General features: G+C 43.8%; 6 protein-coding genes, 2 long non-coding RNA genes and 1 pseudogene across 17 annotated transcripts; 2 read left to right on the top strand and 7 right to left on the bottom strand.

Moving 5' to 3' along the window:
- Positions 1–14,525: 14,525 nt before the first annotated feature.
- LOC306825400 (protein NLRC3-like) lies at positions 14,526–33,338 on the bottom strand. Its single transcript, XM_079346126.1, has 8 exons — positions 33,214–33,338; positions 30,765–32,982; positions 26,742–26,915; positions 24,761–24,934; positions 23,072–23,245; positions 18,714–18,887; positions 17,715–17,898; positions 14,526–15,155 (listed from the first exon to the last, which is right to left on the bottom strand). The coding sequence occupies exons 2-8, from the start codon at positions 32,744–32,746 to the stop codon at positions 15,153–15,155; spliced, it is 2,865 nt and encodes a 954-aa protein (XP_079202252.1). The 5' UTR covers positions 32,747–32,982; positions 33,214–33,338; the 3' UTR covers positions 14,526–15,152.
- A 285-nt stretch (positions 33,339–33,623) lies between these two features.
- Positions 33,624–44,709, bottom strand: LOC306825811 (uncharacterized protein; the record flags this gene model as incomplete). Its single annotated transcript, XM_079346767.1, has 6 exons — positions 44,642–44,709; positions 44,511–44,533; positions 43,036–43,175; positions 35,907–36,009; positions 35,427–35,625; positions 33,624–33,811 (listed from the first exon to the last, which is right to left on the bottom strand). The coding sequence occupies exons 3-6, from the start codon at positions 43,077–43,079 to the stop codon at positions 33,624–33,626; spliced, it is 534 nt and encodes a 177-aa protein (XP_079202893.1). The 5' UTR covers positions 43,080–43,175; positions 44,511–44,533; positions 44,642–44,709.
- A 2,853-nt stretch (positions 44,710–47,562) lies between these two features.
- LOC306825810 (carbohydrate sulfotransferase 1-like) lies at positions 47,563–49,700 on the bottom strand (the record flags this gene model as incomplete). The annotated part of the gene is made up of 2 exons (XM_079346766.1): positions 49,544–49,700; positions 47,563–48,692 (listed from the first exon to the last, which is right to left on the bottom strand). Exons 1-2 carry the CDS (start codon positions 49,680–49,682, stop codon positions 47,563–47,565), a joined length of 1,269 nt encoding a protein of 422 aa, XP_079202892.1. The 5' UTR covers positions 49,683–49,700.
- A 19,094-nt stretch (positions 49,701–68,794) lies between these two features.
- On the top strand, positions 68,795–70,566 carry LOC306825410. Its single transcript, XR_013779259.1, has 3 exons — positions 68,795–69,318; positions 69,472–69,588; positions 70,534–70,566. It is a non-coding gene; the product is annotated as an uncharacterized lncRNA (long non-coding RNA).
- Positions 70,567–70,625: 59 nt separating this feature from the next.
- LOC306825398 (protein NLRC3-like) lies at positions 70,626–100,121 on the top strand. Of its 9 annotated transcripts, none has more exons than XM_079346120.1 (8): positions 70,626–71,116; positions 71,400–71,611; positions 71,867–73,949; positions 81,352–81,525; positions 86,596–86,769; positions 95,700–95,873; positions 96,567–96,740; positions 98,828–100,121. In XM_079346120.1, the coding sequence occupies exons 1-8, from the start codon at positions 70,653–70,655 to the stop codon at positions 98,835–98,837; spliced, it is 3,465 nt and encodes a 1,154-aa protein (XP_079202246.1). In that variant the 5' UTR covers positions 70,626–70,652; the 3' UTR covers positions 98,838–100,121. The 9 variants fall into 9 exon arrangements, with proteins under 9 accessions (XP_079202246.1, XP_079202247.1, XP_079202249.1 ...); XM_079346123.1 differs by having other exon boundaries at positions 70,718–71,116; positions 71,864–73,949; XM_079346116.1 differs by having other exon boundaries at positions 70,718–71,116; positions 71,400–71,632; positions 71,864–73,949.
- A 6,322-nt stretch (positions 100,122–106,443) lies between these two features.
- Positions 106,444–108,534, bottom strand: LOC306825809 (carbohydrate sulfotransferase 1-like; annotated as a pseudogene). The gene is made up of 2 exons: positions 108,393–108,534; positions 106,444–107,532 (listed from the first exon to the last, which is right to left on the bottom strand). The product of its transcript is annotated as a carbohydrate sulfotransferase 1-like (transcript).
- A 19,677-nt stretch (positions 108,535–128,211) lies between these two features.
- LOC306825808 (protein NLRC3-like) lies at positions 128,212–133,458 on the bottom strand (the record flags this gene model as incomplete). The annotated part of the gene is made up of 2 exons (XM_079346765.1): positions 128,212–128,237; positions 131,976–133,458. Coding segments are annotated over 2 exons (1,509 nt in total), but the record flags the coding sequence as incomplete, so codon positions are not given.
- Positions 133,459–135,347: 1,889 nt separating this feature from the next.
- LOC306825408 lies at positions 135,348–137,637 on the bottom strand. Its single transcript, XR_013779258.1, has 3 exons — positions 137,165–137,637; positions 136,895–137,011; positions 135,348–135,397 (listed from the first exon to the last, which is right to left on the bottom strand). It is a non-coding gene; the product is annotated as an uncharacterized lncRNA (long non-coding RNA).
- A 3,813-nt stretch (positions 137,638–141,450) lies between these two features.
- LOC306825807 (carbohydrate sulfotransferase 1-like) lies at positions 141,451–143,577 on the bottom strand (the record flags this gene model as incomplete). The annotated part of the gene is made up of 2 exons (XM_079346764.1): positions 143,424–143,577; positions 141,451–142,580 (listed from the first exon to the last, which is right to left on the bottom strand). Exons 1-2 carry the CDS (start codon positions 143,560–143,562, stop codon positions 141,451–141,453), a joined length of 1,269 nt encoding a protein of 422 aa, XP_079202890.1. The 5' UTR covers positions 143,563–143,577.
- Between the last annotated feature and the right edge of the window lie 602 nt (positions 143,578–144,179).

Here is a 144,179-nt window from a genome sequence, read left to right as displayed (position 1 = left end):
AGAGGGAGCGGATGCATGGAATGCAACAACACCCACAGAGCACAAGCAAAGCAATAACCATTATGATAGTGGTTAGTATAGACAGAAAGACAGCCTTCCATTTACCAAACATTCGATCCACCCAGCTATTGAATGGGCTGTATACTCCAGAATGTTCCGTCATCTCTTCAGACAGAGTGCGGAGACCAGCAAGCGCCCTAGTGACTGAGCCATCCGGGGCTGTGTTATTGGGAATAAAGGTACAACAGTGATCTCCAAACATGTGACACACTCCACCCTTCTCAGCCAGAAGCATGTCTCGGGCCATTCTATTTTGTACAGTCATCAGAGAGGTGGCTGCCATTTGCTCTGACAATCCAGCAACAGCATCCCTGGTTAAATTTGCAAGCCATTGAACATTATAATGTATATAATTAATTCTATCTACATTCTTACTAGGTGTTATTGGAAAAATAGAAGAGATGATGGGAATGTTCTCGCTACCTGATCTGCTAATTTATACTCATCTGGAACCCCCCTAGGTACCCCAATCGAATCTATATAAGTGGGACCTTTAGTCAAATCAAAAGAATTAGGAGTGGATCTCCGAGACCTGTAATGGGGAACAGATGTCAACTCACCTCTAAATGAGCAATATACACATTTGACCAATTAGCCCTTAGTTTGACATATTTCTGGACTTGTTCTTCACAGATGTGAGAAGTAAAGGTTCATTTAGTCAGCCATGTTGATGCTTTCTGCAGTGTAAATAATGTGTGAATGGAACAAAACTATTTACAACTTTGTTTGTCTGAGATTTGTCACGGTGAATGCTTTAGATAAGGATGAAGAAAGTCACACTATGTGTTGTCTTTACAAGAGCTTTTACTACAGCCACTGCATATATTATCATATATCTATCTATATCCCCCTTTTGTCTGAAAAAGGGCCACATTAACAACACCCCCTTTTTCAGAAACATCTAAGAAGAATAGAGTAAAATAATCTGAGAATTAAAACCATTCTGTCTGTTAGAGGTCAAATGAACAGCAACTACAACACGCTCTGAGCCCAAAAGAATACAGAGTGAGGTAATACACCAGTGAGAGTTAACAACATGGTTCAAAAGCATCATGATACACAAAGTTGGGAGTGCGAATGTAATTTAAAGTAACGTGGTACAGGTCTTTTGGAGGGACTAAAGGCTGGATGGACTGCACCCAAGTTTTCCAAAAGTTGTAAAGAATGTAAGAAAGCAAGAATGTCCCCTTTTTTCAAGTGTCTCTGGGAATGGTCGTTGGTGTACCCGTGAACTCCACTACTGGAACCCATTGCGATGAAGATTGAAGGTTGTGAAACATCACCAGTGAGCGTGGAGAAACAGTCCTGTGTCAACCATAGAGCTGCATGAATTCAAGAGCCTTTGTGAAGAGGGGCTCTGCCAAACCCTCTCCCTTAAAGCACTCTGGGTGACCCTTGACATTTAACCAGGCTGCTGTCACACCTGGGTGGCTCCTTGTCCATTAGGAGGCCGGTACTGATAAGAACCATGCTGCTTGCTGCTTCAGAGGGCCCTGTGAGGGAGGGCCGGAGCAGCTCACTGTCCTGGGCGGTGTCTGGCCCAGTGGTCGAGTGTCCCACAATAAAAACATCCTTGATTCTGTGGACCTGGAGCAAACCCACCCCAGCCAAGTCCACCATATCCCCTGTAACCACGCATGTACGGATTGAAATTGTACCCTGTACTCCTCTCATAAGAGTGATATGGCTGCTGTACATATGGTTGCTCTAGATGAAACACCAGCGCTTATTTGGATGGCTTGTATTTGATAGTAGTACAAAGTAGCCTCTGCCTCTTGAAGCAGCATCTTCAGGAGGTGAAGCTCTAAGTCTTATTAACTCTATCATCTGCTGTTTGCTGTTGTTTATGTGATTGTAAGTGATGTAAGACATGTATCTCCCATCTGGGGAGTGATACACTATATACACTAAAACCAGGCATTTCAACTAGTTCTGCTTTTACTGATTCTGGGAGGCCTGCTACTAGGACTGCTTGTTTCAACTAACTAGAAGAATTTTAAAAGATCTAACCTTTCCTTCAGGAAATGTTCCACTATTATTGCCTATTTAATAACACTAACATTCTATTTATCAATCACACTCAAACAAAATATTTACACAGGCCTTCACACACATGATTTACCACACAGCACACAAACACACACCAACAGACATCAACAGCACACACACACACATCTACTCAGGCTGTACAGCACTCACTCACACATCCAAAGACTCCACCAGCACACACACATCTAATAGGTAGAGCTAAAGGTGTTGCTCAAAATACTAGTAACAGGGTAGAAGAAAAAACCCCTACCTTTCCCCTTTCCACTCTCTGAACCAGTGAGAGAAAAGAGAAAAGGAGGTGCAATGAACGCAATAAAAAAAAATATATCTCTCAATATTTGTACTTGAACTTAAGGAACAGAACTTCTGTCCAAGTTAACACACAACAAAAGACACTATATACACGTGAACAGCAGAAAATGTATAGACGCTGATAGAATATTAGGCCTTTTCTGCTTATAATCAATGTGTTTACTGCAATAAAGTTTCATCACCCGGTTAAAAGGAAAAGGTTTGATATTTACAGTTTGAATGATGTTCGCTTACATTTATATTATACCAGTTATTTTATCATGTTTTATTCCAGGTTTGTGTGTGTTAATAACATTGTCATACTTTTCAGTAAGGTGTTTGTGTGAAGAGGGCTTGTAGGAGTGAATGCACATTCCAACATGTGTTTTGGGCCCTTTAAACTGAATCACTCACCAACTTAAACATAGGTTTAGTTTATGGCCCTGAATAGTTAATCACTCACCCACTTTTATATAGGTTGAGTGAGCCTTGATTCTTAATCACCTAAATTGTCTTCTCCTTAAAAAGAATTGGTTACTAGACTAGATGTCTTTCTTGTGATAAGAAACAGGCCAGGCAGGATGTGTCTTCCCCTACAGGAGGTGAAAGGATTCGGGAGTATGATGCACCAATGAGAGAAGGGGAACCACTCATCCGAAGACGCATAATTTGGAAGTTGCCCCAATCGGAGGAAGAAAACTGCACATTCTTGAATGCATTATTTGGTTAGATATTCTCTGTCGAGTGGATAAAAGGGTTCAGGGAAAGATAGTCGGGGCTCAGACTTCGTGAACTGATCCAGCATCTGTCTGTTGTCAGGGACGCGTAGTGTTGAACCCAGAGACTCTGTAACTTCTATTCTTGATTCATCGGGTTAATAAACTCTGTTAACCTGAAAGAGACGCCTCCAGTCATTCCTCTCATCCCATCAAAAGAATGCGCAGAGAGATTTGAGGTAATTATTTAGAGGAGTCAGATTTCTATTAACATTTAGGAAAAGGATGAAATAGCAACTTTTATCCTTCAATACCAACTTTTATCCTTCACTTGGTGACCTCGACGTGATGGGGGATGAGGTTTGACGGAGGACGTAAGTATTGATTAATTTATGAATTGTTTTTAAAAAATATGTTTAATTCAAATTTATTAATTTCTTAAGGTAGTAGAACGACTGCATTGAAGTCTATGGTACAACGTCCAGACCTATCCAGACATCGAGAGGCCTCACAAAAACCAAAGGTGAACACAAACCTTTTCCATAAAATTGTGCACATTTGAAAATCTAAATTATCGTTGTCTGGTTTGGGTATAGACGGTGTTAATGTCTAAATTTAGAAAATTGAATCAAGAATACAAGTAAGCAATCGAACAGAAGGCCATACGAAGAGAAGTCAGGGGCGAGAGACTGGCTGTGAAACCAGGGGCGAGAGACTGGTTAGAAAATCAGGTGCGAGAGACTGACAAAGAAACCAGGGGCGAGAGACTGGTTAGAAAGCCAGGGGGCGAGAGACTGACAAAGAAACCAGGGGCGAGAGACTGGTTAGAAAGCCAGGGGGCGAGAGACTGGCTGGGATAAATGTTGGGCTGGGTCTTTTCTTCTGACACTGAATGATGTAAAGAAGGCAACAGGTTGAACGCTGGTCATTTCAGTCGACAGAGAATTGTGTGTGGGATTATTGGGGAGGCGGTGATTCAGCAGAAGTGTATTAAAACTATTTGTGAGTCTGGGATAGAACCCCCAGTCACTGGCCGCAGTTGTCATTAGGACTGCTGTAGAAGCTTGCCAGTGAGGACTCCGAATGGAGCATTGCGTCTATACATTTTCTGCTGTTCACGTGTATAGTGTTTTCTGTTGTGTGTTAATTTGAACTCAAGTTCTGCTCCTTAAGTACAAATATTTAGAAATATATATATTTTTTATTCCATTCATCGTAGCTCCTTTTCTCTTTTCTCTCACTGGTTCAGAGAGTGGAAAGGAGAAAGGTAGGGGCTTTTTCTTCTACCCTGTTACCGGTATTTTGAGCAACACCTTTAGCTCTACCTGGTGAACCCGTGAGTACATGTGTGTGTGTGCTGGAGGAGTTTTTGGATGTGTGTGTGTGAGTGCTGTGCTGAGTAGGTGTGTGTGAGTGCTGTGCTGAGTAGATGTGTGTGTGTGTGTGTGTTGTTGATGTCTGTTGATGTGTGTGTTTGTGTGCTGTGTGGTAAATCATGTGTGTGAAGGCCTGTGTAATTATTTTGTTTGAGTGTGATTGATAAATAGAATTTTAGTGTTATTAAATAGGCAATAATAGTGGAACATTTACTGAAGGAGAGGAGAAAATCTTTTAAAATTCTTCTAAAGGTTTAAAACAGATGAACTCTACATTTGCATAGTTAAGAGGAGGAGTTCCTTTTTAACTGCTAGGAGATTTGTTTTGGGTCTTGGCTGTTGATTGGAAGAGTGGAGCTCTGGTCTGTGTGCTTGTTGACTCTGTGCACTGGGTTGATCAGTATCTTTAAAGGAGAGATTAGATAGGGTGTTTTACAGGAGAGAAGACGGCCCCACCCTTTCTTAGCCCATTCAGTATCACCCCACAGTCCTCACTGTTGTTGCTTTGTTTTTATGTAGTTAAATGTGTTCATGTTTTATAGTGTTTTCTCTTGTTGTTATATAGACATATTATATAGCTAAATTTAAGCATTGATTAATTCAAGGAGCGCAGGAAATGAGTTAGCTGTCGTAGGTCACTAGTACTTATTTGCATGCATCTATTATACAAACAACCCACTTTGTTTTTTACATTCTTAAAATAGAAAACCAAAAATTACTTTATTTTGGCCCCATAGCTTAGACAATAATTTAAACTTTGTAATATGTTCACCTTGCTGACATTTCAACTATTTCTAGACTGTTTACGAGTGATGTTTAAAGAATTAGACTGGAAATTTTACTGACATCAATGACAAACTGTATACAAAATGAAGTCAACTTAGATGGTGCTACACTTGTTGGCATGTTCTAAATATAAGGTTGTACTAGGGGGGGCATAGTTTTAGTTCAAACAAGCAGTCCTAGTAGCAGGCCTCTCAGAATGAGTAAAAGCAGAACTAGTTGAAATGCCTGGTTTTAATAGTGTATCGCTCCCCAGATGGGAGATGCACGTCTTACATCACTTACAATCACATAAACAACAGCAAACAGCAGATGATAGAGTTAATAAGACTTTGAGCTTCACCTCCTAAAGATGCTGCTTCAAGAGGCAGAGGCTACTTTATGATGCAACCAAATACAAGACATCCAAATAAGCGCTGGTGTTTAATCTAGAGCAACCATATGTACAGCAGCCATATCACTCTTGTGGGAGGAGTACAGGGTACAATTTCAATCCGTACAGGCGTGGTTACAGGGGATATGGTGGACTTGGCTGGTGTGGGTTTTCTCCAGGTCCACAGAATCAAGGATGTTTTTATTGTGGGACACTTGACCACTGGGCCAGACACCGCCCAGGACAGTGGGCTGCTCCAGCCCTCCCTCACAGGGCCCTCAGAAGCAGCATGGTTCTTATCAGTACCTGACTCCTAATGGACAAGGAGCCACCCAGGTGTGACAGCAGCCAGGTTAAATGTCAAGGGTCATCCAGAGTGCTTTAAGGGAGAGGGTTTGGCAGAGCCCCTCCAAACAAAGACTGTTGAATTCATGCAGCTCTATGGTTGACACAAGACTATGTTACTCCACTCTCTCTGGTGATGTTTCACAACCTTCAATCTTCATCGCAATGTGTTCCAGTAGTGGAGTTCACGGGTACACCAACGACCATTCCCAGAGACACTTGAAAAAGGGGACATTCTTGCTTTTTACAACTTTTGGGAAACTTGGGTGCAGTCCATCCAGCCTTTAGTCCCTCCAAAAGACCTGTACCACGTTACCTTAAATTACATTCACACTCCCAACTTTGTGTATCATGATGCTTTTGAAGCATGTTGTTAACTCTCGCTGGTGTATTACCTCTCTCTGTATTCTTATGGGCTCAGAGCGTGTTGTAGTTGCTGTTCATTTGACCTCTAACAGACAGAATGGTTTTAATTCTCAGAATACTTTACTCCATTCTTCTTAGATGTTTCTGAAAAAGGGGGTGTTGTTAATGTGGCCCTTTTTCAGACAAAAGGGGGATATAAACGGGTATTGATGCATAATATATGCAGTGGCTGTAGTAAAAGCTCTTGTAAAGACAACACATAGTGTGACTTTCTTCATCCTTATCTAAAGCATTCACCATGACAAATCTCAGACAAACAAAGTTGTAAATAGTTTTGTTCGATCCACACATTATTTACACTGCAGAAGGCATCAACATAGCTGACTAAATGAACCTTTACTTCTCACATCTGTGAAGAACAAGTCCAGAAATATGTAAAACTAAGGGCTAATTTGTCAAATGTATTTATTGCTCTTTTAGAGGTGAGAACGTTTTTTACAGATGTCTGTTGTTTTAGACATCCAGAGAAACTGTTCCACTTACCTTTGACTAAACTGGAAATGTAGAAGATTCCCTTCATCACAAAAAGTAAAACTAGATATAGCATTGAAAGCAGCAAAAGGTGACATAGATAGACACTTTAATGATCCTGAAGGAAGAATTTAAAGGTAATAGTGAGTGAAAGAAGGTGACAGAAAGTAAAAGTGGTTCAGATGAACCTGTTGGTGGATGTGAGGAAGAGAAAGTGCAGAAAGAAGGAATTAAGTAAGTGATTAGAAAGAGTTCAGGAAGTGATGAGACAGATGAGGGTGAGAGTTTGAGACAGAGAGATTGAGAGGAGATTTAATGTCTACTTATATTTTGTTTTTGTTAATGGGGTACAAAACAATATGTTTGCAGGATACATCTTTGTAAATATTTTCCTTCAATGAATAAAAAAAAAAAGAGACAGTAATAAGTAACTTTTACTTACAGTAGATTTTCAATGAGCTAGTTTTTATTTTCTTTTGAGTGCATGTTTAGACTGACTTTGAGTATTTTAGTAAAACATTAGTAAATAATAGTACCTTTACTTGTAAGAATATTTTAGTTCTCTTTATACCTCTGACTGAGGGTCATTTGACATTTAAATGGCCTGTGGAGATGGTGTGAAAGACTGATGGTAGCACACTAAGATCTGCTGCTCTGATTACTTCTCTCAAGATGTTTTTGTATTTTTAACTTTAAGCCACATGAAACTTCACATTTTTTTGGTGAGTATTTTCATTCATCATTCCTGTAATATATTCATATTCAGTGACAGTGGGTCTAAGGGGGACGCCCCTGGATCTCACCAGACTTGAATATGGATTTCATTATGGGGCTCTAATTGGACTTGTAGCTTCTCTTTCTATATGTATATGATAATAATAATAAATTAATACTCATTTTTTGTTTAATGATTATTATTGACATGTTTAAGAATGGACCAGGACAGTTTTGTGTTGTATTTTTTCTCTTTTTGTTCTCCTTTTCTCTTGTGCTATCTTTCTCTTAGGATTCAGAGGCAGGCGCAGTGATCTTGCAAGTTCTCAATATCTTCACCTCTCCAACACCACTCTCCTAGACTTCAATGGCAACATGTGTTTAACAGACGTAAATGATTAATTCCTTTAATGCAGGTAGATTTCACCACTACCAGACCAGATGTCTGGACTACACAACCCCAGGATGTGAGTGGTAATAAAATAAAGCCCACCATTGTAAAATTCTCAGTTTGCAGATGAATAAAGGATTATCTTATCTTACCTTATTCAGTTTATCAGGGCTTATTGCCCTTGTTTGCATGTTCATGCTCAGGCCTTGTTATTCAGGAACTTAACATTGATGCTTATGAAGAAGACTCTTTTGTATTGACCTCATGTTTAATGAGGTCAAAAGGGGGAGTTGATAGAATATTAGGCCTTTTCTGCTTATAATCAATGTGTTTACTGCAATAAAGTTTCATCACCCGGTTAAAAGGAAAAGGTTTGATATTTACAGTTTGAATGATGTTCGCTTACATTTATATTATACCAGTTATTTTATCATGTTTTATTCCAGGTTTGTGTGTGTTAATAACATTGTCATACTTTTCAGTAAGGTGTTTGTGTGAAGAGGGCTTGCAGAAGTGAATGCACATTCCAACATGTGTTTTGGGCCCTTTAAACTGAATCACTCACCAACTCAAACATAGGTTTAGTTTATGGCCCTGAATAGTTAATCACTCACCCACTTTTATATAGGTTGAGTGAGCCTTGATTCTTAATCACCTAAATTGTCTTCTCCTTAAAAAGAATTTGTTACTAGACTAGATGTCTTTCTTATGATAAGAAACAGGCCAGGCAGGATGTGTCTTCCCCTACAGATGGTGAAAGGATTCGGGAGTTTGATGCACCAATGAGAGAAGGGGAACCACTCATCCGAAGACGCATAATTTGGAAGTTGCCCCAATCGGAGGAAGAAAACTGCACATTCTTGAATGCATTATTTGGTTAGATATTCTCTGTCGAGTGGATAAAAGGGTTCAGGGAAAGATAGTCGGGGCTCAGACTTCGTGAACTGATCCAGCATCTGTCTGTTGTCAGGGACGCGTAGTGTTGAACCCAGAGACTCTGTAACTTCTATTCTTGATTCATCGGGTTAATAAACTCTGTTAACCTGAAAGAGACGCCTCCAGTCATTCCTCTCATCCCATCAAAAGAATGCGCAGAGATTTGAGGTAATTATTTAGAGGAGTCAGATTTCTATTAACATTTAGGAAAAGGATGAAATAGCAACTTTTATCCTTCAATACCAACTTTTATCCTTCAACGCAATGCCCTATTTGGAGTCCTAACTGGCAAGCTTCTACAGCAGTCCTAATGACAACTGCAGCCAGTCACTGGGGGTTCTATCCCAGACTCACAAACAGTTTTAATACACTTCTGCTGATTCACCGCCTCCCCAATGATCCCACACACAGTTCTCTGTCGACTGAAATGACCAGCGTTCAACCTGTTGCCTTCTTGACATCATTCAGTGTCAGAAGAAAAGACCCAGCCCAACATTCAACCCAGCCAGTCTCTCGCCCCTAGCTAACTAACCAGTCTCTCGCCCCTGGTTTCACAGCCAGTCTCTCGCCCCTAGCTAACTAACCAGTCTCTCGCCCCTGGTTTCACAGCCAGTCTCTCACCCCTGACTTCTCTTCGTATGGCCTTCTGTTCGATTGCTTACTTGTATTCTTGATTCAATTTTCTAAATTTAGACATTAACACCGTCTATACCCAAACCAGACAACGATAATTTAGATTTTCCAATGTGCACAATTTTATGGAAAAGGTTTGTGTTCACCTTTGGTTTTTGTGAGGCCTCTCGATGTCTGGATAGGTCTGGACGTTGTACCATAGACTTCAATGCAGTCGTTCTACCACCTTAAGAAATTAATACATTTGAATTAAACATATTCCAAAAAATGTTCATAAATTAATCAATAATTACATCCTCCGTCAAACCTCATCCCCCATCACGTCGAGGTCACCAAGTGAAGGATAAAAGTTGCTATTTAATCCTTTTCCTAAATGTTGTTAATAGAAATCTGACTCCTCTAAATAATTACCTCAAATCTCTCTGTGCATTCTTTTGATGGGATAAAAAGAATGACTGAAATGTCTCTTTCAGGTTAACAGAGTTTATGAACCTGATGAATCAAGAATAGAAGTTACAGAGTCTCTTGGTTCAACACTACTTGTCCCTGACAACAGACAGATACCTGGTCAGTTCATGAAGTCTGAGCCCCGACTATCTTTCCCTGAACCCTTTTATACATTAGACAGAGAATATCTAACCAAATAATGCATTTGAGAATGTGCGGTTTCCTTCCTCCAATTGGGCAGCTTTCCAAATTATGCGCCTCCTGATGTTTGGTTCCGCTTCTCTCATTGGTGCATCATACTCCCGAATCCTTTGTCCAATCTGTAGGGGAAGACACATCCTACCTGGCCTGCGTCAAGGACATCAGGACCTGGATGACCAGAAACTTCTTACTGCTCAACTCAGACAAGACTGAAGTTATAGTGATTGGTCCTAAGAACCTTAGAGAGACTTTCTCTGCCGATATGACGGCCCTTAGTAGTATTAGTGTAGCCTCCAGTACCACTGTTAGGAACCTAGGAGTTCTGTTTGATCAGGATATGTCCTTTGATTCCTACATTAAACAAATTTCAAGGACAGCTTATTTTCACCTTCGTAATATCTCTAAGATCAGGCAGATCCTGTCACAACATGATGCTGAAAAATTAGTTCATGCATTTGTTACCTCCAGGTTGGATTACTGTAATTGTATTTTAGCAGGGTGCTATGGTAAATCTCTAAAGACCCTCCAACTCGTCCAAAACGCTGCAGCTCGTGTTCTTACTAGAACTAGGAAAAGGGACCACATGACTCCTGTATTGGCTTCTCTCCATTGGCTCCCTATAAAATCTAGAATAGAATTTAAAATCCTTCTGCTCACCTACAAAGCTCTAAACGGTCAGGCACCATCGTATCTTAAAGAGTTAATTGTACCGTACTATCCATCAAGAACATGACGTTCCCAGAATGCAGGCCTGCTCGTGGTGCCTATAGTCTCTAAAAGTACTATGGGAGGTAGAGCCTTTAGTTATCAGGCACCGCTCCTTTGGAATCGTCTACCAGTCGGGGTCCGGGAGGCAGACACACTAGGTACTTTTAAGAATAGACTTCAAACTTTTCTTTTTGATAAATCTTATAGTTAGGGCTGGCTTAGGACCAGCTCATAGTTATGCTGCTATAGGCTTAGACTACCGGGGGAACTGGCACCAGGATCTCTTATCTCTCTCTCCCTCTTTCTCTCCCAGCTTTCTCACCTTATAGTAATAAGATATGTCTATAGTGACAAGCAGTAGCTTGTCACTATCTTTGTATTCTAACCTCTCCTTTTGAGCTCTCTTAGGTTCCTTGAGCTCTCTTAGGTTCCTTGGGACTGTTGGTGAGGATGGCCTGCCCAAACAACCCCCCCCCCCCCCCCCTGAGGATGGCCCCCCCCCCCCCCCCCCCCCCCCCAACCTATCCCATCCTATTCTTCTTTCTGCATCTTGTCCCATCTCCCCCATCCCATTTTCAAGCCCAGCACAGTTTAGCAGATGGCTGTTCCGTCATGAGCCCGGGTCTGCTGAAGATTTCTGCCTGTTAAAAGGAAGTTTTTTCTTGCCACGCCATGACGGATTAAGCTGGGCTCTTGTAATATAGCCATCAGTAAGGTCCTTTACCTGCTTTTTGTAAACATAACAATGAGCATGGTCTTGTTACCTGCCCTTTTGTTAATGTTAACAGACAAACAGTAAGGTCCTTTACCTGCTTTTGTAAAGTGTCTTGAGATAACGCCTGTTATGAATTGACGCTATATAAATAAAGATTGATTGATTGATTGATTTCTTATCACAACCTGACGTCTAGTCTAGTCATCATTTCCTTTTAAGCAACGAACCATTTAAGTGTTTAACTATCAAGGCCCACTGAACCTATCAATGTGGGTGAGTGATTAACTGTTCAGGGCCTTAAACTAAACCCATGTTTGATTTGGTGAGTGATTCAGTTTAAAGGGCCACATCAAAACACATGGAATGTGCACTCACTTCTGCAAGCCCTCTTCACAGAATACCTTTAACCTCTGAATTAAAATCTCAATTAGATTAAAACACTTAGAGTAAAACATGATATAATAACTGATATAATATAAATGTGAACAAACATCATTCATACAATGGATATCTGTTATCTATTTGGACCTGCAAATCTTCAAGAAGCCAAAAAACTGATGAGAGACTTTTAGGTTCATCAAAGTAGAAGACTTAAGTTTGTGTATCAAATAAATGTCCATTTAATTTCTGGTTTTCATATCTCTGTTTGTCAGGTGAAAAGTGACAGTTTGAAACGATCTATATTACTCAAGTTAAGTAAGAATTGTTTAAAAGTGAGTTCTTGGATTTAAACTGAACATCTTCCTCCTGTCTTGTGCTCTGTATTTTCTAAAGCTCATACAACTTTAAACATATATTAAGACCCTGTATTATCATATATAGCGGGTCACATCTTTTCTGTTTTCATACTGATGCATTTCCTCTGATTCATTGATTAACACTTTGAATGACAGATTTCCAGAATATTTTCCTGAATGTTCAGAGATGACTGTCTCAATGAGAGCTCATAATTAGTTCAATATGGTGACGTCATAAAGCCTTTTATTTACTTTTATTCTTCTTTGACTTTAGTTATAAGGAATTCAACTGTTGAGTTGTTGGATCCTTGTCTCACTATGGGTGGAGCAAAGCCCCGCCCCTTTTCTGCCTGCTGCAAAGGATGAGACAGGAGGAGTTGAAGAGTTTTTGTTGCGTCTTGTTTGAGTCTTCTTTGTTTCTCGTCTTTCTGCTGGTCTGATCGCTTCTCTCAAGACATCAGTCTTTTTGTCTTTTTATTTTAAAGCCACACGTGACTTCACCTCGTTTTTATTTTTCAACACTGAAAAAGGTGAAAACGTCACAGGGTTAAAGAAAGGTGTTAGGAGACTTCATAAAGGACTTAGGAAAGGTCTTAGGAGACTTCATAAAGGACTTAGGAAAGGTGTTAGGAGACTTCATAAAGGACTTAGTGAAAGGTGTTAGGAGACTTCATAAAGGACATAGGAAAGGTGTTAGGAGACTTCATAAAGGACATAGGAAAGGTGTTAGGAGACTTCATAAAGGACATAGGAAAGGTGTTAGGAGACTTCATAAAGGAATTAGGAAAGGTGTGTTGCGAGAGCGCGAGGATCTCGGCTCAGCAGTTGGCATTTTTAGGAATGATTTTAATATCCTAGTTTGTTGCTCTTATGTCCTACTTGACCTTGAAACCTCGACCCTGCCTCACTGTGATTGGTCGGTCTGGGCCGAATGTGAAACTCGTCAGGAGGACCAATAACTGCCTTTCATAAAGATATCGCTGCTGCCTTGAACTAGAACATCACTATTGGTTATTAGGAGCGGGTAAAGAAATACACAGTTTATTCAGCTTTTATACCTTTAAAGTTATTGAGTTATTACAGTGTTGAAGTCATTCCCCTCTATGGTCAGATCAGAGGCTGTTAATACTGGAAAGGCCTCCTTCACAGCCGTTACCTGGAGGGGACTCTCCTTGGGTCTCTCACACCCTAGTGGGTCCTAACCACTGTAAAGTGTCCCTCCCCAGTCTATGTTTTCCTCTCTGGTATTGGAACAATGGGGATAAAAAGCTTCTTACCTTAGTCTTCTATCCCTTTGGTCCGTCGTGGTCCAACAAGAGAGAAATATAAGATCTAAAAGGAAAAGGGTTTTTGTTGGAAAGTCCTTACAATGGAAGGTTTCCTTTTATTTTATAATAACACAATTTATTAAAAACAGAGATTACAAAATAATACAAATCCTACAAAAGAGTGCTATTCTCACAGTGAGTGACTAAAGCTAAATAAAAGAGAATATAAATCAGCTGATCACAGGTGCAGAACAAGTGTAGAGCAGAAGTCAAGTCCCAAAAAGGAAGACTGAACCAGAGAGAAGCTTGTGCTTCCCTCCTTTATACTCTGGTTAACTCTCAACATCTACGTCATGACAGTTTCAATATACATTTTGGGCTACGTCAAAAATAATGTAGCAAAAACAAGACGTATATGGTTCTATGTGTGTTTGTCATGCAGCTGCAGGACACTCCCTGATCTCTAACAGGGCACTTGTACACACCCCACTATGTGAGCAGTCCAGGACCCCCAATAAGATTTACAGCCTGCACTTACACAAGCGCCAACTATTCTAACACATAATAATATGACACTCCTTACAACGTTATAAGTACACATTATGCATGTAATACATCTTTTTATGATAAGGTTTATAAAAGTTAAAATATGACTTGTGATGAGCTAAATTCAGCCTGAACTCAGCTTGAGGGGAAATTCTCCTGTGAGGGAGTCAAAGTATCAGCCGAGCTTTCAGCTGTTAACGATGAGCAGTCTCCCTCGCTTCAGACCGGTGTGGTGAATCTCAGAGGGACAATCTGAACGCACCCTCTGTGTTTCCTGACTGAGAAATCATCTCTCAGATCCATCAGTCTGGGAGAAAACTGTGGAAACAGCGAGTGGAAACAGCGACACCTGCTGGCAGAAAGCAGTGATAGCAGGAACAGAACCTGAACATGAATTATTCTTCAAATCAAACCTCCACAGACTGAATGTATTTCTATTTAAAATGCTGAGAGAATCCAAACTGAAGGTTCAAACATCCAGACATCCATGTTTGTAGTTCTTTTAAAAACTCAGTGAAGCCTCCTCTTTGTTTGGATCCAACAAAGAGACGACTGATTTATTATCAGACGACCAACGACTCGTGGTTACAAACACAACTTCACACTTTAACAGGTGGCATCAACTTCTACTGTTATCTGTGAATAAGAGTGCAGCACTGCACATGTCCACAGTGTGGTGCTGTAACACAAACATTTATATCCAAAGAGTTCATCTTGGCTCGTTGAGTCATGAAGCAGTTTAAGTTCAGAATATGAGAATAGAAAACAGTCCGAGGTCATGGTCCTGTGTGTGACGGTGGAGCTGATCTCAGAGCAGCTCAGACTGCAGCACTGAGACTCATCTGAGCTGTGATTGGTCCGTCAGTCTCCCAGTAACACGGCCCAGTTACAGACTCACCAAACACCAGCTGCTGCTGCTTCCAGCTCTGTGATCGTCAGGAACAACAGGATCCTCTCTTTAAACACTCACTTCCATCTGTTGATATAAAAAGACATAAATCAGAGAAATCATGAGTTATTATCATATAAGATCATTATTATTATTATAATCATATAAGATCATTATTATTATTATAATCATATAAGATCATTATTATTATTATGATCATATAAGATCATTGTTATTATTATTAAAATCATATAAGATCATTATTATTATTAAAATCATATAAGATCATTATTATTATTATAATCATATAAGATCATTATTATTATTATGATCATATAAGATCATTGTTATTATTATTATCATTAGAAACATGGTAGCAGTGTTGAATGGTCGTGACATGTCACATCGTCACATTTTGCCCTGAGACGAGAGTTTGAGCAGCGTCATCACTTTCACTTCCTGTTTGATGATCTCTCACAGGTCACTGGAGCTTCAAGATTTATCAGGAAATGATGAATTTGTGCTTCAAACTAAATCAAGCTGAGTCCAAGTTCAACAGAGTTCATTGACTTTGAGACAAATCCTGTTTCCTGAGTGTTTGTCTAAAATCTCTGTGTACACATGGAAATGAGAATAAAGTGAGTCAATGAAAACAAGCTGGGTGTGTCTCTGCTGTTTCTTCAGACTGACAGCTGTAAAAAGATTCTAACAGAGCAGCACTGACACTGACGGAGCTCTGAGCTCACTGAAGCTTCAGCCAGCTCATTAAGTCCGAGCAGAACAAGCAGAAGATCAGGATTCAATCATTGCTGCTGTTTGTCACCTTTGATGCACATTTACACAACTTCTACTTTTATTGTTGCTTTTTATCACAAACTTCTCCTGCAAATGTTTTCAAAACCAACATTTCAAATGTTTCATGACTGATGAGTCCTGGACTGTTCAACCCAGCAGAGACCAGGACGGACTCAACTTAACCCAGCAGAGACCAGGATGGACTCAACTTAACCCAGCAGAGACCAGGATGGACTCAACTTAACCCAGGATGGACTCAACTTAACCCAGCAGAGACCAGGATGGACTCAACTTAACCCAGCAGAGACCAGGATGGACTCAACTTAACCCAGCAGAGACCAGGATGGACTCAACTTAACCCAGCAGAGACCAGGAGGGACTCAACTTATCCCAGCAGAGACCAGGACGGACTCAACTTAACCCAGGATGGACTCAACTTAACCCAGCAGAGACCAGGATGGACTCAACTTAACCCAGCAGAGACCAGGATGGACTCAACTTAACCCAGCAGAGACCAGGATGGAGTCAGCTTAACCCAGCAGAGACCAGGATGGACTCAACTTAACCCAGCAGAGACCAGGATGGACTCAACTTAACCCAGCAGAGACCAGGATGGACTCAACTTAACCCAGCAGAGACCAGGACGGACTCAACTTAACCCAGCAGAGACCAGGATGGACTCAACTTAACCCAGCAGAGACCAGGACGGACTCAACTTAACCCAGCAGAGACCAGGATGGACTCAACTTAACCCAGCAGAGACCAGGATGGACTCACTTTAACCCAGCAGAGACCAGGATGGACTCAACTTAACCCAGGATGGACTCAACTTAACCCAGCAGAGACCAGGATGGACTCAACTTAACCCTGCAGAGACCAGGACGGACTCAACTTAACCCAGCAGAGACCAGGATGGACTCAACTTAACGCAGCATAGACCAGGATGGACTCAACTTAACCCACCAGAGACCAGGATGGACTCAACTTAACCCAGCAGAGACCAGGACGGACTCAACTTAACGCAGCACAGACCAGGATGGACTCAACTTAACGCAGCAGAGACCAGGATGGACTCAACTTAACCCAGCAGAGACCAGGATGGACTCAACTTAACCCAGCAGAGACCAGGATGGACTAAACTTAACCCAGCAGAGACCAGGAAGGACTCAACTTAACAAAGCAGAGACCAGGATGGACTCAACTTAACCCAGCAGAGACCATGATGGACTCAACTTAACCCAGCAGAGACCAGGTTGGACTCAACTTAACCCAGCAGAGACCAGAATGGACTCAACTTAACCCAGCAGAGACCAGGATGTACTTAACTTAACCCAGCAGAGACCAGGATGGACTTAACTTAACCCAGCAGAGACCAGGATGGACTCAACTTAACCCAGCAGAGACCAGGATGGACTCACCTTAACCCAGGAGAGACCAGGATGGACTCAACTTAACCCAGCAGAGACCAGGATGGACTCAACTTACCCCTTTTGTAGGAGCAGATTATTAATATAATATGCAGGGTGTGTGTGTCTGTCAACTAACGCGGTGTGTCACAATTGTCTTTATAAGGTAGGAACCTTTGTTTCCGGTCAGGTTTTCCACCCCGAAGGGCAAAACAGTTTTTGACCGCTAAAGCAGTGGAAAGCACGGTTACCTATGGGGATGTTTGATCGGTGAAATATGGAAATGGTGAACTAAATAGATGAAAATAAATCAATGGCATGATTAACAACAAAGAAACAAGTGGACTTTCATTCATGAAACAAGGTAACAACAGGGCGTCAATTAGTAACCCAGGTGCAACGCCTCAGTGGCTTAAAGCATCGGATTAGCCTCTACACCTTTACATACCTCAGAGTCTCCAGTCTGTAGTCTGGATCCTTCTGAAGGTCCCTCAGCAGCTTCACTCCTGAATCCTGCAGATTGTTGTTGTTCAGGTCCAGCTCTCTGAGATGGGAGGGGTTGGACTTCAGAGCTGAGGCCAGAGAAGAACAGCTGATCTCTGACAAACTGCAGCTCATCAAACTGAATAAAGAATAAAAGAAGAGAATAAAAAGAATGATGAATGAGATGATAAGAACATAACTAGGTCCAATCAGTGAGTGTGTCCCTAAAATAAGTAGAGAGACTTTGTCATTGTGTTATTGTGGATCATTCAAATGTCAGCTTTCTACAGACATCATCCAAACATTCATCCAGCTGTTCATGTCAATAAAGACACCAACATGTTACTGATCTCAGTCAAGATTACACACCCACTACTCTACTGAGCTACACACACCTGGGACTGTCTGTGTGTGTGAGTGTGTGTGTGTGTGTGTGTGTGTGTGTGTGTGTCTGTGTGTGTGTGTGTGTGTGTGTGTGTGTGTGTGTGTGTGTGTGTGTGTAAGAGAGAGAAAGAGATATATATATATATATATATATATATATAGAGAGAGAGAGAGAGAGAGAGAGAGAGAGAGAGAGAGAGAGAGAGTATGTCTGGGTCTGTATGTGAGTCTGTGTGTGTGTGTGTGTGTGTATCTGTGTGTGTGTGTGTGTGTGTGTGTGTGTGTGTGCTTCATAATCAAATATATGTCAGTTCAGATAATCTCGTGTCTTCAGTTTTGAACATTTAATAAAAATCAGAAACTTTCACTTTAAAAACTTAAAGAACTCCATTTAAAGTATTTTGTTAAAAATCTGATTTGTTGATGATGCAGATTCAAACAAGAAAATCAACATGAACAGCATTCAATCTAAAACTTCATGGAGGTCAGAAACATGTGAACATGAAAATGTTTCAGCTGATAATCAAACACATGAGATGTAAAACACAAACAGAGAAGAAGTGAACTGACCTCAGAGTCTCCAGTCTACAGTTTGGACTCTGCAGAAAATCACTCAGCAGCTTCACTCCTGAATCCTGCAGCTTGTTGTTGTTCAGGTCCAGCTCTCTGAGATGGGAGGGGTTGGACTTCAGAGCTGAGACCAGAGAAGAACAGCTGATCTCTGACAAACTGCAGCTCATCAAACTGAATAAAGAATAAAAGAAGAGAATAAAAAGAATGATGAATGAGATGATAAGAACATAACTAGGTCCAATCAGTGAGTGTGTCCCTAAAATAAGTAGAGAGACTTTGTCATTGTGTTATTGTGGATCATTCAAATGTCAGCTTTCTACAGACATCATCCAAACATTCATCCAGCTGTTCATGTCAATAAAGACACCAACATGTTCCTGATCTCAGTCAAGATTACACACCCACTACTCTACTGAGCTACACACACCTGGGACTGTCTGTGTGTGTGTGTGTGTGTGTGTGTGTGTGTGTGTGCGCTTCATAATCACATGTCAGTTCAGATAATCTCGTGTCTTCAGTTTTGAACATTTAATGGAGCTCAGCGTGAGTTCAGACAGGAAGACTGGTGTAATTCTTTCATTCATTCTGAAACCACACCCCCTACTACTATGTCTATCTCTCTTTCTCTCTGCTGAGCAGCTGATTTTGGGCGTGTATCATCCTGGAATTAACCAACCAGACTCTGCCATGAACTTTCTCAACCAATCAACCTGCTGCTGTCAAACGCTTAAAACTCTCTCTCTTCCACAGTCATTCTGTTTCTTCAGGCTCACGCTGCAATATACGCTCAAATATGCGTGTTCATGTGTGCAGCTGGAGACGCTGCTTCAATCAGATTCAACTCAAAAGGAGAATGTCATCTCCACTCCAATGACCTCAGCCCCACGGGCAATGGCAGCACACGCTGGTGCAGGAAGCTGCCTGATCGTCCAAAAAATCGGTGAAATCCGGTAATGACCTCAAAGCTGTATCTTTGTCTCCACACTGGCATAAATGTGGTTTCTCAGTGACAGCGCCTCTCACTCACAATACAGTCTGCTTCAAGAATAACAACAAAGTGATTGAGAGACTTGCAACCTACAAATACCTGGGTTTCTTCCTCCAAGAAAATCTCTCTTTCAAACGTCACATTGAGTGTCTTACTAAGAAACTACAAATGAAAATGGGTTTCTTGTATAGAAATAAATGTTGTTTTTCTTTTGGTGCCAGGAAGAGAATGTTCAAGCGGTTCTTTGACCTGTTATTGACTATGGTGATATTTTAGATATGCATGCAAATTCATCATCTTTGAAAATGCTAGATTCTGTAGATCATGCAGCATTACGATTTGTTTCAAACATTGGTTTCCAAACTCGTGCTATGGAGAATGTTACTCCATGTGTACTATATGTCCAAAGGTCTCATAGAATCTGTCATATAAAATGTATGTGAAATGTCTTAGAATACTACATGCACAGCCTATCGGGTGCTTTGTTTTCCATCATTTCGCTCCCTTTATTCTGTTTCTCTCTGTACATGTGGGAAGAGTCACCCAGGCTCTTTCTCACCAGGAGATCTCCTTCTCAGCCTTGGGAGATGCTAAATAGTCATGTAGTGTCTTCTCTCACACTAGGGGATAGATGGTGCCCTGCCAGGTGGGCAGTGGCTCTATGTGGCGTGATGGGGAAGTGCTCTGTGTATGTTGTTCTCACTATATTGTAATTCAACGGGGTGTGGCTATCCAGCTTTTAGGACTTGTGCTCACGGCTACCGGTTTCTGGCCTCTCCACCCAAACCAACCAGCAGCTCACAATCGACCTGCATCACATTGATAAAAGTTGGAGTATAAACAGTAGGCCACGCTCCCGTCAAGGCACATCATTTGGCGCCTAGATAGAAGCACCTTCAACAGACCGATGGACTTGCACAGGAATATGTAATCCTGAAGGAAATCAGAGATGACTAACTTACTATTTAAGCGTAAGGTCTTCCAGCCCCTTCATACTAGTCATGGTCATGTGACCTCATTCAGCAGGTCGCATTACAATCGTGTCTCTTTAACATTAAATTCCAGCCGACGTGTCTGCTCATAAAGTCAATGCTAAACCTTTCATCATATTTCAATGGGCATCCCTAGGTTTTGGGGGGAACTTCACTTTGCATAGGCATGGCAGACTACAATCCATTTACATGATCAGTTAATCGTAATACAAATCGGATGAGTCGGTGGGTCTGCTGCACATTATGCAAACTGTCGAGTCAAACGGACGGAAGCAGACGGAAGGAATGAATCGTCACAGCGCGAGTGCACCCGAGGTATTAAGAGAGATGCACACAGACAGCTGGGGAGCAGAGGCAGAGCGACAGGTTAATATGCTGAAACTACAGAGAAAAATACAACCACAAAATGATCTGTGCAAAGTTGATCATCTCCGACAAACCAAAGAGATAGCCGGTAAGTGCTCCTGTTTTGCTGGCATGGAAACATCTGCAGTGGTGCTGGTTCAGGCAGGCGCTGATATTATTAAGTTTGTTTGATCAGTCATTTATAGCGCGTCTCTTTATTTTTAAAGACGGCTTGTTTATGCTTTATTGTGGTATTTATTTCATTGAAAAAGTGCTGTTTATAAACTGTTGCTGAAACATGCGGGGTCAATGACAGACTTAATTAATTGATTGATGATGACGTTAATAAAGCAGTTTGCTTTACTTTGCACGTGTGATTAAAAACATTAATACAACATTTATTTCCAAACATGTTTTAAAAAGCGGATTAATAAAATGAGTTTAAAATTCAAAACATTTGTTAAAATTCAGGATTAAAATGTTTAAAATATAGAAAAGTATGTTTAAAAAGTAGAACATTAAAATGTGTTTAAACATGTTAAAATTAGTCTTGCATGTGTTTCATTTAAAATGTTGAAGTTGTGTTGATTTAATGTCATGTTAACATTTTAGTATTTTCTTTTGTTTCTAAGGTTTCTCACCTAAACCAAACCTTAACTGAAGTAGCTGAAGGCTAAACTGATAAACTGAACAAAACTTCAAATTAAAGGAATTGAAAAGGAAAAGTTTGAGTGGAGTCCAGTCCTTTGGGTCGAGGATCATTCCCTTTCAAGTTGGGAAGCACGAGGACAAACTTGACACAATTCTATCCTCAGTCAAATCCGTCTGGGCTTCAGTATGGACCACATATTAGTAACCTGTCATTGATTCCAGGTAAACACTTTGTGATGAACTCGACTGTTCTGTCATAAATCGGTCAGGACTATTCAATTGTACACGGCCATCTTAATCATTCAGTCACAATGACAACGAGATTCTCAGTCATCATGGCGGCAGGACTGTCATCCATTGCTATAATTCATGTCTAACACAATGCTAATCATCGACCTTAAAACTAAAAATCTGGATCCTGGTCTTGGATTCCTTCAGACCTGCCTGGACCTGCAAACTTCGTATCAGAAGGTACTTGTGTGCCAAGGATGCTACTAGTAAGGCTAACATGTTTTTTTTCTGCAGCATCTCAACCAGGTCATCACAGGTTCCTGAGCATCAAGATCTGACTCCTACTTTAATGCATCTTGTATTTCTTTATTTCTACATCATTAGTGATTACTAATGTATTCACAATCATTACTTTAGGACTTTATCTTTCTACAGCTATTACTTCCACACATGTTGCCATGGTAGCGCTTAGACAATAATTTCTGAGCTATGCTGCCTCGCTCATGAAGCTCTGGTTAGCTGGCTTGCACTGGCTGATCGAATCACATTTCACCAAGGTCAACTAGACTGATCATCTGGCGTAGTGTAAGATCAATCACTAGCCATAGATAAGTCAGGTTCATGGCAATTCAGGTAATTCCTTTTAGAATAGCCACTGCCACATCGGCAGTCAATCCAGGTGTCCTTTTCTCTTCAACAACTCGGATGATGCTCTTTCCCTGATTTCCAGTCCTGTATTCGTCCAGAAATCAGCTGGTTTGTTGAGCCAAAGATGACTAAATCCCAATCTAATGGTAAGAAAAAACATACAACTGGTGGTGGTGAATTTCATGGTGTTCTAATCAGGTCAAGACTTAAATTTCCTTCTAAATCTTGGGCTCACTATTTCATTGCTCCAGTTGTGTCACAGTCAGGCTGGCCACGTGTGGGGAGAATACATTCAACACGCCGGGCCAGATGGCTATTATGTCAGACCATTTTAGTAAAGATCTGATTTGTTGATGATGCAGATTCAAACAAGAAAATCAACATGAACAGCATTCAATCTAAAACTTCATGGAGGTCAGAAACATGTGAACATGAAAATGTTTCAGCTGATAATCAAACACATGAGATGTAAAACACAAACAGAGAAGAAGTGAACTGACCTCAGAGTCTCCAGTCTACAGTTTGGACTCTGCAGAAAATCACTCAGCAGCTTCACTCCTGAATCCTGCAGATAGTTGGAGTCCAGGTCCAGCTTTCTCAGATGGGAGGGGTTGGACTTCAGAGCTGAGGCCAGAGAAGAACAGCTGATCTCTGACAAACTGCAGCCCCTCAAACTGAATAAAGAATAAAAGAAGAGAATAAAAAGAATGATGAATGAGATGATCAGAACATAACTAGGTCCAATCAGTGAGTGTGTCCCTAAAATAAGTAGAGAGACTTTGTCATTGTGTTATTGTGGATCATTCAAATGTCAGCTTTCTACAGACATCATCCAAACATTCATCCAGCTGTTCATGTCAATAAAGACACCAACATGTTACTGATCTCAGTCAAGATTACACACCCACTACTCTACTGAGCTACACACACCTGGGACTGTCTGTGTGTGTGTGTGTGTGTGTGTGTGTGTGTGTGTGTGTGTGTGTGTGTGTGTGTGTGTGTGTGTGTGTGTGTGTGTGAGAGAGAGTGTATGTAAACTCAACGGCAACAAAACCAAATCCACCCTCACCAACTCACAACACACCCCAGTATCATCCATCATCATCGACGGTTTCCCTGTACCCTTCTCCCCACAAGTCAAAAGCCTCAGCATCATTCTGGACAGCACCCTCTCATTTGCTCCCCACATTAGAAACATCACCCGGACTGCCCTCTTCCACCTCCTTAACATTTCCAGACTCCGCCCATCACTGTCCCAGTCCAGCACCAAAATCCTAGTTCACTCATTTGTCACTTCCTGCATGGACTACTGCAATGCCCTCCTCACTGGACTCCCCGTCAAACTCATCAACAGACTGCAACTCATCCAGAACTCTGCCGCCCGGATCATCTGATCACATCACCCCCATTCTCATCGACCTTCACTGGCTCCCTGTACAATATCGCATCGACTACACAAACCTTCTCCTCACTTACAAAGCTCTTCACCACCTAGCCCCCACTTACCTCTGTGACCGCCTCCATCACTACAGCCCCTCACGCACCCTCCCCTCAACCTCTGCTGGACTGCTAACCATCCACCACGCCTCAGCACCATGGCTGCCCGAGCCTTCAGCTGCTCGGCACCCACACTTTGGAACTCCCTCCCCCCACATAAGACAGTCAGAGTCCATCTCCACCTTTAAATCCCAACTCAAAACCCACCTGTTTAAACTGGCATACTCACGGTAACTGTTCACTTCACACTACACCTGTCTTTAGTTTGTTTTATGTTTGGTTTTAACCTCCTGTACTGCTTTTATCCACTGGAAGGCGACCTTGGGTGGCTTGAAAGGCGCCAATAAATAAAATGTATTATTATTATGTCTGTGTGTGTGTGTGTGTGTGTGTGTGTGTGTGTGTGTGTGCTTCATAATCACATATATGTCAGTTCAGATAATCTTGTCTCTTCAGTTTTGAACATTTAATAAAAATCAGAAACTTTCACTTTAAAAACTTAAAGAACTCCATTTAAAGTATTTTGTTAAAAATCAGATTTGTTGATGATGCAGATTCAAACAAGAAAATCAACATGAACAGCATTCAATCTAAAACTTCATGGAGGTCAGAAACATGTGAACATGAAAATGTTTCAGCTGATAATCAAACACATGAGATGTAAAACACAAACAGAGAAGAAGTGAACTGACCTCAGAGACTCCAGTCTACAGTTTGGACTCTGCAGAAAATCACTCAGCAGCTTCACTCCTGAATCCTGCAGCTTGTTGGAGTTCAGGTCCAGCTCTCTGAGATGGGAGGGGTTGGACTTCAGAGCTGAGACCAGAGAAGAACAGCTGATCTCTGACAAACTGCAGCTCATCAATCTGAATAAAGAATAAAAGAAGAGAATAAAAAGAATGATGAATGAGATGATAAGAACATAACTAGGTCCAATCAGTGAGTGTGTCCCTAAAATAAGTAGAGAGACTTTGTCATTGTGTTATTGTGGATCATTCAAATGTCAGCTTTCTACAGACATCATCCAAACATTCATCCAGCTGTTCATGTTAATAAAGACACCAACATGTTCCTGATCTCAGTCAAGATTACACACCCACTACTCTACTGAGCTACACACACCTGGGACTGTCTATGTGTGTGTGAGTGTGTGTGTCTGTGTGTGTGTGTGTGTGTGTAAAATCAAACATGTTCTATAAAATATCTACAATTTAAATGTATTTATAATGAAACTCTGACTGTTTAGTAACAAATCTTTAAAAAGGTCACATGATCATGTGTCATTCTTGTTGAGGGTCAGACGCTTCATTTCCTGTTTTCTACTTGAATTGTTTTAGCATCATCATGTGAAGTCTACGTCTATATGGATGAAGGAAAATCTCCTTTATGAACAGAGAAAGTCTGTCTCTTTATCAGCTTCATGGTTCCACCCTTAAACTCTTTTAAAAGAGACAATTCTTTCATTCAGCTGTGATGTTGTTCAATCCTTACAGAATCCTTTAATGGGTGGTCTTAACCATCACGCCCTGTATGGAATAAGCCCTTATTAACAGCTGCTGCTAGAACACTGACAAACTGAACATGGAAACTTCCAGGGTAGGCTTAGACTACCCTTTAAACCACCTGGGACACATCATAAAGGATGAGGCCTTTCACTGACTTCAGACTGAGGGAGAGAACTTCAGGGAGGAGATTGGTCCACTGCCTCCTCTGACAGCTTATCCTGCATCAAACACCAATGAGAGAGGGACTTGGGCTTATCCCTGACCACTGTGGGAGGCTGCTTTTAAAACACTACAGCCTTATCTAAATGTGTAACATATACAATTCCTAGAATTAAAATGACACATATGACCTTTATCACACCAAGCAGATTTAAGAACATGTAAAACTCCCTCTCACATGTGTGCTGTCATGGCTGTGGTGAGACAGGAACACTGATCCATCTGTTGTGATCTTCTGTGAGGAGTTCTTCAGGTTATCTTAAGACTGTCTTTTATTCTGAAAGTCCAAATAGCATTTAGTCTGATAGTCTGCCTTCTTGGCACCAGAGTATAAACATACAGTAAGTAATGGTGATGATGTGCTGATAATGACAATCATTCATGTGACTGTGTTGGGTAGCGTCACGTGGGGCGCTGCGCCGGCAAAGAAGCGCTGTGTCTTCATGTTGTCAGAAGATAAGTGGACAAATCCATGCGCAGAACTTTTGATCCGTTCACATTGGCCGGGGGAGGATAAATACATTTCCAGGGAAACTAAACCGTTTCCAGGACATTTGACATTTTTTCTCATTTTACGTTTTCCATGACTGGAAAATGCATTGATCATTTTCCAGGTTTTCCAGGACGCGTGGGAACCCTGATTCCAGGTTTTACAGCTGCAGCTGTCAGAAGAAATGTACCGTCACATCTTCATCTTTCTTTAATATATGATCAGTATCTCTCTCTTGTTCTCAGTGATTTCCCCCTCAGGTTTCATTTTCTCACTTCATCTTGTGTTCGTCCTTCTCTGATGATAGAGAGACGTTTGTTGTTTTTGATGACAGCACTGTCTGAAAGACTGACATCATCTCATGTTTGTACTTTATGTTTTAAATCCTCGACTGACTCTCTTAAAGTTTAGCTTCTCATCATATTAATGTGAAGAGAGAAATGAAACCTGTAGTCTTACCTCAGAGTCTCCAGTCTACAGTTTGGACTCTTCAGTCCAGCAGACAGCAGCTTCACTCCTGAATCCTGCAGCTCGTTGTAGTTCAGGTTCAGATATCTCAGATGGGAGGGGTTGGACTTCAGAGCTGAGGCCACGACTTCACAGTGAGTCTTTGATAGTCCACAGCTAAAAAACCTGTTGTAAAACAAATGGTAGATAATGTTATTTAAAGGAACGTCTTCATATTTTCATCCAATTTTAATTTTTTTAACAAACATTTCCATCACTTGTAAACGTGTTTCTCTGATGTCATGATTTAGTTCTGATTTCCTGTTTTTAGTTCCCTGTGTGTTTTCTGATTTATATTATAGTTCTAGTCTTCACTGTTTCCTGTCTTACTTTGGATCCTTGTGTCCTTCTACAGTATGTTGTCTGTAATATTTTTTCCTATGTTAAGGTTCCTAGTTTGGTGTTTCCTGTTTTATTTTGTAATATCCTGTTGAGGTTGTGTTTTCAGTGTCAGGTTTTTATTTGTACTTGTGCTCAAGTGTTCTGGTCTTGTGTTTCTTGTGTTTCCCGACTTGTTGATGACCCTGATTAGTCTCACCTGTGTCTGATTGTCCCATGTCTATTTAGTCTCTGGGTGCATTCAGATTGTCCCTCCTATCTACTTTCACTATCCACCTTTCCTTCACCCCGTGAAAACATCACAGGGTGAAGGAAAGGTGTTAGGAGACTTCATAAAGGACTTAGGAAAGGTGTTAGGAGACTTCATAAAGGACTTAGGAAAGGTGTTAGGAGACTTCATAAAGGACTTAGGAAAGGTGTTAGGAGACTTCATAAAGGACTTAGGAAAGGTGTTAGGAGACTTCATAAAGGACTTAGGAAAGGTGTTAGGAGACTTCATAAAGAACTTAGGAAAGGTGTTAGGAGACTTCATAAAGGACTTAGGAAAAGGCGATGGCATTGTTTTGACAATCCGACCACACTTTCACTCGGTTGTCATTATGATGTCATAATAATGTGACGCGGCGGAGGTCAGTGACGTGAGTCTGCCGTGGTGGAACTACAGTTTACAGAAAATGGACTATGGACGGCTCTTATCATGGCCGCCACTTAACTGCTTCCAGGGTTAAAGGAAGAAATGTGAGTGTTAGTGGACAGGAGGGACAATCCGAACGCATCCTTTGTCTTTGTTACCCTCTGTGTCAAAATGAGACAAAATGAGAGCGAACAGAAAAAGTGACCAGATCACGTTTGTTCCCAACACATCGTGTTGCCCTTTTCTGTAAAGTATTGTAAATACTTTGTTTGTTTTCTTTGGTTTGTTCACTGACCGGGATTTTGGCACATTTTTTACATGGTTGTATATATTTTCTTTGGTGAATAAAAACCCACCAACAGAAGTTTTCCCGACTGAGCCATCATCTTTTCACTTTTAAAAACGAACCTGTGACAAGCTGCATCAGCTCATAAAGTCAGAGCAGAACAAGCAGCAGACCGGGGACTCAATTTATGTTGTTTGTTGTCATAAATCACTCTGTTACTTTTATTTACCTCTAACCCCGCTGTCACATGCTCAACTTTATCAAAGCTCAACAGAGAAATAAATCTTGTTTTTGTAGCTTTTAGTAAATTCATTATTCTCAGATGGATTCTTGTTCGGGGTTCGTAAAGTTGTAATAAAGGGGCAGTTCAGAGGAGAGCGGCCAATAAAATCATCCATGACTTCAATCTGTGATCTGATCCAACACAACATAATACCTGACTAACACAGTTCAATGTACTGAAATCTATTATTTTGGCTGCTTGACTTTTAGATCCACCTTCTGTCTGTAACGTGATGTAAGACATGACTGTTGGTAACTTCACTCATCATGTCACTGTTACTAATCAAGTAAGTAAGTAAGTAAATTTTATTTAAATAGCACTTTTCGCAGGCAGGGGCCACAAAGTGCTTCACAAACAGGGTTAAAACATCACAAGTAATATACAGACAGCACAAAGATCATAGCAGCCCTAAAAGAGACTAATTAAAAGCCTGGACAAATAAAAACGTCTTCAGTTGACTCTTGAAAGTGTCAACTGAATCAATTGAGCGCAAGGATGATGGAAGTTCATTCCAGAGGCTCGGAGCAACGACCTGGAACGACCGGTCACCTCTAGTGCGAAAATGAGCTCGAGGGACCTTCATCAGGTTCTGATCCATAGACCTCAGCGCTCGCATAGGGGCGTAAGGCTGGATCAGCTCACTAAGGTAAGAGGGAGCCTGACCATGTAGGGCTCTGAAGGCCAGAACCGGGATTTTAAACCTGAACCTAAAAAGGACACTGGCAGCCAGTGAAGGTCTTTCAGAACAGGGGATATGTGGGTCCTCCTATTTGTGCGGGTCAGAATTCTTGCTGCAGAATTTTAAACAAATTGCAGTCTGGAGAGCTCTTTCTTGTTAAGACAAGAAAACAAACTATTGCAATAGTCTAAACGTGAAGACACAAAGGCATGGATAATGAGCTCCAAATCATTCTGCGAAACCATGTTTCTAAGTTTGGAGATCTTCCTCAGTTGAAAGAAGCAGTTCCTTGACAGCTGTTTACAGTGCTGGACTAAAGACATGTCTTTGTCGAAGATAACTCCCAGGTTTCTAAGACTAGGCTTCAGGGACTGGCCTAGGTCCCCCAAGAACTGCTTAATCCCTGGAATTGAGTCATCAGGGGCGAGAATCAATGTTTCTGTTTTATCTGCATTGAGCTGCAGAGAATTTTCGCTGAGTCATTGTTTGATTTCCATCAGACAATGACGTAGGGAGCTCAGCTTCTGGATCTCGGACGGCTTAAAAGAGCAGTACAGCTGGATATCGTCAGCAAATAGGTGGAAAGAAACATCATCGAACCTTCGTATGATCTCTCCTAGAGGGATCAAATACAGCAAAAACAAGACAGGACCCAAGACGGAACCTTGAGGCACTCCACACAGCAGGTCCGCAGAATCCGACCTTATTTGGTTGGCTGTTACATTGAAGCTTCGTCCAGCTAGATAAGAAGAGAACCATTTTAGAACTGAACCCGACAGTCCAACTTGATCCCTCAGTCTTCTCAGCAGAATCTGATGGTCTACAGTGTCGAAGGCTGCGGACAGGTCCAAGAGAACCAGGACCGTGGACTTTCCAGAGTCAGCAGCCATCATGATGTCGCTGGACACTTTCAGTAAGGCCGTTTCCGTGGAGTGTTTGTTACGGAAACCGGACTGAAGCGGTTCATGGATGCTGCTTTGATCCAGGAAAAGGGTCAACTGATTACAGACCACCTTCTCATGGAACTTTGACATGAAAGGGAGCTTAGAAATAGGCCTAAAGCTATTAAGATTTGTTTGGTCTAGGCCTGCTTTTTTTTAGTAATGGCTCCACAATGGCATGTTTGAATGCAGTAGGAAACACACCAGTGGACAAAGACAGGTTAACCATTTTGGTCACACACGGGCCGATTTCCCCAAACACTTTTTTAAAAAGCCTACAGGGAAGGACGTCAGATGAGCAAGAGGAGGGCTTCATCTTAGACACCACTGCTGAAATATCAGCAACCGTCACAGTCCTAAACAAGGACCACAAGCTGGAGACAGGCTCAGAAACAGCAGGGGTAACACGAAGAGGGGGCGGGATGTTGTCCTTGATCATCTTGATCTTGTTTGTGAAGAATCTCAAAAAGGCATTGCTGTCAGCTTCACAAAACACGGGGGTCAAATCAACCTCTCGTTAGCTGTGTTACTTTAAGTTCTTACTGTCAGCATAAAGTCAGGACAGACAAACTCATCAAACGTCCCTTTTCACGCACGCTAACACAACTCAGACTTTACTCTCGAGTCCATGAAGGAGGAAAACACAAATGTCCGAGCGCTTTGAATCAAGACAGAGACAAATATTCTTCATTTACTGAATATAGATGAACTCTGTTTTCACAAACAGAGAGATTATATATTATATATATATGAAGAACTAAACGGCTTATTGTTACTTTATTTATACTCATATTTAATCACATCTGGACTTACTTTGCCTTCCTGCAGTTCCTCACAGCTGGAATCAGTCTCAGTCGTCCCTGGTCTGATGTCTTGTACTTCTGCAGGTCCAGCTCATCCAGAACCTCCTCAGACATCTGCAGCATGTAGGCCAGAGCAGAGCAGTGGATCTCAGAGAGTTCCTTCTCTGATCTGTTCTCTGACTTCAGGAACTGTTGGATCTCCTGATGGACTGAGACGTCCTTCATCTCCGTCAGACAGTGGAAGATGTTGATGCTTCTGTCAGGAGAGATGTCATCACTGTTCATCTCCTTCAGGTTGTTGATGACTCTCTGGATCATTTCTGGACTGTTGTCTGTCTGACCCAGCAGGCCTCCTAAGAGTCTCTGGATCATATCTGGACTGTTGTCTGTCTGACCCAGCAGGCCTCCTAAGAGTCTCTGGTTTGACTCCAGAGAAAGACCATGAAGGAAGCGAACAAACAGGTCCAGGTGACCGTTCTTACTTTTCAGGGATTTCTCCATGGCACCTCTCAGGAAGACTTCCAGAAATGGACCAGGACTTATAACTTCTTTAACCTTCTTTAAAAAAGTATTTCCAGATGATTCCCTGTGTTGGATGTCTTTAAGGAACGCCTCCACTACACCTCTCTTCCTGTCGGTGAAACATTGGAACATGTAGACTGCAGCCAGAAACTCCTGAACGCTCAGATGAACAAAGCAGTAGACTGATTTCTGGAATATCAAACACTCTGTTTTGAAGATCTCAGTACAAACTCCTGAGTAGACCGAGGCCTCTGTGACATCCAGACCACACCGCTCCAGGTCTTCTTGGTAGAACATGATGTTTCCGTCCTCCAGATGTTCAAACGCCAGCCTCCCCAGCTTCAGAAGAACTTCCCTGTCGGCCTCCGTCAGCTCATGTGGACTCATCTGATGTCCATCACCGTACTTGTTCTTCTTCCTCTTTGTCTGAACCAGCAGGAAGTGTGAGTACATGTCAGTCAGGGTCTTGGGCAGCTCTCCTCTCTGCTCTGTGCTCATCATGTGCTCCAGAACTGTGGCAGTGATCCAGCAGAAGACCGGGATCAGACACATGATGTGGAGGCTCCTGGATGTCTGGATGTGTGAGATGATTCTGCTGGACAGATCTTCATCACTGAACCTCCTCCTGAAGTACTCCTCCTTCTGGGCGTCAGTGAAGCCTCGTACTTCTGTTACCCTGTCAACACATGAAGGAGGGATCTGATTGGCTGCTGCAGGTCGAGAAGTGATCCAGATGAGAGCTGAGGGGAGCAGATTCCCCTTGATGAGGTTTGTGAACAGTGTGTTTAACGATGACTTCTGTGTGACATCAGACACAACCTCCCTGTTTGTGAAGTCCAATGACAGTCTGCTTTCATCCAGGCCGTCAAAGATGAACAACAGTTTACAGACAGCGAGTGTCTCTGCTGCCACCTTCTGTAATGTTGGATGGAAAACACGGAGCAGCTCAAGAAGACTGTAGCGCTGATCTCTGATCAAGTTCAGCTCCCTGAATGAAAGCAGGATCAGCAGACTGACGTCTTGGTTCTCTGAGCCCTCGGCCCAGTCCAGAGTGAACTTCTGCACTGAGAAGGTTTTTCCAACACCAGCCACGCCGTTTGTCAGAACCACTCTGATGGGTTCCTGTTGGTCGGGTTGAGCTCCTGTCTTTGGTTCCTGTTGGTCGGGTTGAGCTCCGGTCTTTGGTTCCTGTTGGTCGGGTTGAGCTCCTGTCTTTGGTTCCTGTTGGTCGGGTTGAGCTCCTGTCTTTGGTTCCTGTTGGTCGGGTTGAGCTCCTGTCTTTGGTTCCTGTTGGTCGGGTTGAGCTCCTGTCTTTGGTTCCTGTTGGTCGGGTTGAGCTCCTGTCTTTGGTTCCTGTTGGTCGGGTTGAGCTCCTGTCTTTGGTTCCTGTTGGTCCGGTAAGGCTTTAAAGATGTCCTGGCACTTGATTGGAGTCTCATGGAGGACCTTCTTTTTAGAGTCTGTCTCCATCTGTCTCACCTCATGTTGGGTGTTCACCTCTTCACTCTGCCCCTCTGTGATGTGGAGCTCAGTGTAGATCCTGTTGAGGAGGATGCTCCTTCCTGTTTCTTCACTTCCTTTCTCACTTCCTGTTTCTTCACTTCCTTTCTTACTTCCTGTTTCATCACTTCCTTCAGTCACATGTTCATATCTCCTCCTCAGACTGATCTTATATTCATCTAAAACCTCCTGCTGACCTCTATCTGCTGAAAGAGAAGAAACATATCCTGAGACTGGATTTATTAAACAAACTGACTGACACAAAAACCTCCCTGTGATAAATGTGTGCTGCTACAAGAGAAGAAGAACATATTAAATATAACCAGGTTAAATTATATTGATACATTTGACTATATTAATGTAAATATGAACAGCATTAACAACAAATGTAATAAATGTTAAAGTCTTGTTTTCAGACTCAGTGATTTCAGTCTTACTGATTTCAGTGCTGGACTGACTGGATATCTGCAGTCCTCGTCTTATTACAGGTCTTTGTCCACACTGGGGACAGGAGGACTCTCCTGATGAAGTAGACTGGTCCCAGTATGAGGTGAGACACTTTGTTTTTCTGTAGAGATAAAAGATAAGATGAGATTAAAACCATTGATGGGGATTCAAACCTGGTTCTGAACCTAAAAATTAACATGTTTGAGTTCATTGATAATGCTGTTGAGTCTCTTGGGAAGTGTTACAATATTTTCTTGACTCAAGTCAGTGGTGTAAATAAAATCACTGTTTCACAAACATGCATCAAATGTCTGTTAAATTATTCTATTGTTTCAACTCTTGTTCTTAATAACAAGCACATTTTTGTAGTTTGACATTTTGGGGATTTAAAGAAGTTTTCTTACTTCTGATCTGAGGGTCCTGGTTCATTACTGAAGTTTAGAGGAAAATCTTTAGACCTGTCACTCTTCATAGAGAGACAGCTGGACAGAGGAGACTCTGCTCTGTCCTCCTCATTGTCTCCTCCATCACTCATCTTCTGATCTCCAGTTTGCTCAGGACAATCAATGACGTTCATGGTACATCGACCTGAGGACAAGGAAGACATACAGGTAAGACACAAACAGGAAGGTTATGTTAAATAGAGATGGTCAAGCCTCCATATTTTAATACCTACTGTGGTCCTTTTATTAATGATTTAATAGTAGAGACAGATTCATAAATCAGGTAGAGAGAGAGAGAGCAGGAAATGACACCAACCACTTGGCTACTAGCGCCCCCTAATGTGAACCTTTATGTGACTCTGCCTCTCTTCCTGTCTGCCTTAGTACCTGATCAAACACATCACTGCACTTTGTTTTGATCTTAACCTGATTTGTCCTTCTGATCTGACTCCCTGCTTGGTATTTGACCCTGGTCTGCTTTTAGGGTTTGATATACATTTAGTTCAAACATTTATCCTTCCTGTGTGTCTGATGATATCGAGGTTTAGAATTTTAAACTTCAAACATTAACCCTTGATCGCACCTTTGCACTTTTTAGTGTTTTTGACTTTATATTTCTTGCATATTTTATCCTTTATTCATGCATATTGTTGATTTATTCAAGGTTGTGTATTTTTGAATGTTCTATAATCACTATTATAATAATGATTATATATTATTATATAATAATCACTATTTTTGATCCTGCTTGAATATGAAGTATAAAACATGCATCTTCTCATTTCTCCCCTTAATTTGAAGCATGGGGCTTTAAGTGTGTGCTCTGAGGGAGTCCCCTCCTGATGATGTCATTTTTACCAAATATGGTAAGGCTTAAGGTTACATAGTGTGAGTATTTGACACGGAACAAAAAATAACAATGCATATAAATAAATTGTGTTGCTAATCTTTCTCATATACCAGGCTGTAATAATCAAGTTGTCATGAAGTATATTGAAAACATCATTTATTGTGTATTTTAGACCATAAAATAGGGTTGCATCATGACAAAAAAAATGGCAATTTAAGGGTTAAAAAACTAAAAAAATTCATTAACATTTGATATGTATGATTAGGACTGATGCAGATTCATGACATTATAAAAAAACAAACAAAAAAAAAATTATAAGTTTTTATTTACACTTTTTAGTGTGAAGGGTGCATAACGTAAGTATTTTAAAGGGGCATCTAAGGGTTAAAGTAGTATGTTTATATTTAACAGCATTTATGACCTTTGGAGCAACAGTTTTATTTCTAGAAGGATATAAAACAAAGTCTGTGATGCCTGTAAGGATCAAATCCTGTCATAAAACCACCTTTGGTCAGATAGATGTTTTATTGAGACGTTAGTTACTGATAACATTTTATTAAGATCCATTATTTATCATAACTACTTTGAGGAGGTGGAGATTATCTAACATGAATGTGGAACATAAGCACTGACGTCCTCTGGACTTTATTTCATCTGAGAGAAAACCAGCAACACAGACTGAGAGCGTCGACCGCAGGAGTCCTGACAAACAAGTCTGATTCAGGACGATTCAGATTTTTAGCTACACAACTTTTACTTGACCTTACTTGTTGATTAAAAGCTGAGAAAAGAGGAAGTACTCCACGTTCACAGAGCTGATCCTGTACTGTCTCTGATCAGTTTAAATTATTACTAAGCATGAACCTGAGGTTAGAACAGTAACGTCAGAATAATGTTAAATTAAACTCACCCCGTGTCAGATGTGTTTGTCCTCCTGTTGATTTAAAATGGAGCCTGTGCTCTGACTGACTGAACACTTTCACTTTCATTGTGACTGCGTGTTTTCTTGGAATCAGCTCAGAGTTTCTCTTCCTCTTCTGTTTATTTCCTGGAACTGAAACACTGATGACTTTAGTTTGTTCAGGTTTCTTGATGAATGTCTCCCTCTGCTGGAATCAAAGTAAAAAACATTAATCCAAGCTGACTGTATTTAGACAGTCAGTCAGTAAACTAAAACAAAGTGAGCTGGGATCATCTTCAACAATAGTTATTGTTTTCAGACCAGTAAAGACTAAAGCTGGCCACACTAGATGATTTTATAATCTTACATGATGTAGAAATGTAGGAGAGCACAGACATAAAACACATTTTCGACCCTTTTCTAATCTTAGAAACCTCTGAACGCACACACTAGACGACTCGGCAAGACTCGGGAGACCACACACTCAACGTTTGTTGTCACGATTTCACAGCACTGATTCCTGATGTCACAGAAACTCGCTCTATTCACTGTGAGTTCAGAACAGCTGTCCTGGCGTGCGCTCTGTTTTGCCCTGAAAAACAAAAAAAGGAAAAATAGAGTGTGGATGAAATCCTGGCTGAGAAGACCACCTGGTTCAGGGTCCGAAATTACATTTTTCACACCCGCCAAGGTGGCAGTTAGATGAAAAAATTCACCGGCCAAAATAACAAATAGTGTTTCTGTTTCACGTACACAGTAAAGTAAAGTAAGTAAAATATTCAATAGCTGCAGCTCTACATAATAGTAATGAATGGGGTGAGGCCATAACAATTAAAAATAATTTAAGAGTATCATTATTATCATAAAAAACATTATTATGGGCCGCCAGGGGGAGCTATGAGCGGATAGTCTCTCAACAGCTCTCGCTGATTTCGACTTAAAACTCCACTTTTAACAAAATAAGGACACTTTTATTGTTGTTTCTTGCTAAAGTTCGACGTCTCAGGTACTTGTGAAGTTGACCTACTTCAGGGACCCAAGAATGCCAAACCCAAAGAAAGTAAATAAGCCAAAAGGTGATCTCGCTGAAGAGGGCCCCAGTGGAACCGCGGACTGGCCGGAAGGTTATGGCGGTGATACAATCGCAGCTAATCCTAATGATAACGCTGTGCTAGCCGCAATAGCATCTTTACGCTCCGAGCTGCACACGGTAAAAGCGGATATTTGTGACAAGATAGAAGAAAAAATTGCAGATGTCTCGGTCACACTGAGAGCGGAAATTGCTGCTTTGAAATCAGAGATTGACTCAAACATCACGGCTCTGAAAATACAGACCGAGTCACAGGTTAAAACGCTACAGGGACTGGAGCAGTCAGCGACCGACACAGCGGACAGAGTGGCAGAGCTGGAGACGCAGGTGAAGCATCTCACCAGACAAGTTGACCGCATTAACGGGAAATGTTTGGATTTAGAAGGGCGCTCAAAGAGACAGAATCTGAGGATCACGGGCCTGAAAGAGGGAATGGAGCAAGGGAAAGCGCCCAGGGAATTTGCAGCGGGCTTGTTAAAAGAAGTTCTGGAGCTGAAGGAAAAGCCGATTATCGATCGTGCCCACAGAGCTCTCCGGCAGCGACCAGGAGATGGTGAACCACCGCGCCACTTCATTTTAAAAATTCACTATGGGCACGACTTTGATGACATCTTCCGCCGGATCACTAGCAAGAAAGACCTAACTTTCCAGGGACAGCGGATCCAGATGTTCAGAGACCTTCCCCAAGAAGTTGCCAAAGCGCGAGCCGCCTTCACACCGGTCAGGAAAATGCTCCGGGATAAACCCGGGGTCAGATTTGGAATCATGTATCCAGCGAAGCTGCGGGTGACCCATGATGGCAGAGAGCGAATGTTTACTGACCCCCAAGAAGCCCTCGCTTATGCAGAACGCCACTTTAACGCAGAATAGAAGATCGGGACGGTAACGTAGTATTTGATTATATTAAGGTGGACTGATGATTCTCTGAAAACTGGGACTGGTTTGTTCAACTTTCATAAGCTGTTTAATCTCTATAAGCTGTCTACTCCCACTATTATTATGAACATCATAATTTACAATTTCTATATTCCTCATTTGTAGTAGGCAGTGGGTTGGAGTATTTTTGTTCTTATAACCTTAATGGATATAAGTACCTGGACTTTTGGTCCTGTTTTGTTATTGTTAACATATTAACCAATGTAGAGCTGTTATTGTGTTAATTCATAGACACTAGGACTATCAGGGAGTAGTGTAAGAGGCATTCACAGTTGCACTTATTGCTGTATCTTATTGTATCTTTGTTTTCCTTTTTTTTTGTTGCAGTTTAATAATGTTGCAAGTTAATGGCTTTTCTTTTAAAAGTCAGGGGGTTAGGGGATGGGTGGGAGGAGTGCTACCCGGTAGACAGGATTTTGATACAGGATTATGGCACAGAATAATGTAGGGGGAACAAAGGAGAGGATGGGGGAAATATTATTTTCTTCCTGGAATGTGAAAGGACTCAATGAGCCAGTTAAAAGAGGCAAGGTGTTGGCTCACTTAAAATCTCTTAAGTCAGGGGTTATGTTCTTGCAGGAAACACACTTGAAGAGAGATTCACATCTCAGACTCAGATGTAAATGGATAAATCAAATTTATCACTCCTCCTTTCCATTTAAGTCCAGAGGAGTAGCCATTTTAATTCATAAAGATGTCCCTTTTAAACACCATTCTACTGTTGCCGACAAAGAGGGGAGGTATGTACTGGTGGTGGGAGAATTATACTCAAGGCATGTTACATTGTTAAATATTTATGGACCCAATCAGGATGATCCAGATTTTTTTAAGAAGGTGCTCGGGTTGATACCAGACATCTCTAATACTAACCTGATTATTGGTGGTGACTTCAATTGTGCATTAGACCAGCATTTGGATAGATCATCGACTCAAAGCATAGCTCCATCCAATACGAGTAAGCTCCTCAACACTTATATTAAAAACATGAACCTGTGTGATCTATGGAGGGCTTTTAATCCAACAGGCCGAGAATACTCTTTTCACTCTCATGTCCATAATGTATACACAAGAATAGACTACTTTCTGGTTGACGGTAAATTACTACCATGCGCAGGTAACGTGAAATACCATAACATTATTATTTCTGACCACTGCCCAGTGACATTTTCGTTGAGACTAGGTGAGGCAGACCGACATCAAGGAAACTGGAGGTTTCATCCACAGCTTCTAACTGACTCAGTTTTTTGTGAATATATTAAAACACATATTGATACATTTTTCGAAACAAATGACAAACCAGAAACTGCTCCCTCTTTATTGTGGGAGACATTTAAGGCCTACCTAAGGGGCTGTATTATTTCATTCCAAGCCTCTAAGAGGAAACGCAATAGAGAGGAGCAGTCAAGGTTGGAAGAGGAAATACATAGACTTGATATGGAAAACGCAAAATGTCCCTCCAAAGAGAAATTTAACCAAATTCTAATGCTGAAATACAAACTTAATAAAATACTTTCAGCCAAGATTAGTAAAGCCTTTATGTTTACAAAACAGAAATACTTTGAGTTTGGCGATAAACCGCATAAATTATTGGCTAGGCAACTGCGTAATCAAGAGAGTGAACGTGTGATCCATAGAGTTAAATCGGGCACTGGGGAGCTCCTAACTTCACATAAAGCTATAAATGACAGATTTAAGCAGTTCTATGAGACTTTGTATAGCTCTCAAATGAATGCAACTCCAGGGGATATGCAAACATTCCTGGACAAGTGTAAACTCCCAACATTAGATCAGGCGGACCGTGACTTCCTGGGAGCTGATATTACAATAGGAGAAATCTCAGAAACAATAAAATCCCTTAAAAACTGTAAAACTCCAGGACCGGATGGGTTCGGTAATGAATTCTATAAAAAATTTAACAAATTGCTGGCACCCTATCTGAATAGAATGTATGGACAGGCGTTTGATAGTGGAGTACTTCCACATACATTAAATGAGGCGACTATCACTTTAATCCCCAAAAAAGGTAAGGATCTGGAGGAGGTCGGATCTTACAGACCTATATCCTTATTAAACACGGATCAAAAAATTCTAACAAAAACTTTGGCCCAAAGACTTAGTGTTTTAATAGGTAAATTAGTACACCCAGATCAGACTGGGTTTATACCTCAAAGACATTCATTTCTAAATCTACGACGCCTTTTCAACGTCATGTATTCCTCACGGGCCTCCAAAGAGGACCTATCGATTCTGTCTTTGGATGCTGAAAAGGCGTTCGACCAGGTCGAATGGCCATATTTGTTTGCAGTTCTTGAGAAATTTGAAACCGGTGATAGGTTTATTTCTTGGATAAAATTATTATATAACAACCCCCATGCTAGGATACTAACTAACCAGACGCTTTCACCTAAATTCAATTTATGTCGAGGAACAAGGCAGGGTTGTTCATTAAGTCCCTTGCTCTTTGCTCTAACGATAGAGCCACTTGCCGAGAGCATTCGGTCACACAAGGAAATTTATGGATACAATACAAATTATACAACAAATAAAATATCCCTTTATGCAGATGATATCCTCCTCTTTATATCCCAACCTCAAACATCTATTAAATCGATTCTGTCCTTGATTGACCTATTTGGGACTTTTGCAGGGTACAGAGTAAACTGGGATAAGAGCGAACTTATGCCAGTCCATATAACAGATTGTCAGTGGCTTCAACAAGTCCCTTTTAAGATTACAAAAGAGAGGTTTACATACCTAGGCATAGTAGTCACTAGGCAATATAATTCACTGTTTAAGGCTAATTTTGACCCCCTTATAAGCAAACTGCAAAACAGCATACAATTTTGGAGGTTGCTCCCTATCTCTCTAATTGGTAAAATAAATGCTGTTAAGATGATATTCCTTCCACAGCTGTTATATCTTCTGCAGAATATACCTGTTTTTATCACTAAAGCATTCTTCAAACGATTAGATTCGATTATTCTGTCATTTATATGGGATTATAGAATACATAGAATACGAAAAGCCCACCTTTGTAAACCAAAATCGAGTGGAGGCCTGGCCCTCCCGAATTTCATATATTACTACTGGGCTGCTAACATCCGCTCCATTATTTATTGGCTGGATGACACAGCTGTGCTACCTAGTGGTTTGGAGATGGAGCGGGAGGAATGCTTACCGTTTACCATCGGCGCAGTTGTCCTGTCACCGGTGACACTAAGTAAAGTAAACTACAACAATAACCCAATTATTCATAACACTATACGCATTTGGAAACAAATATCCCAACATTTTAATCTTAGGATGGTGTCTTTCTCATTACCCATAGTGGCAAATCCCTCATTCGCTCCCTCCAACATAGATGGCGGTTTCCTTGCGTGGCGAGAGATGGGAATATCTAAGGTGGGTGATCTGTACCTGGGGGGGACATTTGCATCTTTCCAACAGCTCCAAATTAAATACACTCTCACACAACAGGACTTTTTTAAATACCTTCAGGTCAGGAGTTATGTGAGAGCACACCTCCCCAACTTTGAGAGTGCAGGACCAGATAAACTGGATGGTTGTCTGAAACATTTTGCTGGGTCTGAAAAGGTGATCTCTCACTTGTATAACTCACTGCAGAATATAGCCCCGACTACAACAAACACCATTAAAGCAGATTGGGAAACTGAACTGGGTGTACAGATACCAGATGATACCTGGGACAGGAGTCTTGAACACATACATAAATGCTCAATTAATGCAAGACACAACTTAATACAATTTAAGGTGCTGCATAGATTACATTATACAAAATTACAACTACATAGATTCTTTCCTGAAATCTCACCTCAATGTGACAAATGTGGTTCACCAGAGGCAACCTTACTCCATAATTATGGTTTGTGCCCAAACTTGCAGAAATTCTGGAGAGGAATATTTAGATTATTCTCCAAAATATTAGGGGAGGAAATTGAACCTGATCCAATATTGATTATTTTAGGATTATCAGAAAGGCAAAGGAGGCTGAGCGTAGCTCACAAACATCTCTTATCCTATGGGCTCCTTACGGCTAAGAAGCTCATTCTTCTGTTCTGGAAGAAGAAGGAAGTACCGACAGTAAAACTCTGGCTAACTGAGCTGACAGGCACTCTGCATTTAGAAAGAATAAGATTCATTCTTCAGGACAAACTTGGAGAGTTTGAAAAGGTTTGGCACCCCTTAATCTCCTACCTAAAAGGCTGAATCTGGTTGATTTGAAACACAACCTGCATGGTAGACACTGACTGGTAGCACTCCTGGGGGTAATGGGGGGGTGGGGGTTCTTTTGCACATTATTATTATTTTATTTTTTATTTGCATTTCTGGTCTTCTTATTTCCCTTTGTGTTCAATCAAAAAACAAAGTGAAGGAAAATTGCTTGATGGATGACATGTGAAAGATTCAATAAAAATATTTGAAACAAAAAACATTATTATTTGTGTTTCTATTACATAGCCTATGTGAGAAACATGGCCCTACTTGAAGTTGTCAGTGCCAGTTTCAGCCCAGACCCCACGAAGGCCCGCCTCCCTGCAGTAAAGGCAGTACATCTTATTGGTAAGCGTATCGTGCCACAATCAGTCTTTGAATTGGTCATCCTGAGGCCATCCCTGAACAAACTTCACATATCATGATCTATTCTCAAGGCAGTAGTGGTGGTGTTCACACTTGTCTTATTTATGATGGTGACAGATGATGTTGATGTAGGCCTAGATGGCCCAGGCTGCAATGATGATGGCCCGGGCTGCGAGTCAGGCACAGTCTCTACTGTCCTCTGAAATAATAATAATAAAAAAAAATTGAAATGCCTAGAAAGCATATCATATATGGTGCTGCAAGTTTTAAGGCTAATTTGGAAAATAAGCCTAAATGCTCTTTGCTGTCGGGCTAGGCTACTCCTTCAACCACACGCTACGGCCGACAGCTGCCACACTACAGCGCTGAACAGAGCGACGTTGTGTGGCGGCTGTCGAGTTCTAACAAACAAGGCGAACATTTCTCAGCTGAAATTATATATTTTTTTAGCTTTGATGGTGGCTTTGCTTATTAGCTTTTGTGGAATATGGTGGAAACACGTAAAATTAAGTGATTGTTTCACGGAGCTGCACCGAGTAGCCGTCAATAGGCTATAGGCTTGCTAAAGGTATGCACCACAGATAGCTAGCCAGCTTACCGTAGGCATATGTTCTTGCATGATATTTACATGTATGTTTCCATTACAATAGAAATGCGCAAAACTATAATGGAAACATGGCTTATGTTCTATTACCTTCACAAATTCTAAGATGGACCTCGATCCATCGCCTTTACACTTTTGTTGAGAAATGTCGCATATTGGCGCCCTTTGTCAATCGCCAATGACGTTGCGTCAACAACCAGCGAATGAGGCGCAGGTAGCCTCGGCTAACTAAGAGATCTATTTCAATAGATATGGTGATGCAACATAATCGGCTGTCTTCTGGCTATCATGTTCTTGCCCACAGGCCGACACACAAACAAGAGAATTGCGTTAAAATCCTACAGTTCATGTTCAAATTATGGGTCGTAAATACGGCTTATTTTTCTTACCTGTCGTTTTGGTGAAGTGCCTGAGGAGGGCGGTGTTTTCCCATAGATAATGAACTGTGCGGCGGCCGATGTGGGTTTGATGGACAGGTAGAGCCGGCTGAAGCGTCCCATTTTTTGACCCGAAAAGGTGGAGCTAAACACTGCAGTTCGTTGATTGGGTGAAAGAATCGTCACTTCCCGTGTTACGTTGGTAAACAAAATTCCGCCATGTTTAAACCATTGACTGTAACACAGCTGATTGTTGACATCTGTATTTCTCCTTGCCGCACACAGCCTTCTATGAAACAAAGCTGGATTGAGTTCTTGTAATAAAGAGTCACATGACAGTGACAGAGTGGATGAGCTGCTGGATGTCTTCCAGCGTTGGTTTTGTTTGTGTAGCGTTTTTCTCCGTTGTTGAATTTATTAGTTAGCGGTTAGCGGTTAGCTGCTATCATATGACGCTATGTACACAGCGGCTATCGTTATCCGGCTGACACGCCGTCTACCAAATAGGGCACGGGTGGCTGTAGAAACGCAAATGGGATCAGGCTTAAGCTTTTCAGTACCGGTATTCGGCAAACTTATTCTTTGCCTGAAATAGAATGTAGCCTAATCAGATATTTAGCGCACCGTATAGAAACCCGTGTAGTAAGCACGTCTATTAAATGTTGATATTTGCACGGCCTCGGTCAAGCCGTGCAATAATTTCAAAGCCGTGTTTTTTTTTTTAATAGGCCGTGCAAAAAAGCTGTTTCGCGGCAGGAAACCGAAATCTATGGTGAGCTGTCAAAGTACGCAGCATCAGGTGGCTTAGCGGTCAGCTCGCTTGCTCTCATTGGCTCTTGTGAGTTTTTCGTTGGAAGCAGCTCGATATTTACGACTCGATCGGGTACACTATAATAATCGTGGTGAAAGCACATATACACCAAACCTCAAATCAAATGGCTGATAACTTCTCCCCTCAGCTGCTTTACTATTGGGTTTGATAACTTGTTTCTATGGCAACAATAAGGCTCATTAAATCCCAGTGACAGTTTGGTGTGTAGGGACCTTACAGTCTATGGTGAGGACAAACAGCTGCACAGTAAGAGAACTCTTCTGTACAGAAACATTAAACCAGATGTTAACAGGTTTAGAAAGACTAACATATAAAAGTGAATTACATCCAACATAAATCAGAGTTTTTAAATATTTTATTTACACTGAGAAACCAGCAAACTGTCTGATACTGTTTTCAGAGACAAACAGCAGCATGTTTGATTATTGATTAATTTCATAAACATTTCAATATTTAAAGTATATGTAATCACATTTTAATCAGCGATCACTGGCAATAGTTTAATTATTAAGAGTATAAATATCGATCCTTACAATATTTCAGTTGGTTAATGCTAACATTAGCTGTGTCTCATCCTGCTAGCTCCACTTAATACCCGTCCTTTAAAGTTTAAACGTTCATAAATATTAATATAATAAAATCTCAGTGTACTCACGCGTTTCTCCTGTCCTTGTCTCGCTGAAAAGTTTGAAAATATTCAGTTCTTGTGTCATTTTTCCTTCTTTTTGCCAACCATCACTTATCGGTATATTTATGTGGATGAAGACAAAAAGCGCTCGCGCTTACCGCCAAATATCGTCTCGAACGAGGCGTTTATGAGCGTCGGAGAAAATACAATCTCAGCAGCACATTGTCCTCAGTAACCGTTTTCATTTGGTTATGTGTAATGAGTGAACAGGTCAAGAGTGTGCAGAAAGGCAGGTGAGTTAGTGGACCGACAGGAATGCAGTTATTTAACTCAGTCATCTTTACTGAAGATGTCGGTGTTTAGGTTTGAAGTGTGACCGTGATAAGGGCTGTCTTCCAGTCAGCGAGTCTGTTTTTACAGTTTGTCCATTAAAGATACATCCAATAAGTATATTATATCTTCTGTTTCCAGTAGCTGTTGACTAACACACATGCACTGCACACACTTGACTGAAAGAGAGCTGATAGGAGGTCACTGTGTTAAACTCAAACACTGGTCTGGTTGCTGCTAGCTAGGAACAGTCTTAACTCCGGTTTTGGACTTAAACTGAATTTACTTTAGATTAAAACAAACCCCAGCTTACTCACACATCAGTCTCCCTGTATTCTCTCACAGAAAAATGTAAAGTTGTTTTCTTTCTTCCTTCTTGATTTCTGTTGATTCTTCTGGATTCAAAAAGTAACGGCTGCGTCAAAAGGTGCGGCGCATGCGCAGGACACGTCTTGTTTGTGTTGATGAGTTCAAGACCAACAGTCAGCGTCGGAATAAAAACAACTTCTCCAGAGTTTTTATTAATTTCACAACAAAGTGGCAAAGATGAGAGATCTGTCAGTTTGAGTCGATGACAAAGATGTTTGCAGGTTTATATAGAGATTAATGAAGAAGCAGGAGTCTTACATACATACAGACAGTCCTACATAACAACAGTATCACCATCTTCAATGCTTTCTATAGCCTAGCCTTTAGTCTCATTGTGTTCATGTGTTCAGTGATTAGAGGTTAGTGTTTCTATTACCAGAAAATAATAGAATAGAGTGTCTCTATTGTCAATACATAATTTTGCTTCATCTTAAAGTGCACACAGCTAAAAAGAAATCACAGAAGAGGAATATAAAAAAGTAACTCTAATTAAGGTAAAATGGGCTCTGTATAGTAAAGTTATTTACAGGTAGCAGCATAGTAAACTATGGATAGATATTGCTGAAATATAAAATGTAAATATCACACAATATGAACTAAACTGTAGCAGAAATATAAATATTGCTTAGTATGAGGGAAATGGAGGAACTAAAACATGTTGTGGTTCTTCAGGCAGCTGGTCACCAGGTCACAGACTTTGGATTAATGGAATTGTAATTCTTTTTAATCTGTGAATAAATAATAGAAGAAGATGAAGGTGTGTGAAGGAGATCCTACAGAAGTGTAAACTCCTGAAGGAGATTCCTCTCTGAAAATTAAATGAAGTAAAGATGAACACTAACCTGTGATCTATGTCACAGCTGTTTGATATCAATATGATAATTATCTTTGCATAACGTGTCAGATTTTGAGATCATCCCCATCGATTGGATTTGAAAGTATGGTGTGTTTGAGATTCGGCGCTATGGAGTAATTAGCTGACGGCTGACTCAGGCCGTGGCAGCTTTGTGTGTCACTGATGCTAAAGCGGATGAAGCGTATTTCCCCGGGTGTCATAAAGCTCTGCTTCATGGCCCGCTTGTAGAGCCGTGCAGATGAAGTCCAAAGAAAGACAATCTGTTCTGCACGCATCTTAAATCCTGTTCCTCCTCAGCTGGAGATCTAGATCGATTGTTTGCGGGGGCATCGCTGAGATTCCTCCGCTGTCAGCAGCTGAAGGACCGCTGGAGTCTAAAAATACATCAGAGAATATTTCAGCTCCCATTTAATGCTAGCATGGTTAGCATGAGCGCTCTGCTCAAACTGTAGACTGTCCATCACACTGAAGCTCACAGCGCCCAGCGGGCAACAAGCTCCGCCTCCATGCAAGATTCAAAGGAGAGAAAATCACTGTCAATCAAAGGTTCTTCTGTTACTCATCCGATCCAGCTCCTCCTCTGAAACGAGCTCAGCCTTTCTCTCCAGAGAGCAGCACGCCGTGGACATGAATGGGCCCGTGTGTGGAGTAGGCACGCTGCCTCACGGCGTTCAGACACAAGGACGAGAGAAACTGCAGCACGCACACACACACACACACACACACACACACACACACACACACACACACACGGCTGTGTGGTGTTTAACTTCTGAATGGTTTATTAAAAAGTCTTTACAAATATAAACACAAACAGCATTCACAGTTTTTGTTCTGTCGTCATCGAGCTGCAGAAGATTTCATGACATTGTTTGAAAATGCAGCAATAAAAGAAGGCGAGTTTGGGTGGCCCGCTCTGAGAAGTACAGAGAGTTAGGATGAAAGCTCTTTTCATGTCTTTGATAAAAACAGTGAAGAAGGAGTGAAATGAAACGACTCTGATGAAACAAGTGAAATAACGTTCATCCCATCAGCACGACGACAGAGAGGAGAGAAACAGTCCTGTTCCAAAGCTGCACACAACTCCTGTAAACTCCCCTCAGTGCTTCTGTTCAGCTCACCTCGCTCACGCTGTGAGGGACACCTGTGAGCAGGGGCGTGTCCACAGGAACGCCCCGCCCCCCAACCTGAAACCACAAACTCTGATTGGCTGTTTGTCTTTTCAGAATCCACATTCAGTCTGAGCCTGGCTGGTTGGTGTCTTTACATGTGTGTTAGTCCTGAACACTGAGCACATTGTTTTTCATGAGAGCAAACTCCTGCAGCCTGTCCACCTCAAAGTGAAGCAAGCCGCCATTACAAGTGTTTTTGACTTTGGAAATGGTGACTCTGAACCAATATCTTCTTTGTGAGTCCTGAAAGAAGCTGAGGAGATGTGTCCCCGTCCTCTTGTGTGAGTGTGATTAGTGGTGAGAGGAGGGGAAACGGCAGCTCAAGGCGTGCATGTGCATACATGAGAAAGGCTCATGTGTGGGTGTCAAAGCTCAGGTGTTGGATTAATCTGTGCGACAGGTTTCTGAGCTGAGCTGCAGACTGAACCGGTTTGTACCCGAGCAGAGTGAGCGTGTGGTTGCACAGTCGCTGCACCGTCCTCACCATGTCCAAGCTGAGTCCAAGCCTCCAGCTCTGGGCGGCGGCTCTGGAGTCTCTGCTGGTGGAGTATCTGTAATTCCACTGGGAGGGAGCAGACACATGACTGTTGGTGTTCTTTGAAATCCACAGACGCACTCGCTCCCCCATCTCCAGCCCCACGAACCTGTAGATCTCAGCCGCCTTCTCCTCCGGGTCAAACGCCAGGTCCTCGTATCGCACCAGCATGTAGCGTCCCTGCAGCCATGCTGGTCTCTGCAGGCCGGTCTCTGCGGAGGCTGACATGTCCTTACAGGTGCTGCTGATCTGGGACAGGTCCACGTGACAGGGCTGCCGTCCCGTGGCGTTCCATGTCTTCCAAGCACGGAACTGATCTGGAAAGGCCATGATGCGGGAGGCCAGGACGGCTCGGGGGTCTCTCACCAGGTGGATGATCTTCAGGTCCAGGCGAGGGTCTTCGGTCAGGGTGCGCAGGTCGCCAACCTCAGGGACATGCACCGTCTTTATGGCCACGTTTCCCTTCAACAGACACGACAGGGACGCTAAAGTCAGGTTCAGAGCGCCGCACTTCTGCGGACACCAGCTTTCATCGGGCAGGTCTGAGGCCACGCCCCCGCCTCCCTCCGAGCACGCGGGAGGGGCACAGAGGGCGTGGCTGGAGCTTCGACGGAACAAGGCGCTGGTGACGTGGTCCTGCGGCTCAGGGCGGATGTAGCTCTCCATGAAGTGAAGGTCGCAGGCGTAGAGGTTGAGGAGGAGGTCCCTGTATGCTCCCAGGAGCGCCCGGCGGTCCGGCCGGCGGCGCGGGCGGCTGCTGCTGGAGTTGGTGAAGGCCTGCTGCACGTGGAAGAGAGGCTCAAACACGTAGAACACCTCCGGGTGCTGGTTGAGCAGCTGCCCCGTGAAGGACGAGCCGCTGCGGGTCGTGGCAAACAGCAGGATGTGTTTCCGTGGCGACGCCGCCTGCATCCAACCGTCATCACACAACGGTCTCCACCTGGAGTCTGCAAGAGAGCAGCACAAGCATCAAGACTAAATGAGTTGTTTCATTTCAGAGAGCTGAATCTGTTCTCGTCTGGACTTCCACCCAGGAGAACGTCAACACATCAAGCTGATGAAGCTTCAACAGCTCAGAGAGTCAAGATGCACGAGTCAGTCATGTGGTTACAGGAAGCAGCCCATCTCTAAATACATCACTGCTGACCAGGAGTTGATGAGCACATTAAATGAGATCAATTAGAGAATCAGGGATGTGTCATTTCTCCGTCCTGTTCTTCTTGAGGGAGGATTTAATGAGCTGTGGGAGTCTGTCTGTTGCTTCACTTACACCTTTGATGACACGTCTTTCTCCAAACTGCTTCCATGTCCAACTTATTCTGTGACCGTGTCCACTTTGATCTTGTTGACATGATATCCATGCAGACTCTGTGCTCTGATGTGAGACCAGTGATGAGGTGGCAGCAGCAGCTCAGGACGAATTTGGGAACCAGAAGGTCACCGGTTCAAGTCCCAGCACCGACCAAATCTGGAAATCGGTCTGATAGCGAGCTAGCGCTTCTGAGCTGTGTGTGTGTGTGTGTGTGAAACTCAATGTTCATTGAATTTCCCCTGGCAGCATCAATAAAGTTTATCTTCTGCTATAAACAATATGAGCTCCTAAGCAGCCAATATTTGGACATTTCTTATTTTCAATAACTGCAGGTAAACTTGTGCATATGGTGGTTTTTATACTTGAGACAGTTTGCAGGTGTTTGTCTTTCCTCTCGTCTGTCCTTTACTGAAGCTTCAGTCTGCTTTGACTCTTCAACATACAGTTTGTATGAATCCTCAGTGCTGATTGGCTGTTGGAGCGTACCTCTGTGTGGCGTGGAGCTGCAGTGGGACGCTCCCTCACAGGGTCCAGACAGGGAGTCCCTCAGGGTGCGGATGGCGGTGTACTGCACCCCCAGAGACGCACAGACCAGCAGCAGCAGCGTCTTCCAGGAGCACTCCATCCTGCCCCCCCACCCGGCTCTGCAGTGAAAACAAAGACACACAATAAGACTTGAGTCAGTTTAGTTCCAGGCTCGTTTGACTCCCTCAGACCTCGACTGATGGAGCAGTTGAAGTTCCTGCTGCCAGGAGCTTGTTAAAGCGTCTTTACATGAAATGAACATGTGGGAGACTTTCCCTCCCTCTCACTGTGCTGAACATGTTTCACCTTCACACCAACTTTATTTACACACTATTTGTGCTATGCTACGCTAACCAGCTGCATGTCGTAGCTTTAGATGACCAAGTAAGTCAAACAGAGTATTTACCAAAACCACTTCCTTACAACACAACATTTGTAATATCCAGCTTCAGGAAAAGGTTGCTTCCTCTTCGCTTGTTTCAACAGACACAATCTCTCCTGCAGCATCTGAACCACGAGGAACAACAAGCTGAGATTTGTTCTGTGTAAAAACACGACTCAAAGGAGGGACGCTCTCCTGTCCCTCTCAGAGACAGCTTCACACACACACACACACACTCCCCTCGTTCATTAATGATGTGTGTGTCCCGGGCAGACTCGTGTCCTCAGGAACAAATCACGCTGAGCTCAGATCGGCTCTTGATGTTCCATTAATCACAAACAGCGTGAAACCAAAGGCGTTTACTGGAGCCGCCATCATTCTGTCTGAAAAGGGCTGAAAGCTGCAACCACAGGAAGTGAAGTCATCGGGGGGAGAGCGTTGCTTTGTTGGACACAACCTGCAGATTTAATTCTTCCTTTCTCTGGAGTCCAAACAGAACATCAGAACATTTCACCTGCAGCAGCTTTGAACTCTCTGAAGATGAATCCTCTAAAAGGCTGGAGTTATCCTCCATGCTGATGGCTGCTCCACCCGCCCGCCTGAACTCACTTCCTGCCTGTTTTTCTACCATCACAAAAACAAACATCTCCAGACTCACACACCCTGATGCAGGATCAGTCTCAGGCCGGGTCTGGTTCGGGGTACCACACAGAGACAGACTCCAGGATGAGCAGAAGTCCAGCACCCTCATCCACCTTCACGGCTCCCAGTGAAGTCTCACACCACATCCAAAACCTCGTACCCCCCCCCAGTCCCTCTCAGACCTCATCTCCCACCTGCACTCAGGTCTGGTCTGGTGTGGTCTTCACACCAGAGCCTCCAGTCTGGCAGCACTGGTCCTCCTGGATCTGTAATGCTACATCCTGATGTAAATGCTGCTCTCCCAGGCCCACGCTGCTTTACTCCTTCTGTTCTTATGGAAACGCTGCATTTTATAAATCCATCGATCATTCTGAATATTAAAACAGTGACCTCTGAGGAAACACTGCAGCCTTTCCTCTTCTTCTCAGCACACATGAATCTGCTTCTTCTTCTGGTTGAAGGACAGGAGGGATGAGCCTCTAATCATCGGACACTAGAGCCAAAGACAAGCTGAGGACAGTGTGAGAACATAAATCAATAATGAACAGGTTTAACTCCATTAAAAACAGGAGGCTTGTTTGAACAGGTGGGTTTAGAGACGTGAGAGTCGATGTTTGGGATGTCGGGTGGGGAGGGGGGGCAGAGCTGTAGACCCTGGACCTCATGGTGGTCATGCAGGCAGGAGGGATGAGGAGGCTGACAGCTCCTCCTGCACAGGGTCTCACAGCAGGAGACTCTGGAGGGGGTCTCAGCTTCTGTGTCCCTCCAACAATAACAGTCTCACACAGAGGATAAACGCCTCGGGGACAGCAGCAGCCAAAGATCACACCCAGCTCTGTACATGTCAACACACAGGGAAGTAATGAGAGTGTGTGTGTGTGTGTGTGTGTGTGTGCTGCAGGAGAGGAGGCGCCCTCGGTGGAAAAGGAATCAACCAATGAGGTTAGAAGTGAGTGATGAGGTTGGGACTGAGGGATTTGGGGAGTGATGGAGGGATGTGACAGGACGCCTCGGTGCGTTCACTGATGCCACGTGGTCACAGGAAGTCGTCTCAGAGCTCTGTGCTTCCTCACGTGACGCCCTGCTCAGACCGCTGATTCAACCTGCCATATTCTAACAGTTCACCTTCAGTCTGAGTGTGCAGGAGGGACAGAGTCATCCCTCTGCTTTAGTAACAAAGAGAGAGAGGCGGGGTCAGAGGAGCAGCGGGGGGGAACAGTGAAGTGTGTGTGTGTGTGTTTGACTCTAATCAAGAAGCTGACAGTGTCACCTTCAGATCTTTAACCTGACCTTTAGGTGACACCGCTCTCAGTCTAGTTAGAGTAAGAAGCAGCTGAGCGCCTTATCGCTCTCTGAACTCTTCCTCCCAGCCGAAGATCCACCATGTTTTTGTCTCTCACACATTTTCAAACTGCGAGCAGTAACCACGCTCAGCCTCCACCACGTCTTCATACCATCAGATTGATCCTGTGACGTCCGAGTCTGTGAATTCACATTATGGAGCTTCACATACACACACAGTCAGACGTGCACACACACACACACACACACACACACACACACACACACACATACACACACAGTCAGACGTGCACACACACACAGAGCGCTGCTTTCCCTGCTTCTTCTACCTTTTTATTCATCTATCTATTCATCATCAAACGGCCTGTTTGAGGACACGTTGTCTGTAAGTGGAGCAGGCAGGAGACGGAGAGGATAGACTTTTCTCATCATTGGGGGGTTTGGAGACAGACGAGAGACACATGTTAGAGGAGCACAATGCAGAGACTTCAGAGTCGCTGTAATGTGTGCTCTGGTTCTGGTTCTGGTTCTGGTCTCACACCTGAATCCAGATTTTTCTTTGTGACGGAGGAGGTGCAGCAGCTCCCAGGAAAACATTTCCTCCTCTCTTTAAGAAGAGTGTAATAACCCCTACAATCTACACACACACACACACACACACACACACAGTCACAGTCAGCTGTCCATCGTTTCCGAAGATGACGCTTGCTTCAGGATTGGGGAAGGGGGTCAACGGCGTTGCCGTTGGTGCCACTTCTCGTGGGCGTTAAGGCCGATCCTCGAGCCACAGACTCGTCCGCAGGAGGAGCAGGGGAATCCAGAGGACAAAGGAGCTCCTGCTGCCCTCTGGTGTCTTTTCCTGCGTTTCTCAGCTCTTCGCAGTTGGTCTTTATTGTGTATTTGTGAAACTGCTCGAGCACAGGTAGCCTGCCAGGCCGGTCTATCCTGTGCCAGAGCTTCAAGGTGCATGGGATTGATGTTGGAGTGCTTTAAAAGTCCCTTAGTGTAGTCCTTATAGCGCTTCTTTTGTCCACCAGCTGCTCGCTTGGCACCTTGTAGTTGGCCGTAGAGGACTTGGCGAGGCAAGCGGTGGTCCGGCATTCGAATGGTGTGTCCTATCCAGCGTAGGTGTTTCTTAGCCACAGCGGCTTCCATGCAGATAGAGTTGGTGCTCTGCAGGATTTCCGCATGTTGGACTCGGTCCATCCAGGAGAGGCCGAGGATCCTCTGGAGGCAGCGGATGTGGAAGGATTGCAGGAGTGAGATGTGTCGGCTGTATGGAGTCCATGTTTCCGCCCCATAAAGCAGGGTGGAGACACACACAGCATTGTAAACAGCAACCTTGGTGCTGACCCTCAGGTTTCGGTTTTCGAAAACCCTGCTACGAAGGCGACCGAAAGATGAAGAGGCTTTTTTGATACGGGTGTGTATTTCCATATCCAGAGAGCAGCAAGAGGACAGAGTTGAACCAAGGTAGGTGAACTGGTCTACATTTTTAAGTGGCATGCCGTTTATATGGAAGCTGGGGGGTGGAGAGGTTTGAGAGAGGATTTGAGAGATGACTTCGGTTTTTTGAGTGTTAACCTGAAGACCAAAGGATTGATAGAGACTGGCTATTGTGTTGAGGGCATGCTGCATGGATTCCGGACTGTGTGCTAGAATCGCACAGTCATCAGCGTATTGCAGTTCAGCTATGCAGCAGGATTTGGTCTTTGTGTAGGCCTGCAACCTCCGGATGTTAAAGAGGCTTCCATCAAGGCGGTATTCAACAGGAACACCATCCTTGGGTCCTAAGGCACGATGAAAAAGGTAAGTGATGGCAGAGAGAAGGAGGTTGAAAAAGACTGGAGCCAAGACACAGCCCTGCTTCACCCCAACATTTACATTGAAGAACTCTGACTGAAGTTCTCCTGTGGAGACTCTGGCTTGCATCCCGTCATGCAGCTGTTGCAGGATGGTGAGGAACTTGGGTGGTACCCCGAGCTTGGATAGCTGTTTCCAGAGCATCTCACGGTTGATCGTGTCAAATGCTTTGCTGAGGTCAATGAAGGCTATGTAGAGGTCTGCCCGCTGCTCTCTGCTTTTTTCCAGCAGCTGCCTTAAGACAAAAATCATGTCAGTGGTGGATCTAGTCTTCCGGAAGCCACATTGCGTTTCTGGGAGTGCAGCTTCAGAGATGTGATTAACTAGCCTATTGAGCATGATTTTTGCCAGGACCTTCCCTGCGATTGAGAGGAGGGAGATTCCACGGCTGTTGCCACACATGGCTCTGTCCCCTTTTTGTTTGTAGATGACCACAATATCAGCATCCTTCCAGTCTTGTGGGAGAGTCTCACATTCCCAGATGTGACAAATCAGGAGGTGCAGGCGGCGTGTAAGGAGGTATCCTCCGTGTTTGAATACCTCTGCTGGAATGCCATCGGGTCCAGCGCTTTTATTGTTTTTGAGACTCGCAATGGCCTGGCGGGTCTCTAGGAACTGAGGGGGCATGTTGAGGTGTGCGACTGGTGGTAGGTCAGGGATGTTTTCCAGGATAGGAATGTCAACAGGGTTATTGAGGTTGAGAAGAGTCTCGAAATGATTTGCCCAGCGGGTGAGGATCTCACGTCGGTCCTTAAGAAGAGTCGAGCCATCAGCTGAGCGGACTGGAGCAATCGCCCTCTTCCTGGGGCCATAAAGAGTTTTGATGGCATCATAGAAGCCTTGCGAGTTGTTGCAGTCTGCCATGCGCTGTATCTCTTCTGCCTTCTTCACCCACCACGCGTCTTCCATGATCCGGAGGGCACGTTGGGTTGCAGATCTCGCTGCATTAAAGGTGGCTTTCAAGGTTGGAGATCCAGGGCAGGATAAGAGAGCTTTATGTGCATCGTGTTTTATTTTGAGTAGTGACTGAATCTCCGGCGAGTTGCTGTCAAACCAGTCCTGGTGGTGTTTCCTCGACTGGCCCAATGCCTCTGAAGCTGCGCTGTGGATGGCTTGGCGCAGAGCTGGCCAGTCGGCTGATTCCTCCGGGATCTTTTTGAGGTTATCAGCGAGGAGCTGTCGAAGGTGGTCTCGTGAGGTGGGGCTGCTGAGTGCTGAACGGTTGATTATTTGTTTTGGGGCTGTTCTCTGTCCACGGGGTCTGATACTTATGCGCGATTTGGATCTGACCATGCGGTGGTCAGTCCAACACTCTGCTCCACGCATGACTCTCGTTGAGAGGACATCTTTCCGGTCATTTTGTCGGACTATTACATAGTCAAGAAGGTGCCAATGTTTTGAACGTGGGTGCTGCCAGGTGGTTTTGTATTTGTTCTTCATCTGAAATATGGTGTTAGTGATGACCAGTTGGTGTTCTGCACAGAGAGAAAGGAGCCGAAGGCTGTTGTCGTTCATCTTCCCAACTCCGTGCCGGCCGATTACCTTATCCCATACCAGGTGCTCCATTCCCACTCTGGCATTAAAATCTCCCATAAGGATGAGTTTGTCTGTGGCTGGTGTTTTTCTTATGGCAGCGTCGAGGGCAAGATAGAAGTCCTCTTTGATAGTAGACTCGGCAGCGAGCGTTGGTGCATAGGCACTAATGAGAGTGGCAAAGCATCCTTTTGCAAGGGGAATGCGCCAGGTCATCAGTCGTTCATTAATGCCAACAGGGGACTCTGGGATATGCTGCAACAGTTTGGTCTTCACTGCAAAACCAACTCCATGGATGCGGCGAGTGCCTTCGGGGACCCCTTTCCAGAAAAAAGTGTACCCTGCACCAACCTCTGACAGGGAGTCCTCTCCGTGAAGTCTGGTCTCACTGAGAGCTGCAACGTCAATGTTGTATCTTGCTAGCTCTAGGGCCACAAGTGCTGTTCTACGATGAGGCCTGTCAGGTGTCTCAGCCAGATCCAACAAGGTGCGGACATTCCATGAAGCAATATTCAGGTATTTATTTCTTTCTTTAGTTTTTCGACCGCGTGGTGGGATGCTCCGACGGTTGCGGTTTACCGCCCGGAGTGTGTGAAGCAGACATTTTTTGAACCACCTTTTCTAGGTCCCTCCCCATCTCAGGGGTGAGCAGCGTGGAACTGCTCAGTCGCAATAGAAGCTGCCGAGGCAATGTGCTGCTCCATCCCCACAATTGCAACGACCGTCACTCCATTGCCGCCTGTGTGCATGGTTTGGCTAGGCACTCCTAGCCACATCCTTGGCCTGTGCCTGCCGCCATTCCACATCGCCACAGGGCTTTTTGTGGGGGGGGGGGTAAAGGTGGGGGGAAGGGGGGAAGCAAGAAGCTTGCACAGAGGTAAGGATTAAGGTGAAGGTGCAGGTGTACAGTCCACACTCCCACCATCTTGGCTCCTTCCAGATGGACCTCCAGTGGCATGAGAGAACCCATGACGACCTTCGTCTGAAAGGAGTTGCAGGGGGCTGCCGGTAGTCCGGTCTGTTGGGCTCCGCCTATGCCTGTCCCCAAGGGCAGATTTGTCGTCAGGGTTTACTCCCTTAGCCACTGTACCCCTCCAGGTTTACCCACGTGGCAGTGGGGCTGCCTGCATCAGACTTTGCCGCCGTTATAGTGGTTCTCACACCCACCATATTCCAACGACTCCATCGTTAAGGACGTTTGGGATCACTCTTGGTCTGGCCTCTACCCTTCGACCTGTTCGGCTTGGGTGACCCTACCAGGAGTACAAGACTCCAGCCGACATAGCTCTAGAGGTCATGGAGACACGCAAAGTGCCCCACCACGATAAGGTGGTGATCCCGGCGAGACACACACACACACACACACACACACACACACTCACACGCACACACACACACACACACACACACACACACACACACACACACACACACACACACACACACACACACAGAAACAGCTCCACTAGAAGGAGGCATGCTAGTTTCTACAGCTGCAACAAAGTGATTCAGAGCTCCATGAAGGGCCAAACAAAGAGCAGTGAATGAAAAGAACACAGAGATAAAAACACACTACAGATAATAAACGTTTCTGTGCTTTGATTAAAATGTAAATGAAGAAACATTTCTGAAGATATTTCAACAGAAGGCAGCTGTAAACAGGTCAGTCTTCAGCTTCCAGCAGATCAGCAGTGTTCTGGGAGGTTGTTCAGATATACTGAACGCTGCTGCTCCATGTTTACAGATCTAAACTAATAAAACCCCAAAGAAGAATATTTATGTTCCACATCAACACATCATAACTCCAGTCTCTCTGTGTGTGTAAATGTGTGTGTGAGTCCTGACTGTCTACAGTGAGGGAGAAGCTGGAGTCCTGCTGGCTGTGTTGTTGTCAGAGCTGTTTACATGGCTCCTCCCCTTGTGTATAAAAGCTGTTTGAGTCAAGAAGAAGAAGAACATATTCAATGATTATTTGGATGAAGAGTTTTTACATCATTCTGTGTCAGTTTACACGAAGCTACCAGCTAACTAAAGAGCACTAACATTAGCATGCTGACACTACAATGCAGGATACAGGTGACTGAAGCTACCAGCTAACTAAAGTGTGCTAACATTAGAATGCTAACACTACAATGCAGGATACAGGTGACTGAAGCTACCAGCTAACTAAAGTGTGCTAACACTACAATGCAGGATACAGGTGATTGAAGCTACCAGCTAACTAAAGTGTGCTAACACTACAATGCAGGACACAGGTGATTGACGCTACCAGCTAACTATAGAGCGCTAACATTAGCATGTGAAGGCTAAAAGTTGCTATTTAATCCTTTTCCTAAATGTTAATAGAAATCTGACTCCTCTAAATAATTACCTCAAATCTCTGCGCATTCTTTTGATGGGATGAGAGGAATGACTGAAGGCGTCTCTTTCAGGTTAACAGAGTTTATTAACCCGATGAATCAAGAATAGAAGTTACAGAGTCTCTGGGTTCAACACTACTTGTCCCTGACAACAGACAGATACCTGGTCAGTTCATGAAGTCTGAGCCCCGACTATCTTTCCCTGAACCCTTTTATACATTAGACAAAGATTATCTAACCAAATTATGAATTTGAGAACGTGCAGTTTCCTTCCTCTGATTGGGACATCTTTCCAAATTATGTGCCTCCTGATGTTTGGTTCCGCTTCTCTCATTGGTGCATCATACTCCCGAATCCTTTGTCCTTCTGTAGGGGAAGACACATCCTACCTGGCCTGTTTCTTATCACAAGCAGACATCTAGTCTAGTAATCATTTCCTTTTAAGCAACAAACCTCTTAAGTGATTAACTATCAAGGCCCACTGAACCTATCAATGTGGATGAGTGATTAACTGTTCAGGGCTTTAAACTAAACCTATGTTTGATTTGGTGAGTGATTCAGTTTAAAGGGCCACATCAAAACACATGTTGGAATGTGCACTCACTTCTGCAAGCCCTCTTCACAGAATACCTTTAACCTCTGAACTAAAATCTCAAACAATTAGATTAAAACACTTAGAATGAACATGATATAATAACTGATATAATATAAATGTGAACAAACATCATTCATACAATGGATATCTAATCATTCCTTTGTATTTGGTGATCAAACCTTTATTCAACAATACATTATTGCAGTAAACACTTTGATTATAAGTAGAAAGAGGCCTATTATTCTATTAACTCCCCCTTTTGACCTCATCAAACAGGAGATCAATTTATAAAGAATCTTCTTCACAAACATTGGAGATCTAGTTCAATAATTGGAGCATCGGAGAGTAGCAAAGCCTGAGTCTCACATGCAATCAAGGGCAACTGATAAGGGGGAGGAGCATCTAATTTACCTTCAATAGCAGTAGAAATCAAACGTATTGAGAGGGAGCGGATGCATGGAATGCAACAACACCCACAGAGCACAAGCAAAGCAATAACCATTATGATAGTGGTTAGTATAGACAGAAAGACAGCCTTCCATTTACCAAACATTCGATCCACCCAGCTATTGAATGGGCTGTATACTCCAGAATGTTCCGTCATCTCTTCAGACAGAGTGCGGAGACCAGCAAGCGCCCTAGTGACTGAGCGATCCGGGGCTGTGTTATTGGGAATAAAGGTACAACGGTGATCTCCAAACATGTGACACACTCCACCCTTCTCAGCCAGAAGCATGTCTCGGGCCATTCTATTTTGTACAGTCATCAGAGAGGTGGCTGCCATTTGCTCTGACAATCCAGCAACAGCATCCCTGGTTAAATTTGCAAGCCATTGAACATTATAATGTATATAATTAATTCTATCTACATTCTTACTAGGTGTTATTGGAAAAATAGAAGAGATGATGGGAATGTTCTCGAATCCTGCAGCTACCTGATCTGCTAATTTATACTCATCTGGAACCCCCCTAGGTACCCCAATCAAATCTATATAAGTGGGACCTTTAGTCAAATCAGAAGAATTAGGAGTGGATCTCCGAGACCTGTAATGGGGAACAGATGTCAACTCACCTCTAAATGAGCAATATACACATTTGACAAATTAGCCCTTAGTTTGACATATTTCTGGATTTGTTCTTCACAGATGTGAGAAGTAAAGGTTCATTTAGTCAGCTATGTTGATGCTTTCTGCAGTGTAAATAATGTGTGAATGGAACAAAACTATTTACAACTTTGTTTGTCTGAGATTTGTCATGATGAATGCTTTAGATAAGGATGAAGAAAGTCACACTATGTGTTGTCTTTACAAGAGCTTTTACTTCAGCCACTGCATATATTATTATGCATCAATACCCGTCTATATCCCACTTTTGTCTGAAAAAGGGCCACATTAACAACACCCCCTTTTTCAGAAACATCTAAGAAGAATGGAGTAAAATAATCTGAGAATTAAAACCATTCTATCTGTTAGAGGTCAAATGAACAGCAGCTACAACACGCTCTAGGCCCATAAGAATACAGAGAGAGGTAATACACCAGTGAGAGTTAACAACATGGTTCAAAAGCATCATGATACACAAAGTTGGGAGTGTGAATGTAATTTAAAGTAACGTGGTACAGGTCTTTTGGAGGGACTAAAGGGTGGATTGACTGCACCCAAGTTTTCCAAAAGTTGTAAAAAGCAAGAATGTCCCCTTTTTTCAAGTGTCGATGGGAATGGTCGTTGGTGTACCCGTGAACTCCACTACTGCAACCCATTGCGATGAAGATTGCAGGTTGTGAAACATCACCAGTGAGAGTGGAGTAACAGTCCTGTGTCAACCACAGAGCTGCATGAATTCAACAGTCTTTGTGAGGAGGGGCTCTGCCAAACCCTCTCCTTTAAAGCACTCTGGATGACCCTTGACATTTAACCAGGCTGCTGTCACACCTGGGTGGCTCCTTGTCCATTAGGAGTCCGGTACTGATAAGAACCATGCTGCTTGCTGCTTCAGAGGGCCCTGTGAGGGAGGGCCGGAGCAGCCCACTGTCCTGGGCGGCGTCTGGCCCAGTGGTCGAGTGTCCCACAATAAAAACATCCTTGATTCTGTGGACCTGGAGCAAACCCACCCCAGCCAAGTCCACCATATCCCCTGTAACCACGCTTGTACGGATTGAAATTGTACCCTGTACTCCTCCCATAAGAGTGATATGGCTGCTGTACATATGGTTGCTCTAGATGAAACACCAGCGCTTATTTGGATGGTTTGTATTTGATGGTAGTACAAAGTAGCCTCTGCCTCTTGAAGCAGCATCTTTAGGAGGTGAAGCTCTAAGTCTTAATAACTCTATCATCTGCTGTTTGCTGTTGTTTATGTGATTGTAAGTGATGTAAGACGTGTATCTCCCATCTGGGGAGCAATACACTATTAAAACCAGGCATTTCAACTAGTTTTGCTTTTACTGATTCTGGGAGGCCTGCTACTAGGACTGCTTGTTTGAACTAAAGCTATGCCCCCCCTAGTACAACCTTATATTAAGAACATGCCAACAAGATTAGCACCATCTAATTTGACTTTGACTCAACATGTTTGTGTCCAGTTTGTCAGTCATATCAGTAAAATGTCCAGTCTAATTGTTTAAACATCACTTGTAAACAGTCTAGAAATAGTTGAAATGTCAGCAAGGTGAACATATTACAAAGTTTAAATGAAGCTATGGGTCCAAAATAAAGCAATTTTTGGTTTTCTATTTTAAGAATGTAAAAAACAAAGTGGGTTGTTTGCATAATAGATGCATGCAAATAAGTACTAGTGACCTATGACAGCTAACTCATTTCCTACGCTCCTTGAATTAATCATTGCTCAAATTTAGCTATATAATATTGTAGCGATCGTAGAGCCAATCGCGGGGACTGGATGCTGCAAAGCATTATGGGTGTTCGGGACTTTGGTGTGAACCTTGAGTGTTTGGGGTATTGATGTGAATGACCTCCTGCGGACAGCATTCCACGCCCTGACTCTCCACCTGGACTGGCTCCTGATGGTCCTACACGGTCCGCGTGCCGCCGTAGGTGGCCTGGACGCTTGAGGGACTTTGTTTTGGGTGATGGGGTTGCCGGGGACGACTGACCCCTCGGGTGGGGGCTATGTAGCGATCGTAGAGCCAATCGCGGGGACTGGATGCTGCAAAGCATTATGGGTGTTCGGGACTTTTTTGTGAACCATGAGTGTTTGGGGTATTGATGTGAATGACATCCTGCTGTTGGCAGTGTAGTAAGTTGTTGTTGTTAATGTTCTAAAAGCACCTGCTTAGGGTAGTATGCATTGGCTGAGACCAAAGCTCGCCTTTGAGTCATTCTTCCACGCAGCTCGCCACATTGGTGTCAGAAGTGGGATGGCGATGCAGAGAAGAACCGAGACAGAAACCCTGGAGATCGAGCAAGCGATGAAGCAGAGAGCAGCTGCCCTCCGAGAGCTTGCCAGCGAGGGAGGTGATGCCCAGCGGCTTCGTTGCCGCCTGGAGGTCGGGAGGAGCAGCGCGGCCACAGCCATGCCGCCGGCAGATGATCCTCCAGATGGCTCCAGTGCGCCGCGGCCTCCTCGCCCCCTGGAGGCCGGGAGGGTGACTATAGCTGATGCCGTGATGGCTCCTGGTTACAACTTGCCGGAGATCAACGCCCATCGTCGCCCTCCCCCGTCATCAATCACAGGAGGTCCAACACAACCCGTGGTGGCGCCAAAGTCCCCAGTCAAGCTGCCACGATATAACGGGACAACGCCGTTGGCGCCATACCTCTCCCAAGTCCAACTAGCAGCGTTGCATAGTGGCTGGAACAACGAGGAAGCTGCCACCCACCTGGCTCTGGCGCTGGAAGGGAAGGGAAGGCAGTTCAAGTGCTCCTTGACCTCACCCTAGCACAACAGCGAGACCTCAGCAACCTGACCACAGCTCTGCATATGCGGTTTGGACAGCAGCGCTCCACGGATCACAGCAGAGACCAGCTGGCCTGTCGTCACCGATGGGGAGGAGAAAGCCTGGGCAACCTTGCTGCAGATGTGCAGCTGTATGCCCAACAAGGTTACCCCCACTTCGATAGAGCTGCCCAGGAGGAGCTGGCCCTGCACGCCTTCCTACGGGGGCTCATGCCTGAGAGACTGCGCCAGCATGTTCACCTGGCTATGCCCCGGTCCCTCACCGAGACGCTGCATGAAGCTGAACGAGCTGAGAGGGTGCTCTCCACACAGCCTACGCGACCTGCTCCACGACCACTTGTCAACACGGCTGACTATAATGAGGGGGAGGAGGAGAAAGAAGTCCACGGAGTCATGCGGCTCCAGAGAAGGTCTCCACGCTTCCGGCCGCTGCTGCGCTCCGTGAACCGCTGCTACCGGTGCGACGAGCCTGGTCACATCGCACGCAACTGCCCGGCTCCTGCCCCGAAAACCAGCTCGGGGGGGAAGCTACTGCGGAGTGGCCAAGTGAGGGGACCGCCACTCCAGCATCCAATTCCCCTCCAAAGCAGATGTACGCTGGTGGGCCATTGTGGCCACACGAAAGGACTGTACCTGAACTGCCAACTTGATGGTCAAACCTGCTCTGCCCTGATAGACACGGGGTCAACCATTTCCTTGGTGAGACCAGGCGTCCTCCCTGACACCACAGGTCCACCTTGGACCCCCACCAGCACCCAGCTGATGACGGTGACCGGAGAAAAGGCTAGCATGGAGGGGAAGAGTCTGTTGACGATCCGGGCTGGAGACCAGGAGGTGGTGCACGAGTTCTGGCTTGCCAATATCCGGGACCCATGTATCATCGGCCTGGACCTGCTGAGCCGCTGGGGAGCCCAAGTCGACGTGGTGAAGAGGACCGTCACCCTAGGCAAAGAGACTGTGGAGCTCCAGTCTGGGCAGAAGAGGAAACGCCAGCCAGGGGGACACCGTCGGTCAGCTGCAACCCAGCAGAGCCAGGCAGTCCAGAGGGCGGTGGCTGCCTGCCCTATCAGCGATGGAGAGGGGTGGCTCACGCTGACCGCTGAGCAGTTAAGGGAACAGCAGGAGAATGAGGCCTGCACCGCCCAGATGGGACCAACCCAGCGCTCTCACACCCCGCTGGAACCTGAGATTGCCAGCGGGAAAGAAATGGACTACTTCGGCAGACGGAAGGAGCGTCTGCATGTGGGGCATGACTACACCCGCCAGGCCCAGGCGAACTCGGGTGTCCGGCGGAAGAGGGCCCGTGACACCCGCTGCAAAGGACGGGCCTTTGCACCCGGGGACAAGGCGTGGGTGTACTGCCCTGTCCGCAAGAAGAGATTTTCCCCATGTCACCCTCTTTCGCCACCTGCTGCTAATGAGGGAGGTGAGGACAGCATTCCACGCCCTGACTCTCCACCTGGACGGCTCCTGATGGTCCTACACGGTCCGCGTGCCGACGGAGGCGGCCTGGACGCTTGAGGGACTTTGTTTTGGGTGATGGGGTCGCCGGGGACGACTGACCCCTCGGGTGGGGGCTATGTAGCGATCGTAGAGCCAATCGCGGGGACTGGATGCTGCAAAGCATTATGGGTGTTCGGGACTTTGGTGTGAACCATGAGTGTTTGGGGTATTGATGTGAATAACTCCTGCTGTTGGCAGTGTAGTAAGTTGTTGTTGTTAATGATCTGTCTAAATAAAAGCACCTGCTTAGGGTAGTATGCATGGGCTGAGACCAAAGCTCGCCTTTGAGTCATTCTTCCACGCAGCTCGCCACATTGGTGTCAGAAGTGGGATGGCGACGCAGAGAAGAACCGAGACAGAAACCCTGGAGATCGAGCAAGCGATGAGACCAAAGCTCGCCTTTGAGTCATTCTTCCACGCAGCTCGCCACAATATGTCTAAATAACAATAAGAAAAAACACTATAAAACATGAACATATTTAACTACATAAAAACAAAGTAACAACAGTGAGGACTGTGAGGACTGTGGGGTGACACTGAATGGGCTAAGAAAGGATGGGGCCTTCTTCTCTCCTGTAAAACACCCTATCCAATCTCTCCTTTAAAGATACTGATCAACCCAGTGCACAGAGTCAACAAGCACACAGACCAGAGCCCCACTCTTCCAATCAACAGCCAAAACCCAAAATGAATCTTCCAGCAGTTAAAAAGGAACTCCTCCTCTTAACTATGCAAATGTATATCTGTTTTAAACCTTTTAGAAGAATTTTAAAAGATCTACTCCTTTCCTTCAGGAAACGTTCCACTATTATTGCCTATTTAATAACACTAAAATTCTATTTATCAATCACACTCAAACAATATAATTACACAGGCCTTCACACACATGATTTACCACACAGCATACAAACACACACACCAACAGACATCAACAGCACACACACACACACATCTACTCAGGCTGTACAGCACTCACTCACACATCCAAAGACTCCACCAGCACACACATCTACTAGGTAGAGCTAAAGGTGTTGCTCAAAATACTAGTAACAGGGTAGAAGAAAAAAACCCCTACCTTTCCCCTTTCCACTCTCTGAACCAGTGAGAGAAAAGAGAAAAGGAGGTGCAATGAACGGAATAAAAAGAGATATATCTCTAAATATTTGTACTTGAACTTAAGGAACAGAACTTCTGTCCAAGTTAACGCACAATAAAAGACACTATATACACGTGAACAGCAGAAAATGTATAGACGCAATGCCCTAATTGGAGTCCTAACAATTTTCTACAGCAGTCCTAATGACAACTGCGGCCAGTCACTGGGGGTTCTATCCCAGACTCACAAACAGTTTTAATGAACTTCTGCTGATTCACCGCCTCCCCAATGATCCCACACACAGTTCTCTGTCAACTGAAATGACCAGCGCTCAACCTGTTGCCTTCTTTACATTGTCATTCAGTGTCAGAAGAAAAGACCCAGCCCAACATTCAACCCAGCCAGTCTCTCGCCCCTGGCTAACAAACCAGTCTCTCCCCCTGGTTTCCTAGTCAGTCTCTCGCCCCTGACTTCACAACCAGTCTCTCGCCCTTGGCTTTCTAACCAGTCTCTCGCCCTTGGTTTCACAGCCAGTTTCTCGCCCCTGACTTCTCTTTGTATGGCCTTCTGTTCGATTGCTTACTTGTATTCTTGATTCCATTTTCTAAATTTAGACATTAACACCGTCTATACCCAAACTAGACAACGATAATTTAGATTTTCCAATGTGCACAATTTTATGGAAAAGTTTTGTGTTCACCTTTGGTTTTTGTGAGGCCTCTCGATGTCTGGATAGGTCTGGACGTCGTACCATAGACTTCAATGCAGTCGTTCTACCACCTTAAGAAATTAATACATTTGAATTAAACATATTTCAAAATATTTTCATAAATTAATCAATACTTACGTCCTCTGTCAAACCTCATCCCCCATCACGTGAAGGATAAAAGTTGCTATTTAGTCCTTTTCCTAAATGTTGTTAAAAGAAATCTGACTCCTCTAAATAATTACCTCAAATCTCTGCACATTCTTTTGATGGGATGAGAGGAATGACTGAAGAAGTCTCTTTCAGATTAACAGAGTTGATTAACCCGATGAATCAAGAATAGAAGTTACAGAGTCTCTGGGTTCAACACTACTTGTCCCTGACAACAGACAGATACCTGGTCAGTTCATAAAGTCTGAGCCCCAACTATCTTTCCCTGAACCCTTTTATACATTAGACAGAGATTATCTAACCAAATTATGCATTTCAGAATGTGCGGTTACCTTCCTCTGATTGGGACATCTTTCCAAATTATGCGCCTCCTGATGTTTGGTTCCGCTTCTCTCATTGGTGCATCATACTCCCGAATCCTTTGTCCAATCTGTAGGGGAAGACACATCCTACCTGGCCTGTTTCTTATCACAACCTGACGTCTAGTCTAGTCATCATTTCCTTTTAAGCAACGAACCATTTAAGTGTTTAACTATGAAGGCCCACTGAACCTATCAATGTGGATGAGTGATTAACTGTTCAGGGCCTTAAACTAAACCTATGTTTGCTTTGGTGGAGAGTGATTCAGTTTAAAGGACCACATCAAAACACATGTTGGAATGTGCACTCACTTCTGCAAGCCCTCTTCACAGAATACCTTTAACCTCTGAATTAAAATCTCAATTAGAGTAAAACACTTAGAGTAAAACATGATATAATAACTGATATAAGATAAATGTGAACAAACATCATTCATACAATGGATATCTGTTATCTATTTGGACCTGCAAATCTTCAAGAAGCCAAAAAACTGATGAGAGACTTTTAGGTTCATCAAAGTAGAAGACTTAAGTTTGTGTATCAAATAAATGTCCATTTAATTTCTGGTTTTCATATCTCTGTTTGTCAGGTGAAAAGTTTACATACATAAGCCTTTCTCATGTATGCACATGCACGCCTTGAGCTGCCGTTTCCCCTCCTCTCACCACTAATCACACTCACACAAGAGGACGGGGACACATCTCCTCAGCTTCTTTCAGGACTCAGAAAGAAGATGTTGGTTCAGAGTCACCATTTCCAAAGTCAAAAACACTTGTAATGGCGGCTTGCTTCACTTTGAAGTGGACAGGCTGCAGGAGTTTGCTCTCATGAAAAACAATGTGCTCAGTGTTCAGGACTAACACACATGTAAAGACACCAACCAGCCAGGCTCAGACTGAATGTGGGTTCTGAAAAGACAAACAGCCAATAAGAGTTTGTGGTTTCAGGTTGGGGGGCGGGGCGTTCCTGTGGACACACCCCTGCTCACAGGTGTCCCTCACAGCGTGAGCGAGGTGAGCTGAACAGAAGCACTGAGCAGAGTTTACAGGAGTTGTGTGCAGCTTTGGAACAGGACTGTTTCTCTCCTCTCTGTCGTCGTGCTGATGGGATGAACGTTATTTCACTTGTTTCATCAGAGTCATTTCATTTCACTCCTTCTTCACTGTTTTTATCAAAGACATGAAAAGAGCTTTCATCCTAACTCTCTGTACTTCTCAGAGCGGGCCACCCAAACTCGCCTTCTTTTATTGCTGCATTTTCAAACAATGTCATGAAATCTTCTGCAGCTCGATGACGACGGAACAAAAACTGTGAATGCTGTTTGTGTTTATATTTGTAAAGACTTTTTAATAAACCATTCATAAGTTAAACACCACACAGCCGTGTGTGTGTGTGTGTGTGTGTGTGTGTGTGTGTGCGTGTGTGTGTGAGCGTGTGTGAGCGTGCTGCAGCTTCTCTCATCCTTGTGTCTGAACACCGTGAGGCAGTGTGCCAGCTCCACACACGGGCCCATTCATGTCCACGGCGTGCTGCTCTCTGGAGAGAAAGGCTGAGCTCGTTTCAGAGGAGGAGCTGGATCGGACGAGTAACAGAAGAACCTTTGATTGACAGTGATTTTCTCTCCTTTGAATCTTGCATGGAGGCGGAGCTTCAGTGTGATGGACAGTCTACAGTTTGAGCAGAGCGCTCATGCTAACCATGCTAGCATTAAATGGGAGCTGAAATATTCTCTGATGTATTTTTAGACTCCAGCGGTCCTTCAGCTGCTGACAGCGGAGGAATCTCAGATGCACCTACAGAGACTGCTGTGAAAATTGGTTTTGAAAACATATGGAGCCAGAACAGTCTCATAATGAATAAATGCACACAGAAATAAATAAATGCACAAAAAATGACTCACAAATGTATTTGGGAGTTGTTTATAAATGTGACTCAATACACAAATGCATTTTCAATGCACACACAAATGGGCTTAAATCCATGTATAAATACAAAAAAAAACAAAAAACGTATGATTCACAAATATACAAATTGAAAATATGTATAAATTGTCATTAATTGTCAAACGCACATTTGTCTCTGTGCTTTTAATTTGTAAACCTCCCTGCATTTGTGTGGAGTTCTGAGACTCATCTGGCGCCACTCCGATCCACAAATGCGTTTTTTCTAAAAGGGGGTCGTCTGCAGCCAATCCGATGTCTCCCTCCTTTAGGAGCCAATCACAAGATCCTCCCTGCAAGACGGGAAAAAAACTTTGCTATAATATATGTATAGGGTTAGGGTAGTGTCTAGGGTTTTTCCCATGTATATCTATGGTTTTTGTTAGATGTAAACTGCAGCCTGTCACTTTAAAGTGCTGCTGTGACGTTGTTTGTTGTGGTGCGGTTTGTATTCAAAGAGTGTATTTTTTTTCCGGAGACAAAAAACACTGTAGAAGTTGTTTTATTACGATGCTTAATGCTGTACTTGAACTCATCAACATGAATGAGAGGTCTCACTGACTTTATTGTCACACAGAAATTATTCAAAATATAAAGATATAGATTCTAACTGTGCTCCCCGCAGACCAGACAACAAGACTTCTGATAATGTCCAAAAGTTTTTCTTATGTTGTGTTGTGTGCCTTGTGTTTATTTTGTTGTTGTTTGGCACTGAAACCATCAATAATATAATTTCTTTGTGTGTTTAATAAGTAGATGTTATTTTATTTCCATCGTTTTAGCAGCGTAAGTGAAGTCTTCAAATAATCAGTTGATTTCAGTTTTTAAAAAAAATCACAAATATTTTGTGTTATCTGCATTTCTTTAAAATAATAAAGTTTTGCACTTTCATTTGAAGAAATATCCCAGCTCTGATTGAGTATATTAAAGTAGAGACCATGTCAATGAACTATGAGGGCAAAATACTAAAACAAAGTAATCGTTCATTTATGGTAATCTAGGTCAAATGTCGTGTTCACTGAGATCATTTTTCTCTACTGTTCTTCTTTTAATGTTTCTAAAATCTAATACATTTTTAAAAACTTAACTTACACTATAACATATGACCCGTTTCTTATAAACATCATACCTAAATGTATTTTAAAAGACTGAAATACTTCCTGTTTGCGGCCACATGAACAACTTTAACACTGACTTCTTTTCTCTCAGACGCTGCACAGGGATTTAACGGCTGTGTATTTATTTTACACCATGATGATTCTGATCCATGGATTACATGTGGCTTGATACCATGGGGGGGGGGGTGATCTGATCATGGATCATCTGGAAACTGTTTCATCACCAGTCTGACATCCACAACATGCTGAAGGTAGGTGATCCCAACTTACTCTGTTAAGTTTGCTGACTTACTATCCAAACCCAGTTAGCTTAATGCATTTTACTGTGAGCTCAGCAGAGAGGTCATGAAGAAACCTGAACTGATGATGGTAAATTATTAATTTTTATTTCTTGTTATAACAAGGGGAGGAGAAGAGACTCTGAGCTGATATGGGTTTCTCATAAAACAATAAAACTGAAAGAGTTCCTGACAGTCTGAGCTCAGACTCTATTTTGAGTGGACCGAGCAGAAGGACACAGGGTGAGTTTAATTTAACATTTTTCTGACTTTACTGTTCTAACCTCAGGTTCATGCTTAGTAATAATTTAAACTGATCAGAGACAGTACAGGATCAGCTCTGTGAACGTGGAGTATTTCCTCTTTTCTCAGCTTTTAGTCAACAAGTAAGGTCAAGTAAAAGTTGTGTAGCTAAAAATCGGAATCGTCCTGAATCAGACTTGTTTGTCAGGACTCCTGCGGTCGACGCTCTCAGTCTGTGTTGCTGGTTTTCTCTCAGATGAAATAAAGTCCAGAGGACGACAGTGCTTATGTTCCACATTCATGTTAGATAATCTCCACCTCCTCAAAGTAGTTATGATAAATAATGGATCTTAATAAAATGTTGTCAGTAACTAACGTCTCAATAAAACATCTATTTGACCAAAGGTGGTTTTATGACAGGATTTGATCCTTACAGGCATCACAGACTTTGTTTTATATCCTTCTAGAAATAAAACTGTTGGTCCAAAGGTCATAACTGCTGTTAAATATTAACATACTGCTTTAATGTTTGAAGTTTAAAATTCTAAACCTCGATATTATCAGACACACAGGAAGGATAAATGTTTGAACTAAATGTATATCAAACTCTTAAAGCAGACCAGGGTCAAATACCAAGCAGGGAGTCAGATCAGAAGGACAAATCAGGTTCAGATCAAAACAAAGTGCAGTGATGTGTTTGATCAGGTACTAAGGCAGACAGGAAGAGAGGCAGAGTCACATAAAGGTTCACATTAGGGGGCGCTAGTAGCCAAGTGGTTGGTGTCATTTCCTGCTCTCTCTCTCTACCTGATTTATGAATCTGTCTCTACTATTAAATCATTGATAAAAGGACCACAGTAGGTATTAAAATATGGAGGCTTGACCATCTCTATATAACACAACCTTCCTGTTTGTGTCTTACCTGTATGTCTTCCTTGTCCTCAGGTCGATGTATCATGAACGTCATTGATTGTCCTGATTGTTCTGATTGTCATCAGAAGATGAACGATGGAGGAGACAAACAGGAGCACAGAGCAGAGTCTCCTCTGTCCAACTGTCTCTCCATGAAGAGTGACAGGTCTAAAGGCGGTCCTCCAAACTTCAGTAATGAACCAGGACCCTCAGATCAGAAGATGAGTGATGGAGGAGACAAAGAGGAGCACAGAGCAGAGTCTCCTCTGTCCAGCTGTCTCTCCATGAAGAGTGACAGGTCTAAAGGTGGTCCTCCAAACTTCAGTAATGAACCAGGACCCTCAGATCAGAAGATGAGTGATGGAGGAGACAAAGAGGAGCACAGAGCAGAGTCTCCTCTGTCCAGCTGTCTCTCCATGAAGAGTGACAGGTCTAAAGGTGGTCCTCCAAACTTCAGTAATGAACCAGGACCCTCAGATCAGAAGATGAGTGATGGAGGAGACAAAGAGGAGGACAGAGCAGAGTCTCCTCTGTCCAGCGGTCTCTCCATGAAGAGTGACAGGTCTAAAGGTGGTCCTCCAAATTTCAGTAATGAACCAGGACCCTCAGATCAGAAGTAAGAAAACTTCTTTAAATCCCCAAAATGTCAAACTACAGAAATGTGCTTGTTATTAAGAACAAGAGTTGAAACAACAGAATAATTTAACAGACATTTGATGCATGTTTGTGAAACAGTGATTTTATTTACACCACTGACTTGAGTCAAGAAAATATTGCAACACTTCCCAAGAGACTCAACAGCATTATCAATAAACACAAACATGTTAATTTTTAGGTGCAGAACCAGGTTTGAATCCCCATCAATGGTTCTAATATCATCTTATCTTTTATCTCTACAGAAAAACAAAGGGGTCTGTTTCTGTGGAGGAGCAGCTGTCCAGATGTGCTTTGTGTCAGGACGTCCTGAGAGATCCAGTTTCTACCAGCTGTGGACACTGGTTCTGCAGACAGTGTCTCATCTCATACTGGGACCAGTCTACTTCATCAGGAGAGTCCTCCTGTCCCCAGTGTGGACAAAGACCTGTAATAAGACGAGGACTGCAGATATCCAGTCAGTCCAGCACTGAAATCAGTAAGACTGAAGTCACTGAGTCTGAAAACAAGACTTTATCATTTATTATATTTCTTGTTAATGCTGTTTATATTTACATTAATATAGTCAAATGTATCAATATAATTTAACCGGATTATATTTAATATGTTATTCTTCTCTTGCAGCAGCACACATTTATCACAGGGAGGTTTTTGTGTCAGTCAGTTTGTTTAATAAATCCAGTCTCAGGATATGTTTCTTCTCTTTCAGCAGATAGAGGTCTGCAGGAGGTTTTAGATGAATATAAGATCAGTCTGAGGACGAGATATGAACATGTGACTGAAGGAAGTGATGAAATAGGAAGTAAGAAAGGAAGTGACGAAACAGGAAGGAGAATCCTCCTCAACAGGATCTACACTGAGCTCTACATCACAGAGGGGCAGAGTGAAGAGGTGAACACCCAACATGAGGTGAGACAGATGGAGACAAACTCTAAAAAGAAGAAGACCCTCCATGAGACTCCAATCAAGTGCCAGGACATCTTTAAAGCCTTACCAGACCAACAGGAACCAAAGACAGGAGCTCAACCCGACCAACAGGAACCAAAGACAGGAGCTCAACCCGACCAACAGAAACCAAAGACAGGAGCTCAACCCGACCAACAGGAACCAAAGACAGGAGCTCAACCCGACCAACAGGAACCAAAGACAGGAGCTCGACCCGACCAACAGGAACCAAAGACAGAAGCTCAACCCGACCAACAGAAACCCATCAGAGTTGTTCTGACAAACGGCGTGGCTGGTGTTGGAAAAACCTTCTCATTGCAGAAGTTCACTCTGGACTGGGCCGAGGGCTCAGAGAACCAAGATGTCAGTCTGCTGGTCCTACTTTCATTCAGGGAGCTGAACTTGGTCAGAGATCAGCGCTACAGTCTTCTTGAGCTGCTCCGTGTTTTCCATCCAACATTACAGAAGGTGGCAGCAGAGACGCTCGCTGTCTGTAAACTGTTGTTCATCTTTGACGGCCTGGATGAAAGCAGACTGTCATTGGACTTCACAAACAGGGAGGTTGTGTCTGATGTCACACAGAAGTCATCATTAAACACACTGTTCACAAACCTCATCAAGGGGAATCTGCTCCCCTCAGCTCTCATCTGGATCACTTCTCGACCTGCAGCAGCCAATCAGATCCCTCCTTCCTGTGTTGACAGGGTAACAGAAGTACGAGGCTTCACTGACGCCCAGAAGGAGGAGTACTTCAGGAGGAGGTTCAGTGATGAAGATCTGTCCAGCAGAATCATCTCACACATCCAGACATCCAGGAGCCTCCACATCATGTGTCTGATCCCGGTCTTCTGCTGGATCACTGCCACAGTTCTGGAGCACATGATGAGCACAGAGCAGAGAGGAGAGCTGCCCAAGACCCTGACTGACATGTACTCACACTTCCTGCTGGTTCAGACAAAGAGGAAGAAGAACAAGTATGGTCAGGGATTTCAGGCGAGGCCTGAGGAACTCACCAACTCTGACAGAAAAGTTCTTCTGAAGCTGGGGAGGCTGGCGTTTGAATATCTGGAGGACGGAAACATCATGTTCTACCAAGAAGACCTGGAGCGGTGTGGTCTGGATGTCACAGAGGCCTCGGTGTACTCAGGAGTTTGTACTGAGATCTTCAAAACAGAGTGTGTGATGTTCCAGAAATCAGTCTACTGCTTTGTTCATCTGAGCGTTCAGGAGTTTCTGGCTGCAGTCTACATGTTCCACTGTTTCACCAACAGGGAGAGAGGTGTAGTGGAGGCATTCCTTAAAGACTTCCAACACAGGGAATCATCTGGAAATACTTCTTTAAAGAAGATTTTGAACATTTTCAAAACTCCTGAAAGCTATGACTTATCTCTGGAAGTCTTCCTGAGAGGTGCCATGGAGAAATCCCTGGAAAGTAAGAACGGTCACTTGGACCTGTTTGTTCGCTTCCTTCATGGTCTTTCTCTGGAGTCAAACCAGAGACTCTTAGGAGGCCTGCTGGGTCAGACAGACAACAGTCCAGAAATGATCCAGAGAGTCATCAACAACCTGAAGGAGGTGAACAGTAAAGATATCTCTCCTGACAGAAGCATCAACATCTTCCACTGTATGATGGAGATGAAGGACCTCTCGGTCCATCAGGAGATCCAACAGTTCCTGAAGTCAGAGAACAGATCAGGGAAGGAACTCTCTGTGTTCCACTGCTCTGCTCTGGCCTACATGCTGCAGATGTCTGAGGAGGTTCTGGATGAACTGGACCTGAGTATGTACAAGACATCAGACCAGGGACGACTGAGACTGATTCCAGCTGTGAGGAACTGCAGGAAGGCAGAGTAAGTCCAGATGTGATTAAATATGAGTATAAATAAAGTAACAATAAGCTGTTTAGTTCTTCATACGTGGCTCGAGACTAACGATAAAAAGGACAAATAAAAAGGGCGATAAAAAACGTTTTTTGGGACTAACCGAAATTTCCACTGGGACGTTGATCCTTAACTACTGTCACTAAGTAAATCAACGCTGAGGGAGAAGTGCGCGTATGTTCGTCTGGAAACATTTGATCATGTTTTCATGCCTGGCACTAAAATATGTGAAGATGATCAGAGGCACTCAAGTGTGTATGTGACAACATGTGAGCAGGTTTAATCTGTTATGAACAGGGCTCCAGACTAACTTTTCTCACCACCATCTCGAAGAACAATTTGAACTGTCCCGAAGTGAATTTGAACCGTTCCAAAAACAACACTTTGCTTGTCTTCTGTAATTGTTAGTAGCACAATAAAAACACCATTAGAATGTTAAGGAGATAAAAATTATATATATATATATATATATATATATATATATATATATATAAATGTTTGATACACAGAAAGTATCAGAGAGATACAGGGGCAAAGTTAGTAACAATATAAAACACACTTCAGCTTATCGAACATATAATTTCAGTAATTTTATACAACCATAACTGTTACAGTTATTTAAAAACAGAACAATGTGCCCCAGAACTTCACAAAAAGCCCTCAATCTTTGTACGTAGGTGTTACGGTTCATAGAAGCCCCAATTGCAGAATAAACGAGCAGAGGCAAGAGTAAGGCAAAAAAACTGAAACTTTACTTAATCTTTCAGGCAGAGTCCCATAAGTCCATTAACAAAAACAAGAACAGGAAAAATCAAGAAAACCAGTCCCAAGTCATACGGGGAGAAATCCAACAGGCAATATTGAACTGGCTGGAGGCTATGCAGGCAGCAACACATATGACGATCTGACAAATAAGAGGGGAGATTGACCAAGCTTATATATAGAGGGTATTGAGCAGATGAGCAACAGGTGCGTGGCAGGATCCAGGAGGCTGACAGATGATTGGCTGAGATGGTACAGGAAATGGGCTGAGACCAAGAACAGGGGGGAAGGCTGGCAGGTGCAGAATGGACGGTGAGCAGAGGAGTGAGTGCAGGAAGGCGGGGTATCAGGAGCAGGAAGCTCCAGCAGAATCCATGACAGTAGGTCTTCGTGCCCTGAAGCCACTACTCCACCACTTGGTGACAGCTTTCACTGAGTCATAGTGTTGTGCAGGAGGACCATGAACAGAGATTTGCAATAGGCTGTTGAGCATCTCATTTGACAGGCAGGACCTCCAGTCTGACTTGATCCTCTTCATGCTAGAAAAGCCACGCTCACAGCAAGAAGAGCTCATGGGGAGGACAAGACCTATCTCTGCCACCACCTGCATGTGCTGGAACTGGCCTTCCTTTCTTCTGGCATCCTGTATCAGATGCTGCCACAGCACTTGGGAATTGAGGTGCCTGTAACAACGGGCAACAAGAATCTTGAGGTCAAGCCACTCTCGCCTAGCTGCCTCCATTGATTCAAAGTCCTCACATGCCACAAGTAGTGGATGGAAATGTTCCATAAAGACATTGAGTTCAGCAGTGCCAAATGTTGCCAGATCAGTGGTGTTCTCTGCCAGTTGGACAGGTCAAAGAGGGTGGAGGTTGCCTTCAAAACACCAGTCTCCAGACTCTTGAACCTCTCTGACACAAACTCACAGAAGTTGTTGGTGAGACGAAGCTTGAGGGTGTTGAAGGTGTCATATGCAGTGTTGCTTCTGCAAATCTGGACACCCTGCCAGGTATTTCCAGCTCCAACCACCTCCATGAACTTGTATAGCCTTGGACCTGGGTTAGTCTGCATTTAAAAAAGAAGAAATGTGTAGAACATGTTACTAATAGTAACTGTAATCTCCCTAAAAAACATACAACTTCAATTATGTTGAGCTGTGATGATATTTAATGAAATTGTGCAATTATAACATATGTGAATATGTGTGTCAATGGCAAATAAGACATTAAGCAGTTAATGCCAAACTAAAACATAAAAACACAAAATTCACCTGCATGGCCACAAGAGCCAGAGATGTTGTCTGCAGTCCATCTGTGACCATCTGCAAGGTGAGGCCTTCTTGCTGGAACAACAGGCTGAGGTGTTTTAGCTCATGCAAGACATCAAGCATGAGGTGGATGAATAGCAGTATACTGAACTGCTTCAGGGACTGCTGCACAAGCTTTGCCCTCCCCTTCATGGCTGCACTTGCTTCCCTGTCATTTGGGTCACTTGCATGGTTCTCAAAGTGTACCAAAATGGACCTGTAGTTCCTCATCAAGGCCTCCAATGCATGGGACATGTGTGGTAGCCAGCGAGTACCTTCAATGTTGCCTGGCCTCACAAACGATCTCTCCATTGCCTTGGCAATCTCCTGAAGCTCCCGTGAGGCCTTTGCAGAGCAGGTGTAGTGTTTGTGGATGGCACGTAGCGTTTGTCTTATTTCTTTCAGCTGAGGAATTTCTTTAACACAGTCTAGAGCAGCTAGCTCTAGGCGATGAGCTACACACCAAATTGGGACGAGGGACGGGCACAAACGCTGGAGTCTGGCAGTCACTCTGTTATTGACACCCAGCATAACAGCAGCACCATCACACCCAAAGCCAACCAGACGTTTTTTCAGGTCCTCCTCTCCCACCCCAACCTTCAACAGCCCTGCCAGAATGGCATCCAAAATGCCCTGGCTATGAGCTTGGTCCAGGGCAGTTAACTGGATGAGCTTGTTCACTGGTTTGTCATTCTCGAGGTAGGTGCAATAGATTAGCTCCTGGTCTTTCACAGATCGGTCAACTGAAGAGTCAGACATGATTGAGAAGAACTTGGCTGATCGCAACTTTTCTTGAAGGTCCTCAATGAAGCACAGACCAATGGCTTGGATAAACATGCGGCATGCCTGGTCATTGCTATAAGTTGTGCCGAGATCTAGACCGTTTGTTTGATGCAGATTCACCAGCTTTGGAAACATGGTGAAGGCGGCTTCTTCTTTGGCAACAAAGTAGGCAATGTTGAAGAGTTTTATCATCTTTTCTTTTATTGCTACATCCATTCTGTCTAAAGCTGACACTAGTGCTCCTCTTTCTGGGTTTAGTCTAACTTGTCGGGCATCTTCAGCTGACTTGTGTAAAGTTGTCTGCATGCTCTTTGATGCTCCTGATTCTGACCTTCTCTCCTGTCACCCCATGGAACAGGCTGTTCCCCATGGCCTGAGCTGGACACCTCCTGCATGTTTTGAAGTACATTAGTTGTGCAGTTTCATCATATTCAATAAATGAATAGCTCTTTTTCCAGTCAGGGTGAAATTTCCTTTTTTGTTTGGCTTCATAGCCAGAGCCGCTTTGTTTCTGAGGAGAAGTGGAAAATACATATTTGGTCAAAACGCTGTGGAAAGATTAAACCCCCTTAAAAAATACAAATTCACATTAAAATATGAGGATTCATTTTAAAGTAATCCATATATCCATTTTAACTGCTTTAAGTTTTATTTTGTAATAGACCCTTACATTTTCTGATATAATATGGATACAGGTAAATTTGATCATTGACATGCACGGAGGGAGAGAGGGAGAGAGAGAGAGAGAGAACAGTTTGCACTCGTTAAGGTTTGTCACAGATAAAACCTGCTCACATGTTGTCGTAAACACTTTGAGTTTCTTGATTCAAACAATGTTATCTTAAGGTATTTTAGGGCCGGGCATTAGAACATGATCAAATGTGCCCAAACCAACAGATGTGAACTTTTCCTTCAGCGCCGCTGCGTCATGTTCTTTTACTAACAGACCTCAACTCAGTAAAAGGGTTTTCATTATGAGCCTTGTAGTCTGTTCTTCTACGTGTCCTTACAATGATAATCTAACCCGGTCACTGACTTTTTATGCGCCATGAATCTGTGCGAGCTCCGTGGACAGAGTAATTTAAGGACGCGTCATAGCGCTGCTCTGCGGCTAAACCACAGGCCTCTGTATGATCGGCCCGATCATACAGAGGCCTGTGCAACCGAGCAAATAGACAAAACAAATACCTCTCCTTCAATCTCTTGAAAATCTAAATTCTGTATAACCTCTCTCTTTTTGTTCAGTGGCAGCCTGATTGCTTATTAAAGCAATACAAGAGCAGCTCGTGCGCTCTTTTCTCCCTGCTGAGAAATAGTTCAAAGTGCCCGTTTATTTTACATTTCTTCTCGTCACATTGCCTTTTACGTTTAAGACCCCCAAATAACACGAATAACTAAAAGAGACCACAACAATGTAACATTGAAATCGTCTTAATAACATTATGCTTGATCTAATACAACTTTAATCACAGCCAACAGTGCCTGGCTGGCTTAAGTTAATGTTACTTAGCGAGGTTATGATCAGTTTCTTTCTCTAACGTAACTTGAATGAATGACAATTAAAAAAACAAAAGAAATGTGTCCTTAGCTCAGAGTCGGGGTTTGTAACATTAGACAATGATGCGGCAGCAGAAGTGCCCTCTCGAGGCTCGATCAGCGTAACCTTTAACCAACGTAACATACTTGTGGTGGTCCTGTCAGCAAGCCGTTTTTTAATGAGGGGATATATGGACCGGCAAGCGGCGGGAAAACTTTAGAATGTTTATATTGGGTCTCCAAAGTAACCAAAATATACATATTGTAGCGTGAGGACATGCGCTGACTTGTAGTCAGCTGGTGGTGTAGTATCTCATTCACTTATCGGAGGTTTTGACAAATGCCCGTCCCGACGGTGTTCCAGGGGAGATTTCAGTTCGTCCCAAACACATTTTTTATTGACAGGACGCCGTTAGTCTCGAGCCCTGGTTATGAACCTTAAGGCGAGACACGCCAGGCAAAAACATTTTTTATGCACTGGTAAATTTAGAGATTTTAGGCTAATTCAGTCCCTGAACATGTAATCTTTCAAACTACCATAAAGAAAATATCAAAATAACACATTTATGTGTATATTTCAATACATTTTGTCTGTTCGCGGCGATATAAGATATATAAAAGTGACGCGCATGCCACACAGCTGTTTATGTTGCGCGACTGAATGAGCTGCTTGTTTTATTTGATTATTTGTCCGAATTGTGCTGGATCAGGGTCAAAACATGCTGCAAAGTTTATATTTTACTCTCACAGGGGACAGTGCCACCCACAGCCTATAGTCTCTCTTTTCCCCTCTCTCACACAAACACGCACCCAAACTCACTCTGCATTGCGCGCATTCGGCGCAATAGAGCTGTATAATAATATAATGTATAAACAGTAGGACTGTGTGGACATTCACAATTTCCTTAACAGACACTCAGTTTATGTAGGTGTCAAATGTAATTCATAGGGAGCAGCAGATACCTGTTTGTTATGGGAAGCATAAATGACTTTGCCACTGTTAACCATTTTTTAAGCATTTGTTAAAATTCAACTAATATTTGAATGTTTTTTTCCCCAACATAATGGGTAAGATAAGAAATTTTAGCTTATTCAACTTTTGTATTTGGTGATTGAAAACATCTCGTGACCCCCCTCTCAGTGTCTCGCAAGCAGTCCCCACTTTAAGAACAGTAGAGTGTGAAGAAAGCTCAGACCTGGACCCCTAATACATTAAGCAATGCGGTGCAGTATATTTTTTAACTAGTATTCGAGATATTAAAATCAGCATATAAAACCACTGTAAATTTACATGTAAAAGTGGGCGTGGCCATCTCTCCACCAAGGAGTAGATTTTTTGGAAACAAATGTTTGCAATGGATTCAGAATCCTAAAGAACCCCTAGTTTGACCCCTCACAAGCTACCAAAAGCAAAGGTTAACATTTTCAAGTTTTCACCAATAAGTATAAGAAAGTACTATTCCAGGTACCCCGACTTTGAGCCGCTCTCACGGATTTTCCTATGGGAGTTGGATTTAAATGTTTTTTTATGTGTTATAAGACACCTTTATGAACACGTTTGTGAAGAAATATATTGGTAAGGAATGTATTCCCAGATAGGCCAAATATCTGATAAAATACCATTACTATGTGCAATGTTCTCAATGTATACAGTAACATTTACAAACATGACAGGAAATTACATCATACCAGTTAAAACTTTAGATACCAGAACTCTAAATTAATAGAATGAAAATTAAAGTTAAGAATTGATTTCAGATTTATTTATTAAGAAGAAACACACAGACGGTGTGATGTTCTTGTTTTTAGTGTCAGTTTGACAGAAATCTGGTCTGAAGTGTTGATATATATTTTGTGCCTTTGGGGTTGCCGTAGGTGACTTAGTTCACAGAAGTTATGCAACAAGAGAAGCCAGCAATGTCTCCATATTTTCTTCTAGCCATACGGCCTGTGAGTGTCATTTCATGTACAGATCTTGCGTTGTTTCTTTTGAGTATGTTTAATAAGGATACAACTTGAGACAACAATTGATACATTCGCGATGCTAACCGCTAGCATTCCTATTCAAAATCTCATAGACGTTAGCATCAAGCTAGTAGACTTTTCGGTTGTTTAGCATATTATGAGATGAATAACTTATGTTTTGATGTCTGTTTAGGTTTACAGTGCTTCCTTTATTAAAGACTGGACAAAGAAACTTCAGCTTCTTTATTGGAGGAAAACTGTTTGCTATCTGTCGAGCTGTGTGTCAGGCTAAAGAAGTCACGCACACACGCAGGGGCAGGATAGACGGTGTGTATGTAAATTGACACAACAGCACTGCCAAAAACCGCGGCTTTGGCGATCACGTGATCACGTTTTTTTAAATCGCGATTTCGGTTCGAATACGATCAATCGTTCAGCTTTATTCAAAATGTATGCAAATGTGCGCATATTTAGTTATATAGGGCCTAATTTGCATATTTAAGCATTAAAATACAAACTTGCAATACATTTTTTTCTCATCTTTACATACGTAATCAACTGAGAAAGTTTTATGGGGATATCTATTATTTAAAAAAAAATCCCTACTCACCTGTAGTGTCTCACCTTAACGAGTTTAAACTGTGCATGAGTTTAAACACAACAACAGTTTGTGCACAACAAACGTGATCTGGTCACTTTTTCTGTTCGCTCTCGTGTCTGCAGCTGACTTAACAATGGTGACGTCATCTCACAGCCTGCCGTAGTCTGTGAACATCTCCACACAGACTAAACTGTGCTGTGTTATAAACACTGATGATATAGTTCATGCTAAAGGCACGCTCCACTTTTCATTTCCATCACACGGACCAGGAGCAGTCTGAGACACGTTTACAACTGATGGAAATGTTTGTTAACAAAAGTGAAATCAGATCAGCTGAACCTCTGATGTGAAAAATACAATTCATCAAAATATGAAGACATTCCTTTCAATAACATTATCTACCATTTATGTAACAACAGGTTTATTAACTGTGGACTATCAGAGACTCACTGTGAAGTCGTGGCCTCAGCTCTGAAGTCCAACCCCTCCCATCTCAGAGAGCTGGACCTGGACTTCAACATGCTGCAGGATTCAGGAGTGAAGCTGCTGTCTGCTGGACTGAAGAGTCCAAACTGTAGACTGGAGACTCTGAGGTAAGACTACAGGTTTCATTTCTCTCTTCACATTAATATGATGAGAAGCTAAACTGAAGACTTCAGGCTGATAATCTAATGATCCACACTGAGGATCTTAAGTCCTTTTTCTTCTTCTATGGTTTTATCCATCCAACAATATCAAGCTTCACATTTTAAATCTAAATATGTTCAAAATAACTTGTATATTTCACTCTTTACCACCTGAACAGCTGATTTTCAGATAAATGATGAAACAATGAAAAACAATCATTAGATTACAATCAGACGTTAAAATCAAGTCAAACACTCGTTTAGTCCGAGATGTTTGTGACGCTGTGAGACTCTGAAACTGTCAAAGGAAAGTTTCAATAAAGACTCTCTGATCTGAATATCTTCTCTATAACTAGAATAAATATTACAGATGTTCCCTTTTCTCTTCATACTCCACCTCTTTGGAAACGTAGATGTTGAGTTTTTATTTCTGACTGAACAACATGAGTTTCCTGTGGTTATTCCCATGGGAGGAGAACTTCTGTAGTCTGCCGTCGTCTCCTCACTCTTAACAGCTGGCTTTATGGCACACTCTCTTTTTATGTACAGGGATGTGCACGTTTGACCAACAGTAACGTTACTGTTCTGTGTTGTTCATAATGCTCTATCATTTATGATAACAGAAACACATGTCATAGTTAGAGGCACAGATTGGGCTCGTACCTGTTCCCGGAATCTGTTGATAAAAATCCAAACTGGAGTAATTGTACTTCTTAACACATGTAAGTGTGTGATGGATGAATGAGCAGGATTTCTGCAGGATCTGGTCTCTCTTAGTAAAAGCTCCGTGCCTGTAGACCTTCATCATGTGGTGTATTTGTACAAAGATGAGACACATGTAACGTAAGAGAGAGAGTATTCTCAGGGAGATCAGCTACGTTATAAATGTCAGGATATCTTCAGAGTCTTTTCTATCAGCTGCCATTGTCTGTACAAAGAGTTGAATCTAAATAAATCAGCACATTCAGACAGAGGGGCTGGTACTGAATTTACGTGTGCCACTGTGGGGCGACCTCGAGGATTCATTCAGGATTTATGGAGTTTAGGAAGTGAATAAATAAAATACTGCTTGAATTGGATATTTAGAAAAGACTAAATGTGATTCAGCTTTAGAAATACAGTCACCTGAATATTGAATATTTCTTGTTATTGACTTCTTTGTTACGATACACTGTTGGTTGGACCCAGATGCACGACTCAGAGACAGAATCAGTGAACAGTAATTTAATAAACACGATCTAGTGACACGAGTGACAATGTGTGGGAGTCCTTGCTCGTCCGTGAGCAGTGAATGAAAATCTAGTGACAGTCTTGTTGAAGAAATCCTTAATCCCGAATCCCGAACGCGTGAGGTGAAGGCAGGTGAGCTGAACAACAGGCAGACAGGTCGACAGGACGGAGGAGCAGGAGACTCTTTGTGGGGAGCACTGATGTAGGGAAAAAACATGAGGAGGGTCAATACACGATAGTCACAAAACACTAAGAATTAAAAATACGAGAGAGCCTGATCAAGGAATACTACCACTGTGGGGAGAATAATAATCCGGCGCCGACTGTGTGTGGAGAGCGGCTTGAATACTGAAGCTAATGAAGATGAGCTGCACCTGGGAAACACACCTGCTGCAAATCTAGACAGTGGGAGGAGACAGGAGGAGCAGACAGACAGGGGAAAACAGACAACACACACCAGTAGGAGGGAACTAAACAAAACCAACTCCTGACATTCTTGAAGTCTTTTCTGGCTGTTGATGCTCTCAGCAGCTTCAGCTGATCTTCACTCTCAGCTCTTTGCTGATTGGTTGTCTCTCTGGTTGTTTATAAACAGAAATGTTCTGATGCTGCTTTCATACTTGATGGTGGACTAGACTAAAAGTGTGATAAAATCATGTCAGCTGAAAGCAGGACAGGGTGCAGGAGCTTGAATGATCTCTCAGTCTGACACTCCTGTCACACCTTCTCACCTCAAAACGTTTGCACACTGAACTCCAAGGGCCAGATTTACTAAGATCTTACTTAAAGAGTACTAAATTGCGTGCTCATTGCAAAAGTTTGCACGTTTGGCTTGTGGGCGTTTTGCGGGTGATTTACTAAGAACATTTGCGTGAATGACATCAGGTGCAAACCTTGTGGAGGCGGTAGTATTTCTGTCAGGCTTTTGCGCGTTCTACTGGTTTACGTCACAGAGAGTTTGGACGGAAAGCTGGACGACTGCAGGCGCAACATAGATATTAGTTAGAGGCAAATGAACGTCCAGTGTTTTCAAGTAATAGCAGATAAATCTGAATATAACTAAAGGAAAACGTGGCTTATAAGAAAACCTCTTTATTAAACACGGCCTCTCTTTTCTTCCCTCCCTCTTTTGAATGAATTGTAGTACATTGCGCAGGAGCAGCGAGTCCTCTCTGGCACTAGTGCGCAGTGTGTGCCACTCGTGCCATCGTTGCGCACCAGAAGCTGGTCAGCGCTGTGTCTGATCGGACATAAATCTCATGGCAACAGGTACTGAAGTTGGGGGTACAAGCATGGTGAGCCCCCCGTTCAAGCGTCCCACAGCGCAGCGGGGGGGGGGGGCTGTAGAGTGAAGAGACAAGCGTGCTCTGGAGAAGCGCTCCGGAGCGCACCAGGGACGCGTAACTCGAGAAAATGAAATGTCCAGTTTAAAATGTATTGTTGGTGAGAAGAGGGAAATAGGACGACATGTGTCAATGTTGAAATTCTTTAGAATGCAGACGCTGTGAATGTTCACAGTTTAATCATGACGTTTCTTTTAAACTATTATTGAAGCAAGATACAAAATAAAAACATCCCATTTATGTTTCTGTCATTTAAACATGTTAACACGTCTTTTATTGAGCCTATGTCTCCTCCTACCTGCAGCCTGCAGTGTGTAACACTGGGGCTCCTGGATTCAGACACCGTCACAATCACAGCAGTCTGGTTTGGTAAATCACACTGTGTGTACTAACTTCACTTCTTTACATTTTCTCCTCCCAGTATTTTACACGCTGAGGCAGAAACGCCTCGTTTTGCATATTCATTAAGGCAAACGCACTAAATGAACGGTACGTGTTGTTTTGCTCAGATGAAAGACGCAATCCTCACTGCACGCTGTTAGTACATCAGATAGCACATTTTTTGCTGGTGGTATCAAGTTTGCACACGTTTTAATACACGCTAACATTTAGTAAATCTGGCCCCAAGTGTCATAAATAGTGAAGTAGTTGTAGAGTGGATGAAGTGCTGCTGGAAATGAAAGCAAACAGGCTGATTTAATGATATGATCTTTAAGAGAGTCAGTCGAGGATTTAAAACATAAAGTACAAACATGAGATGATGTCAGTCTTTCAGACAGCGCTGTCATCAAAAACAACAAACGTCTCTCTGTCATCAGAAAAGGACGAACACAAGATGAAGTGAGAAAATGAAACCTGAGGGGGAAATCACTGAGAACAAGAGAGAGATACTGATCATATATTAAAGAAAGATGAAGATGTGACGGTACATTTCTTCTGACAGCTGCAGCTGTAAAACCTGGAATCAGGGTTCCCACGCGTCCTGGAAAACCTGGAAAATAATCAATGCATTTTCCAGTCATGGAAAACATGTAAAATGAGAAAAAATGTCAAATGTCCTGGAAACGGTTTAGTTTCCCTGGAAATGTATTTATCCTCCCCCGGCCAATGTGAACGGATTAAAAGTTCTGCGCATGGATTTGTCCACTTATCTTCTGACAACATGAAGACACAGCGCTTCTTTGCCGGCGCAGCGCCCCACGTGACGCTACCCAACACAGTCACATGAATGATTGTCATTATCAGCACATCATCACCATTACTTACTGTATGTTTATACTCTGGTGCCAAGAAGGCAGACTATCAGACAGAATGCTATTTGGACTTTCAGAATAAAAGACAGTCTTAAGATAACCTGAAGAACTCCTCACAGAAGATCACAACAGATGGATCAGTGTTCCTGTCTCACCACAGCCATGACAGCACACATGTGAGAGGGAGTTTTACATGTTCTTAAATCTGCTTGGTGTGATAAAGGTCATATGTGTCATTTTAATTCTAGGAATTGTATATGTTACACATTTTAGATAAGGCTGTAGTGTTTTAAAAGCAGCCTCCCACAGTGGTCAGGGATAAGCCCAAGTCCCTCTCTCATTGGTGTTTGATGCAGGATAAGCTGTCAGAGGAGGCAGTGGACCAATCTCCTCCCTGAAGTTCTCTCCCTCAGTCTGAAGTCAGTGAAAGGCCTCATCCTTTATGATGTTTCCCAGGTGGTTTAAAGGGTAGTCTAGACCTACCCTGGAAGTTTCCATGTTCAGTTTGTCAGTGTTCTAGCAGCAGCTGTTAATAAGGGCTTATTCCATACAGGGCGTGATGGTTAAGACCACCCATTAAAGGATTCTTTAAGGATTGAACAACATCACAGCTGAATGAAAGAATTGTCTCTTTTCAAAGAGTTTAAGGGTGGAACCATGAAGCTGATAAAGAGACAGACTTGCTCTGTTCATAAAGGAGATTTTCCTTCATCCATATAGACGTAGACTTCACATGATGATGCTAAAACAATTCAAGTAGAAAACAGGAAATGAAGCGTCTGACCCTCAACATGAATGACACATGATCATGTTACCTTTTTAAAGATTTGTTACTAAACAGTCAGAGTTTCATTATAAATACATTTAAATTATAGATATTTTATAGAACATGTTTGATTTTACACACACACACAGACACACACACACACACACACACACAGAGAGACAGTCCCAGGTGTGTGTAGCTCAGTAGAGTAGTGGGTGTGTAATCTTGACTGAGATCAGTAACATGTTGGTGTCTTTATTGACATGAACAGCTGGATGAATGTTTGGATGATGTCTGTAGAAAGCTGACATTTGAATGATCCACAATAACACAATGACAAAGTCTCTCTACTTATTTTAGGGACACACTCACTGATTGGACCTAGTGATGTTCTTATCATCTCATTCATCATTCTTTTTATTCTCTTCTTTTATTCTTTATTCAGATTGATGAGCTGCAGTTTGTCAGAGATCAGCTGTTCTTCTCTGGCCTCAGCTCTGAAGTCCAACCCCTCCCATCTGAGAGAGCTGGAACTGAGCTCCAATGAGCTGCAGGATTCAGGAGTGAAGCTGCTGAGTGATTTTCTGCAGAGTCCAAACTGTAGACTGATGTCTCTGAGGTCAGTTCACTTCTTCTCTGTTTGTGTTTTACATCTCATGTGTTTGATTATCAGCTGAAACATTTTCATGTTCACATGTTTCTGACCTCCATGAAGTTTTAGATTGAATGCTGTTCATGTTGATTTTCTTGTTTGAATCTGCATCATCAACAAATCTGATTTTTACCAAAATACTTTAAATGGAGTTCTTTAAGTTTTTAAAGTGAAAGTTTCTGATTTTTATTAAATGTTCAAAACTGAAGACACGAGATTATCTGAACTGACATACAGTATATGTGATTATGAAGCACACACACACACACACACACACACACACACACACACACACTAGGGCTGGGTGATATGGACCAAAATATATATCTCTGTTTTTTTTTCCTGAACCACAATATTCGATATATATCTCGATATTTTCTTCTGTTAAACAATAGAAACAAAATGAGTTTTAAGTCAAGTCAACATGGTCAAATGTCACAGAGACATTTTTATTCACAGTCAGCTGCACAATAATATGAAATACAAAATACATGACCCATTTGTGAAACACAAAATACTATAAAATAAATTACTCCTTCAATAAAATAAATCCTAAATGTTTTCTGTATAACTATATACAGAACATACTGTTGTTTGATGAATGGCAATGGGATGTGTGGATCCACAAAAGAGGCGATGTTTAACAGGTCAGTGGTAGATGGATCTGCATATTTTGCGTTGAGGTAATCCACAAGGTTGGTCTTGATGGATATGCAAAGCTCGGTATCGCCTTCTTCAGTTGCGAGGAGACTGGAGTTAAACAGGTGTAGCACAGGTCTGGCATATGAAGGGTCACATACTCCTGAAGGGGCTTTAGAGCTTTCTGAACTGACTCTAGAACCTCTATGTCCTGCCAGGTGGGTCAAGAGTTCTGGTTTTCTTGTCTGCAGGCAAGACTTTAGCAATTGCTATTTCTTGCTCCAGAACCCTCTCAATCATTTGTAACCTTGATCCCCAGTGTGTGGCTGCTTCTGTGATAAGTTGGTGACCAGGCAGATTTAGCTGCATCTGCGCTTCAGCCAGGTCTCTTCTCTTTCTCCAACTGTAGGAGAAGCTGCTGACGACTCTCTTACACAGAGAAATTGCCCGGGTGATGCGGACATCATCCATACCATGTCCTGTAATAGACAATTTGGAAAAATATATTTTAAAATCTCTTTCATTGTTTTATATGAAGATGCAAATACACTTAAATCTGTGTTGAACCCTCTATCGCACCTTTGCACTTTTTTCAGTGTTTTTGACTTTTTATTTCTTGCATATTTTATCCTTTTTTCATCCTATTTTATTTATTCAAGGTTGTGTATTTTTGAGTGTTCTATAATTTTGTCATGCATTTTCTATTTTTAGCATTTTGTAAACAACACAGCATGAAATACTCAAGTTAAGCACCCTTTGCACTAAAAAGTGCGCATTGAAACCCATTCAAATCACTATTTTCGATCCTGCTTGAATATGAAGTATAAAACATGCATCTTCTCATTTCTCCCCTTAATTTGAAGCATGGGGCTTTAAGTGTATGCTCTGAGGGAGTCCCCTCCTGATGATGTCATTTTTACCAAATATGGTAAGGGTTAAGGTTACATAGTGTGAGTATTCGACACTGAACAAAAAATAATAATGCATATAAATAAATGTTGCTGCTAATCTTTGACATATACCAGGCTGCAATAATCAAGCCATAAATAATTAAGTTGTCATGAAGTATATTGAAAATATCATTTATTTTGAATTTTAGACCATAAAATAGAGTTGCATCATGACAAAAACATGGCAATTTAAGGGTTAAAAAAATAAACAAATTTATTAACATTTGAATATGTATGATTAGGACTGCTAATTTTCATAAACCTCAGTCTGACCATGCACACACACACAAACACACTCTCTGTGATAAGTTCTGTATGGAAAAAACTGAAATACCTGTTGCACTCACCAATGGCCAGATGAAGTCTGTGCCCAAAACACTGCATCCTCTGCCACGTGTTGAGTTGCACCGCCTTGACGAGATAACTTCCGTTATATCGGTTGTTATAGCAACCAGTCCATTCGGGTTCAGGTTCCAGCATGTGAGTGCATCCTGCAGTTCTCTCCAGTGTGATCTTGTGTGAAATAGCTGGTTTGGAGACAGGTACTCTTCATTTCCCACTCCTCCATAAAATGTACCGTCAAACTCATATAAGGCTCACAGGTCCTGCTAGACCACAAGTCGATGGTCAGCGCAAAGTGAGACACTTTAGCTAGCCGGACGGAGAGGGTCTCTCTGACTTCAGTGTACATTTTCAGCAAAAGTTCTCTTGCAAAATAACTGCGACTGGGCAGCTGTTACCTTGGGTCCATGGCTTTCAGTAGCCGTTTAAAGTCGTCCTGTTCCACCGTTGCAACGGGGACCATGTTCTTCGCAATATGGTAGGCTACTGCCTTGGTAATCTCGCCCCACTTTTCACCTTTTCTTTCATAAGGCACAGCACGAGTCATTGAAGCTTTCAGCGTGCTTTGTTTCGATGGAGTAGGCTGCGAAGGTCTGATGTTCTGGTTTTCAGCACGCAGTTTTACACATTCTTCGTACTGAACTTTGTGGCGCTTTTTAAATGGTTTGTGGTGCTTGGACTTTTTGTTGCTACCTTTTTTCGGCACTCTCTACAAAAAACATTATTCTGCTGCCCGTCCGATATTTTAAACCCGAACCATCTCCAAATTATAGAGCCTGTGCTTTTCTTCTTAGTAACCAACTCCTCTTTGGTAGCGCTACTCTCATCTCTGTCTGCCTCCATGATGTCTTGTTGTTGTGAGGGAGTGGGGGCAGGGTTGAGTTTAACTCAGAGGGACAGAGCGGGAGAGAGGCAGGGCGGGGTTAAGAGGGACAGAAAGTAAGAGGAGAAAAAGGCATACTGGCGACTCTACGGATTAAACTTTTAATGTTAAGTGAATTATATCGATATTACGATATAGTCCTACACTATATCGCCTGACTAAAAATACCGATATTTATTAAAAACTTGATATATCGCCCAGTTCTAACACACACATACACACAGATACACACTGACTCACTGACACACACACAGTCACACTCACAAATACAGACACACAGAGACATACTAGGACACACACGTTCATACACAGACACACTCACAGACTCATAGTCACGCACACACACAGTCTCACACACCATACACACAGACAGACTCACACATACACACACACACACAGACAGTCCCAGGTGTGTGTAGCTCAGTAGAGTAGTGGGTGTGTAATCTTGACTGAGATCAGTAACATGTTGGTGTCTTTATTGACATGAACTGCTGGATGAATGTTTGGATGATGTCTGTAGAAAGCTGACATTTGAATGATCCACAATAACACTGTTACGTTTTCGTTTGGCGGACCCCAAAATGCAGAGACATACAAGAACCAAAATAGTTTAAACAAAAAGATATTTAATGTTCAAAACGGGGAAAAACATATAGAGCAGGCAGTGAGGGCAGGGAGCTGGCTGGCTGGAAGATCCGGAAGACAGGGGACTCCGACGAGTTGAACTCAAGCAGGAGGCAAGAAAAAAACAAGGTCAGTCCATAAAGTCGCAAAAACCAAAAACACAAAATCCACGAGAGGTTACAAAACAATTTGCTGAGAGCAAACGTGACCACTACCGAAAACAAGACGGAATTATCTGGCAGAGTAGTAGAGTGCAAGGCTTATATGGAGGAGTTGATAGAAGTCAGGTGTGCCTCGTCTGCTGCCTGGAGGAGCCAGCCACACCCCCTGCCACTCACATACCTGCAGAAGGAAGAAAACCCAGAAGAGGGAGGGGGAGAAAAGACAACACAAACTACACCAGAAAAAAAAAACAGAACTGAAACCTCACAGTACCCCCCCCCCCCCCCCCCCCCCCCCCCCCCCCTCAAGGGACGCCTCCTGGCGGCCTACCAGGCTTGTCAGGAAAACGACTATAAAAGTCATTAAAAAGCGACGGGTCCAAAATCATGGAGTGAGAAATCCATGAGCGCTCCTCTGGCCCATAACCCTCCCAATCCACTAAAAACTGGAAGCCCCGGCCTCGCCTCCACACATCCAAAAGCTGCCGGACTGAAAAGGCAGGGTGATTGTCAATGATCCGGGGGGGGGGTGGAGGGGGTTCGGCCGGAGGACATAGAGTGCTGGAGTTGACAGGTTTAAGGAGTTACACATGTAAAGAAGGATGAACCTTCAACGAGGAGGGAAGTCTTAGGCGGACCACACAAGGATTGATAACCCGCTCAATCTCATACGGCCCAATGTACCTGGGTGCCAGTTTCTGGGACTCCACTTGGAAAGGGAGATCCCGAGCGGATAGCCACACCCTTTGACCATGCTGGTAATCTGGGGCCGGAGTGCGGTGACAATCTGCCAGTCTCTGGTTCTGCAAAGCAGTCTGGGTGAGCGCAGCTCTGGCTGCACGCCAGATCCGTCGTGCCCGTTGGAGATGCCCCTGAACAGACGGAACTGCTACTTCTGCCTCCTGCGCTGGAAAAAGTGGAGGCTGAAAACCGTTAGCTGCCATGAAGGGGGACATACCTGTGGCTGATGACACCAGGGAATTGTGGGCATATTCGATCCAGGGGAGATGGGTGGACCAAGAAGCAGGAAACTGAGCAGTGACACAACAAAGTGCCGATTCTAAGTCCTGGTTAGTCCGCTCCGTCTGGCCGTTGGTCTGAGGGTGGTACCCGGAGGACAGGCTGACCGACGCATCCAACGCCTGGCAAAAGGCCTTCCACACCTGCGCTGAGAATTGCGGACCCCTGTCCGAAACAATGTCCTGAGGAATGCCATGAAGTCTAAACACATGCAGGGTGAGCAGAGAGGCTGTCTCCAGGGCAGAAGGCAACTTGGGCAGGGGAACAAAGTGTGACATCTTAGAGAATCTGTCAACAATAGTCAGAATGGTGGTATTACCTTCAGACGGAGGCAGACCTAGTCTAAGGCGATGTCGGACCACGGTCTGTGAGGAGTAGGGAGGGGACGAAGCAGACCAGCTGGAGCACAGTGTGACACTTTACTGCGGGCGCAAACTGAGCAGGCTGACACATATTCCTTCGTGTCCGCTGACATGGACAGCCACCAGAAGCGTTGTCGTAGGAGGCTCAGGGTCCGATGAAAACCTGGATGGCAGGCGATCTTGGATGCATGTCCCCACTGAAGAACCTCCAACCTAGCTGCCGGGGGAACGAACAGCTGACCAGGCGGACAATCCACAGGAGGCTGGTGATGTTCTTGAGCCTCCTGGACCAACCTCTCAACGTCCCAACGAGCTGCCCCCACCACACAAGAGGGCTGCAGGATGGTTTCCTCCGAGACCTCCTCAACAGGTGGAGAAAACTGCCGCGACAGAGCGTCAGGCTTAACGTTCCTAGAGCCCGGGCGGTAGGTGAGGGTAAACAGGAACAGGAACAGAGCCCAGCGAGCCTGGCGTGAATTGAGCCTGCTGGCAGAACGAAGGTAGGAAAGGTTCTTGTGGTCTGTCCATACTACAAAGGGATGAGTCGAACCCTCCAGCCAGTGCCGCCACTCCTGTAAAGCCAACACGACAGCCAGCAGTTCACGATTCCCGACATCATGATTCTTCTCAGCAGGAGCGAGACGTCGTGAGAAGAAGGCGCAGGGATGCATTTTTGATCAGCGGCAGAGGTTTGGGAGAGAACAGCCCCAACACCAGAGTCCGACCTCAACAACAAACTGACCAGAGGGGTCAGGGTGAGACAAAACGGGAGCTGAAGAAAATAAATTCTTTAACTTAACAAAAGCCCCTTCTGCTGCAGAAGACTAAACGAAAGGAACCTTCACAGAGGTTAGCTTGGTCAGTGGTGTAGCAACACTACTATAATCGCAGATAAACCTTCGATAGAAATTGGCAAACCCTAGGAATCTTTGAAGGAGTGGGCCATTCGGCCACTGCCTGAACCTTGGCAGGGTCGGTCTTGATTTGCCCCTTCTCCACAATAAAACTGACTGAGGACACATGAAACTCGCACTTCACAGCTTTTGCATAGTCTGTTCTCTAATAGTCTTTGCAGCACAAGTTTAACGTGCTGGACATGCTCCTGAAGTGACTGGGAAAAAATCTAAATGTCATCTAAGTAAACAAAAACAAAACTGTTGAGTATGTCTCGGAGAACATCATTTATGAGTGCCTGGAAGATGGCAGGGGCATTTGTTAATCCAAAAGGCATCACTAGGTACTCGAAATGTCCCAATGGAGTATTAAAAGCAGTCTTCCACTCATCTCCCTCCTTAATCCTCACCAAGTGGTAGGCGTTTCGGAGGTCCAACTTTGTGAAGATGGTGGCCTTGTGGAGGGGGCCGAAGGCAGAGTCCATGAGGGGAAGAGGGTACTTATTTTTCACGGTGATGTCATCAAGTCCCCTATAATCAATACATGGCTGCAAAGTCTTGTCTTTCTTTTCAACAAAGAAAAATCCCACCCCTACCGGAGAGGATGAAGGGCGGATGAGTCCAGTTGCTAAAGAGTCAGTAATATACTTTTCCATGGCCTCCCTTTCAGGCCTGGAGAGGTTGTAAAGTCTGCTGGGGGGTAGAGACGCGCCGGGGAGAAGGTCTAAACCACAATCGTATGGTCTGTGTGGCGGCAGTGATAAAGCACGGCTTTTATTAAAAAACTCCTGGAGGTCACGATATTCTGAGGGAATGGACGATAGATCAACCGGTTTAGGAGGACTAGGTGTGGTAGTGGTAGTGGTGGGTATCACAGAGTGTAAGCAGTGGGAATGGCAGAAAAGACTCCAATTAGTAATGGTTAGTGTAGACCAGTCTATGTGTGGGCAGTGGAGCTTCAGCCAGGGGAGGCCTAACACAAGTGGGTGATGAAATTATATATAACGAAATGGTCTCATGATGGTTACCTGACATAACCAAGGTAATCGGACCAGTGTGGTGAGTGATAAGGGCGAGGAGTCTACCGTCGAGCGCAAACGCGTCCTTAGGTCTGGGAAGGGGCTCAGATGGTAAGTGGTGCTGGGAAACAAAACAAGAGTCAATAAAATTGTCATCTGCTCCAGAATCCACCAGAACTTTGAGCAAAACAGAGGTCCGACCCCAGGAGACAGTACCTTTGAGTTGCAGTCGTTTTGAGGGGGACGAAAAGTCTGCCGTGTGGCTCACCAGCGCCTCCTCTGAGACTGATGAGCCTGCTCTTTTGGCACCGCTGGACAGAGGCGTACCTGGTGGCCATGTTGACCGCAGTAAATACACAGACCTTGTTGAAGGCAACGTTGTCTCTCAACACGAGATAGCCTTATCCTCCCCAGCTGCATGGGTTCTTCGGTGCTGAGGGGAGTCGGGGCTGCAGGCGGAGACGTTTCGGTGGATGACTGGTCCGATGGGGAGGAGTGAAGTGAAGGTCTCCATTGCAGATCAGAAGGCTGGGGTCTTGAGAAGGGTAAGGGGACTCTCTGCCTAGCCTTTCTCTCCCTACGTTTCTCACAAAGGCGATTATCCAAACGAATAGCTAGCGAAATCAATTCTTCTAATGAAGTGGTTTCATCACAGGCTGCCAACTCATCCTTAAGATCTTCATCTAACCCCTTAAAGAAAACGCCTTGTAAGGCTTTCTCATTCCAGCTGCTCTCCGCTGCAAGAATGCGGAAATCAATGGAGTACGAAGAAACAGTCCCTGAACCCTGACGTAGAGCAAGAAGCCGATTACTGACCTCCTGTCCCTGTAGTGGATGGTCGAACACCTTACGCATCTCCGCGGAAAAAAACTGAAAAGACAAACAGACCGGTGACTTACTGTTATCTAATGCTACCGCCCAGGCGGAGGCCTTCTCAGACAAGAAGCTCATCACGAAGGCTATTTTAGCGCTATCAGAGGAGTAAGTCAGTGGCTGCTGATCAAACACAAGTGAGCACTGGTGGAGAAACTGACAACATGACCCTAACACTCCTGAATACCTGACTGGAGTTGGAATGAATGGTTCGCGGGGGTAGCTGGATTGGACACTTGGAGACGCTGAAGCAGGTGCTGGAGGCGGTGTAGGAGCAGGAGTTGATGCTAGCGCTGGGTGCGTGGAAAGGCGAGTAGAAACCTGGTCAAGATGGCTGCCGAGCTGTGCCACACTTCTGGAAAGGGCTTGGAGTGTAGCCATAATTTCTCCCAGAGCAGTCTCATGCTACCCCACTAAAACTCCTTGGGAGAATAAAGCCTGCTTCAGTCTCTCAGTCTCTGCGGGGTCCATTTTGGCCAGATAATTCTGTTACGTTTTCGTTTGGCGGACCCCAAAATGCAGAGACATACAAGAACCAAAATAGTTTAAACAAAAAGATATCTAATGTTCAAAACGGGGAAAAACATATAGAGCAGGCAGTGAGGGCAGGGAGCTGGCTGGCTGGAAGATCCGGAAGACAGGGGACTCCGACGAGTTGAACTCAAGCAGGAGGCACACAGCGAAAACTAGAGATAAGAAAAAAACAAGGTCAGTCCATAAAGTCGCAAAAACCAAAAACACAAAATCCACGAGAGGTTACAAAACAATTTGCTGAGAGCAAACGTGACCACTACCGGACAAGACGGAATTATCTGGCAGAGTAGTAGAGTGCAAGGCTTATATGGAGGAGTTGATTAGATAGAAGTCAGGTGTGCCTCGTCTGCTGCCTGGAGGAGCCAGCCACACCCCCTGCCACTCACATACCTGCAGAAGGAAGAAAACCCAGAAGAGGGAGGGGGAGAAAAGACAACACAAACTACACCAGAAAAACAAAACAGAACTAAAACCTCACAAACACAATGACAAAGTCTCTCTACTTATTTTAGGGACACACTCACTGATTGGACCTAGTTATGTTCTTATCATCTCATTCATCATTCTTTTTATTCTCTTCTTTTATTCTTTGTTCAGTTTGAGGGGCTGCAGTTTGTCAGAGATCAGCTGTTCTTCTCTGGCCTCAGCTCTGAAGTCCAACCCCTCCCATCTGAGACATCTGAACCTGAGCAACAACAATCTGCAGGATTCAGGAGTGAAACTGCTGAGTGATTTTCTGCAGAGTCCAAACTGTAGACTGGAGACTCTGGGGTCAGTTCACTTCTTCTCTGTTTGTGTTTTGAATTTCCCTCGGGATCAATAAAGTATCTATCTATCTATCTATCTATCTATCTATCTATCTATCTATCTATCTATCTATCTATCTTTTACATCTCATGTGTTTGATTATCAGCTGAAACATTTTCATCTTCACATGTTTCTGACCTCCATGAAGTTTTAGATTGAATGCTGTTCATGTTGATTTTCTTGTTTGAATCTGCATCATCAACAAATGAGATTTTTAATAAAATACTTTAAATGGAGTTCTTTAAGTTTTTAAATTGAAAGTTTCTGATTTTTATTAAATGTTCAAAACTGAAGACACAAGATTATCTGAACTGACATATATGTGATTATGAAGTACACACACACACACACACACATACACACACACACACACACACAAACACACACACACACAGTCCCAGGTGTGTGTAGCTCAGTAGAGTAGTGGGTGTGTAATCTTGACTGAGATCAGTAGCATGTTGGTGTCTTTATTGACATGAACAGCTGGATGAATGTTTGGATGATGTCTGTAGAAAGCTGACATTTGAATGATCCACAATAACACAATGACAACGTCTCTCTACTTATTTTAGGGACACACTCACTGATTGGACCTAGTTATGTTCTTATCATCTCATTCATCATTCTTTTTATTCTCTTCTTTTATTCTTTATTCAGTTTGATGGACTGCAGGTTGTCAAAGATCAGCTGTTCTTCTCTGGCCTCAGCTCTGAAGTCCAACCCCTCCCATCTGAGATATATGAACCTGACCTACAACAGTCTGCAGGATTCAGGAGTGAAGCGGCTGAGGGACCTTCAGAAGAAGCCAGACTACAGACTGGAGACTCTGTTGTACGTAAAGGGTTAAGTTGAGTCCGTACTGGTCTCTGCTGGGTTAAGTTGAGTCCATCCTGGTCTCTGCTGGGTTAAGTTGAGTCCATCCTGGTCTCTGCTAGGTTAAGTTGAGTCCATCCTGGTCTCTGCTGGGTTAAGTTGAGTCCATCCTGGTCTCTGCTGGGTTAAGTTTAGTCCATCCTGGTCTCTGCTGGGTTAAGTTGAGTCCGTCCTGGTCTCTGCTGGGTTAAGTTGAGTTCGTCCTGGTCTCTGCTGGGTTAAGTTGAGTCCACTCTGGTCTCTGCTGGGTTAAGTTGAGTCCACTCTGGTCTCTGCTGGGTTAAGTTGAGTCCATCCTGGTCTCTGCTGGGTTAAGTTGAGTCCGTCCTGGTCTCTGCTGGGTTCAGTTGAGTCCATCCTGGTCTCTGCTGGGTTAAGTTGAGTCCGTCCTGGTCTCTGCTGGGTTAAGTTGAGTCCGTCCTGGTCTCTGCTGGGTTAAGTTGAGTCCATCCTGGTCTCTGCTGGGTTGAACAGTCCAGGACTCATCAGTCATGAAACATTTGAAATGTTGGTTTTGAAAACATTTGCAGGAGAAGTTTGTGATAAAAAGCAACAATAAAAGTAGAAGTTGTGTAAATGTGCATCAAAGGTGACAAACAGCAGCAATGATTGAATCCTGATCTTCTGCTTGTTCTGCTCTGACTTAATGAGCTGGCTGAAGCTTCAGTGAGCTCAGAGCTCCGTCAGTGTCAGTGCTGCTCTGTTAGAATCTTTTTACAGCTGTCAGTCTGAAGAAACAGCAGAGACACACCCAGCTTGTTTTCATTGACTCACTTTATTCTCATTTCCATGTGTACACAGAGATTTTAGACAAACACTCAGGAAACAGGATTTGTCTCAAAGTCAATGAACTCTGTTGAACTTGGACTCAGCTTGATTTAGTTTGAAGCACAAATTCATCATTTCCTGATAAATCTTGAAGCTCCAGTGACCTGTGAGAGATCATCAAACAGGAAGTAAAAGTGATGACGCTGCTCAAACATTGAATATCAAAGGAAGAGGTGGGACGTGAAGAAGAACAGACTTTGTTTCTTTTTTCATCTTTTCACTTTTGAGCCCAAAGTTTAAAAACAGGTTTCTGTTCTTTCTGCCCTTAAAGGGTTCAATCAGCTTTGTTACTTTCTGTATTGATTTCAAATGAGGAGGGTGAAGATGAATGAACATGAAGATGTAAACATGTCAGAGTGTCGTCATAAAGAAGTAAGGAGCAAACAACATGCAGTGAACAGGAGTTTACAGAGGAGCATCCAAAGTGTGTGAGATGTTTCAGTCCAGCATAAAGTGAGCTGCAGAGTGAATGTTTCTGCTCCAGGAGCTAAAGAGTGGGAGGATTAAAGTCAAGCTGCACTTCATCACATGCTTCTCATGTGTTCATAAGTAAACTGCAGCCTGTCACTTTAAAGTGCTGCTGTGATGACTTTCCATCTACAGACGTGTGAGTGCACATACTGCTGCTCAGGGTTGTTTTACATCATTAAGCTCCGCCTCCACAACATGAAGTCTGACTTCAGTGTAAACGGATGAGAGCAGATGACGAGGAGTGAGCGTCAGTTCCTCAGTCACACAGACAGAAACCTGCAAACTGTGAGGCTGACACTGAAGCAGATTCAGAGCAGAAGACATTCTTCATCCAACTCATTTCCTGTTTGTGTTCACACATGCAGCTCACTCTGAAAACATCTGGACAACTTTATGTAGCACCTTCAAAACAGATGTTTACAATGTGCTTTAATGGACCAAGCAAAGGCAGGAACTAATGATGCCTTCAGGGACTCTCTGTGCCTTTGAGCTTCAAGTCAACAACACGTGAACACGAGAGCTGAAAGATGGCGTGCTACTTTAAACGACCACTTCACTTCTGAGTTATCAGAATAATAACAATGATCTTATATGATTATAATAATAACGATGATCTTATATGATTATAATAATAATGATCTTATATGATTATGATAATAATAATGATCTTAGATGATTATAATAATAATAATCTTATATGATAATAACTCATGATTTCTCTGATTTATGTCTTTTTATATCAACAGCTGGGATTGAGTGTTTAAAGAGAGGATCCTGTTGTTCTTGACGATCACAGAGCTGGAAGCAGCAGCAGCTGGTGTTTGGTGAGTCTGTAACTGGGAGACTGACGGACCAATCACAGCTCAGATGAGTCTCAGTGCTGCAGTCTGAGCTGCTCTGAGATCAGCTCCACCGTCACACACAGGACCATGACCTCGGACTGTTTTCTATTCTCATATTCTGAACTTAAACTGCTTCATGACTCAACGAGCCAAGATGAACTCTTTGGATATAAATGTTTGTGTTACAGCACCACCCTATGGACATGTGCAGTGCTGCACTCTTATTCACAGATAACAGTAGAAGTTGATGCCACCTGTTAAAGTGTGAAGTTGTGTTTGTAACCACGAGTCGTTGGTCGTCTGATAATAAATCAGTTGTCTCTTTGTTGGATCCAAACAAAGAGGAGGCTTCACTGAGTTTTTAAAAGAACTACAAACATGGATGTCTGGATGTTTGAACCTTCAGTTTGGATTCTCTCAGCATTTTGAATAGAAATACATTCAGTCTGTGGAGGTTTGATTTGAAGAATAATTCATGTTCAGGTTCTGTTCCTGCTATAACTCCTTTATAACCTCCTTTAATATGTAGTATTATGTATTTAGTATTTAGTATCCTTCTCTATTGTCCCTCCTGTCCACGAACACTCACATTTCTTCTTTAACCCAGGAAGCAGTTAGGTGGCGGCCATGATGAGATCCGTTTGAATTCTCTAAGAGTTAAGGAAAGGAGGCTCAATGCTTCCTTTATAACCTCCTTTAGGAAACACTGGAGCATCCTTTACCAAAGGAGATAAGAAAGTGCCGACCCACAATTCATTGCGGCCACAACTTTTAAAGCGACTCGCTCATCCGACCCGTATCGGAGCGTTCAGGAAAACTAAGGATCTGTGAGAGGAGACATGTGGAGACAATCTGCATATTGATTTGACTTATAATTATTTACAGCCTTTGTGTTTATTTCATTTCTTTTTATTGTGTGAAGAAGGTGAACTTTGCTTTTATACATTCTTGTATCATGTTTGTGGAGATGTTTTGATGTTATTTGATGATTTAATAAGAGAAATTGTAACAGGCCAATAAAACCTTGTTTATAAAAACAGAAAAGAGACTCAGATCATAGAAGTTAGCTCTGTAATAATTTACCTTAACTTTAAACGATCTTAAACCCAGAGGTAAACTGTGAACGTGATGTTGATGTTATAAAACCATCACAGTGAAGTTTCCTGGTGTCTAATAAAGCCTTTTATTTTTATTCACACCACGTGGTTTTTAGGATTATTTCACCTGTAAGAAGGCTCAAACATTTTTAATGAAGATGTGAGAGTTGTCTTCCCGAGAGTTTTGAGATTTACCCAAAAATATTTCTGTTGATGAACGATCGTTAACTTCCTGCTAATTGAAATGGCTGAGAGTCACTGGTGGAAAAGGAATAATTCCAAAAATGTCCAAAAATGATGAAAAACGATTTCATTAAAAATGCGTGTGCACAAGCCTTAACGGGGGCTTCTCAAGGCTTAAAGGTGCCGCTGGTTATATTGAGAAACTTGAAGAAGAAACGTCTGTTAATAAAATACAAAATTGGAACAAAGAAAAACTGGAAAGTTAGCGCGCTTAAGTTTTAAAGTTCCGTCGTGACGAGCGGAATAACAAGGAGCAACAAAAGAAAAAACGAGAGTGAGAACTGGGCACGTGCCAACTTTTAAAGGGATCCGATTGTCAGCGTCCCTTTTGATGACGTAGCGGCTTGGGCCGGCAAGTTTGTATCAGTTTACCGATTGATTAAAAAAGAAAAACTTTATTTAAGACGTGTCGCACCATTGCACTTCAGATTTAGAGGTGCTGATCCTCATCCCAGCCGCCCCACACTCGGTAGCAAACCACCCCAGTGTGCGCTGGAGGTCCGGGTTTGATGGAGCCAACAAGACCACATCATCTGCAAAAAGCAGAGACGAGATCCTGTGGTCCCCAAACTGGACCACCTCCGGCCCCTGGCTGCGCCTAGAAATTCTGTCCATAAAAGTAATGAACAGAACCGGTGACAAAGGGCAGCCTGCCGGAGGCCAACGCGTACCGGGAACAGGTCCGACTTACTGTTGGCAATGCGAAGCATACTCCTGCCCCGGTTGTACAAGGACCGGCCCCGAACCCCATACTTCCGGAGCACCCCCCACAGGGCGCCGCGAGGGACACGGTCGAATGCCTTCTCCAGATCCGCAAAGCACATGTGGACTGGTTGGGCAAACTCCCATGAACCCTCGAGCACCCGCTGGAGAGTGTAGAGCTGGTCCAGTGTTCCACGGCCAGGACGAAAACCGCATTGTTCCTCTTGAATCCGAGGTTCGACAATCAGCCGGATCCTCCTCTCCAGAACCCTGGAATAGACTTTCCCAGGGAGGCTGAGGAGTGTGATTCCCCGGTAGTTGGAACACACCCTCCGGTCCCCCTTCTGGAAAAAAGGGACCACCACCCTGGTCTGCCAGTCCAGAGGCACTGTCCCCGACCTCCACGCGATGTTACAGAGACGTGTCAACCATGACAGCCCCTGCACATCCAGAGACTTAAGATACTCAGGGCGAATCTCATCCACCCCTGGCGCCTTGCCACCAAGGAGCTTGCCAACTACCTCGGTGACTTCGGCTTGGGTGATGGACGAGTCCAGCTCTGAGAACTCAGCCTCTGCTTCCTCGGTGGAAGACGTGACGGTGGGATTGAGTAGATCCTCGAAGTATTCCTTCCACCGTCCGACTACATCCCCAACTGCTCCCCACCTCCACTGTAAACAGTGTTGGTGAAGCACTGCTTCCCCCTCCTGAGGCGACGGACGGTTTGCCAGAATTTCCTCGAGGCCGACCGAAAGTCCTCCTCCATGGCCTCCCCGAACTCCTCCCAGACCCAAGTTTTTGCCTCCACGACTGCCCGGGTTGCGGAACGCCTGGCCTGCCGATACCCGTCAGCTGCCTCAGGAGTCCTATGCGCTAGCAACGCCCGATAGGACACCTTATTCAGCTTGACGGCCTCCCTTACTTCCGGTGTCCATCACCGAGTTCAGGGATTGCCGCCACGAGGCCAGGCACCAGAGACCCTGAGACCACAGCTCAGAGCAGCTGCTTTGACAATGGAGGTGGAGAACATGGTCCACTCAGACTCAAGGCCCCCAGCCTCCCCCGGGATCTGTGAAAAGCTCGTCCGGAGGTGGGAGTTGAAGACCTCCCTAACAGAGGGTTCAGCCAGACGTTCCCAGCAGACCCTCACTACATATTTGGGCCTGCCGAGTCTGACCGGCTTCCTCCCCTGCCAGCGCATCCAACTCACCACCAGGTGGTGATCAGTTGACGGCTCAGCCCCTCTCTTCACCCGAGTGTCCGAGACACACGGCCGAAGGTCAGATGACACGACCACAAAGTCTATCATCGACCTCCGGCCTAGGGAGTCCTGGTGCCACGTGCACTTATGGACATCCCTGTGCTCGAACATGGTGTTTGTTATGGACAAACTGTGACTAGCACAGAAGTCCAATAACAGAACACCACTCTGGTTCAGATCAGGGAGGCCGTTCATCCCAATCACCCCACTCCAGATCTCACTGTCGTTGCCCACGTGAGCATTGAAGTCCCCCAGTAGAACAATGGAGTCCCCAGTCGGAGCACTGTCCAGCACCCCTCCCAGGGACTACAAGAAGGCCGGGTACTCCACACTGCCGTTCGGGCCGTAGGCGAGACGACAGTGAGAGACCTGTCCCCTACCCGAAGGCGCAGGGACACGACCCTCTCGTTCACCGGGGTGAACTCCAACACCTGGCGGCTGAGCTGTGGGGCTATGAGCAAGCCCACACCAGCCCGCCGCCTCTCACCGCGGGCAACTCCAGAGAAGTAGAGAGTCCAGCCCCTCTCGAGGAGCTGGGTTCCAGAGCCCAAGCAGTGCGTGGACGTGAGCCCGACTATATCTAGCCGGCACCTCTCAACATCCTGCACCAGCTAGGGCTCCTCCCCCCCAGTGAGGTGACGTTCCACGTCCCAAACGCCAGAAGCTGCGTCCGGGGATCGGGTCGCCGAGGTCCCCACCGTCGACTGCCGCCCGATCCACATTGCACCCGACCCCTACAGCTTCCTCTGCGGGTGGTGAGTCCACAGGAGGACGGGCCGCGTCATCCTTTAGGGCTGAGCCCGGCCGGGCCCCACGGGCAAAAGCCCGGCCACCAGGCGCTCTCCTGCGGGCCCCAACCCCAGGCCTGGCTCCAGGGTGGGGCCCCGGCTCCGCCATGCCAGGAATTGGTCTTATTCCTGTCATCCTGACCTTTTAATAAAGACTAAACATGAACTATTATTGAGCTTTTTGTGGAACGTCAGGTTTGCTCTGATGACAAGAAGAAATGGAACGACACATGACATCAAAACACTTAGATGGAATTTTTGGAAGATAGAAAAAGAATAATTTCTAATGGTTATCAAATGCAATTGTAATTGTTCTGACAGAATACACCATGCGACGTACTTAAGGTACCGTCTCCGTTTCAACCTCTGGGGGGCAGTAGTGCTCCATGCAAGTTTTAACAAGATCACGTTGGTCAGAATTTGGAAAGTTTGATTTCTGATAACTCCACTGTACAGGTTTGAACCCTGGTTGGATAAAAATGTTAGACTCAATGTCCTAAGAAAGTTTATCCACCTGAACATTCAAATAAACATTCGTTAGTATACAAAGTGAACATGGCGGTATTCTTTCTTTGGTCAACAGATGTGGCTATAAAATCCATTAGGCAAATTCCAGAGGAGGCCAGAGGAGTATCTGGTTGTCATGTAAATCAAGTATCCCAGGACATACAGTAGATGTTGACCAAGCCGTCTCTGGTTTGTTTCAGGGCTGGAACAAACCGGTTTCTGATTAGCAGATGCATATTGAAATTCTTTGAAGGTGTTTTCTGCATCTCGCGAACCCCCCAAGGAGTTCAGTTTGGCGTCAGAGTTATTAACTTTGTCTGTAAGGGAGTGTGAATCCAGAGGAAGAGAGAGAAGCTCTCTGTGGGTTCACAGATTTAGATCGATATATTCCATAACAGCTTAAAATTATAAAGACAAAAAGACTGATATCTTGAGAGAAGTGATCAGACCAGCAGAAAGGCGAGAAACAAAGAAGACTCAAACAAGATGCAACAAAAACTCTGCAACTCCTCCTGTCTCATCCTTTGCAGCAGGCAGAAAAGGGGCGGGGCTATGCTCCACCCATAGTGAGACAAGGATCCAACAACTCAACAGTTGAATTCCTTATAACTAAAGTCAAAGAAGAATAAAAGTAAATAAAAGGCTTTATGACGTCACCATATTGAACTAATTATGAGCTCTCACTGAGACAGTCATCTCTGAGCATTCAGGAAAATATTCTGGAAATCTGTCATTCAAAGTGTTAATCAATGAATCAGAGGAAATGCATCAGTATGAAAATAGAAAAGATAATGTTACCCTCTATATATGATAATACAGAGTCTAAATATATGTTTAAATGTATGAGCTTTAGAAAAATAATGAGCACAAGATGGGAGGAAGATGTTCACTTTAAATCCAAGAACTCACTTTTAAATAATTCAGTCAGATTTCTATGAACAACATTTAGGAAAAGGATTAAATAGCAACTTTTATCCTTCACTTGGTGACCCCGACGTGATGGGGGATGAGGTTTGACGGAGGACGTAAGTATTGATTAATTTATGAACATTTTATGAAATATGTTTAATTCAAATGTATTAATTTCTTAAGGTGGTAGAACGACTGCATTGAAGTCTATGGTACAACGTCCAGACCTATCCAGACATCGAGAGGCCTCACAAAAACCAAAGGTGAACACAAACCTTTTCCATAAAATTGTGCACATTGGAAAATCTAAATTATCGTCTGGTTTGGGTATAGACGGTGTTAATGTCTAAGTTTAGAAAATTGAATCAAGAATACAAGTAAGCAATCGAACAGAAGGCCATACGAAAAGAAGTCAGGGGCAAGAGACTGGCTGTGAAACCAAGGGCGAGAGACTGGCTGGGTTTAATGTTGGGCTGGATCTTTTCTTCTGACACTGAATGACAAAGTCAAGAAGGCAACAGGTTGAACGCTGGTCATTTCAGTCGACAGAGAACTGTGTGTGGGATCATTGGGGAGGCGGTGAATCAGCAGAAGTGCATTAAAACTGTTTGTGAGTCTGGGATAGAACCCCCAGTGACTGGCCGCAGTTGTCATTAGGACTGCTGTAGAAGCTTGCCAGTTAGGACTCCAATTAGGGCATTGCGTCTATACATTTTCTGCTGTTCACGTGTATATAGTGTCTTTTGTTGTGTGTTAACTTGGACAGAAGTTCTGTTCCTTAAGTTCAAGTACAAATATTTAGAGATATATATATTTTTTATTCCGTTCATTGCACCTCCTTTTCTCTTTTCTCTCACTGGTTCAGAGAGTGGAAAGGGGAAAGGTAGGGGTTTTTTCTTCTACCCTGTTACTAGTATTTTGAGCAACACCTTTAGCTCTACCTTGTAGATGTGTGTGTGCTGGTGGAGTCTTTGGATGTGTGAGTGAGTGCTGTACAGCCTGAGTAGATGTGTGTGTGTGTGCTGTTGATGTCTGTTGGTGTGTGTGTTTGTGTGCTGTGTGGTAAATCATGTGTGTGAAGGCCTGTGTAATTATTTTGTTTGAGTGTGATTGATAAATAGAATTTTAGTGTTATTAAATAGGCAATACTAGTGGAACTTTTCCTGAAGGAGAGGAGTAGATCTTTTAAAATTCTTCTAAAAGGTTTAAAATAGATGAACTATACATTTGCATATTTAAGAGGAGGAGTTCCTTTCTAACTGCTGGAAGATTCATTTTGGGTTTTGGCTGTTGATTGGAAGAGTGGGGCTCTGGTCTGTGTGCTTGTTGACTTGTGCACTGGGTTGATCAGTATCTTAAAAGGAGAGATTAGATAGGCTGTTTTACAGGAGAGAAGAAGGCCCCGTCCTTTCTTAGCCCATTCAGTATCACCCCACAGTCCTCACTGTTGTTACTTTGTTTTTATGTAGTTAAATGTGTTCATGTTTTATAGTGTTTTTTCTTATTGTTATATCGACATATTATATAGCTAAATTTGAGCAATGATTAATTCAAGGAGCGTAGGAAATGACTTAGCTGTCGTAGGTCACTAGTACTTATTTGCATGCATCTATTATGCAAACAACCCACTTTGTTTTTTACATTCTGAAAATAGAAAACCAAAAATTGCTTTATTTTGGCCACATAGCTTCATTTAAACTTTGCAATATGTTCACCTTGCTGACATTTCCACTATTTCTAGACTGTTTACAAGTGATGTTTAAACAATTAGACTGGACATTTTACCAATATGACTGACAAACTGGACACAAACATGTTGAGTCAAAGTCAAATTAGATGGTGCTAATCTTGTTGGCATGTTCTTAATAGAAGTATGAGTACTTATATTAGAGTATGATGCACCAATGAGAGAAGCGGAACCAAACATCAGGAGGCGCATAATTTGGAAAGATGTCCCAATCAGAGGAGGGGAAACGGCAGCTCAAGGCGTGCATGTGCATACATGAGAAAGGCTTATGTGTGGGTGTCAAAGCTCAGGTGTTGGATTAATCTATGCGACAGGTTTCTGAGCTGAGCTGCAGACTGAACGGGTTTGTACCCGAGCAGAGTGAGCGTGTGGTTGCACAGTCGCTGCACCGTCCTCACCATGTCCAAGCTGAGTCCAAGCCTCCAGCTCTGGGCGGCGGCTCTGGAGTCTCTGCTGGTGGAGTATCTGTAATTCCACTGGGAGGGAGCAGAAACATGACTGTTGGTGTTCTTTGAAATCCACAGACGCACTCACTCCCCCATCTCCAGCCCCACGAACCTGTAGATCTCAGCCGCCTTTTCCTCCGGGTCAAACGCCAGGTCCTCTCTGCAGGCCGGTCTCTGCGGAGGCTGACATGTCCTTACAGGTGCTGCTGATCTGGGACAGGTCCAGGTGACGGGGCTGCCGTCCCGTGACGTTCCATATCTTCCAAGCACGGAACTGATTTGGGAAGGCCATGATGCGGGAGGCCAGGACGGCTCGGGGGTCTCTCACCAGGTGGATGATCTTCAGGTCCAGGCGAGGGTCTTCGGTCAGGGTGCGCAGGTCGCCAACCTCAGGGACACGCACCGTCTTTATGGCCACGTTTCCCCTCGACAGACACGACAGGGACGCTAAAGTCAGGTTCAGAGTGCCGCACTTCTTCGGACACCAGCTTTCATCGGGCAGGTCTGAGGCCACGCCCCCACCTACCTCCGAGCACGCGGGAGGGGCACAGAGGGCGTGGCTGGAGCTTCGACGGAACAAGGCGCTGGTGACGTGGTCCTGCGGCTCAGGACGGATGTAGCTCTCCATGAAGTGAAGGTCGCAGGCGTAGAGGTTGAGGAGGAGGTCCCTGTACGCTCCCAGGAGCGCCCGGCGGTCCGGCCGGCGGCGCGGGCGGCTGCTGCTGGAGTTGGTGAAGGCCTGCTGCACGTGGAAGAGAGGCTCAAACACGTAGAACACCTCCGGGTGCTGGTTGAGCAGCTGCCCCGTAAAGGACGAGTCGCTGCGGGTCGTGGCAAACAGCAGGATGCGTTTCCGTGGCGACGCCGCCTACATCCAACCGTCGTCACACAACGGTCTCCACCTGGAGTCTGCAAGAGAGCAGCACAAGCATCAAGACTAAATGAGTTCTTTCATTTCAGAGAGCTGAATCTGTTCTCGTCTGGACTTCCACCCAGGAGAACGTCAACACATCAAGCTGATGAAGCTTGAACAGCTCAGAGAGTCAAGATGCACGAGTCAGTCATGTGGTTACAGGACGCAGCCCATCTCTAAATACATCACTGCTGACGAGGAGTTGATGAGCACATTAAAGGAGATCAATTAGAGAATCAGGGATGTGTCATTTCTCCGTCCTGTTCTACTTGAGGGAGGATTTAATGAGCTGTGGGAGTCTGTCTGTTGCTTCACTTTCACCTTTGATGACACGTCTTTCTCCAAACTGCTTCCGTGTCCAACTTATTTTGTGACCGTGTCCACTTTGATCTTGTTGACATGATATCCATGCAGACTCTGTGCTCTGATGTGAGACCAGTGATGAGGTGGCAGCAGCAGCTCAGGACGAATTTGGGAAACAGAAGGTCACCGGTTCAAGTCCCAGCACCGACCAAATCTGGAAATCGGTCTGATAGCGAGCTAGCGCTTCTGAGCTGTGTGTGTGTGTGTGTGTGAAACTCAATATTCATTGAATTTCCCCTGGCAGGATCAATAAAGTTTATCTTCTGCTATAAACAATATGAGCTCCTAAGCAGCCAATATTTGGACATTTCTTATTTTCACTTATTTCAATAACTGCAGGTAAACTTGTGCATATGGTGTTTTTTATACTTGAGACAGTTTGCAGGTGTTTGTCTTTCCTCTCGTCTGTCCTTTACTGAAGCTTCAGTCTGCTTTGACTCTTCAACATACAGTTTGTATGAATCCTCAGTGCTGATTGGCTGTTGGAGCGTACCTCTGTGTGGCGTGGAGCTGCAGTGGGACGCTCCCTCACAGGGTCCAGACAGGGAGTCCCTCAGGGTGCGGATGGCGGTGTACTGCACCCCCAGAGACGCACAGACCAGCAGCAGCAGCATCTTCCAGGAGCACTCCATCCTGCCCCCCCACCCGGCTCTGCAGTGAAAACAAAGACACACAATAAGACTTGAGTCAGTTTAGTTCCAGGCTCGTTTGACTCCCTCAGACCTCGACTGTGACACACACACTTCGAGACCTCGAAGTGTGTGTGTGTGTTTGACTCTAATCATGAAGCTGACAGTGTCACCTTCAGATCTTTAACCTGACCTTTAGGTGACACCGCTCTCAGTCTAGTTAGAGTAAGAAGCAGCTGAGCGCCTTATCGCTCTCTGAACTCTTCCTCCCAGCCGAAGATCCACCATGTTTTTGTCTCTCACACGTTTTCAAACTGCGAGCAGTAACCACGCTCAGCCTCCACCACGTCTTCATACCATCAGATTGATCCTGTGACGTCCGAGTCTGTGAATTCACATTACGGAGCTTCACATACACACACAGTCAGACGTGCACACACACACACACACACACAGAGCGCTGCTTTCCCTGCTTCTTCTATCTTTTTATTCATCTATCTATTCATCATCAAATGGCCTGTTTGAGGACACGTCATCTGTAAGTGGAGCAGGCAGAAGACGGAGAGGATAGACTTTTCTCATCATTGGGGGGTTTGGAGACAGACGAGAGACAATTAGATTAAAACACTTAGAGTAAAACATGATATAATAACTGATATAATATAAATGTGAACAAACATCATTCATACAATGGATATCTAATCATTCCTTTGTATTTGGTGATCAAACCTTTATTCAACAATACATTATTGCAGTAAACACTTTGATTATAAGTAGAAAGAGGCCTATTATTCTATTAACTCCCCCTTTTGACCTCATCAAACATGAGGTCAATTTATAAAGAATCTTCTTCCCAAACATTGGAGATCTAGTTCAATAATTGGAGCATCGGAGAGTAGCAAAGCCTGAGTCTCAGATGCAATCAAGGGCAACTGATAAGGGGGAGGAGCATCTAATTTACCTTCAATAGCAGTAGAAATCAAACGTATTGAGAGGGAGCAGATGCATGGAATGCAACAACACCCACAGAGCACAAGCAAAGCAATAACCATTATGATAGTGGTTAGTATAGACAGAAAGACAGCCTTCCATTTACCACACATTCGATCCACCCAGCTATTGAATGGGCTGTATACTCCAGAATGTCATCTCTTCAGACAGAGTGCGGAGACCAGCAAGCGCCCTAGTGACTGAGCCATCCGGGGCTGTGTTATTGGGAATAAAGGTACAACAGTGATCTCCAAACATGTGACACACTCCACCCTTCTCAGCCAGAAGCATGTCTAGGGCCATTCTATTTTGTACAGTCATCAGAGAGGTGGCTGCCATTTGCTCTGACAATCCAGCAACAGCATCCCTGGTTAAATTTGCAAGCCATTGAACATTATAATGTATATAATTAATTCTATCTACATTCTTACTAGGTGTTATTGGAAAAATAGAGATGATGGGAATGTTCTCGAATCCTGCAGCCACTTGATCTGCTAATTTATACTCATCTGGAACCCCCCTAGGTACCCCAATCGAATCTATATAAGTGGGACCTTTAGTCAAATCAAAAGAATTAGGAGTGGATCTCCGAGACCTGTAATGGGGAACAGATGTCAACTCACCTCTAAATGAGCAATAGATAGATAGATAGATAGATAGATACTTTATTGATCCCGAGGGAAATTCAAGGCATCCAGTAGCAGTATACAGACAGGCAGGACACAAGACATTAGTTACAATACACACCCGCTGTCCCCCCCCCGTATACAAAATCCCCCAAACAAGATATAGCAGCCCCTATGTGACTAAGAATAAACATAATTATATGTTAAACCTGTGCAGTTAGCATTAGCAGTTAGACTTAAAACTAATATAGCATAATGTACATAACCTGTGAGGAGAGAAAAACATGTGTTGGTTAAAAGAGACCTGTAAACAGTTAAAGAGCCTTAGAAACAAAGTGCTGACCCTCTAGAAACTAGTTACATGTGCATGTACAGAGGTGTTTGAGCTTATGCCATAGGTGTGAGTACAGTCGTTAAACAGTCAATGCAGGAATGTAAATTGGCTCACCAACTTAAAGGAGCAGTGATTAGCATTACGTGTCCTAGACAATATGGTGAAACCAGGAGTGATTATGGTGATTATCGTTAAGTACCCAACTATTGAGGGGCAGATTAGCATTAAGTGTTGAAGACAATAGAGTGAAACTTGACCTAATTAGGGTGATCATGTCAACCATTACAGATGTAGCATAACACAACAGTAGGATGAAACCAGACATGATTAGGGTGATTATCTTTAAAGTGACCAGTGCTCAGTAAGGTGACTATCAATATGCATTACAGTGTCCAACTGGGGGCTGACTCTGAGGTCAGCAGTGCAGATGAGGAGTGAGAAAAAAGTGAAAAAAAAGTCCAGGGATCACCGTGCGCTTCTTCCCTGCCGTGACAGTGAAGTGTTGTACAGTCTTATTGCCAGGGGGACGAAAGAGTTCTTGAGTCTGTCGGTGGAGCACGACTGTGACAGCAGTCTTTCGCTGAACATGCTCCTCTGCCCGGTGAAGGTGCTGTGCAGAGGGTGTTGTGTGTTGTCCTTGATGGAGAGCCTTTTGTCCAGAGACCTCCTCTCTACCACTGTCACCAGTGAGTCCAGCTCTGTACCCACCACAGAGCCGGCCCTCCTCACCAGTCTGTCCAGGCGTGCTGCGTCCCTCTTCTTGCAGCTTCCTCCCCAGCACACCACTGCGTAGAAGAGGACGCTGTACACCACAGACTGGTAGAACATCTGCAGCAGCTTTTTGCAGATGTTGAAGGACCCCAGCCTTCCCAGCCAATATACACATTTGACAAATTAGCCTTTAGTTTGACACATTTCTGGACTTGTTCTTCACAGATGTGAGAAGTAAAGGTTCATTTAGTCAGCTATGTTTATGCTTTCTGCAGTGTAAATAATGTGTGGATGGAACAAAACTAGTTACAACTTTGTTTGTCTGAGATTTGTCACGGTGAATGCTTTAGATAAGGATGAAGAAAGTCACACTATGTGTTGTCTTTACAAGGGCTTTTACTACAGCCACTGCATATATCATGCATCAATGCCCGTCTATATCCCCCTTTTTTCTGTTTCTTTAAGAATGTAAAAAACAAAGTGGGTTGTTTGCATAATAGATGCATGCAAATAAGTACTAGTGACCTACGATAGCTAACTCATTTCCTACACTCCTTGAATTAATCAATGCTCAAATTTAGCTATATAATATGTCGATATAACAATAAGAAAAAACACTATAAAACATGAACACATTTAACTACATAAAAACAAAGTAACAACAGTGAGGACTGTGGGGTGATACTGAATGGGCTAAGAAAGGACGGGGCCTTCTTCTCTCCTGTAAAACAGCCTATCTAATCTCTCCTTTAAAGATACTGATCAACCCAGTGCACAAAGTCAACAAGCACACAGACCAGAGCCCCACTCTTCCAATCAACAGCCAAAACCCAAAATGAATCTTCCAGCAGTTAGAAAGGATGTCCTCCTCTTAACTATGCAAATGTATAGTTCATCTATTTTAAACCTTTTAGAAGAATTTTAAAAGATCTACTCCTCTCCTTCAGGAAATGTTCCACTATTATTTCTTATTTAATAACACTAAAATTCTATTTATCAATCACACTCAAACAAAATAACTACACAGGCCTTCGCACACATGATTTACCACACAGCACACAAACACACACACCAACAGACATCAACAGCACACACACACATCTACTCAGGCTGTACAGCACTCACTCACACATCCAAAGACTCCACCAGCACACACATCTACAAGGTAGAGCTAAAAGTGTTGCTCAAAATACTAGTAACAGGGTAGAAGAAAAAAAACCCTACCTTTCCCCTTTCCACTCTCTGAACCAGTGAGAGAAAAGAGAAAAGGAGGTGCAAAGGAGGTGCGAACGGAATAAAAAAATATATATCTCTAAATATTTGTACTTGAACTTAAGGAACAGAACTTCTGTCCAAGTTAACACACAACAAAAGACACTATATACACGTGAACAGCAGAAAATGTATAGATGCAATGCCCTATTTGGAGTCCTAACTGGCAAGCTTCTACAGCAGTCCTAATGACAACTGCGGCCAGTCACTGGGGGTTCTATCCCAGACTCACAAACAGTTTTAATACACTTCTGCTGATTCACCGCCTCCCCAATGATCCCACACACAGTTCTCTGTCGACTGAAATGACCAGCGCTCAACCTGTTGCCTTCTTTACATCATTCAGTGTCAGAAGAAAAGACCCAGCCCAACATTCAACCCAGCCAGTCTCTCGCCCCTAGCTTACAAACCAGTCTCTCGCCCCTGGTTTCCTAGTCAGTCTCTCGCCCCTGACTTCTTTTCGTAAGGCCTTCTGTTCGATTTCTAAATTTAGACATTAACACCGTCTATACCCAAACCAGACAACGATAATTTAGATTTTCCAATGTGCACAATTTTATGGAAAAGGTTTGTGTTCACCTTTGGTTTTTGTGAGGCCTCTCGATGTCTGGATAGGTCTGGACGTTGTACCATAGACTTCAATGCAGTCGTTCTACCACCTTAAGAAATTAATACATTTCAATTAAACACTCCCCCCTGAACTGCTACCTTATCGTGGTGGGGGAGTTTGAGCACTCGAATGACCCTAGGAGCTATGTTGTCGGGGGCTTTGAGCCCCCAGCAGGGTCACCCAAAGCAAACAGGTCCTAGGCGACGGGTCAGACTAAATGCAGTTCATAAAACCCCTATGATGAATAACATCAATAGGACCGTGACGTCCCCCGGCATGGCGGAGCCGGGGCCCCACCCTGGAGCCAGGCCTGGGGTTGGGGCCCGCAGGAGAGCGCCTGGTGGCCGGGACTTTGCCCGTGGGGCCCGGCCGGGTTCAGCCCAAAAGGACGACGCGGGCCTGTCCTCCTGTGGACCCACCATCCACAGAGGAAGCCGTAGGGGTCGGGTGCAATGTGGATCGGGCGGCAGTCGACGGCGGGGGCCTCGGCGACCCGATCCCCGGACGCAGCTTCTTCTTCTGGCGTTTGGGACGTGGAACGTCACCTCACTGGGGGGGAAGGAGCCTGAGCTTGTGCAGGAGGTTGAGAGGTACCGGCTAGATATAGTCGGGCTCACCTCCACGCAGTGCTTGGGCTCTGGAACCCAGCTCCTTGAGAGGGGCTGGACTCTCTACTTCTCTGGAGTTGCCCGCGGTGAGAGGCGGCGGGCTGGTCCGATCCCCCTTTTCAAGAAAGGGGATCGGAGGGTGTGTTCCAACTACCAGGGAATCACACTCCTCAGCCTCCCTGGGAAAGTCTATTCCAGGGTACTGGAGAGGAGGTTCCGGCTGTTAGTCGAACCTCGGATTCAAGAGGAACAATGTGGTTTTCGTCTTGGCCGTGGAACACTGGACCAGCTCTACACTCTCCAGCGGGTGCTCGAGGGTTCATGGGAGTTTGCCCAACCAGTCCACATGTGCTTTGTGGATTTGGAGAAGGCATTCGACTGTGTCCCTCGCGGCGCCCTCTGGGGGGTGCTCCGCGAGTATGGGGTTCGGGGCCCTTTGCTAAGGGCGGTCCGGTCCTTGTACGACCGGAGCAGGAGTATGGTTCGCATTGCCGGCAGTAAGTCGGACCTGTTCCCGGTGCGCGTTGGCCTCCGGCAGGGCTGCCCTTTGTCACCGGTTCTGTTCATTACTTTTATGGACAGAATTTCTAGGCGCAGCCAGGGGCCGGAGGGGGTCCGGTTCGGGGACCACAGGATCTCGTCTCTGCTTTTTGCAGATGATGTGGTCTTGTTGGCTCCATCGAACCCGGACCTCCAGCGCGCACTGGGGCGGTTTGCTACCGAGTGTGAGGCAGCTGGGATGAGGATCAGCACCTCTAAATCTGAAGTGCAATGGTGCGACACGTCTTAAATAAAGTTTTTCTTTGTTTAATCAATCGGTAAACTGATACAAATTTGCCGGCAAACCAAACCGCTACGTCATCAAAAGGGACGTTAACAATCGGATCCCTTTAAAAGTTGGCACGTGCCCAGTTCTCACTCTCGTTTTTTCTTTTGTTGCTCCTTGTTATTCCGCTCGTCACGACGGAACTTTAAAACTTAAGCGCGCTAACTTTCCAGTTTTTCTTTGTTCCAATTTTGAATTTTATTAACAGACGTTTCTTCTTCAAGTTTCTCAATATAACCAGCGGCACCTTTAAGCCTTGAGAAGCCCCCGTTAAGGTTTGTGCACACGCATTTTTAATGAAATCGTTTTTCATCATTTTTGGACATTTTTGGAATTATTCCTTTTCCACCAGTGACTCTCAGCCATTTCAATTAGCAGGAAGTTAACGATCGTTCATCAACAGAAATATTTTTGGATAAATCTCAAAACTCTCGGGAAGACAACTCTCACATCTTCATTAAAAATGTTTGAGCCTTCTTACAGGTGAAATAATCCTAAAAACCACGTGGTGTGAATAAAAATAAAAGGCTTTATTAGACACCAGGAAACTTCACTGTGATGGTTTTATAACATCAACATCACGTTCACAGTTTACCTCTGGGTTTAAGATCGTTTAAAGTTAAGGTAAATTATTACAGAGCTAACTTCTATGATCTGCGTCTCTTTACTTACAGCACTGCACATGTCCACAGGGTGGTGCTGTAACACAAACATTTATATCCAAAGAGTTCATCTTGGCTCGTTGAGTCATGAAGCAGTTTAAGTTCAGAATATGAGAATAGAAAACAGTCCGAGGTCATGGTCCTGTGTGTGACGGTGGAGCTGATCTCAGAGCAGCTCAGACTGCAGCACTGAGACTCATCTGAGCTGTGATTGGTCCGTCAGTCTCCCAGTAACACGGCCCAGTTACAGACTCACCAAACACCAGCTGCTGCTGCTTCCAGCTCGGTGATCGTCAGGAACAACAGGATCCTCTCTTTAAACACTCACGTCTCACAGCTGTTGATATGAAAAGACAAAAATCAGAGAAATCATGAGTTATTATCATATAAGATCATTATTATTATTCTAATCATATAAGATCATTATTATTCATATAAGATCATTATTATTATTATAATCATATAAGATTATTATTATTATAATCATATAAGATCATTATTATTATTATAATCATATAAGATCATTATTATTATAATCATATAAGATCATTATTATTATTATAATCATATAAGATCATTATTATTATTATAATCATATAAGATCATTGTTATTATTCTGATAACTCAGAAGTGAAGTGGTCATTTAAAGTAGCACGCCATCTTTCAGCTCTCGTGTTCACGTGTTGTTGACTTGAAGCTCAAAGGCACAGAGAGTCCCTGAAGGCATCATTAGTTCCTGCCTTTGCTTGGTCCATTAAAGCACATTGTAAACATCTGTTTTGAAGGTGCTACATAAAGTTGTCCAGATGTTTTCAGAGTGAGCTGCATGTGTGAACACAAACAGGAAATGAGTTGGCTGAAGAATGTCTTCTGCTCTGAATCTGCTTCAGTGTCAGCCACACAGTTTGCAGGTTTCTGTCTGTGTGACTGAGGAACTGACGCTCACTCCTCGTCATCTGCTCTCATCCGTTTACACTGAAGTCAGACTTCATGTTGTGGAGGCGGAGCTTAATGATGTAAAACAACCCTGAGCAGCAGTATGTGCACTCACACGTCTGTAGATGGAAACTCATCACAGCAGCACTTTAAAGTGACAGGCTGCAGTTTACTTATGAACACATGAGAAGCATGTGATGAAGTGCAGCTTGACTTTAATACTCCCACTCTTTAGCTCCTGGAGCAGAAACATTCACTCTGCAGCTCACTTTATGCTGGACTGAAACATCTCACACACTTTGGATGCTCCTCTGTAAACTCCTGTTCACTGCATGTTGTTTGCTCCTTACTTCTTTATGACGACACTCTGACATGTTTACATCTTAATGTTCATTCATCTTCACCCTCCTCATTTGAAATCAATACAGAAAGTAACAAAGCTGATTGAACCCTTTAAGGGCAGAAAGAACAGAAACCTGTTTTTAAACTTTGGGCTCAAAAGTGAAAAGATGAAAAAAGAAACAAAGTCTGTTCTTCTTCACGTCCCACCTCTTCCTTTGATATTCAATGTTTGAGCAGCGTCATCACTTTCACTTCCTGTTTGATGATCTCTCACAGGTCACTGGAGCTTCAAGATTTATCAGGAAATGATGAATTTGTGCTTCAGACTAAATCAAGCTGAGTCCAAGTTCAACAGAGTTCATTGACTTTGAGACAAATCCTGTTTCCTGAGTGTTTGTCTAAAATCTCTGTGTACACATGGAAATGAGAATAAAGTGAGTCAATGAAAACAAGCTGGGTGTGTCTCTGCTGTTTCTTCAGACTGACAGCTGTAAAAAGATTCTAACAGAGCAGCACTGACACTGACGGAGCTCTGAGCTCACTGAAGCTTCAGCCAGCTCATTAAGTCAGAGCAGAACAAGCAGAAGATCAGGATTCAATCATTGCTGCTGTTTGTCACCTTTGATGCACATTTACACAACTTCTACTTTTATTGTTGCTTTTTATCACAAACTTCTCCTGCAAATGTTTTCAAAACCAACATTTCAAATGTTTCATGACTGATGAGTCCTGGACTGTTCAACCCAGCAGAGACCAGGATGGACTCAACTTAACCCAGCAGAGACCAGGATGGACTCAACTTAACCCAGCAGAGACCAGGATGGACTCAACTTAACCCAGGACGGACTCAACTTAACCCAGCAGAGACCAGGATGGACTCAACTTAACCCAGCAGAGACCAGGATGGACTCAACTTAACCCAGGATGGACTCAACTTAACCCAGCAGAGACCAGGATGGACTCAACTTAACCCAGCAGAGACCAGGATGGACTCAACTTAACCCAGCAGAGACCAGGACGGACTCAACTTAACCCAGCAGAGACCAGGATGGACTCAACTTAACCCAGGATGGACTCAATTTATCCCAGCAGAGACCAGGATGGACTCAACTTAACCCAGCAGAGACCAGGATGGTCTCAACTTAACCCAGCAGAGACCAGGATGGACTCAACTTAACCCAGCAGAGACCAGGATGGACTCAACTTAACCCAGGATGGACTGAACCCAGCAGAGACCAGAACGGACTCAACATAACCCAGCAGAGACCAGGATGGACTCAACTTAACCCAGCAGAGACCAGGATGGACTCAACTTAACCCAGCAGAGACCAGGATGGACTCAACTTAACCCAGCAGAGACCAGGATGGACTCAACTTAACCCAGCAGAGACCAGGATGGACTCAACTTAACCCAGCAGAGACCAGGATGGACTCAACTTAACCCAGCAGAGTCCAGGATGGACTCAACTTAACCCAGCAGAGACCAGGATGGACTAAACATAACCCAGCAGAGACCAGGATGGACTAAACATAACCCAGCAGAGACCAGGATGGACTCAACTTAACCCAGCAGAGACCAGGATGGACTCAACTTAACCCAGCAGAGACCAGGATGGACTCAACTTAACCCAGCAGAGACCAAGGTGGACTCAACTTAACCCAGCAGAGACCAGGATGGACTCAACTTAACCCAGCAGAGTCCAGGATGGACTCAACTTAACCCAGCAGAGACCAGGATGGATTAAACATAACCCAGCAGAGACCAGGATGGACTAAACATAACCCAGCAGAGACCAGGATGGACTCAACTTAACCCAGCAGAGACCAGGATGGACTCAACTCAACCCAGCAGAGACCAGGATGGACTCAACTTTAACCCAGCAGAGACCAGGATGGACTCAACTTAACCCAGCAGAGACCAGGATGGACTCAACTTAACCCAGCAGAGACCAGGATGGACTCAACTTTAACCCAGCAGAGACCAGGACGGACTCAACTTAACCCAGCAGAGACCAGGATGGACTCAACTTAACCCAGCAGAGACCAGGATGGACTCAACTTAACCCAGCAGAGACCAGGATGGACTCAACTTAACCCAGCAGAGACCAGGATGGACTCAACTTAACCCAGCAGAGACCAGGACGGACTCAACTTAACCCAGCAGAGACCAGGACGGACTCAACTTAGCCCAGCAGAGACCAGGATGGACTCAACGTAACCCTTTTGTAGGAGCAGATTATTAATATAATATGCAGGGTGTGTGTGTCTGTCAACTAACGGGGTGTGTCACAATTGTCTATATAAGGTAGGAACCTTTGTTACCGGTCAGGTGTTCCATCTGGAAGGGCAAAACAGTTTTTGACCGCGAAAGCAGTGGAAAGCACGGTTACCTATGGGGATGTTTGATCGGTGAAATATGGAAATGGTGAAATGAAGCTTAGCGAAAGTTCAGTAAGGAAGACTTTAAGTGATCCACAATCAGGTTTCTCAGTCACTCTTTTCACGCTATCTCATTTCCGCTGTCATTTTCGAGCCGTCAGTTTGGGCCGTCTGTGGGTTAATCAGCTGTTCTGTCACCGGACCTCATCTAACCAATGGCGCAGCGATCCTCCTTCGTTTTCGGCCTATCATCGTTCAGCTCTCCTTTTAAACATGATCCTTTTTCTTCCCTAGTTCTTTCAAGCTGGCTTCGTGCGCCCCTCCACCTCCCCATCACGGCCATCTTCAGGAGCAGAGTCAACTCCCATCAATTCTTCTCCACCTCGGTCTCATCAAATCATCAGTCCTCCACCACCAGGGTCTGGACTCCATGGGGGGGATCTATCCTAATGACGAGCAGGACTTCATCACTAAATCGCATCTTCCACCCCATAGAGCCCAAGCGCCAAAACATTCTGTCAAATCTCATTCTGTCAATCACTTTTTCACTGTAATAAATTCATTCTTAATATCACTTGTCTCTCTTGATTGAACTAAATGGATGAAAATAAATCAATGGCATGATTAACAACAAAGAAACAAGTGGACTTTCATTCATGAAACAAGGCAACAACAGCGCGTCAATTAGTAACCCAGGTGCAACGCCTCAGTGGCTTAAAGCATCGGCTTAGCCTCGACACCTTTACATACATCAGAGTCTCCAGTCTGTAGTCTGGATCCTTCTGAAGGTCCCACAGCAGCTTCACTCCTGAATCCTGCAGACAGTTGTTGTTCAGGTCCAGATGTCTGAGATGGGAGGGATTGGACTTCAGAGCTGAGGCCAGAGAAGAACAGCTGATCTCTGACAAACTGCATCTCCACAAACTGAATAAAGAATAAAAGAAGAGAATAAAAAGAATGATGAATGAGATGATAAGAACATAACTAGGTCCAATCAGTGAGTGTGTCCCTAAAATAAGTAGAGAGACTTTGTCATTGTGTTATTGTGGATCATTCAAATGTCAGCTTTCTACAGACATCATCCAAACATTCATCCAGCTGTTCATGTCAATAAAGACACCAACATGTTACTGATCTCAGTCAAGATTACACACCCACTACTCCACTGAGCTACACACACCTGGGACTGTCTCTGTGTGTGTGTGTGTGTGTGTGTGTGTGTGTGTGTGTGTGTGTGTGTGTGGGTATATGTCTGTGTGTGTGTGTGTAAGAGAGAGAGAGATAGAGTGTGTGTGAGAGAGAGAGAGAGAGAGAGAGAGAGAGAGAGAGAGAGAGAGAGAGAGAGAGAGAGAGAGAGAGAGAGAGAGAGAGAGAGAGAGAGAGAGAGAGAGAGAGAGAGAGAGAGAGAGAGAGAGAGAGTGTGTATGTCTGGGTCTGTATGTGAGTCTGTGTGTGTGTGTGAGAGGGTGACTGTGTGTGTGTGTATCTGTGTGTGTGTGTGTGTGTGTGTGTGTGTGTGTGTCATAATCACATATATGTCAGTTCAGATAATCTTGTGTCTTCAGTTTTGAACATTTAATAAAAATCAGAAACTTTCACTTTAAAGACTTAAAGAACTCCATTTAAAGTATTTTGTTAAAAATCAGATTTATTGATGATGCAGATTCAAACAAGAAAATCTACATGAACAGCATTCAATCTAAAACTTCATCGAGGTCAGAAACATGTGAACATGAAAATGTTTCAGCTGATAATCAAACACATGAGATGTAAAACACAAACAGAGAAGAAGTGAACTGACCTCAGAGTCTCCAGTCTACAGTTTGGACTCTGCAGAAAATCACACAGCAGCTTCACTCCTGAATCCTGCAGATTGTTCCAGCTCAGGTCCAGCTCTCTGAGATGGGAGGGGTTGGACTTCAGAGCTGAGGCCAGAGAAGAACAGCTGATCTCTGACAAACTGCACCAGCTCAATCTGAATAAAGAATAAAAGAAGAGAATAAAAAGAATGATGAATGAGATGATAAGAACATAACTAGGTCCAATCAGTGAGTGTGTCCCTAAAATAAGTAGAGAGACTTTGTCATTGTGTTATTGTGGATCATTCAAATGTCAGCTTTCTACAGACATCATCCAACCCTAACCCTAACCCACTACTCTACTGAGCTACACACACCTGGGACTGTCTGTGTGTGTGTGTGTGTGTGTGTGTCTGTGTCTGTGTGTGTGTGTGTGTACTTCATAATCAAATATATGTCAGTTCAGATAATCTCATGTCTTCAGTTTTGAACATTTAATGGAGCTCAGCGTGAGTTCAGACAGGAAGACTGGTGTAATTCTTTCATTCATTCATGCGCCTCTCACTCACAATACAGTCTGCTTCAAGAATAACAACAAAGTGATTGAGAGAATTGCAACCTACAAATACCTGGGTTTCTTCCTCCAAGAAAATCTCTCTTTCAAACGTCACATTGAGTGTCTTACTAAGAAACTACAAATGAAAATGGGTTTCTTGTCTAGAAATAAATGTTTTTCTTTTAGTGCCAGGAAGAGAATGTTCAAGCGGTTCTTTTACCTGTTATTGACTATGGTGATGGTCTCTCTCAGATTTGCAATTTTGCAGTAATTCTCCTGTTAATTTCGGGCTTCTTCGTACGGAACAGCCTCGCCTTAACATCCTACACCAGACAGGAACTTTTGGATATTGGAATACATCTCCCTGACGATCCAACCAACAATCTTCGACTCATCCCCGAGATCGCCAAAACACCCGAGGCTACGCACTCTACCGGGCCGGGCGGAAGTGCTCGCAGGCAGCGTCGAGACCGTAAACAAAGGCGGGAGAAGCGCGGAGGTATAAGGGCTAAGCTAAAGCTAACACCGCACCGTCTCCCGTTACCCAGCATTTTCCTCGCTAATGTGCGGTCTTTGATGAACAAGATGGACGAGTTACGACTTCGCATCATGCACAGCAAGAGACCTATGGACTGTAATGTCATGATCTTCACAGAAACATGGCTAAACAATGGAGTACCGGACGATGCTATCAAGCTAGCCGGTCGCCACACACTCCGGGCAGACAGAACAACAGAGGACTCCGGTAAGACCAGAGGAGGAGGACTGTGCATTTATATCAACAAAACTTGGTGTACAGACTCTGTCATTATTGGAAGACACTGCTTGAGTTTCTCATGGTTAAATGTAGACCCTTCTATCAGCCAAGGGAGCTCAGCTCCACTATTGTAACTGCAGCCTACATCCCCCCGATGCAGATGCAAAAGCTGCTATGAAGGAACTTTACACAGCCATTAGTATACAACAGACTGCTCACCCGGAGGCTGCATTTATAGTTGCAGGTGATTTTAATCACTCAAACTTAAAGACAGTGCTCCCTAAATTTCACCAGCATGTTTCCTGCAATACAAGAGGAAACAAAACTCTGGATCATGTTTACACCAACATTGCAGGAGCCTACACCATGGCCCCCCTCCCCCACCTGGGACAGTCAGACCACCTTTCTTTGTTCCTCATCCCCAAGTACTCCCCACTCATCCAACGTGTGAAGCCATCAGTGACAACAATTAAAGTGTGGCCAGCGGGGACAGACTCTGTACTTCAGGACAAGTTCCATCACACAGACTGGAGTATGTTTGCCTCCCAGGCCACCTCGGGCTCTCACACAAACATTGACACCTACACTTCTTCTGTGCTGGATTATATCAACACCACCATCGACAGTGTGACAACATGGAAGCAGATCACCACGTACCCAAACCAGAAGCCATGGATGAACAAGGAGGTGTGTCTCCTGCTGAAGGCCCGCAACACCGCCTTTAGATCAGGTGATGCAATGGCCTACAGCGTGTCCAGGGCAAACCTGAGGAGGGGCATCATCAAGGCCAAGCACTGCTACAAGCTGAAGGTAAAGGAACACTTCTCCAACTCCGACCCCAGACGCATGTTGTAGGGCATCCAGGCCATCAGTGACTATAAGCCCAGCAACTCCACCCCGATGACCACAGATGTCTCCTTCCTGAACGAGCTAAATCACTTTTATGCCCGTTTCGATAGAGACAACAAGGAGACGCAGACCACGACCAGACCTCCTGCAGACAACCAGCCCCTCTCACTCACCACCACAGACGTCCATGCTGCACTGAGCCGGATCAACGTCCGAAAGGCTGCTGGTCCAGACGGCACCCCTGGGCGCATGCTTAGAGCATGTGCGGAGCAGCTCACTGGGGTTTTTACGGACATCTTCAACCTGTCCCTCGCCCAAGCAGCTGTGCCAGCATGCTTCAAAGCCACCTCCATTGTCCCAGTGCCGAAACACTCCAGCCCGACAGGCCTGAATGACTACCGCCCTGTAGCACTCACACCCATCATTATGAAGTGCTTTGAGCGACTGGTCCTAGCATACCTGAAAATCTGCCTCCCACCCACACTGGACCCATACCAGTTTGCCTACCGCAGCAATAGGAGTACAGAGGATGCAGTCTCCACTGCGCTGCACTCTATGCTCACACATCTGGACAATAACGACACATGCGCACGAATGCTGTTTGTTGATTTCAGCTCAGCATTCAACATTGTCATCCCCTCCAAGTTGAACACTAAACTTGGAGACCTGGGCTTCAACACCTCCCTCCGTCACTGGATAATGGACTTTCTGACCAACAGACCCCAGTATGTTAGGTCAGGACACACCTGCTCCTCCACCATCACACTCAACACAGGCGTACCACAGGGCTGTGTGCTGAGCCCATTCCTCTACTCCCTCTTCACCCACGACTGCAGACCTGTACATGGATCCAACACCATCATCAAGTTTGCGGACGATACAGCGGTGATTGGCCTCATCAGCAACAACGATGACACAGCCTACAGGGAGGAGGTACAGCATCTGGCCACCTGGTGCGCTGACAACAACCTGCTTCTCAATACCAGCAAGACGAAGGAGCTCATCGTGGACTTCAGGAGAGAAAAGGGAGGCACCCACAACCCCATTCACATCAACGGGATGACTGTTGAACGTGTCTCCCGCTTCAAGTTCCTGGGGACCCACATCACAGAGGACCTATCCTGGTCCACTAACACCTCCAGTCTGGTGACGAAGGCTCATCAACGCCTCTTTTTCCTGAGGACACTGAAGAGACACCACCTGTCTTCGGCTGTACTGAGGAACTTCTACCGCTGTGTGAATGAGAGCATCCTAACCAGCAGTGTCACAGTCTGGTACGGAAACTGCTCTGTCACGGACCGTAAGGCGCTACAGCGGGTGGTTAAAACAGCCCAGCGCATCACAAGGTGTCCACTTCCTGCCATCGAGGATGTCCAGAGGAAAGCTGTCTGCGGCGAGCTCACGGCATCCTTAAAGACTCCTCCCACCCTGCCCACAGACTGTTTACCCTCCTGCCCTCCGGTAGGCGCTTCAGAAGCGTCCGGACCAGAACCAGCAGACTGAGGAACAGCTTTTTCCCCGGAGCTGTCTCCCTACTGAACTCTACCCCCCGAACTCTGAACTCTGTCTTGCTCTCAAACTCCGCCCCCTCCTGACCCCCCCCCTTCCCCTGCATATCACCTCACATCCATCATCCCCCCACCACTCCTCCTGGTCACACACACATTATTGTATTTTAGTATGTCCAAATCACCACTGTAACCCCACTGTTGCTGAAGCACGCGGGGTAAATGACAGACTTAATTAATTGATTGATGATGACGTTAATAAAGCAGTTTGATTTACTTTGCACGTGTGATTAAAAACATTAATACAACATTTATTTCCAAACATGTTTTAAAAAGCGGAATAATAAAATGAGTTTAAAATTCAAAACATTTGTTAAAATTCAGGATTAAAATGATTAAAATACAGAAAAGTACGTTTAAAAAGTAGAACATTAAAATGTGTTTAAACATGTTAAAATTAGTCTTGCATGTGTTTCATTTAAAATGTTTAAGTTGTGTTGATTTAATGTCATGTTAACATTTTAGTATTTTCTTTTGTTTCTAAGGTTTCTCACCTAAACCAAACCTTAATTCAAATTAAAGGAATTGAAAAGGAAAAGTTTGAGTGGAGTCCAGTCCTTTGGGTCGAGGATCATTCCCTTTCAAGTTGGGAAGCACGAGGACAAACTTGACACAATTCTATCCTCAGTCAAATCCGTCTCGGCTTCAGTATGGACCACATATTAGTAACCTGTCATTGATTCCAGGTAAACACTTTGTGATGAACTCGACTGTTCTGTCATAAATCGGTCAGGACTATTCAATTGTACACGGCCATCTTAATCATTCAGTCACAACAAGATTCTCAGTCATCATGGCGGCAGGACTGTCATCCATTGCTATAATTCATGTCTAACACAATGCTAATCATCGACCTTAAAACTAAAAATCTGGATCCTGGTCTTGGATTCCTTCAGACCTGCCTGGACCTGCAAACTTCGTATCAGAAGGTACTTGTGTGCCAAGGATGCTAGTAGTAAGGCTAACATGTTTTTTTCTGCAGCGTCTTAACCAGGTCATCACAGGTTCCTGAGCATCAAGATCCGACTCCTACTTTAATGCATCTTGTATTTCTTTATTTCTACATCATTAGTGATTACTAATGTATTCACAATCATTACTTTATGACTTTATCTTTCTACAGCTAATACTTCCACGCATGTTGCCATGGTAGCGCTTAGACAATAATTTCTGAGCTATGCTGCCTCGCTCATGAAGCTCTGGTTAGCTGGCTTGCACTGGCTGATCGAATCACATTTCACCAAGGTCAACTAGACTGATCATCTGGCGTAGTGTAAGATCAATCACTAGCCATAGATAAGTCAGGTTCATGGCAATTCAGGTAATTCCTTGTAGAATAGTCACTGCCACATCGGCAGTCAATCCAGGTGTCCTTTTCTCTTCAACAACTCGGATGACGCTCTTTCCCTGATTTCCAGTCCTGTATTTGTCCAGAAATCAGCTGGTTTGTTGAGCTGACTAAATCCCAATCTAATGGTAAGAAAAAACATACAACTGGTGGTGGTGAATTTCATGGTGTTCTAATCAGGTTAAGACTTAAATTTCCTTCTAAATCTTGGGCTCACTATTTCATTGCTCCAGTTGTGTCACAGTCAGGTTGGCCACGTGTGGGAAGAATACATTCAACTATTATGTCAGACCATTTTGTTAAAAATCTGATTTGTTGATGATGCAGATTCAAACAAGAAAATCAACATGAACAGCATTCAATCTAAAACTTCATGGAGGTCAGAAACATGTGAACATGAAAATGTTTCAGCTGATAATCAAACATATGAGATGTAAAACACAAACAGAGAAGAAGTGAACTGACCTCAGAGTCTCCAGTCTACAGTTTGGACTCTGCAGAAAATCACTCAGCAGCTTCACTCCTGAATCCTGCAGATAGTTGGAGCTCAGGTCCAGCTCTCTGAGATGGGAGGGGTTGGACTTCAGAGCTGAGGCCAGAGAAGAACAGCTGATCTCTGACAAACTGCATCTCCACAATCTGAATAAAGAATAAAAGAAGAGAATAAAAAGAATGATGAATGAGATGATAAGAACATAACTAGGTCCAATCAGTGAGTGTGTCCCTAAAATAAGTAGAGAGACTTTGTCATTGTTATTGTGGATCATTCAAATGTCAGCTTTCTACAGACATCATCCAAACATTCATCCAGCTGTTCATGTCAATAAAGACACCAACATGTTACTGATCTCAGTCAAGATTACACACCCACTACTCTACTGAGCTACACACACCTGGGACTGTCTCTCTGTGTGTCTGTGTGTGTGTGTGTAAAATCAAACATGTTCTATAAAATATCTATAATTTAAATGTATTTATAATGAAACTCTGACTGTTTAGTAACAAATCTTTAAAAAGGGAACATGATCATGTGTCATTCTTGTTGAGGGTCAGACGCTTCATTTCCTGTTTTCTACTTGAATTGTTTTAGCATCATCATGTGAAGTCTACGTCTATATGGATGAAGGAAAATCTCCTTTATGAACAGAGCAAGTCTGTCTCTTTATCAGCTTCATGGTTCCACCCTTAAACTCTTTTAAAAGAGACAATTCTTTCATTCAGCTGTGATGTTGTTCAATCCTTACAGAATCCTTTAATGGGTGGTCTTAACCATCACGCCCTGTATGGAATAAGCCCTTAGAAGAAGAATTAGAAGAAGAAGATTCTTTATTTGTCATTGATACAGTACAGGTACAAGTACAACGAAATGGCTTTTGGTCGAGGACCGGTCTGCAGCGACACTTCACGCTGACCTTCATGCGCCCCAGACGCAGCAGGGGGGAGCAATTTGGGGTTAAGTGTCTTGCCCAAGGACACAACGGACATGTTGCTCGCAGGAGCTGGGGATCGAACCCTCGACCTTCCGATTGAGGGACGACGACTCTACCAACTGAGCCACAGCCGCCCTTATTAACAGCTGCTGCTAGAACACTGACAAACTGAACATGGAAACTTCCAGGGTAGGCTTAGACTACCCTTTAAACCACCTGGGACACATCATAAAGGATGAGGCCTTTCACTGACTTCAGACTGAGGGAGAGAACTTCAGGGAGGAGATTGGTCCACTGCCTCCTCTCACAGCTTATCCTGCATCAAACACCAATGAGAGAGGGACTTGGGCTTATCCCTGACCACTGTGGGAGGCTGCTTTTAAAACACTACAGCCTTATCTAAATGTGTAACATATACAATTCCTAGAATTAAAATGACACATATGACCTTTATCACACCAAGCAGATTTAAGAACATGTAAAACTCCCTCTCACATGTGTGCTGTCATGGCTGTGGTGAGACAGGAACACTGATCCATCTGTTGTGATCTTCTGTGAGGAGTTCTTCAGGTTATCTTAAGACTGTCTTTTATTCTGAAAGTCCAAATAGCATTCTGTCTGATAGTCTGCCTTCTTGGCACCAGAGTATAAACATACAGTAAGTCATGGTGATGATGTGCTGATAATGACAATCATTCATGTGACTGTGTTGGGTAGCGTCACGTGGGGCGCTGCGCCAGCAAAGAAGCGCTGTGTCTTCATGTTGTCAGAAGATAAGTGGACAAATCCATGCGCAGAACTTTTAATCCGTTCACATTGGCCGGGGGAGGATAAATACATTTCCAGGGAAACTAAACCATTTCCAGGACATTTGACATTTTTTCTCATTTTACATGTTTTCCATGACTGGAAAATGCATTGATCATTTTCCAGGTTTTCCAGGACGAGTGGGAACCCTGATTCCAGGTTTTACAGCTGCAGCTGTCAGAAGAAATGTACCGTCACATCTTCATCTTTCTTTAATATATGATCAGTATCTCTCTCTTGTTCTCAGTGATTTCCCCCTCAGGTTTCATTTTCTCACTTCATCTTGTGTTCGTCCTTTTCTGATGACAGAGAGACGTTTGTTGTTTTTGATGACAGCGCTGTCTGAAAGACTGACATCATCTCATGTTTGTACTTTATGTTTTAAATCCTTGACTGACTCTCTTAAAGTTTAGCTTCTCATCATATTAATGTGAAGAGAGAAATGAAACCTGTAGTCTTACTTCAGAGTCTCCAGTCTACAGTTTGGACTCTTCAGTCCAGCAGACAGCAGCTTCACTCCTGAATCCTGCAGCTCGTTGAAGTTCAGGTTCAGCTCCCTCAGATGGGAGGGGTTGGACTTCAGAGCTGAGGCCACGACTTCACAGTGAGTCTCTGATAGTCCACAGTTACTAAACCTGTTGTAAAACAAATGGTAGATAATGTTATTTAAAGGAACGTCTTCATATTTTCATCCAATTTAAATTGTGTTAACAAACATTTCCATCACTTGTAAACGTGTTTCTCTGATGTCATGATTTAGTTCTGATTTCCTGTTTTTAGTTCTCATTGTTCCCTGTGTGTTTTCTGATTTATATTATAGTTCTAGTCTTCACTGTTTCCTGTCTTACTTTGTATCCTTGTGTCCTTCTGTTGTCGTAATATTTTTTCCTATGTTTAGGTTCCTAGTTTGGCGTTTAGTGTTTTAAGTCTCGTCTTTGGTGTTTCCTGTTTTATTTTGTAATATCTTGTTGAGGTTGTGTTTTCAGTGTCAGGTTTTTATTTGTACTTGTGCTAAAGTGTTCTGGTCTTGTGTTTCTTGTGTTTCCTGCCTTGTTGATGACCCTGATTAGTCTCACCTGTGTCTGATTGTCCAATGTCTATTTAGTCTCTGGGTGCGTTCAGATTGTCCCTCCTATCTACTTTCACTATCCACCTTTCCTTCACCACGTGAAAACATCACAGGGTGAAGGAAAGGTGTTAGGAGACTTCATAAAGGACTTAGGAAAGGTGTTAGGAGACTTCATAAAGGAATTAGGAAAGGTGTTAGGAGACTTCATATAGGACTTAGGAAAGGTGTGAGGAGACTTCATATAGGACTTAGGAAAGGTGTTAGGAGACTTCATATAGGACTTAGGAAAGGTGTTAGGAGACTTCATAAAGGACTTAGGAAAGATGTTAGGAGACTTCATATAGGACTTAGGAAAGGTGTTAGGAAACTTCATAAAGGACATAGGAAAGGTGTTAGGAGACTTCATAAAGGACTTAGGAAAGGTGTTAGGAGACTTCATAAAGGACTTAGGAAAGGTGTTAGGAGACTTCATATAGGACTTAGGAAAGGTGTTAGGAAACTTCATAAAGGACTTAGGAAAGGTGTTAGGTGACTTCATAAAGGACTTAGGAAAGGTGTTAGGAGACTTCATAAAGGACTTAGGAAAGGTGTTAGGTGACTTCATAAAGGACTTAGGAAAGCTGTTAGGAGACTTCATATAGGACTTAGGAAAGGTGTTAGGAGACTTCATAAAGGACTTAGGAAAGATGTTAGGAGACTTCATATAGGACTTAGGAAAGGTGTTAGGAAACTTCATAAAGGACATAGGAAAGGTGTTAGGAGACTTCATAAAGGACTTAGGAAAGGTGTTAGGAGACTTCATAAAGGACTTAGGAAAGGTGTTAGGAGACTTCATATAGGACTTAGGAAAGGTGTTAGGAAACTTCATAAAGGACTTAGGAAAGGTGTTAGGTGACTTCATAAAGGACTTAGGAAAGGTGTTAGGAGACTTCATAAAGGACATAGGAAAGGTGTTAGGAGACTTCATAAAGGACTTAGGAAAGGTGTTAGGAGACTTCATAAAGGACTTAGGAAAGGTGTTAGGAGACTTCATATAGGACTTAGGAAAGGTGTTAGGAAACTTCATAAAGGACTTAGGAAAGGTGTTAGGTGACTTCATAAAGGACTTAGGAAAGCTGTTAGGAGACTTCATAAAGGACTTAGGAAAGGTGTTAGGAGACTTCATAAAGGACTTAGGAAAGGTGCTAGGTGACTTCATAAAGGACCTAAGGAAAGGTGTTAGCAGACTTCATAAAGGACTTAGGAAAGGTGTTAGGAGAATTCATAAAGGACTTAGGAAAGGTGTTAGGAGACTTCATAAAGGACTTAGGAAAAGGTGATGGCATTGTTTTGACAATCCGACCACACTTTGACTCGGTGATGTCATAATAATGTGACGGCGGCGGAGGTTAGAGACGTGAGTCTGCCGTGGTGGAACTACAGTTTACAGAAAATGGACTATGGAAGGATCTCATCATGGCCGCCACTTAACTGCTTCCAGGGTTAAAGGAAGAAATGTGAGTGTTAGAGGACAGGAGGGACAATCCGAACGCACCCTTTGTCTTTGTTACCCTCTGTGTCAAAATGAGACAAAATGAGAGCGAACAGAAAAAGTGACCAGATCACGTTTGTTCCCAACACATCGTGTTGCCCTTTTCTGTAAAGTATTGTAAATACTTTGTTTGTTTTCTTTTGTTTGTTCACTGACCGGGATTTTGGCACATTTTTTACATGGTTGTATATATTTTCTTTGGTGAATAAAAACCCATCAACAGAAGTTTTCCCGACTGAGCCATCATCTTTTCACTTTTAAAAACGAACCTGTGACAAGCTGCATCTGCTCATAAAGTCAGAGCAGAACAAGCAGCAGACCGGGGACTCAATTTATGTTGTTTGTTGTCATAAATCACTCTGTTACTTTTATTTACCTCTAACCCCGCTGTCACATGCTCAACTTTATCAAAGCTCAACAGAGAAATAAATCTTGTTTTTGTAGCTTTTAGTAAATTCATTATTCTCAGATGGATTCTTGTTCGGGGTTTGTAAAGTTGTAATAAAGGGGCAGTTCAGAGGAGAGCGGCCAATAAAATCATCCATGACTTCAATCTGTGATCTGATCCAACACAACATAATACCTGACTAACACAGTTCAATGTACTGAAATCTATTATTTTGGCTGCTTGACTTTTTGATCCACCTTCTGTCTGTAACGTGATGTAAGACATAACTGTTGGTAACTTCACTCATCATGTCACTGTTACTAATCAACCTCTCGTTAGCTGTGTTACTTTAACTTCTTACTGTCAGCATGAAGTCAGGACAGACAAACTCATCGAATGTTCCTTTTCACGCACGCTAACACAACTCAGACTTTACTCTCGAGTCCATGAAGGAGGAAAACACAAATGTCCGAGCGCTTTGAATCAAGACAGAGACAAATATTCTTCATTTACTGAATATAGATGAACTCTGTTTTCACAAACAGAGAGATTATATATTATATATATATGAAGAACTAAACAGCTGATTGTTACTTTATTTATACTCATATTTAATCACATCTGGACTTACTCTGCCTTCCTGCAGTTCCTCACAGCTAGAATCAGTCTCAGTCGTCCCTGGTCTGAAGTCTTGTACTTCCTCAGGTCCAGCTCATCCAGAACCTCCTCAGACATCTGCAGTATGTAGGCCAGAGCAGAGCAGTGGATCACAGAGAGTTCCTTCCCTGATCTGTTCTTTGACTTCAGGAACTCTTGGATCTCCTGATGGACTGAGAGGTCCTTCATCTCCATCATACAGTGGAAGATGTTGATGCTTCTGTCAGGAGAGATATCTTCACTGTTCATCTTCTTCAGGTTGTTGATGACTCTCTGGATCATTTTTGGACTGTTGTATGTCTGACCCAGCAGGCCTCCTAAGAGTCTCTGGTTTGACTCCAGAGAAAGACCATGAAGGAAGCGAACAAACAGGTCCAGGTGACCGTTCTTACTTTTCAGGGATTTCTCCATGGCACCTCTCAGGAAGACTTCCAGAGATAAGTCATAGCTTTCAGGAGTTTTGAAAAGGTTCAAAATCTTCTTTAAAAAAGTATCCAGTAGTCCAGATGATTCCCTGTGTTGGATGTCTTTAAGGAACGCCTCCACTACACCTCTCTTCCTGTCGGTGAAACAGTGGAACATGTAGACTGCAGCCAGAAACTCCTGAACGCTCAGATGAACAAAGCAGTAGACTGATTTCTGGAAGATCACACACTCTGTTTTGAAGATCTCTGTACAAACTCCTGAGTACACCGAGGCCTCTGTGACATCCAGACCACACCGCTCCAGGTCTTCTTGGTAGAACATCATGTTTCCGTCCTCCAGATGTTCAAACGCCAGCCTCCCCAGCTTCAGAAGAACTTCCCTGTCGGCCTCCGTCAGTCCATGTGGACTCATCTGATGATACTTGTTCTTCTTCCTCTTTGTCTGAACCAGCAGGAAGCGTGAGTACATGTCAGTCAGGGTCTTGGGCAGCTCTCCTCTCTGCTCTGTGCTCATCATGTGCTCCAGAACTGTGGCAGTGATCCAGCAGAAGACTGGGATCAGACACATGATGTGGAGGCTCCTGGATGTCTGGATGTGTGAGATGATTCTGCTGGACAGATCTTCATCACTGAACCTCCTCCTGAAGTACTCCTCCTTCTGGGCGTCAGTGAAGCCTCGTACTTCTGTTACCCTGTCAACACATGAAGGAGGGATCTGATTGGCTGCTGCAGGTCGAGAAGTGATCCAGATGAGAGCTGAGGGGAGCAGATTCCCCTTGATGAGGTTTGTGAACAGTGTGTTTAACGATGACTTCTGTGTGACATCAGACACAACCTCCCTGTTTGTGAAGTCCAATGACAGTCTGCTTTCATCCAGGCCGTCAAAGATGAACAGCAGTTTACAGCCAGAGAGCGTCTCTGCTGCCACCTTCTGTAATGTTGGATGGAAAACACGGAGCAGCTCAAGAAGACTGTAGCACTTATCTCTGACCAAGTTCAGCTCCCTGAATGAAAGCAGGATCAGCAGACTGACGTCTTGGTTCTCTGAGCCCTCGGCCCAGTCCAGAGTGAACTTCTGCACTGAGAAGGTTTTTCCAACACCAGCCACGCCGCTTGTCAGAACCACTCTGATGAGTTTCTGTTGGTCGGGTTGAGCTTCTGTCTTTGGTTCCTGTTGGTCGGGTTGAGCTCCTGTCTTTGGTTCCTGTTGGTCGGGTTGAGCTCCTGTCTTTGGTTCCTGTTGGTCGGGTTGAGCTCCTGTCTTTGGTTTCTGTTGGTCGGGTTGAGCTCCTGTCTTTGGTTCCTGTTGGTCGGGTTGAGCTTCTGTCTTTGGTTCCTGTTGGTCGGGTTGAGCTCCTGTCTTTGGTTCCTGTTGGTCGGGTTGAGCTTCTGTCTTTGGTTCCTGTTGGTCGGGTTGAGCTTCTGTCTTTGGTTCCTGGTGGTCGGGTTGAGTTTCTGTCTTTGGTTCCTGTTGGTTGGGTTGACTTTCTGTCTTTGGTTCCTTTTGAGCTCCTGTCTTTGGTTCCTGTTGGTCGGGTTGAGTTTCTGTCTTTGGTTCCTGTTGGTCGGGTTGAGCTCCTGTCTTTGGTTCCTGTTGGTCAGGTAAGGCTTTAAAGAGGTCCTGGCACTTGATTGGAGTCTCATGGAGGGTCTTCTTTTTAGAGTCTGTCTCCATCTGTCTCACCTCATGTTGGGTGTTCACCTCTTCACTCTGCCCCTCTGTGATGAAGAGCTCAGGGTAGATCCTGTTGAGGAGGATTCTCCTTCCTGTTTCTTCACTTCCTTTCTTACTTCCTGTTTCGTCACTTCCTTCAGTCACATGTTCATATCTCGTCCTCAGACTGATCTTATATTCATCTAAAACCTCCTGCAGACCTCTATCTGCTGAAAGAGAAGAAACATATCCTGAGACTGGATTTATTAAACAAACTGACTGACACAAAAACCTCCCTGTGATTAATGTGTGCTTCTACAAGAGAAGAAGAACATATTAAATATAACCAGGTTAAATTATATTGATACATTTGACTATATTAATGAAAATATTAACAGCATTAACAAATGTAATAAATGATAAAGTCTTGTTTTCAGACTCAGTGACTTCAGTCTTACTGATTTCAGTGCTGGACTGACTGGATATCTGCAGTCCTTGTCTTATTACAGGTCTTTGTCCACACTGGGGACAGGAGGACCCTCCTGATGAAGTGGACTGGTCCCAGTATGAGGTGAGACACTGTCTGCAGAACCAGTGTCCACAGCTGGTAGAAACTGGATCTCTCAGGACATCCTGACTCAAAGCACATCTGGACAGCTGCTCCTCCACAGAAACAGACCTCTGTGTTTTTCTGTAGAGATAAAAGATAAGATGAGATTAAAACCATTGATGGGGATTCAAACCTGGTTCTGCACAAAACCTGAAAATTAACATGTTTGAGTTTATTGATAATGCTGTTGAGTCTCTTGGGAAGTGTTACAATATTTTCTTGACTCAAGTCAGTGGTGTAAATAAAATCACTGGTTCACAAACATGCATCAAATGTCTATTAAATTATTCTATTGTTTCAACTGTAGGATAGTTGGGTACTTAACGATAATCACCCTAACCACTCCTGGTTTCACCATAGTCAATATGGTGAATAGTAATATTCACCATATTGACTAGGACACGTAATGCTAATCACTGCTCCTTTAAGTTGGTGAGCCAATTTACATTCCTGCATTGACTGTTTAACGACTGTACTCACACCTCTGGCATAAGCTCAAACACCTCTGTACATGCACATGTAACTAGCTTCTAGAAGGTCAGCACTTTGTTTCTAAGGCTCTTTAACTGTTTACAGGTCTCTTTTAACCAACACATGTTTTTCTCTCCTCACAGGTTACACATTATGCTATATAAGTTTTAAGTCTAACTGCTAATGCTAACTGCACAGGTTTAACATATAATTATGTTTATTCTTAGTGACATAGGGGCTGCTATATCTTGTTTGGGGGATTTTGTATACAGAGGGGAGGGGGGACAGCGGGTGTGTATTGTAACTAATGTCTTGTGTCCTGCCTGTCTGTATACTGCTACTGGATGCCTTGAATTTCCCTCGGGATCAATAAAGTATCTATCAATCTATCTATCTATCTAACTCTTGTTCTTAATAACAAGCACAATTCTGTAGTTTGACATTTTGGGGATTTAAAGAAGTTTTCTTACTTCTGATCTGAGGGTCCTGGTTCATTACTGAAGTCTGGAGAAAGACCTTTAGACCTGTCACTCTTCATAGAGAGACAGCTGGACAGAGGAGACTCTGCTTTGTCCTCCACTTTGTCTCCTCCATCACTCATCTTCTGATCTCCAGTTTGCTCAGGACAATCAATGACGTTCATGGTACATCAACCTGAGGACAAGGAAGACATACAGGTAAGACACAAACAGGAAGGTTATGTTAAATAGAGATGGTCAAGCCTCCATATTTTAATACCTACTGTGGTCCTTTTATCAATGATTTAATAGTAGAGACAGATTCATAAATCAGGTAGAGAGAGAGAGCAGGAAATGACACCAACCACTTGGCTACTAGCGCCCCCTAATGTGAACCTTTATGTGACTCAGCCTCTCTTCCTGTCTGCCTTAGTACCTGATCAAACACATCACTGCACTTTGTTTTGATCTGAACCTGATTTGTCCTTCTGATCTGACTCCCTGCTTGGTATTTGACCCTGGTCTGCTTTAAGGGTTTGATATATATTTAGTTCAAACATTTATCCTTCCTGTGTGTCTGATAATATCGAGGTTTAGAATTTTAAACTTCAAACATTAAAGCAGTATTTTAATATTTAACAGCAGTTATGACCTTTGGAGCAACAGTTTTATTTCTAGAAGGATATAAAACAAAGTCTGTGTTAGAACAAAATGTGTATAAGTTATCATGAAGTGTCACTGTGCAAGGCCATGGTCAACAAAGTGTCTCTCAGTGCTGAAAAAGTACATTCTGTACTTCTTCACTCAGGATGTTTTGTAAGAATTATCACCCACACGCAAGTGTGCGCAAGTGTGCGTCATCAACAGGGATGCCAGCTTCTGATAACGAAAGGATGCTGAAGATACCCAAGAACACAGCCACAGCTTATTTTCATGTATGTTCTAATAACAAACATCATGTGCAGATATGAGTGATCCCGTCTGCTTTTCCCCCTCCCTTATTTCTCACTCATATCTTATGTAAATTAGGGCGTCTTTCTTCAATAAAAAGAAAGGACGAGCAGCAGGACAGCAGAGTGGGTTTGGAGACTGTGAACTCTTGCTGTCTCCGAAGCTGATCTCCTTGCAAGTATTATAACCTGAATTCTGATGTCTGTCTGTTTGTTCTCAGAATCTATTTGCAGATGCAGCACAACCTAGACTAACATGGAGGTAAAGCTGCGGAGTGTCAGTTTTGGACCTGACAGTCTGTGATGCCTGTAAGGATCAAATCATGTCATAAAACCACCTTTGGTCAAATAGATGTTTTATTGAGACGTTAGTTACTGATAACATTTTATTAAGATCCATTATTTATCATAACTACTTTGAGGAGGTGGAGATTATCTAACATGAATGTGGAACATAAGCACTGTCGTCCTCTGGACTTTATTTCATCTGAGAGAAAACCAGCAACACAGACTGAGAGCGTCGACCGCAGGAGTCCTGACAAACAAGTCTGATTCAGAACGATTCAGAATTTTAGCTACACAACTTTTACTTGACCTTACTTTTTGACTAAAAGCTGAGAAAAGAGGAAGTACTCCACGTTCACAGAGCTGATCCTGTACTGTCTCTGATCAGTTTAAATTATTACTCAGCATGAACCTGAGGTTAGAACAGTAAAGTCAGAAAAATGTTAAATTAAACTCACCCTGTGTCCTTCTGCTCGGTCCACTCAAAATAGAGTCTGAGCTCAGACTGTCAGGAACTCTTTCAGTTTTATTGTTTTATTAGAAACCCATATCAGCTCAGAGTCTCTTCTCCTCCCCTTGTTATCACAAGAAATAAAAGTTAATAATTTACCATCATCAGTTCAGGTTTCTTCATGACCTCTCTGCTGAGCTCACAGTAAAATGCATTAAGCTAACTAGGTTTGGATAGTAAGTCAGCAAACTTAACAGAGTAAGTTGGGATCACCTACCTTCAGCATGTTGTGGATGTCAGACTGGTGATGAAACAGTTTCCAGATGATCCATGATCAGATCACCCCCCATGGTATCAAGCCACATGTAATCCATGGTTCAGAATCATCATGGTGTAAAATAAATACACAGCCGTTAAATCCCTGTGCAGCGTCTGAGAGAAAAGAAGTCAGTGTTAAAGTTGTTCATGTGGCCGCAAACAGGAAGTATTTCAGTCTTTTAAAATACATTTAGGTATGATGTTTTTAAGAAACGGGTCATATGTTATAGTGTAAGTTAAGTTTTTAAAAATGTATTAGATTTTAGAAATAATAAAAGAAGAACAGTAGAGAAAAATGATCTCAGTGAACACTACATTTTACCTGGATTACGATAAATGAACGATTACTTTGTTTTAGTATTTTGCCCTCATAGTTCATTGACATGGTCTCTACTTTAATATACTCAATCAGAGCTGGGATATTTCTTCAAATGAAAGTGCAAAACTTCATTATTTTAAAGAAATGCAGATAACACACACAAAATATTTATGAATATTTTTTTTTAACTGAAATCAACTTATTTGAAGACTTCACTTACGCTGCTAAAACGATTATTGCATCTACTTATTAAACACACAAAGAAATTATATTATTGATGGTTTCAGTGCCTAACAACAACAAAATAAACACAAGGCACACAACACAACATAAGAAAAACTTTTGGACATTATCAGAAGTCTTTTTGTCTGGTCTGTGGGGAGCACAGTTAGAATCTATATCTTTATATTTTGAATCAAACATCATTTCTTTGTGACAATAAAGTCAGTGAGACCTCTCGTTCATGTTGATGAGTTCAAGTGCAGCATTAAGCATCGTAATAAAACAACTTCCACAGTGTTTTTAGTCAAGGCACAAAAAGTGACAGAGCTGGGATATCTGTCAGTTTGAGTCTGTTACAAAGATGTTTACAGGTTTATATAGAGATTAATCATTTACATTTATAAAAATTGAGTCGAAATACACAACTGGGTGAAAAATGAATGCCAGAGCATCCAAAATGACAAAAAGATCAGTAAAACATGTTTTGAAGTGTCCCCAAGAGGGTTAATGCTAATATTAGCTGTGTCATCCTGCTAGCTAGCTCAACTTAAAACCAGTCCTTTAAAGTTTAAACGTTCATAAATATTAATATAATAAAATCTCAGTGTACTCACGCGTTTCTCCTGTCCTCGTCTCGCTGAAAAGTTTGAAAATATTCAGTTATTGTGTCATGTTTCCTTCTTTTTGCCAGCCATCACTTATCGGCTTTAAGTGGATGAAGACAAAAAGCGCTCGCGCTTGCCGCCAAATATCATTTCTAACGAGGCGTTCATGAGCGTCGGAGAAAAGATAATCTCAGCAGCACATTGTCCTCAGTAACCGTTTTCATGTGGTTATGTGTAATGAGTGAACAGGTCAAGAGTGTGCAGAAAGGCAGGTGAGTTAGTGGACCGACAGGAATGCAGTTATTTAACTCAGTCATCTTTACTGAAGATGTCGGTGTTTAGGTTTGAAGTGTGACCGTGATAAGGGCTGTCTTCCAGTCAGCGAGTCTGTTTTTACAGTTTGTTCATTAAAGATACATCCAACAAGTATATTATATCTTCTGTTTCCAGTAGCTGTTGACTATCACACATGCACTGCACACACTTGACTGAAAGAGAGCTGATAGGAGGTCACTGTGTTAAACTCAAACACTGGTCTGGTTGCTGCTAGCTAGGAACAGTCTTAACTCCGGTTTTGGACTTAAACTGAATTTACTTTAGATTAAAACAAACCCCAGTTTACTCACACATCAGTCTCCCTGTATTCTCTCACAGAAAAAATGTAAAGTTGTTTTCTTTCTTCCTTCTTGATTTCTGTCGATTCTTCTGGATTCAAAAGGTAACGGCTGCGTCAAAAGGTGCGGCGCATGCGCAGGACACGTCTTGTTTGTGTTGATGAGTTCAAGACCAACAGTCAGCGTCGGAATAAAAACAACTTCTCCAGAGTTTTTATTAATTTCACAACAAAGTGGCAAAGATGAGAGATCTGTCAGTTTGAGTCAATTACAAAGATGTTTGCAGGTTTATATAGAGATTAATGAAGAAGCAGGAGTCTTACATACATACAGACAGTCCTACATAACAACAGTATCACCATCTTCAATGCTTTCTATAGCCTAGCCTTTAGTCTTATTGTGTTCATGTGTTCAGTGATTAGAGGTTAGTGTTTCTATTACCAGAAAATAATAGAATAGAGTGTCTCTATTGTCAATACATAATTTTGCTTCATCTTAAAGTGCACACAGCTAAAAAGAAATCACAGAAGAGGAATATAAAAAAGTAACTCTAATTAAGGTAAAATGGGCTCTGTATAGTAAAGTTATTTACAGGTAGCAGCATAGTAAACTATGGATAGATATTGCTGAAATATAAAATGTAAATATCACACAATGTGAACTAAACTGTAGCAGAAATATAAATATTGCTTAGTATGAGGGAATTGGAGGAACTAAAACATGTTGTGGTTATTCAGGCAGCTGGTCACCAGGTCACAGACTTTGGATTAATGGAATTGTAATTCTTTTTAATCTGTGAATAAATAATAGAAGAAGATGAAGGTGTGTGAAGGAGATCCTACAGAAGTGTAAACTCCTGAAGGAGATTCCTCTCTGAAAATTAAATTAAGTAAAGATGAACACTAACCTGTGATCTATGTCACAGCTGTTTGATATCAATATGATAATTATCTTTGCATAACGTGTCAGATTTTGAGATCATCCCCATCGATTGGATTTGAAAGTATGGTGTGTTTGAGATTCGGCGCTATGGAGTAATTAGCTGACGGCTGACTCAGGCCGTGGCAGCTTTGTGTGTCACTGATGCTAAAGCGGATGAAGCGTATTTCCCCGGGTGTCATAAAGCTCTGCTTCATGGCCCGCTTGTAGAGCCGTGCAGATGAAGTCCAAAGAAAGACAATCTGTTCTGCACGCATCTTAAATCCTGTTCCTCCTAAGCTGGAGATCTAGATCGATTGTTTGCGGGCATCGCTGAGATTCCTCCGCTGTCAGCAGCTGAAGGACCGCTGGAGTCTAAAAATACATCAGAGAATATTTCAGCTCCCATTTAATGCTAGCATGGTTAGCATGAGCGCTCTGCTCAAACTGTAGACTGTCCATCACACTGAAGCTCACAGCGCCCAGCGGGCAACAAGCTCCGCCTCCATGCAAGATTCAAAGGAGAGAAAATCACTGTCAATCAAAGGTTCTTCTGTTACTCATCCGATCCAGCTCCTCCTCTGAAACGAGCTCAGCCTTTCTCTCCAGAGAGCAGCACGCCGTGGACATGAATGGGCCCGTGTGTGGAGCTGGCACGCTGCCTCACGGCGTTCAGACACAAGGACGAGAGAAGCTGCAGCACACACACACACACACACACACACACACACACACACACACACACACACACACACACACACACACGCGCACACACACACACACACACACACACACGGCTGTGTGGTGTTTAACTTCTGAATGGTTTATTAAAAAGTCTTTACAAATATAAACACAAACAGCATTCACAGTTTTTGTTCTGTCGTCATCGAGCTGCAGAAGATTTCATGACATTGTTTGAAAATGCAGCAATAAAAGAAGGCGAGTTTGGGTGGCCCGCTCTGAGAAGTACAGAGAGTTAGGATGAAAGCTCTTTTCATGTCTTTGATAAAAACAGTGAAGAAGGAGTGAAATGAAATGACTCTGATGAAACAAGTGAAATAACGTTCATCCCATCAGCACGACGACAGAGAGGAGAGAAACAGTCCTGTTCCAAAGCTGCACACAACTCCTGTAAACTCCCCTCAGTGCTTCTGTTCAGCTCACCTCGCTCACGCTGTGAGGGACACCTGTGAGCAGGGGCGTGTCCACAGGAACGCCCCGCCCCCCAACCTGAAACCACAAACTCTGATTGGCTGTTTGTCTTTTCAGAATCCACATTTAGTCTGAGCCTGGCTGGTTGGTGTCTTTACATGTGTGTTAGTCCTGAACACTGAGCACATTGTTTTTCATGAGAGCAAACTCCTGCAGCCTGTCCACCTCAAAGTGAAGCAAGCCGCCATTACAAGTGTTTTTGACTTTGGAAATGGTGACTCTGAACCAACATCTTCTTTGTGAGTCCTGAAAGAAGCTGAGGAGATGTGTCCCCGTCCTCTTGTGTGAGTGTGATTAGTGGTGAGAGGAGGGGAAACGGCAGCTCAAGGCGTGCATGTGCATACATGAGAAAGGCTCATGTGTGGGTGTCAAAGCTCAGGTGTTGGATTAATCTGTGCGACAGGTTTCTGAGCTGAGCTGCAGACTGAACCGGTTTGTACCCGAGCAGAGTGAGCGTGTGGTTGCACAGTCGCTGCACCGTCCTCACCATGTCCAAGCTGAGTCCAAGCCTCCAGCTCTGGGCGGCGGCTCTGGAGTCTCTGCTGGTGGAGTATCTGTAATTCCACTGGGAGGGAGCAGACACATGACTGTTGGTGTTCTTTGAAATCCACAGACGCACTCGCTCCCCCATCTCCAGCCCCACGAACCTGTAGATCTCAGCCGCCTTCTCCTCCGGGTCAAACGCCAGGTCCTCGTATCGCACCAGCATGTAGCGTCCCTGCAGCCACGCCGGTCTCTGCAGGCCGGTCTCTGCGGAGGCTGACATGTCCTTACAGGTGCTGCTGATCTGGGAAAGGTCCACGTAACGGGGCTGCCGTCCCGTGGCGTTCCATATCTTCCAAGCACGGAACTGATCTGGAAAGGCCATGATGCGGGAGGCCAGGACGGCTCGGGGGTCTCTCACCAGGTGCATGATCTTCAGGTCCAGGTGAGGGTCTTCGGTCAGGGTGCGCAGGTCGCCAACCTCAGGGACACGCACCGTCTTTATGGCCACGTTTCCCCTTGACAGACACGACAGGGACGCTAAAGTCAGGTTCAGAGCGCCGCACTTCTTCGGACACCAGCTTTCATCGGGCAGGTCTGAGGCCACGCCCCCACCTACCTCCGAGCACGCGGGAGGGGCACAGAGGGCGTGGCTGGAGCTTCGACGGAACAAGGCGCTGGTGACGTGGTCCTGCGGCTCAGGGCGGATGTAGCTCTCCATGAAGTGAAGGTCGCAGGCGTAGAGGTTGAGGAGGAGGTCCCTGTACGCACCCAGGAGCGCCCGGCGGTCCGGCCGGCGGCGCGGGCGGCTGCTGCTGGAGTTGGCAAAGGCCTGCTGCACGTGGAAGAGAGGCTCAAACACGTAGAACACCTCCGGGTGCTGGTTGAGCAGCTGCCCCGTGAAGGACGAGCCGCTGCGGGTCGTGGCAAACAGCAGGATGTGTTTCCGTGGCGACGCCGCCTGCATCCAACCGTCGTCACACAACGTTCTCCACCTGGAGTCTGCAAGAGAGCAGCACAAGCATCAAGACTAAATGAGTTGTTTCATTTCAGAGAGCTGAATCTGTTCTCGTCTGGACTTCCACCCAGGAGAACGTCAACACATCAAGCTGATGAAGCTTCAACAGCTCAGAGAGTCAAGATGCACGAGTCAGTCATGTGGTTACAGGAAGCAGCCCATCTCTAAATACATCACTGCTGACCAGGAGTTGATGAGCACATTAAAGGAGATCAATTAGAGAATCAGGGATGTGTCATTTCTCCGTCCTGTTCTTCTTGAGGGAGGATTTAATGAGCTGTGGGAGTCTGTCTGTTGCTTCACTTACACCTTTGATGACACGTCTTTCTCCAAACTGCTTCCATGTCCAACTTATTTTGTGACCGTGTCCACTTTGATCTTGTTGACATGATATCCATGCAGACTCTGTGCTCTGATGTGAGACCAGTGATGAGGTGGCAGCAGCAGCAGCTCAGGACGATTTTGGAGAATCAGAAGGTCACCGGTTCAAGTCCCAGCACCGACAAAATCTGGAAATCGGTCTGATAGCGAGCTAGCGCTTCTGAGCTGTGTGTGTGTGATTGAATTTCCCCTGGCAGGATCAATAAAGTTTATCTTCTGCTATAAACAATATGAGCTCCTAAGCAGCCAATATTTGGACATTTCTTATTTTCACTTATTTCAATAACTGCAGGTAAACTTGTGCATATGGTGGTTTTTATACTTGAGACAGTTTGCAGGTGTTTGTCTTTCCTCTCGTCTGTCCTTTACTGAAGCTTCAGTCTGCTTTGACTCTTCAACATACAGTTTGTATGAATCCTCACTGCTCATTGGCTGTTGGAGCGTACCTCTGTGTGGCGTGGAGCTGCAGTGGGACGCTCCCTCACAGGGTCCAGACAGGGAGTCCCTCAGGGTGCGGATGGCGGTGTACTGCACCCCCAGAGACGCACAGACCAGCAGCAGCAGCGTCTTCCAGGAGCACTCCATCCTGCCCCCCCACCCGGCTCTGCAGTGAAAACAAAGACACACAATAAGACTTGAGTCAGTTTAGTTCCAGGCTCGTTTGACTCCCTCAGACCTTGACTGATGGAGCAGTTGAAGTTCCTGCTGCCAGGAGCTTGTTAAAGCGTCTTTACATGAAATCAATCAATCAATCAATCAATCAATCTTTATTTATATAGCGTCAATTCATAACAGGCGTTATCTCAAGACACTTTACAAAAGCAGGTAAAGGACCTTACTGTTTGTCTGTTAACATTAACAAAAGAGCAGGTAACAAGACCATGCTCATTGTTTTGTTTACAAAAAGCAGGTAAAGGACCTTACTGATGGCTATATTACAAGAGCCCAGCTTAATCCGTCATAGCGTGGCAAGAAACAACTTCCTTTTAACAGGCAGAAATCTTCAGCAGACCCGGGCTCATGACGGAACATCCATCTGCTAAACTGTGCTGGGCTTGAAAATGGGATGGGGAGATGGGACAAGATGCAGAAAGAAGAATAGGATGGGATTGGTTGGGGGGGGGGGGGGGGGGGGGGGGGGGGGGGGGGGGGGGGGTCTGGGCAGGCCATCCTCGGGGGGAGGGGGGGGGGTTGTTTGGGCA

The sequence above is a fragment of the Symphodus melops genome, assembly GCF_947650265.1.
Source record: "Symphodus melops genome assembly, chromosome: 6".
Lineage (NCBI taxonomy): Eukaryota > Metazoa > Chordata > Actinopteri > Labriformes > Labridae > Symphodus > Symphodus melops.
Note: the sequence above shows the minus strand (reverse complement) of the source record. Positions and strands in the feature narration are given on the sequence as shown.

Bases quoted from the DNA above. Each gene is read 5' to 3' on its own strand.
- LOC306825400 (XM_079346126.1), bottom strand. From the start codon at position 32,746: ATGGAGACAGACTCTAAAAAGAAGGTCCTCCATGAGACTCCAATCAAG. The intron at 23,246-24,760 runs GTCAGTTCACTT...TTCTTTATTCAG, and splicing joins TGTAGACTGGAGTCTCTGAG to TTTGAGGGGCTGCAGTTTGT. The intron at 18,888-23,071 runs GTCAGTTCACTT...TTCTTTATTCAG, and splicing joins TGTAGACTGGAGACTCTGAG to TTTGATGAGCTGCAGTTTGT.
- LOC306825398 (XM_079346120.1), top strand. From the start codon at position 70,653: ATGAAGAGTGACAGGTCTAAAGGCGGTCCTCCAAACTTCAGTAATGAA. The intron at 81,526-86,595 runs GTAAGACTACAG...TTCTTTATTCAG, and splicing joins TGTAGACTGGAGACTCTGAG to ATTGATGAGCTGCAGTTTGT. The intron at 95,874-96,566 runs GTCAGTTCACTT...TTCTTTATTCAG, and splicing joins TGTAGACTGGAGACTCTGGG to TTTGATGGACTGCAGGTTGT.